The 144,179-nt window shown below is 38.7% G+C and overlaps 1 protein-coding gene and 1 long non-coding RNA gene across 9 annotated transcripts; one reads left to right on the top strand and one right to left on the bottom strand.

Moving 5' to 3' along the window:
* Positions 1 to 56,370: 56,370 nt before the first annotated feature.
* Positions 56,371 to 62,452, bottom strand: LOC113883430. Of its 2 annotated transcripts, none has more exons than XR_003508635.1 (3): positions 62,213 to 62,446; positions 58,783 to 58,899; positions 56,371 to 56,580 (listed from the first exon to the last, which is right to left on the bottom strand). It is a non-coding gene; the product is annotated as an uncharacterized LOC113883430 (long non-coding RNA). The 2 variants fall into 2 exon arrangements; XR_003508636.1 differs by lacking the exon at positions 56,371 to 56,580 and adding an exon at positions 56,660 to 57,668 and having other exon boundaries at positions 62,213 to 62,452.
* Positions 62,453 to 62,526: 74 nt separating this feature from the next.
* Positions 62,527 to 106,471, top strand: NUF2 (NDC80 kinetochore complex component NUF2). Of its 7 annotated transcripts, none has more exons than XM_027527073.1 (14): positions 62,527 to 62,672; positions 66,554 to 66,695; positions 68,228 to 68,302; positions 69,252 to 69,328; positions 69,826 to 69,887; positions 81,290 to 81,387; positions 82,543 to 82,616; positions 84,829 to 84,925; positions 86,041 to 86,103; positions 88,386 to 88,523; positions 90,494 to 90,634; positions 91,554 to 91,729; positions 92,664 to 92,799; positions 106,072 to 106,471. In XM_027527073.1, exons 2-14 carry the CDS (start codon positions 66,573 to 66,575, stop codon positions 106,207 to 106,209), a joined length of 1,398 nt encoding a protein of 465 aa, XP_027382874.1. In that variant the 5' UTR covers positions 62,527 to 62,672; positions 66,554 to 66,572; the 3' UTR covers positions 106,210 to 106,471. The 7 variants fall into 7 exon arrangements, with proteins under 7 accessions (XP_027382874.1, XP_027382887.1, XP_027382915.1 ...); XM_027527086.1 differs by having other exon boundaries at positions 62,555 to 62,672; positions 66,561 to 66,695; XM_027527114.1 differs by having other exon boundaries at positions 62,555 to 62,676; positions 66,561 to 66,695.
* The last annotated feature ends 37,708 nt before the right edge of the window (positions 106,472 to 144,179 follow it).

Here is a 144,179-nt window from a genome sequence, read left to right as displayed (position 1 = left end):
CTCTTGAAATCCATTCAAGTTGCTATAGGTATCAATTGTCCATTCATTTTCTCATTATGTATGCACCACAGTTTATTTAAACATTTACCTATTGAAAGCTATTTGAATTATTTATAACTTGTGGCCATTACAAATAAAGTTTACAAATAATTATCTATGAATGCTCATATACATTTTTGTGTGAACATTTCATTTTTCTGTGATATACTCTCAAGAATGTGATTGATGAATTATATGCTAAGTGTATATTTATTTTTCTAAGGCACTGCCAAATTATTTCCAGAGTAGCCATGCCATTTTACATTCCCATCAGCAATGTATGAGAGACCTAGTTTCTCCACATCCTTGTCAACACCTGGTATTGTTGTCTGTTTGATTATAGCCAATCTAGTGAGTGTATAGTGGTATCTAGTAATGGTTTTTTCTTTATTTAATGATTAATGATGTTGAACACCTTTTCATGCATTTATTAGCCATCTCTATATTCTTCCTGATGAAGTTTTTATGTCTTTTGGCCATTAAACATTTTTTTATGCATTGTTCCTTAGTTGCGGCATGCAGGATCTAGTTCCCTGATCAGGAAATTGAACTGCTCCCAATGCCCCCTGCATTGGGAGCATGGAGTCTTAACCACTGGACTATCAGGGAGTCCCTCTTTTACCCATATTCCAGTTGTATTCTTTTGGGAGTTCTTTATATATACTAGATAAATATTTTGTCAAATATGTGGTTTGCAAGTATTTTCTGCTTGTAGCATGTTTTTTGGATCTGTTTACAGAGTGTTTTGCAGAGTAAAAGTTAAAATCTCATTTAACTGTGTTTATTTGGCAATGCCAAAGAATGCTCAAACTACCGCACAATTGCACTCATTTCACATGCTAATAAAGTAATGCTCAAAATTCTCCAAGCCAGGCTTCAGCAATATGTGAACCATGAACTTCCTGATGTTCGAGCTGGTTTTAGAAAAGGCAGAGGAACCAGAGATCAAATTGCCAACATCCGCTGGATTATGGAAAAAGCAAGAGAGTTCCAGAAAAATATCTATTTCTGCTTTATTGACTATGCCAAAGCCCTTGACTGTGTGGATCACAATAAACTGTGGGAAATTCTGAAAGAGATGGGAATACCAGACCACCTGATCTGCCTCTTGAGAAATCTGTATGCAGGTCAGGAAGCAACAGTTAGAACTGGACATGGAATAACAGACTGGTTCCAAATAGGAAAAGGAGTACATCAAGGCTGCATATTGTCACCCTGCTTATTTAACTTCTATGCAGAGTACATCATGAGAAACGCTGGGCTGAAAGAAGCACAAGCTGGAATCAAGATTGCCGGAAGAAATAGCAATAACCTCAGATATGCAGATGACACCACCCTTGTGGCAGAAAGTGAAGAGGAACTCAAAAGCCTCTTGATGAAAGTGAAAGTGGAGAGTGAAAAAGTTGGCTTAAAGCTCAACATTCAGAAAACAAAGATTATGGCATCTGGTCCCATCACTTCATGGGAAATAGATGGGGAAACAGTGGAAACAGTGTCAGACTTTATTTTTCTGGGCTCCAAAATCACTGCAGATGGTGACTGAAGCCATGAAATTAAAAGATGCTTACTCCTTGGAAGGAAAGTTATGTCCAACCTAGATAGCATATTGAAAAGCAGAGACATTACTTTGCCAACAAAGGTTGGTCTAGTCAAGGCTATGGTTTTTCCTGTGGTCATGTATGGATGTGAGAGTTGGACTGTGAAGAAGGCTGAGCGCCGAAGAATTGATGCTTTTGAACTGTGGTGTTGGAGAAGACTCTTGAGAGTCTCTTGGACTGCAAGGAGATCCAACCAGTCCATTCTGAAGGAGATCAGCCCTGGGATTTCTTTGGAAGGAATCATGCAAAAGCTGAAACTCCAGTACTTTGGCCACCTCATGCGAAGAGTTGACTCATTGGAAAAGACTCTGATGCTGGGAGGAATTGGGGGCAGGAGGAGAAGGGGACGACAGAGGATGAGATGGCTGGATGGCATCACTGACTCGATGGACGTGAGTCTGAGTGAACTCCGGGAGTTGGTGATGGACAGGGAGGCCCAGCGTGCTGTGATTCATGGGGTTGCAAAGAGTCAGACATGACTGAGCTACTGAACTGAACTGATTTCACTGTTTCTCAATTGATTTTACCATGATTACCATCTTTGCCCATAATTAACATCTTAAGATTATAAGTATCTGCAAAAGAATATTTAGAAATGCTGTTTCAGCCATTCCTTACTTCCACCTCTAGCTTTCAAGTATACCTGTCACATGATGCCCCCAATTCTTCCAGGGTCCTACTTTCTGAAAGGGCCAGGAGCTAATCAGAAAACTGAAACTGAATTAATGGCAGTGAGTGCTATGAGAATGCACCATGTTCCCACGTACATATTGTACTCTGTCAGGGGCTTTCTAGAGGCAAACTTAAAACAAGTAAGAAGTGATTTTAAAGGTGGAAAGTTTTGTCTCCATGAAAGCTGATTGGGAAAAGACTTCAGATTGCTAAAAGAGAAACACTAGATGAGGATTCTCATCGTAGATTTGTCACTGTCTGTGAAACTTTAAATAAGCCACACCATTCTGGGTCTGAGTTTCTTCATCTGCAAAAGTAAAAGGGCTAGAGCAAAGTTAAGTCCAGGTTCAATGCAGGATACAGGAAGCTTGGGGCTGGTGCACTGGGATGACCTGGAGGGATGGTATGGGGAGGGAGGTGGGAGGGGGGTTCAGGATGGGGAACGTGTGTACACCCGTGGTGGATGCATGTGGATGTTTGGCAAAACCAATACAATATTGTAAGGTAAAAAATAATAATAATAATAATAAAAATTAAAAAAAACTTTTATAATTCTAAACTAAAGTAATATACAAGCTGATTGCAAATGTGAATCTCATCTGTAATGAGCTTATTATATAATTCTACTTGGAAACTCTTTAAAAGGGACAATTTGAGCATTGAGTGTGTTTAAATGTGCCCTTGGATTGCTCTGGGGTGAGCCCATTTTCTGGAGCACTTTTGTAATAGAGCTCTAATGTTTTCACTCTGTTTCTTCTAGAATCAGAGTGTTGAAGCAAGCCTCCACTTCTACAAATTTCCCTTGTCAAGATAATCTACACACTGGTTCTCTGATGTTTTGTTTCTAATATAAATCAACATTGAAAATCAGTGACAGGAAAAAATTAGGACAGAATGAAACCATCTTTTCTAAAGGTAAATGGAGCTATCAGGAAAGAGAGAGGAGGAAGAGGAAATTGATGAAAAGACTAGGATGATGATTAACTAACCATGAAGGCAGATACACATCCATCCAATAAAAGTAGTATCATTAAGATTGTTATAATTAATTGCAACAGCATCTTTGCTTAAAAGGAACTTCACACAAAGAGTACATCACCTAAGCAATTTGGAAATCAGTTTCAAAAGATGTTTTTTGCTCAATTTGTCATCCTAAGACAGGGGAACAAAGAATATTGTCCATGTATGGAGGGAAAAGAAGAGGAAAGTAACTGTCAGTCTAAGCAATGCTGATATCCTGGTGCTAGAGGAGGGAGCTGAAACTCCAGTCCTTTGGCCACCTGATGCAAAGAGCTGACTTCATTTGAAAAGACCCTGATGCTGGAAAAGACTGAAGGCAGGAGGAGAAGAGGACAACAGAGGATGAGATGGTTGTATGGCATCACCAACTCAATGGACAAGAGTTTGAGTAAACTCTGGGAGTTAGTGATGGACAGGGAAGCATGGCATGCTGCAGTCCATGGGGTCGCCAAGAGTCAGACACGACTGAGTGACTGAACTGAGTACTGAGAGGAGGGAGAGGCAGAAGTGTAAATGCAAGAAATAGGTACATCGAAGTTGAAGGAAACAGACAGGGTTGATGGGAAAGAATGTCATCCCAAAATCATGTTGATATTTAGAAAACTAACTGGTTAATTAGATCAATAAAAGTTTAACAATATCAGATTTGAAAGGATTTGGAAGGTATTGTTGCCAGCCATCTTTCCCTTTTTCCTGTGCTCTTTTTTTTTTCCCAACACAATCACTCATGCATTCTCCTATGCAGCACTTACTCTTCTTTTGAAGTCCTACTATGGGCCAAATGGGCTTCTCTGGAGGCTCAGACCATAAAGAATCTGCCTGCAATGCAAGAGACCCAGGTTCAACCCTTGGATCAAAAATATCTCCTGGAGAAGAGAATGGCAATCCACTCCAGTATTCTTGCCTGGAGAATCCCATGGACAGAGGAGCCTGGTGGGCTGCAGTCTATGGGGTGGCAAAGAGTTGGACACGGCTGAGCAGCTGACACTTGCATGGGCCAGATACTACCATGGATCCTGAGAACACTGAAGTGATTAAGACACAATTCTTTTCATCAAATCTTTTCTAGTCCATTCTAGTACAGATTAGACAACCAAAGAAATAGTTATGAAATAATGTGATGTGTTTTTTGGCAATACTGATTGGGGGTTATTGAAAGCAAAAAGGAAGAATTCTGCCTGGGTGAGTGGGAAACGCCCAGGAAGGGGATTTGTTGTCTGGGACTGTAAGAGGAGAAAAGGCTTCTTAGTCAGGTTTTATTTAAATCTAGAATTCCCTTTGGGGATCTAACAGCATGAGTTTTGTTCTCTCTGAGGTATGCAACTGGTAAATGTGAGGTGGGAGATCTTTAAACTCCCAGCCTGCCATTAAATGGCAAAACATTGCTCTCCTATTTTTCTGCTCTTGAAAACAGCACTATAGAATTTTAGCACTAGAAAGTATCTCACAGAAAGTGACACATCCAGAAGGAAACTGAGGTCCAGAGAAAGAGAGCAACACATGCATGGGAATATGCTAACACAGTTGTGACTAAGCTCCTAATCTGGTTCTCTTTCCATTGCCCCTCTCTCCTCTACCCCATCCCACCCCCTTTTTATTTTTCAAGCTACACATATAACCTCCCTAGGGTACTAGATAATACTTGTATATTCAGGCTATTTTCATCTTCACATAATTTTCCCACAAAGATTTTGTTATTTCCTCTTTCAGACATGACCCAAGACCTTAGGCTGGCCTCATTAACTGATCCTTATGGCACCTTAAAGGACAGTCCTCCCTAGGGAGATACATAGACTGGGATTGCTAGTCCCTCGTTAGTGCATTCCCACCAGTCCTGGCTCTTTCTGCAGAACTGAAATGCAAGCCACTTGCAGTCCATATTGAGGGAAATATTTATGCTGGTAGCCAGCTTGACTTCTTCCAATGTTGTTTACAACCTTTGTGGTTTGAATCTGTTCATAGAAGAATTAATTAATGCTTTTGAATGTTATTAGGGAAAAAAACCCAACTAGTTTCTCAGGATATTCATCCGGGAAATTCTCAGCTTCAGGAAAAATGGTCAGATGGCCCCCAAAAAATAACTTGACAAATTAATGCCTTTTATAGAGTTAGTTGTGAACAGGTGGGAGACTTTAGGAAAGATGGAGTAAATAGAGATGGCTTTATAATGGAAAGGGCTTCCCAGGTGGCACAGTGATAAAGAATCTGCTTGCCAATGCAGGAGACAGAAGACATGGGTTCAAGCCCTAGGTGGGGAAGATTCCTTGCAAGAGGAAATGGCAACCCACTCCAGTGTTCTTGGCTGGAGAATTCCGAGGACAGAGGAGCCTGGCAGGACATGACTGAGCATGCACACACACATAATAATAGCAAAGTCCTTTCTCCTTCTGTTTCTTTGTCTTTCTACAGTGACATTTGAAATCCTAAAGCCCAAACCCATTTTACATAGAGGCAGAAAAATGTAGCTATATTTACATGAGATTTAGGAAAGCTAAAAGTCCTCATCTGCTAAATCTTTCTCCACTGGCCCTCCCTCTGGTTTGACCCAATATGTTTCTCTTCTAGGTGCTCAAACTTTGAGTTATTTAACCCAAACTCACAGCCTTATCTTCAGAAGGAGAATACTAAAATGTACATTTTACTACATATAAAATCATTAACATCATGCTCGGCATGGAGTCAAAGTGTTACATGCATATTAAATAATGATGATGGATTATTCCTTCATTGGCTGAAATGAAGCTGAACTACCGGTTTATATCCAGCACTGTGGCAAAAAAGATAAACAAAAACTGTTTCAGCCTTAAAGTGCTTACAGCCCTTGAGGAGAGAGAGAGCTATAAACAGATGATTGCAATAGAGTGCAGCAAGTAATTATGATGGAGGGAACCACGAGTATGATGAAAGAACATTGATACAGATGGAGACAAGGAAGGGCATGTGATACTTGACTCCTAAAAGCCAGTGGGAGTTATTACTGTGTGAATCATGGGGATTGCAGAAGTTCTTCATCATTCATAGAATTATAGGCTAGAAAGGGAGAGGGAACATGGACATGGAATCAGCAGATTTGGAGTGGTCAGCAGAGGTAGGCAGGGTCTTACTTGGGGGAGGAGCCCTGAGCACTGATACTCAGGGTAATAGAATGACAGTATCCTCTGCCAGGAAAGGAAGACACCTAAATGAATGCTGGAGAATGGAGGTTAAGTGCAAATTCCAAAACAGAACTCTGAAGTCATCCTCTGGTTGCTTCAAAATATCCTTGTGTTCCATTCTGCTCATAAAGCAATGACATATTACCAGTGTACATTATTTCCATTCTCACTCCTATATGTCATCCACACCTATCTATGAGAGCCTACAAGGAAGGGAGCAAGAGAGGTTTTTTTTTTTTTTTTTTTTTAAATAATTGTCATTTATTGGGTGCTTACAGTATCATAATATTTTACCATAACATTATCATGATTCTTTTAAATTATAATTTACTAAATATAATCTTCCCAACAGCAAATCAGTGAGTTTGGAATTACTAATCTGCTTTTATGTTATATGAAGACTGAAAAAAAATAAGTTAAGAAAAAGTTAAGCAATTTGCCTGGGGTAATATAACTGAAACAGGAATTCAGATCCAAAGCCTCTGATTTTTTTTTCATGATGCCATAACACTTCACAACTTTTGAAATCAAGGATATTTTAATTTAAATTAGTTCTTTTAGGTCTTTGGTAAACATTTCTTGTATCTTCTCCATTCTTTTTCTAACATCTTGGATTATCTTCACTATCATTATTCTGAATTAGTTTTCTGAAAGTTTGCCTACATCCACTTCACTTAGTTATTTTTCAGGGGATTTATCTTATTCCTTCACCTGGGACATAATCCTATTCCTTTTCATTCTGATTAGCTTTTGTGATTGTGGTTTTCATTCTGGAGGCTGTAGACTGTAATTTTTCTTGCTTCTTCAGTGTGCCCTCTTGCAGATGAGGATGAAAGGCTTGTGTAAGCTTCCTGATGGGAGGGACTGGCAGTGGGGAAAACTGAATCTTACTCTGGTGGACAGGGTGGTGCTCAGAAAAACTTTAATCCAATTGTCTACTGATGGGTGGGGCTCTGTTCCTTCCCTGTTTGTTGTTTGGCCTAAGGTGACCCAGCCCTGGCTCTAGGTGACCTCCAAGAGGGCTTTCCAAAGGGCACCTCCCAGGACTGCTGCCGTCCCCAGGGCAAGCCACTGAGAACCCACACCTCTGCAGGAGACCCCCAGACACTCGCAGGCAGATTTGGCTTAGTGTCCTGTGGAGTCGCTGCTCCTTTCTCCTGGGCCCTGGCATGCACAAACAAACAGTTTTGTTTGTACCTTCCAAGAGTGGAGTCTCTGTTTCCCCCAGGCCTGTGAAAGTTCTGCAATCAAATCCTCTGGACTTCTAAGTCAGATTCCCTGGAGATTCCCAGTCCCTCTGTTGAGTCCCCAGACTGGGAAGCCTGATGTGGTGCCTAGAACCTTCACAGCAGTGTGAGAATTTCTTTGTATTACTGTTCTCCAGTTGTGGGTTGCCAGCCCGGCAGGTATGGGATTTCATTTTATCGTAATTACACCCTAGGATTTCCCTGGTGGCTCAGACAGTAAAGTGTATGCCTACAATGCAGGAGACCTGGGTTCAATCCCTGGGTGGGGAAGATCTCCTGGAAAAGGAAATGTATTCTTGCCATTCCAGTATTCTTTCCTGGAAAATCCCATGGATGAAGGAGCCTGGTAGGCTACTGTCCATGGGGTTGCAAAGAGTTAGACACGACTGAGCAATTTCACCATCTTGCTGAGGTTTCTCCTTTGTCCTTTATACATAAGGTATCTTTAGGGGGTATCAGCATCCTCCTGTAGATGGTTGTTCAAGAGTTAATTGTGATTTTGGTGCTTTCAAAGGATAAGATGAGCACAAGTCCTTCTATTCTGCCATCCTGAACCTACCCCTTTTTCTGTTTTCCAACCTGTCTTGGACTCAGTCAGTGAGAGATGAATGATTGCCCATGAAAAAATTAAAGACACACTTTGTCCTTAGAGTCTAGGGCATCTGTCTTCTGTCCCTATAAGTTCTAGAACCAGATGGAAGGGATACAGAGGGCAAGGTATGAGGAGAGGGCTCGAGGCTTCTGCACCCTTTCCAGGCTGCCAATCTCCCCTGATATATCCCCGTGTTCACTATCCCTTGAATGTAAATTAGGAAAAATATATTTGTTCTTGTCTTCATGTGATTTTTTTACTGTCATTTCCCCTTTTCTTATGAATAAGGCCTTTGGTTGGTTTATTTGTGTATTGTATATAAATATTTGCTTCTTTCATTTGTGTATTTTGACTTTCTTGAGAAAATGTTAACATTCCAAATTATTGTCAGTGCTCCAAAAAGCATGAGTTCCAGTCTATTCAGTTTAACAGTTTCACTGGGCAAATGTAATGGATTCCAAACTAGTGAATATTCTTGATACCTCTCTTGCCCTGATCTATAATTTTCACTTCACTTATCACAGCTTAAATGTCATATTCATATGTTGTTCATTTGAATACTAGTCATCTCTTTTTTTCCCAGGCTATACAGATTGTTTTATTTTCTGCTTTAGAAATATTCCTTAACTTAATACATAGTATTTAATATGTGCCTTAATTCTCTTACATAATATGTGGTACACTTTCACCTATTAACAGACTATTGTTGCCATTTTTAATGTTTATATGCTTCATTAATTTTCATATCATCAGAAGCAGAACATCTGAGGACAGAAGAGACGAAGCAGCCTGGTTTTGAGCTCAGACCAGAAAAACTTCTGTGATTTTGAATCCTTGAATGGAATGGATCATACATCCTTCTGGGGATCTTCAGAATATTGTCCACTTCTTGCATAAGACTGTGAACTCCATGAATCCAGGAACATCCCCAGTTTTGTTCAAAGATGTACTCCCAGGAACTAAGCAGTCCAGGAAACTCAGATTGAGTGGCCATTAAAATGCTCAAGGAAATATAATGCTCAAGGTGCATATTGGTGCACCTGATTGGGAACCCAAGACATAAATGCATGAAGTAGCCAACTAGCATAAGGGCAGTTTATCTATTGTAAATTGAGGCCTCGAATTCATATATGAAGTAAATTTAGGTTTTGTGCTTAATAACTCAACCTAAACTGGATTTCAAGCCTCTATTTTGCTTGTGTAGTAGAAACTTTATGTGTTTCCTATCCTTTCCCAGTTTGTGTCTAAGAGCTTGAAGGGCCAAGTCCCAAAGGTAAGGATGCTGTCTGGACCTCATTTTCTATGCACCTCATCATCATGATGACCTCTGGTCCTCTCTCTGCAGCTCCTCCAGGACTGGAGCTCTCTCTGTTCCTTTTTTATTGTGTGTAAATGCACAGCAATTCTTGTCTTGTTTTTCAGTCATCTCTTAATGACTATCTTTTGACCTCTGTGTATTCACACCCTCTCTGAGGTTTTGTCACCTTTCCTAGGCCCTGTCTACAAAACTGGGTCCATTTTCTGCTCTTGAAGGCACCAAAGCACTCAGACCACCTTCTGGGACTATGCCAAAGAAGAGAGGTACTGGGCCATTCTGCTAATGTCTATAGATTATGGATCAGTAGCCAAACTGGCCGACGTGATTAACACTGGAATTGAGAAGCCAAACTGCATTCTGGCAAAAGAAGGTAAGAACTCCGGGGTTAATTAGGTTTTACTCAAGTAGATTGGCTTCTCCTCACAAGGTATTTATTCCTCCTCAGAACATAAATTAGTGTCAATTTTTTAGTAGTTATTTTAGAAATAGGATTTATGGAGGGATGATTTATGGAGGGATGGCATGCCATCGGTGTCTATTCTTGGTCTTAGACGCCATGTTTCTGGAAAGTCTAAGATGTTGTCTATTTAAATGGCTTTATGTAGGGCTAATTTGCTGGGATTCTTTCCTTATTGTCAAGTAGTTGTTTCTGTGCTGCAGACATCATGGGGCTGGACTGGGAGGGCATGATCCTCAGATGGCAAACATACCGATCTATGCTGACATCACCATCACTTTCTGCATCCTCTACTGTGTGAGATATTCCCATCCCCCTTTGATTAGAGACTCCCCTGCCTCTTTATTCAGGTTCTCAATGACTGGGCCCACTGTACCTAGAAGAAGCCCTCTCTCTGAGTCACACTGATTGTTCAGCCTTTTTCCATCACTGCCACCAACATCAAAGTTCTTTCTCACCCTAGACATCTTCATAGTCTGGCAATTCCTGTGCCTTCTTGAGTAGGGGTGAATTCTTTGCTGGGAAGAAGGACTTAGTTTCACAAAGTGGTCTAGGTGGCATTCTATGCAACTCACCTCTCAGTTCAGCTTGTCTCCCACCACCCACTCACACCCACATCTTGTGTGGTAAAAACTTCAGGGATTTCATTACCTGGATTTTATAGCTCAAGCCTTTTCCATAAAGTCTCAACTAAAAATAGCTTTGCTTAACATTTCTATAATAACATTTCGATTTTCTTTTATCTTGCCATCTGCAGGCTCACTCCATTCAAATTCACACCAGTCTGCCCCTAGGCATTTTCCTAAAATAGGGGCCTTTCTTGAGTCCTCCAAATATTCAGTCTACAGTCTAGGAAGAGATTGCTTCTTCAGATTCTTGAATTCAGTTCTTCCTTTCTAACCTCTTTAAAAATGGTTTTGGGTATTTCTCTCTCCCCTTGTCATTATGTTTTTTCTCCTGATGAACAATCTCCTGAGCTAGTTATTGGGCTAACTGTAAGTCAATTATCCTATCATGAGTGCCAGTCATATTCTAGGCATTATTATTGGGTAGGCAAGGAGCACGAAGGACTCCCCAAGATCTCATTCCTTCATGAATAAACCCTGGGTGCAAAAATCAAAGGAAACTATGAAAGAGGAATTAGTTCTTTTTTTCATTTTTAATTTCCTACCTTAATAGTCATGGTGAGTCAAACAGAAGAAATAAACGATCATAATGTTGTCTAAAAGTAAGAAATGTAATTATTGCTCCCAGAAAGTTGCGCATTTAAAAAACATTTTGTTTAAGTAATTATCAGCACTTTTATCTTTGAGAGGAAATGAGTCATTAGAGAAAGGCAATGGAGAAGGTGATGGCACCCTACTCCAGTTCTCTTGCCTGGAAAATCCCATGGACGGAGGACCTGGTAGGCTGCAGTCCATGGGGTCTCGAAGAGTTGGACATGACTGAGCGACTTCACTTTCACTTTTCACTTTCATGCATTGGAGAAGGAAATGGCAACCCACTCCAGTGTTCTTGCCTGGAGAATCCCAGGGATGGGGGAGCCTGATGGGCTGCTGTCTATGGGGTTGCACAGAGTCAGACACGACTGAAGTGACTTAGCAGCAGCAGTAGCAGCAGAGAGAGGCAAACAATGAGATCTGAGATATCCACTTTTTTACATTGCTGTTTTGAAGCAGAAATTCTTTAAATAGCCTGGCTGCTCCATTCCTCAGTTCCTGACCACTTCATCTGACATTTTAAAGGTGTAGCAGTAGTAGTGTTAGTCACTCAGTTAGTCACTCTTTGTGACCCCGCCACTCCTCTGTCCATGGGATTCTCCAGGCAAGAATACTGGAGTGGATTGCCATTCCCTTCTCCAGGGGATCTTCCCAACCCAGGGATCAAAACCAGGTCTCCTGCATTGCAAGCAGATTCTTTGGCATCTGAGCTACAGGGAAGATGTAATCGAGGTGAGTTCACCGCCAAGCAGCTTTTGCGGTGTGTTGGAGGGGTCAGTCGTCTATGGTGTTGCACAGAGTCGGACACGACTGAAGTGACTTAGCAGCAGCAGCAGCAGCAGCAGCAGCAGAGGGGTCAGTTCCACCCATGAACTCAAGCATCTAAGGGGGGCATCTATGCTTCACGTGTGTACATGAGAGTTTTTATTTCCTTGTTAAAAACTAGGAGAAACATTCTTCTCTTCAACCAGAAGCTTCTGGGAAACCATCTTTTACTTAAACCAGTGGGCTTTAAATTATATATTTGAGTGTTTTTTGTTTAGATTAAGGCATTATACCTTTAGAGTTCCTCTGTGAAATGTGTGCTTGGAGAGGTAAAATTTTATGCTAGTTAAGATAGCATGTTATCCTGGAAAGGAAAAAAAGCTGTGAAACCAAAAAATGTGGGCTTGAATTCTAGCTTTGTCACTTACTGGCTGAGTGGTTTTTGTTTGAGGGGTTCCAACTTAAATCTATATTTCTCTACAAAATGAGACAAATAGTCATGTCTGTATCATAGCTTGTTTAAGTAAAATAATATCTGTGATTAATATGTTGTAAACGTTGAGTTGAATAACAGATTACTTGTTCATTATTTATTCTATGTTACACCCCACACCTCTCACCATTAAGCATTCTGGTATGACTCACCATTTTCATTTTGGCCCAACTTCTGCCAAGATCACCTATGATTGCATCATGAATATAACTGCCCATGCAACAACTTAGTCTTAAACTCCTTGATCCCTAAATTCTTCTTCCAATTCAATAACCCAAGCACAAGATTGAAGCAGGACCTTGGAATGTACTATCTCTGGACTGTTAAATTCTAGTTTTCTAAGATCTGACTATCCAGTTCTATCCTTATAGCCATTATATTCCCCTCTGTCAACCTATTCTTCAACTTTCGTGAGACTTTGTTCTTTGCATTTTTCCTTTTTGTTCTCAATTCATCATTTCCTTTAAGGTTTCTCTTCTTGTCCAATTTGATCTAGATCTCTAGTGAGTTTCTCAAACCACTCTCGCCAGCACTTCAGTATCCACAGACTCTTAACCCTTGATATATCCTGTCAATTCATAGCCATGGATAAACCCAGACATGTGCTTTTATCACTCATACACTTGAACTGTTAAGCATTACAAAAGGCTATTACATATCTGTGTGTATTGTTACCACTAGAAATGTGTGTTCTCCATCTCAGTGGTAACCCCTGTATTGTGTGACAAATTTTTTACCTGTCTCTGCTCTCTCTTCCGGAGAAGGCAATGGCACCCCACTCCAGTACTCTTGCCTGGAAAATCCCATGGATGGAGGAGCCTGGTAGGCTGCAGTCCATGGGGTCGCTAGGAGTCGGACACGACTGAGTGACTTCACTTTCACTTTTCACTTTCATGCATTGGAGAAGGAAATGGCAACCCACTCCAGTGTTCTTGCCTGGAGAATCCCAGGGATGGGGGAGGCTGATGGGCTGCTGTCTATGAGGTCGCACAGAGTTGGACACGACTGAAGTGACTTAACAGCAGTAGCAGCAGCTCTCTCTTCTGTCCCTCACAGAAGCTAGTTCATGCTTTCTTTACACTTCTTAGATCTTTACTCCCTTTCTTGCAACTTCAGCAGATTTATACAGGGAAAAAAATGAAGCTATAAGACACTAACTCCCTTACCATCTTACCTCTGACCTTACAAAACTGCAGCTTATTTCAGTGTATATTCACCCTAGCTATTTCTGCTTCTATAACAAAGGAAGAGGTTTTTCTTCTCCAGTTCAGTGCTATTTTCTTCATGTTTTCTACCTCTTATCACCTGTTCCTATAATGGATGGAGCTTATACTTTCATAATCCTTTTCTATCCCGCATTTGTTGTCTTTTCTCTTTTTTTAACTTCTTTAAGGTAAGACGTGAACACGATTAAGTTTCTTAAACAATAATTTTTAAAACATATTCTCCTTAAACCTTGTTTCCTTTCTATCGTCATCCTATATGTATCCTTACTTTTGCAATTAAACTTATGGGAAGATGCAGTCATTTAACTGGGACTCAGAAACTTGCAGTCACAATAGTCTCCTCCCTTTCATTGATCCTCTCACATTTATTTACCCATTAAATTGTATGGCTATTCCTTATTTAATATTTCTTGTATTCATTTCCACATCCATCTCACTGCCATCATCATCTTATCATCTGTTTTTATTCTTACAGTTGTCACTTCTCTGTCTCACTATGGACTTGCATCTCTCAAATCACCAATGATGTTTCTAAAGCACAGTGGTTTTCTTAAGTGGTGCCTTTTACAGGCTAAAGTTCAAACTCTTCAGAAGGTGATAATGAGCTTTCAGTGATTTATCTCCACACTTTGCCTCAATATTTAATGTTCACACCTGTCAACTCTGCCTAACAAATGCTTATTCATTCTTGAAAGTGAAAAGTTAAAGTGAAGTCCATCGTATCCAACTCCTTGCGACCCCATGGACTATAGCCTACCAGGTTCCTCCGTCCATGGGATTTTCCAGGCAAGAATACTGGAGTGAGTTGCCATTTCCTTCTCCAGGAGATCTTCCCAACTCAGGGATCGAACCCGGGTCTCCTGCATTGTAGGCAGACGCTTTACCATCTGAGCCACCAGAGAAGTCATTCATTCTTGAAAATTCAGCTTAAAACTCTCTGTGAATTCTTACTCTACTCTTGACATACCACAGCTTTCTCATTTCCTTTTGGTAGAATGAATCTTTTTCTCTTTTGTACAACTAATTTTTTTTGTTTAGGGCTTTCTAGGTGGTGCAGTAAAGAATCCACCTGACAATGCAGGAGACACAAGAGTCGATCTCTGGGTTAGGAAGATCCCCTGGAGTAGGAAATGGCAACCCACTCCAGTATTCTTGCCTGAAAAACCCCATGGACAGAGGAGCCTGGTGGGCTACAGTCCATGGAGTTGCAGAGTCAGACACAACTGAGTATACACACACACATTACAGATTTATATCTCTGTATCTTTGACACTTTATTATATTTAGCATTTCTCTCATTTAATTGACTGCAAGGTAAGAGAAAGCAGGGACATACCTCATTTGTTGGTATATTTCCAATACCTACTACAGTTTCCAGAAAATATCTAGTTCTTAAGTATTTTTAAAGAAATAAGTGGAGGAGTTGGAACCTTAAGTGGGCCTGGGAAAATGAGTAGAATAAAAAGATAAAGTAAAAAAATAAAGTTGAAAGATGCTCCAGAGAAAGAAAGAGGCAACAGTTATAAAAATTATGCACTTTATGATTTTGGGAAGTGCCATTCACATGGTGTTATGAAATAAATGTTTGTTTTCCCATAAAGATCATATGTTGAACCCTAATCCCCGATGTGTTAGTATTTGAAGGTGGGGCCTTTGGGAGGTAATTAGGTTAGATAAAGTCAGGAGGGTAGAACCCTCATAATGAGATTAGTGCCCTTGTAAAAAGAGACCCTAAAGAGCTCTGTCTCTGAGTCTCTCTCTGTCTTTTTCTCTTTCTGTCTCTCAGGACACAGAACATAGCCACCTATAAGCCAGGAAGAGATCTCTCATCAAAAACTGAACTGACCAGCACCTCGACTGTGGACTTAGCAACTTTCAGAACTCTTAAGAAAATAACTGTCTGTTGTGTAAGGCAACAGTATAGTGGTATTTTGGTATTTTGTCATGCCAACTTGAACAGTCTAAGATACATGGTAATTTTTGTAAGTAAAGGACAGAAATGGTATGGACCTAACAGAAGCAGAAGATATTAAGGAGAGGTGGCAAGAATACACAGAAGAACTGTACAAAAAAGATCTTCATGTCCAAGATAATCATGATGGTGTGATCACTCAGCTAGAGCCAGACATCCTGGAATGTGAAGTCAAGGGGGCCTTAGAAAGCCTCACTATGAACAAAGCTAGTGGAGGTGATGGAATTCCAGTTGAGCTATTCCAAATCCTGAAGGATGATGCTATGAAAGTGCTGCACTCAATATGCCAGCAAATTTGGAAAACTCAGCAGTGGCCACAGGACTGGAAAAGGTCAGTTTTCATTCCAATCCAAAACAAAGGCAATTCCAAAGAATGCTCAGACTACCGCACAATTGCACGCATCTCACACACTAGTAGAGTAATGCTCAAAATTCTCCAAGCCAGGCTTCAGCAATACATGAACCATGAACTTCCAGATGTTCAAACTGGTTTAGAAAAGGCAGAGGAATCAGAGATCAAATTGCCAACATCCGCTGGATTATGGAAAAAGCAAGAGAGTTCCAGAAAAACATCTATTACTGTTTTATTGACTATGCCAAAGCCTTTGACTGTGTGGATCACAATCAACTGTGGATAATTCTGAAAGAGATGGGAATACCAGACCACCTGACCTGCCCCTTGAGAAACCTATATGCAGGTCAGGAAGCAACAGTTAGAACTGGACATGGAACAACAGACAGGTTCCAAATAGGAAAAGGAGTACATCAAGGCTGGATATTGTCACCCTGCTTATTTAACTTCTATGCAGAGTATATCATGAGAAACGCTGGGCTGAAAGAAGCACAAGCTGCAATGAAGATTGCCGGGAGAAATATCAATAACCTCAGATATGCAGATGACACCACCCTTATGGCAGAAAGTGAAGAGGAACTCAAAAGCCTCTTGATGAAAGTGAAAGAGGAGAGTTAAAAAAGTTGGCTTAAAGCTCAATATTCAGAAAACGAAGATCATGGCATCTGGTCCCATCACTTCATGGGAAATAGATGGGGAAACAGTGGAAACAGTGTCAGACTTCATTTTTTGGGCTCCAAAATCACTGGAGATGGTGACTGCAGCTATGAAATTAAAAGAAGCTTGCTTCTTGGAAGAAAAGGTATGACCAACCTAGACAGCATATTAAAAAGCAGAGACATTACTTTGTCAACAAAGGCACATATAGTCAAGGCTATGGTTTTTCCAGTAGTCATGTATGTATGTAAGAGTTGGACTATAAAGAAAGCTGAGCACTGAAGAGTTGATGCTTTTGAACTGTGGTGTTGGAGAAGACTCTTGAGAGTCCCTTGGACTGCAAGGAGATCCAACCAGTCCATCCTAAAGTAGATCAGTCCTGAGTGTTCTTTGGAAGGACTGATGTTGAAGCTGAAACTCCAATACTTTGGCCACTTGATGTGAAGAGCTGACTCATTTGAAAAGACCCTGATGCTGGGAAAGATTGAGGGTGGGAAGAAAAGGGGATGACAGAGAATGAGATGGATCAAGATTGCTGGGAGAAATATCAATACCTCAGATATGCAGATGACACCACTCTTATGGCAGAAAGTGAAGAAGAACTAAAGAGCCTCTTGATGAAAGTGAAAGAGGAGAGTGAAAAAGTTGGCTTAAAGCTCAACATTCGGAAAACTAAGATCACGGCATCCAGTCCCATCACTTCATGGCAAATAGATGGGGAAACAGTGGAAACAGTGGCTGACTTTATTTTTCTGGGCTCTAAAATCACTGCTGATGGTGATTGCAGCCATGAAATTAAAAGATGCTTACTCCTTGGAAGGAAAGTTACAACCAACCTAGACAGCATATTGAAAAGCAGAGATATTACTTTGTCAACAAAGCTCCATCTAGTCAAGGCTATGGTTTTTCCAGTGGTCATGTATGAATGTGAGAGTTGGACTATAAAGAAAGCTGAGTGTCAAAGAATTGATGCTTTTGAACTGTGGTGTTGGAGAAGACTCTTGAGAGTCCCTTGGACTTCAAGGAGATCCAACCAGTCCATCCTAAAGGAGATCAGTCCTGGGTGTTCATTGGTAGGGCTGATGTTGAAGCTGAAACTCCAATACTTTGGCCACCTTATGTGAAGAGCTGACTCATTTGAAAAGACCCTGATGTTGGGAAAGATTGAGGGCAGGAGGAGAAGGGGATGACAGAGGATGAGATGGTTGGATGCCATCACCGACTCAATGGACATGGGTTTGGGTGAACTCCGGGAGTTGGTGATGGACAGGGAGGCATGGCGTGCTGTGGTCCACGGGGTCACAAAGAGTCAGACGTGACTGAACAACTGAACTGAACTATACCTTATCTGATTCAACTGGTCCTCACTGTTCTAGTAAATTTGAATGAGGTTTGTCTAACACCTAAGGTTTCATGGTTTTACTAGATAACTCAAAATTTTATCTGCTCAGCTCCTATTAAGGAAAACAATGTGTAAATGAGACACAAAATGTTTCAGTGCTAGAGTTATTAGGCTTATTTTCTTTTCTAAAAGTACAGTTATTGAAACACAAACAATACCTTCTGCATGAGATAGAGCCACAGTTTGAACTATAGTTGTTATAGTTTGAACCATAGCCACAGTTTGAACTGAACTAGCATAAGAAGGAGCTTGAACTACCTTATGCAGAGCCAAGGGATTTTTTTTTTCCCTCATAGTCAGAGAATGTTAGCGAGATATCAAGGCCACTTTATTCAATACTTTCATTTTACAGACAAGGAAACTAAGGTCTGAGAGTTGAAGCAACTCAAATAATGTCTGCATTGACTTTATTTTCTATATTTTTGATGCTCTTGCAATTGAAGCCTTGATATTGGAGTCATTGCCTCTCCTAGGGCTAGCTAATTCTTAGAGAGAGCATATGGCTCCCCTGTGTGTATGCTTTTGATACACAAACCAACAAACCCAGAGCCCCCAATTCCAAATCTCTCCTTTATCAAACCCTCTCACACCAAGATTCTCTCTATCTTAAATAACTCTGTGGTACAGGACAACTAGAAACCACCTTTCTAGTACAAGCTCTCTGAAATTATTTGAACTACCCAATCCTAAACTTAATTCACATGTTTATGCTGCCTCACTCATTCCTTCCTGTCAGTTCACTTCAGTTCACTCAGTCATGTCCGACTCTTTGTAACCCCATGGACTGGAGCATGCCAGGCCTCCCTGTCCATCACCAACTCCTGGAGTTTACTCAAACTCATATCCATAGAGTCAGTGATGCCATCCAACCATCTCATCCTCTGTCATCCCCTTCTCCTTCAGCCTTCAATCTTTCCCAACATCAGGGTCTTTTCCAATGAGTCAGCTCTTCGCATCAGGTGGCCAAAGTATTGGAGTTTCAAATCCCTTGGGCTGTAAGGAGATCAAATCAGTCAATCCTAAAGGAAATTGGTCCCGAATATTCATTGGAAGGACTGATGCTGAAGCTGGAACTCCAATACTTCCTCCCTGTGAGAACCCCAATAAAGGCCCTGGGCTGTACAATCTTCTAAGGCCTTTTAATTTGCCTCCCCCCAAACTGGGAACCTCCCTCTGCCTGCTGCCAAAACTGGGAATTTCCCCATGTGGCACAGCATGGTGTGCTATGCATCCTGTTTGTAAGAAACTGTGAGTGTCAACTTCTTCCTTCATGACAATCATTTCTGTGTCTGCTATATTATCCATATATGATGAAACAAATTTCAGGTGTGTTTTCATTGATAGAAGAAAGTCACATACATTAGTAGCAAAAGATTTGTGACTAGGACCAGAGTCTCCAGACTTCCAGAACTCTGTTCTTTGTACTCTGGAGCATCTCCTGCAGTTCTAAAAGGGATGAAGGAAAAGAAATGTATCTCTGGAGAGAACCAAAAGATGACATAGAGATAAATTACTCTTGGAAACTAAATGATTTTTAAAGTTCTATACAAATGTATGGTGTTACTACAGTTTCTGGGATTATTTAAAGTCTAGGAAATAGTTATGTGTGTGTATCCTTGTGGTTGTATGTGGGAAAGGGTTACTATGAAATTGGGCTAGTACTGGAGAAGGGTATCTAAGTTCGCTCATTGTGTTTGTATCTATTCAAGTTCTATGCTCAGCATAGTGGTATATTAGATCAAGGAGTCCAATCCTTGCCGCCAGTTGCCTTCAGTCTGGATAATACATATACATATATATATATATATATATATATCTTTTCAAAATATCAGGGCTAGAGGGATGTAAGAAAAAAAAGCACTACAGGATTAGTCTGTTCTGGTAGGGATAATCCAAGAAGGTTCTCTGTCCATTCAAAGACTTCACATATTTCATATCAACAATGTCTATCATGTGACAGAGTCACATCCAAACTTACCCTAGAAATTAATTTGGCTGTCTTTTTTCCTTTGTTCAAACGTTTGAAATTGGAGGATAATTGCTTTATACCATTGTGTTAGTTTCTGCTGTGCAACAACATGAATAAGCGTTCAGTTCAGTTCAGTCGTTCAGTCGTGTCCGACTCTTTGCGATCCCATGAACCACAACACGCCAGGACTCCCTGTCCATCACCAACTCCTGGAGTCCACTCAAACCCATGTCCATTGAGTCGGTGATGCCATCCATCCTCTGTCATCCCCTTCTCCTCCCACCTTCAACCTTTCCCAGCATCAGGGTCTTTTCAAATGAGTCAGCTCGTCACATAAGGTGGCCAAAGTATTGGAGTTTCAGCTTCAACATCAGTCCTTCCAATGAACACCCAGGACTGATCTCCTTTAGGATGGACTGGTTGGATCTCCTTGCAGTCCAAGGTACTCTCAAGAGTCTTCTCCAACACCACAGTTCAAAAGCATCAATTCTTCGACACTCAACTTTCTTTACAGTCCAACTCACATTCATACATGACCACTGGAAAAACCATAGCCTTGACTAGATGGACCTTTGTTGACAAAGTAATGTCTCTGCTTTTTAATATGCTGTCTAGGTCGATCATAACTTTCCTTCCAAGGAGTAAGCATCTTTTAATTTCATGGCTGCAATCACCATCTGCAGTGATTTTGGCATTAAGCATACATGTATCCCATCCCTCCTGAGCCTCCTTCCCACTTACCCTCACCTCATCCCTTTAGGTCATCAGAGAGTACCAAGCTGAGCTCCCTGTTTTGTACACATTTGGGAATGAAAATATCCAAGTATCTACCTGCATATCTCGATATATTTGGAATAAGGGACTTTTGAAGTGAACTTTGTGTGCTCCATGCCTGAGGAAATTAAAATACGCTGTGTATTTCTAACAGGCCCAGAAAAAGGACCTGACACCTATTAGAGATAAAGGACTAGGAAAAGCACTAAAAGGCTGTCTTTATGAAGAACACTGAAATTTGAGGCCCACAAAGTACTATTGGGGCCCAGGCAGCAATGTGATGCAGATATGGGAAAAACAATTACTCACCGCTCCAAAGAACTTGGCATGTTTCTCAGAATACCATGAAAACTAAAGGGGACTGAGTTTTCAAGCACATGAAGGGTTTGTAATGTTGAAAGCATGGGAAACTAGCAGTCAAGGCAATAGTGAGGGATCCCACACAAGTGCAGACAGTAAGAATGAGCTGAGGACAGAAAAAGATAAGTAAACTTATTCCTGAGGATTCATGAGAGTAAGATTCCTTGACTTGGGTTGGAGCTATATTGTCCTGAATCAGTTTGGGACCTCAAGGCAAGTAAATTTGGGTCATTAATATTAATATTACTTTATTTATATGCACCCTAGAGCTACAGGGACTGGAGACATGTTTGTTAATTTTGGTTACATAGTAACTTTCTCATTTTATCATTAGAAGAATAGCATACACTCTTTGGAGAAGGCAATGGCACCCCACTCCAGTACTCTTGCTTGGAAAGTCCCATGGATGGAGGAGCCTGTTAGGCTGCAATCCATGGGGTCGAGAAGAGTTGGACATGACTGAGCGACTTCACTTTCACTTTTCACTTTCATGCATTGGAGAAGGAAATGGCAACCCACTCCAGTGTTCTTGCCTGGAGAATCCCAGGGACGGGGGAGCCTGGTGGGCTGCTGTCTCTGGGGTCGCACAGAGTCAGACATGACTGAAGCGACTTAGCATAGCATAGAATAGCATACAACTCTCTTGTCCAGCTGCTCACTTAGACTCTTTGCGAGCCGCTTCGACTGTAGCCCGCCAGGCTCCTCTGTCCATGGAATTTTCCAGGCAAGAATACCGGAGCAGGATGCCATTTCCTACACCAGGGGATCTTCCTGATGGAAACTTCAACTTGCCTCTCTTGCATTGGCAGGCAGATTCCTTACCACAAGCACCACCTGTGAAGCCCTACCATACAACGATTATGTTACTATTAATTCCATTTAATATAAGAGAAAAAAGATAACTGAAGATTTTTAAATGCCAGAATCACAGTTATTTGTAAAAAAAAAAAAAAAAATGGAATACAGCCTCACAGTTTTCTGACTTCCCGTCTACCATTGACTTCTGTTTCATGTTTCTTTCTTTCTTCTTTTTCTAAGAACCACATCACTGTTTCTGTTTGGCTGCATGGGGTCTCAGTGGTGGCACACAGAAATTTCGCTGAGGCATGCAACATCTTCCGTGCAGCGCCCGGCTCAGTAGCTGCAGTACACTGTGGCATGTGGGATCTCACTTCCCTGACCAGGAATCAAACCTGTATCCTCTGCACTGCAAGGCAGGTTTCTTAACCACTGGACCACCTTGATGCTCTTTCTGAACTATCATGGTCAGCCCTCTGAATCAGTGGACTCTGCATCTATGGATTCAGTCAACTATGGATCAAAAATATTTGGAGATAAGTGTTTCCAGTCCCAAAGAGTAAAATTTGAATTTGCCTTGTATGGTCAACTATTTACACAGCACTTATGTTGTATTTACAAATATTTAATATTCATGTATATGTTGAATTTACATTGTTTAAGGTATTATAATTAATATAGAGATGATTTAAAGTATATGGAGGAATCTGCATGGGTTCGAGGCAAATACTATGCCATTTCTTATAACTTGAACATCGATAAATTTTGGTGTCCACGGGTGGTCCTGAAAAGAATCCCCACTGGATACAGAGGGATAACTATATGTAGAAGATAAAAAATGTTATTTAAGCTCCAATCTTCATGCATACAAAACTGACTTGACTGCTTTACTTCCCTAGAATGACCTTTCTTTTCCCCTTAATGAATTGAGAGAATGAGCCACTTATTTTGACATATTTGACTCTGTCAAGTCTAACTGGAAAAGGGGACATAATCTCAAATAAAGCAATAAAATAGGAGGCCTATATTATTAAACTCTAAAGAGTAACTATTTACCAATAAATTCAACTTACAATTTTGTCACTGCATAAAATTATCATGTATATGCTTGGAGTTACTCTCCCTAACCACTCAGAGATCTTTGAATTCTTGACACAGTTCTTTTTTCTTACCTAAACTGTTCACAAGGACATTATAGCCTGTTATAATTCTGTGTGCCCCCAAAATTTGTATCTTGAAGCCTTAATCCTCAATGTGATGGTATTTGGAGATGAGACTTTAGGGAGGTGGTTAGGTCATAAAAAAATCCCTCATGAATATAATTATTTCTCATATCAAGAGACACCAGATCAATGATATTGATTAGGATATAGCATATTAGGATATAGCAAAAGGTTGTTGTTGTTGTTCAGCTGCTACGTCATGTCTGACTCTGCAACCCCAAGAACTGCAGCACACCAAGCTTTCCTGTCCTTCACCATCTCCCAGAGTTTGCTCAAACTCATGGTTAGTTAGGTGATGCCATCTAACCATCTCATCCTCTGTTGCCCGCTTTTCCTCCTGCCCTCAGTCTTTTCCAGCATCAGGGTCTTTTCTAATGAATCAGCTCTTCGCATCAGGTGACCAAAATATTGGAGTTTCAGCTTCAGCATCAAACCTTCCAATGTATATGCAGAGTTGATTTCCTTTAGGATTGATTGGTTTGATCTCCTTGCTGTCCAAGGGGCTCTCAAGAGTCTTCTACAGCACCACAGTTCAAAAGCATCAATTCTTTGGTGCTCAGCTTTCTTTAAGGTCCAACTCTCACATCCATACATGACTACTGGAAAAAACCTAGCTTTGACTCTGCAGAGCTTTGTTGGCAAAGTGATGTCTCTGCTTTTTAATATGCTGTGTAGGTTTGTCATAGATTTCCTTCCAAGGAGAAAGCATCTTTTAATTTCATGGCTACAGTCACCATCTCAGTGATTTTGAAACCCAAGAAATAAAATTGGCCACCATTTTCATTTCTTCCCCATCTATTTGCCATGAAGTGATGGGACCAGATGCTGTGATCTTAGTGTTTTGAATGTTGAGTTTTAAGCCACATTTTCACTCTCCTCTTTCACCCTCAAGAGGTTCTTTAGATCCTCTTCACTTTCTGCCATTAGAGTGGTATCATCTGCATATCTGTGGAGTAGGAAATGGCAACCCACTCCAGTATTCTTGCCTGGAAAATCCCATGGACAGAGAAGCCTGATGGGCTACAGTCCATAGGGTTGCAAAGAGTCAGACATGACTGATCATGAGCACATCTGCGTATCTGAGGTTGTTGATATTTCTCCTTACAATCTTGATTCCAGCTCGGGATTCATCCTGCAAACTGGTGACAGGGTTCTCAGTAGGAACTGAATCTGTCAGCTCCTCGGTCTTAGACTTCCCAGCCTCTAGAAGAGTGGGAAATAAATGGTTTTGTGTAAACCACCCAGGAGTGTGTACATGCTCAATCACTTCAATCATGTCCCCACGGACTGGAGTCCACCACGTTCCTCTGTCCATGGATTCTCTAGGCAAGAATAGGGGAGTGTGTTGCCATTTCCTCTTCCAGGGAGTCTTCCCAACCCAGAGATCAAACCCATGTCTCTTATGTCTCCTGCATTGGCAGGTAGATTCTTTATCACTAGCACCACCTGGGAAACCTCAGATATAGCGGCTCAAACTGGCTGAGACATAGTCCTATGGTTAATTTATTCTACGGGGGCTTCGGAAAGTGAACTTACTTGTTGAAAAGAGTTTATTGATCAAATAAACAGAACTATTGACAATCTGTCTTAAAATTTTAAAAAATTCTACAGTTTTCATCATTAATGAAACTGGTGCCTCTGTTATCTGGATGTTTCTCTTCTGAAGACAACAGAAAAGTCAAAAGTCCTCTAGGGAATTAAGGATCTAAATTTCCCATAAACTGTTACTATTGAAAGCAGAGTTAATCAACTCAGAAAAGAAGGAAAAATAATCATTATGCAGCTCAGTCTTTGTCTAAATATACAAAGTCAGACTTGCACAGAGACCTTGGACTTTGTCATTCCTCAAGGGTTTTTTAAACATTTTCTGGGATAGCTTTATTGGAGTATAATTTAAATGCTATGAAACTAGCCTACTAGTAAGTATACAGTTAGATAGTAAATTTATAGATTTTCAACCACCACCACAGCCTTAGAACTTTTTTAATCACACCCAAATTTTCCTGCAACGTCATTTGCAGTACTTCTGATCTACTCTTATTTGTTGAGAGGTTTTTATCATCAGTAAATATTCAGTGTTGTCAAAGGATTTGTCTGCATTTATTGAGGTAATCTTGCATTTGGGGTCCTTAATTCTATTAATGTGTTATAACACATTGTTTTTTCTAATTCCACTTGGTCATGGTATATAGTGCATTTTATATGTTGCAAATTTGGTTTGCCAACATTTAATTAAAGACTTTTATGTCTTTGTTCATGAGATTTTTGGTATGTAGTTTTCTTTCCTCATGATATCTTTGTCTGGTTTCAGTATTATAGCAATAATCATTCATAGGCGAGCTTAAAAATGTTCCCTCTTACTGTTTTTTGAAAGAATTTATTATAGATTATATAATTTATTATACATTTCTTATTTAAACATTTGCTAGAGTGGAACAGAATAACCAGATATAAGTAATCTGGCTCTGAGTTTTACTTTGTGGGAAAAGTTTTAAGTATTAATTCAACTTCTTTACTTGGTAGAGATTAATTAAAATTTTCTGATTTATGCTTTTCTAGAAATGTCCATGTCATTTAGATTGTCTAATTTGTTGGCATGAAATTGTTTATGATAGTTCCTTACAATGTTTTAAATTTCTTTAGGATCAGACGTAATATCTCCTCTTTCACTCTTGATTTTGGTAAATTATGCTTCTCTTATTTTATGGTACAGTTTAGCTAAGAATTTGTCTATTTTTCTGAAAAATCTTTTAATTTTATTTCATTAATTACCTTTATTATTTTTTTCTATTTACTGATTTCTTCTCTGTCATTATTTCTTTTGAGTTAGATTCCACTTTTCTAATCTTTTAAAGGTAGAAGCTTAGTTTTTTAATGTGATACCTTGCTTCCCTTCTGATATAGGTGTCAAGAGCTATATATGTTCTCTTTCAGCATTACTTGAGCTGCATCCTAAAATTTTTGACGTCTTGGATTTTTGCTTTCACTCATGCAAAATTAAACCTTTTTATCTTTATGAAATAGCTTAGTAATATATTGACTATAGGATTTTCACTTGGTTCTTTTTTTTTAATAAATTCGCTTTGTTGAAATTCTCTATTCATTGAATTATTGCTATCATATTTTCCTTTAATACTTTAAACATGGTTTCCTTTAGTTCTGTGAACATACATATAATAGTTACTTTGAAGACTTGTCTGCTAAATCCAACAAATAGGGACATTCAGAGACAATTTATATTGATTGATATTTTTCCCTAAATATGGCCACAATTTCTTGTTTATTTTCAGCTCTTTCAATTTTATTGTTGTTGACTATTCAGTTCAGTTCAGTCGCTCAGTCGTGTCTGACTCTTTGCAACCCCATGAATTGCAGCATGCCAGGCCTCCCTGTCCATTACCAACTCCTGGAGTTCACTGAGACTCATGTCCATCGAGTCAGTGACGCCATCCAGCCATCTCATCCTCTGTCGTCCCCTTCTCCTCCTGCCCCCAATCCCTCCCAGCATCAGGTTTCTTAAATAACATCTTGTAGGTAGCATCTCTGAATTCTGATTTTCCCTGGTGATGGTTGTGATTGTCCTACTTGCCTGGAAAAACTTGCAGAGCCTGATTCCCCGAAATGCTGGTCACTGATGAGTTTTTTTTTTTTTTTTTAAGTTTGTATTTCTAGTGGTCACCACTGTATCTGTATAACTCAGTGTTTAGCCAAAGATTAGTCATATTGTACTCAAACACTTCACTGCATAAAAGCATTCACTTGGGACTTCCCTGTAGTCCAGTTGTTAAGAATCTGCCCTCCCAATGTAGGGGACACAGTTTTGACCCCTGGTCAGGGAACTAAGACCCCACATGCCACAGCCCCAGCTAGAGAAGCCTGCACACCACAACTATTGAGCCCACGTGCTCTGGAGCCCATGCTTCACAATGAGAGAATCCCACGTGTGCCGCAGCTAGAGAAAGCCTGGTTGCCACAACAAAGACCAGTGCAGACCAAAAAAAAAAAAAAGACAAAAAAGCATTCACTCTCTGCTGATGGACTGTGTGTGTGTTGGTGTCCATTTTCACTTTTTCCTCTGAGATAAATAGAAAATTAACATGGTTCACAGTGAAATTGTGTATGTCACATGTTACCTGAGGAGAGATTTACTGATTTTGGGTCACAGCTGCAAAGTGGTTGTTCTTTCCCTTCTCAACTGTACTCTGCCTCACCTCCAGGCAGTTTCTCTGTGTGGAAGGCTAGGTCAAAGAAAATTTAAGAATGGTTCCTCTTTCAGCTTTATTCTCTCTATAGTCTTCATCTGGACCTGGTCTTTATAGAAACATTCCCCAACCTCTACCTGTCTCCCCAGCCCATACTTCTTGCTTATTACCCACACTAGTTGGTCTCACTGGTTCAATTAAAGAACCATAGATGAGCTGTTAGGACAGTGCCATTTACTAGTTTATTCATACCCTGGCAGATGTTTAAAATAATGGTTATACACTGCTTCATGCGATTGGGTTATATGTTACAGCTGGTGACTACAAGTGTGAAATTTCTGAGAAGTTATTCCACCCACCGAATTCTTCCACATGCCTTCTGGATAGACAAGACATCAAGAACCTCTTTCATAGGATTCCTCCAATGTATCTTCCAATGCATAAGCCTCAATATTTCCACCACAGCTTTCTCTTTAATTTGTCCAAATGTTACAAAATTGAATAGATTACCTACATATTTTAAGGCTTCCTTATGTCCTTTTTTCAGTTTATTAAAGATGGAGTTTTATTCTAAATTTTTGATTGTTTGTTATATTCACTGCTTTTCCTGAAGGCAGATCTTCAGTGTGTCATTGTACTTTGAAGTCCTCAAATCTATAATTAACCCTTTCTAAATATCCTGATAAATGAGCACTTTGTAACCCACAAAGTCAGAAAATATATTAAAGCTTTTCTTTAGAAATTATATTAATTTAAAAGCATAAAGTTTCTATAGAGACTTTTAAGCCCTCCCTTCTTTTTTTTTTTTTTCCAAGCAACAGACACAGTAGAACCTATACATTTAGGTCCAAGAAAGGACCTACTGACCCTATTAGCTCTTAGGTTATTTTAGAGTTCTGTATTTAAGCAAAAAAAAAAAAAAAATGCATAGCAAGAATAATAATCTGCAAATGAATTTTGATGAGCGAGAGAGAGTTTAAAGTTTCACAATAATATTGTATAGTGGAAAGAGCTCTGGACTGGAAGTCAATGGAATCATTTGTTTTTCCACTGTATAATCTGATTTCCAATGCCAAGATTTTGGCAAAGATTACCAAATATGACCCTATGGCCAAATTCCATGATTCTTTTCAAGCCTTATCTGTCTAGCCCTCACTGCAACATTTGATATTGTTAACCACTCACTTCTTGAAATTCAACTCTCTCCTTTATCAGTCATAATCTATTCCATCAAGTCTCCCTTTTTCTTCTCTGATCATTTCTCATAGCTGTGTTTACGTTTTCCAGATTTTTAAACAGGGTCAGGCATTCTTCATTATTTATGTGCTCTCTTTACTTATCTCATCCACAATAATATTAACTAAGATCTCTAGGTTGATGACTCTCAAATCAGTTCAGTTCAGTTCAGTTGCTCAGTCATGTCTGACTCTCTGTGACCCCATGGACTGCAGCACATCAGGCCTCCCTGTCCATCACCAACTCCTGAAGCTTGCTAAAACTCATGTCCATTGAGTCAGTGATGCCATCCAACCATCTCATCCTGTGTTCAATCTTCCCCAGCATCACGGTCTTTTCCAATGAGTCAGTTCTTCGCATCAGGTGGCCAATGATTATCATGAACTACAGATTCACATATCCTTTTACACATCAATTGGATGTCCCACAAGCACCTCACACTCTTTCAAAACTGAATTCATTTTTTAATTCCAAACAAACTTCTCCTATTCCAGTACTTAGGCACCATCATCTCTGCAGCCACTCAAGTTGGAAACCTGAAAGCAGTCATAAACTCCTCACCCTTGACAATTCTACCTCCTCGTATTTCTTGAACTGCTTCTCTTTGGCATTTCTAGGTTGGCATATTCCAGTTTTATCACCTTGGTATATTACAGTTTCATCACTGTGCTAGATCATGGCCTCATCACTACTTGCTTGGACTGCTCCAAACACTTCCTAATTGGTTGCTTTTCTTTGATACTACAACCAGAAGATCACACAAATTCACATTCAAGATATTCTCAGGCTTAAAACTCTCTGAAAGCCCCATATTACTGTTCCAAAGATTAAGCTCCCAAGTTCTGCCAATGTTGCCCTATACGACCTTGTCCCTACTTAACAGACCTCTTGCCACCTGCCTCCACACTTTTCTGCTCATTATTTCCTGTATATGCAATACCCTCTCCCTTTGCTCCTGTAGTTTACTTTTCCCTGGAATGCCCTTCCTGTCATCCTTGGTTTGACTGATCTGTGTGTCATCTTCTCCAGAAACTCCATATCAGGTACTGTTCACCTCTATCATAGTACGTACAATAATACCATGCTCAATATTTAAATCTAGGGAATGCATAGATTGCATTGCTCTCCAATCAGATAGTAGATAATCAAGTCAAAGAAAGGATTTTTTTTTAACCTTTGTAAGTGCTTAATATAACTATGTTACATTAAACTTAATTGTGCTATTGACTCAGACCGTGGAAAAGTCCATCTTTCTGAATTTTATATTTTATACTTTGAAATGTAAACTTTTAGACATCTTCCTGATCTAAAATGCTGATTACATAATTCTATTATCTTCTGGTTCAGTGCTAGTGTATCCCTTTCGTATTTAACCTTACAAACAACATCTGACCAGTATCTCCTTCTGTAAAACTCTAAAATACTGAATAAAATTTATTCACTGTTTACTAAGCCATTCTAATATATTTATAGATATGTCTTTTTAGTAATCCAATTATGCCTTTATTTGTTGCCAGCAAGGGTTTATTTATTCTCTTGTAATAAATATCAAATTAATATTATATTCTTCTCTCTCATGGCAATACATCCATATTCAAGTGTGTTGCCTATAAGATACTAGTACCTCACAGAAAGAAAAGTAATAAATCTTTCAAAAATTTCAGAAATTCCATAATTCAGCGAATTCCTGGATTCCATAATTGAAAGAGAAAAATATAGGCTTTCAAATATCAAAAAAGATTCTTCTATTGATTCCTTTTTCATATATTCACTAAAGAAAGTGTCCCTTTGATAGTCCATGATATCAGCCCAATTTGAAATCTTCTACTCACCTGGAATGTGAAGTCAAGTGGGCCTTAAAAACCATCACGATGAACAAAGCTAGTGGAGGTGATGGAATTCCAGTTGAGCTATTTCAAATCCTGAAAGGTGATGCTGTGAAAGTGCTGCACTCAATATGTCAGCAAATTTGGAAAACTCAGCAGTGGCCACAGGACTGGAAAAGGTCAGTTTTCACTCCAATCTCAAAGAAAGGCAATGCCAAAGAATGCTCAAACTACTGCACAATTGCACTCATCTCACACGCTAGTAAAGTAATGCTCAAAATTCTCCAAGCCAGGTTTCAGCAATACATGAACCGTGAACTTCCAGATGTTCAAGCTGCTTTGAGAAAAGGCAGAGGGACCAGAGATCAAATTGCCAACATCTGCTGGCTCATGGAAAAAGCAAGAGAGTACCACAAAAACATCTATTTCTGCTTTATTGACTATGCCAAAGCATTTAACTGTGTGGATCCCAATAAACTGTGCAAAATTCTGAAAGAGATGGGAATCCCAGACCACCTGACCTGCCTCTTGAGAAACCTATATGCAGGTCAGGAAGCAACAGTTAGAACTGGACATGGAACAACAGCTTGGTTACAAATAGGAAAAGGAGTACGTCAAGGCTGTCTATTGTCACCCTGTTTATTTAACTTATATGCAGAGTACATCATGAGAAATGCTGGGCTGGAAGAAGCACAAGCTGGAATCAAGATTGCCGGGAGAAATATCAATAACCTCAGATATGCAGATGATACCACCCTTATGGCAGAAAGTGAAGAGGAACTAAAAAGCCTCTTGATGAAAGTGAAAGAGGAGAGTGAAAAAGTTGGCTTAAAGCTCAACATTCAGAAAATGAATATCATGGCATCTGGTCCCATCACTTCATGGGAAATAGATGGGGAAACAGTGGAAACAGTGTCAGATTTATTTTTCTGGGTTCCAAAATCACTGCAGATGGTGATTGCAGCCATGAAATTAAAAGATGCTTACTCCTTGGAAGAAAAGTTATGACCAACCTAGACAGCATATTAAAAAGCAGAGACGTTACTTTGCCAACAAAAGTCCATCTAGTCAAGGCTATGGTTTTTCCAGTGGTCATGTATGGATGTGGGACTTGGACTGTGAAGAAGGCTGAGCGCCGAAGAATTGATGCTTTTGAACTGTGGTGTTGGAGAAGACTCTTGAGAGTCCCTTGGACTGCAAGGAGATCCAACCAGTCCATTCTAAAGGAGAGCAGTCCTGGGTGTTCTTTGGAAGGAATGATGCTAAAGCTGAAACTCCAGTACTTTGGCCACCTCATGAGAAGAGTTGACTCATTGGAAAAGACTCTGATGCTGGGAGGGATTGGGGGCAGGAGGAGAAGAGGATGACAGAGGATGAGATGGCTGGATGGCATCACTGACTAGATGGGCATGAGTCTGAGTGAACTTCGGGAGTTGGTGATGGACAGGGAGGCCTGGCGTGCTGTGATTCATGGGGTCGCAAAGAGTCAGACACGACTGGGTGACTGAACTGACTGACTCACCATTAAATACAGCCCTAAAAATGGCTATTATAATAAGAAATATCACTTGAATGGAATTCTTCAGGTTTAGGACTAGAGATTTATTTTTTTATTTTTTTATTTTTTAAATTTTATTTTATTTTTAAACTTTACATAATTGTATTAGTTTTGCCAAATATCAAAACGAATCTGCCACAGGTATACATGTGTTCCCCATCTTGAACCCTCCTCCCTCCTCCCTCCCCATACCATCCCTCTGGGTCGTCCCAGTGCACCAGCCCCAAGCATCCAGTATCGTGCATCGAACCTGGACTGGCAACTCGTTTCATACATGATATTATACATATTTCAATGCCATTCTCCCAAATCTTTCCACCCTCTCCCTCTGCAACAGAGTCCATTAGACTGTTCTATACATCTGTGTCTCTTTTGCTGTCTTGTACACAGAGTTATTGTTAGCATCTTTCTAAATTCCATATATATGCATTAGTATACTGTATTGGTGTTTTTCTTTCTGGCTTACTTCACTCTGTATAATAGGCTCCAGTTTCATCCACCTCATTAGAACTGATTCAAATGTATTCTTTTTAATGGCTGAGTAATACTCCATTGTGTATATGTACCACAGCTTTCTTATCCATTCATCTGCTGATGGACATCTAGGTTGGTTGCATGTCTTGGCTATTATAAACAGTGCTGCGATGAACATTGGGGTACATGTGTCTCTTTCCCGAAGGGAAAAAGGACTAGAGATTTTAAAAAAGGATAAAATTATGCTTATAAGTGGCAACCATAGGAATTTAATAATTTAAAATAATAGAAGAGTTCAAATTGTTGTTTCCCACCCCATGGATTTTACTGACTTAACCAACTGAATCAAAAGATTCCTTTGATAGCAGATGAATCCCTAGTGCTGCAAATAGTTTCAGGGCATCCATTCTGAGAAAGTGAAATCAGGCCATTAAAAAAAGATAGGGTCCTCTGTTAAATCAAAGAACTCTCCCTCCACTACCTCAATCACTGCTACGGCTTCATTATTTTATTTAATGTATTGCTAATTCCAAGGGGTGGGGGGGAAGGCATAGATGTACCAAAACAATTACTTTCCAAACCCAAATGGAAATGGTTTTTGATGTTATATAATATTTAGGATTAGACTCATTTCTATCTCCTCCTTCTCATTATTCTGAAAAAATCTGGAGTTGTCAATAGACCCAATGCAGCATAATCATCATACTTGTGGGACTGATAAATAATCTTTGTGATACAGACTAAATTTTAATAAGGAAAAAGAAAATAACATGTGTTCAGGTTCTGTCAGCCAGATTACTCTGATAAAACAACATTTTAAGCATATTGGTATCATCTATTTGTACCATTTAATGGTGGGTTGACAGTAAAACCACTAGCATTAATGATCTGGGGAATATGTTTTGGGATGGGGGTGGAAAATCAGGTACTTCTTTTTAGTTTCATTTCTCCATTTAAAATTTAGTCTAGATAACTTTCATTTTAAGTAATATTTTAATTATTTGTCAAAGTAATCTAAGCATATTTAGGTGATGTATAAAATATGTAAGAGTATAAAGAAGTACACAGAAGTTGCCATGGTCTTACTCTGGAGGCAACTACAGTAAACAACGGGGGTTAACCTGTACATATAGTGTTATGTTCTGCCTTTAAAAAATTTAATGGTATATTGTGAATATTTGCTTTAATGGCACTTTGAATAGAAATGGAAGCACAAGATTTTTATGTAAAAAAATAATGACTGAAAACTAAAAGTAGAAAATCTATTCCATTAGTGAACTTAAAGAAATAAATAGATTATGCAGATTTGAAAAAAGGGGGGAGCTTGAGTTATTTCCTGGAAAAGAACTACAGAATGAGCACAGAATAGTCTCCTGTTAATGGGAAAACTAAAGTCACCACTGTGTTATGCAGGGAATTTGGAAACCAAGCAAAATCAGGACTGTCAATTAGGACCATAATTGAAATTTTTGTTACCTGATCCAACATATATATGTAGTCCAGAAGAGGGGTCAAAATACTTGCATTCTTTCCCTATCAAAATACCCACCAATTCAAAAGAAATTGATTCAGATAATGATGGGTAATATTTATAAAATGATTAATTGTCACCCATTGTTCTAAGAAATTTACATGGATAATTCACTTAATTCTTAAAATAACTCTTTGAATTCAGGACTATCTTCCTCATTTAACAAGGTGATAGAGTCAACCTTAGGCATCTGAATCTGACCTTAATTACTACATCATACTGCTTCCCAGATCAAGATATGCATTCTTGGATATTCTTGCTCTGCCTTCTTCCCATTTTTTTCTCTTCCTTTTCTGCCCATCCACACTCCAATCCCAGGTACTTGATTCCATTTTGGAGGTATACCATCAAGATGTCAAAGGTTTAAGCAAATACACTGTCTCCATCCTTGATGGACAGCATATTATAAAGCAGAGACATCACCTTGCCAGCAAAGGTTCGTATAGTCAAAGCTATGATTTTTTGCAGTAGTCATGTAAAGATGTAAGTTGGACCATAAAGAAGGCTGAGCACTGAAGAATTGATGCTTTTGAACTGTGGTACTGGAGAATTCCTTGGACAGCTCAATCCAGAAGAAAATCAACCCTGAATATGCATTTGAAAGGCTGATGCTGAAGCTGAATCTCCAATAGTTTGGCCACCAAACAATAATTTGGTGAAGAGCTGACTCAATGGATAAGACCCTGATGCTGGGAAAGCTTGAGGGCAGGAAAGGAAGGGGATGACAGAGGATGAGATGATTGGATAGCATTACTGACTCAATGGACATGAGTTTGAACAAACTGAGGGAGATAGTGAAGGACAGGACAAGGAACCCTGGCGTGCTGCAGTTCACGGGGTCACAAAGAGTCAACACAACTTAGCAACTGAACAACAACAATCCTTGATGGATGGCATCAGATTCATATTGTGAATCTTCAGATGAGGCTTTTTGACCCTTAAATTCTTCAGATCATAGTATTTACAAGAACAGAACATTTCTTTCCCTCGATATGCCAAATATGAATCTTTTTTTTTTTTTAATTACAGTTTCCTTTTCACAGAACCAGGCAGAGCAGAGAAAAAAGGAATAAGGGAGAAAGAGAATGTCATCCCACTACAAGTGTAATCAGAACAAAGAGCAGAATGAAATACATTCCCAAAAGTTTGATAAAAGCACAACTGAATCATATTTGAATTTATGATGAACAAATTTTTCTGAAGAATCTGTAACAGCAAAGCTAATGTTTTGTTTTATCTTATTTTTTGAGCTGGAAATTTTTGATTGCTAAGTCATTAAGGAACATCAGCAAGATTGATTTTGCTTGGAAACTGTTCATTTGGTTTTTTGGAGAAAAAAATACTGCCACTACTATCTACTATGGTTAAGTTTTTAGACTGAAGTTTATCTTTATTTCATTTCTGACTGATTTGACAAATATTTGTTGAACACTAAAAATACACAAGGTCCAATTCTAGGAATGAACAGGAAACAGGGCATAGAGATAGGAAATATCTATTATACATGTATATTATTTCACCTGGAGTGGCAAGACATGTATAAGCATGTATGTATAGAGTGAAAGTGTTACTCACTCAATTGTGTCCAACTCTTTGCGACCTCCAACTCTTTGCAACCTCATAGAGTATAGCCCACCAGGCTCCTCTGTCCATAGAATTCTCTAGGCAAGAATACCAGAGTGGTTGCCAGTCCCTTCTCCAGGGGATCTTCCCAACACAGGGATCACACCCAGGGTCTCCTGCACTGCAGGCAGATTCTTTACCATCTGAGCCACCAGAGAAGCCCATATATATATATATATATATACATATATATATATATATATATAAATAAAACAATTGGGTAAATTTTGAACTACTCTAATGACTGCTATTATGTAGGTTAAGTAGATCACTACTCACCTTGTGGCTGCTGGCAAGAAAAACAATCCACACTTCCTTTGAAAAGAATACTCAAATTTCTGTGATAGAAACACACAATCTAGAGGACAGCCAGTTGTGGGTTTCCCTTGTCCCTATTCTGAAATCTAAACACTGTGTTTTCACAAGAATTATTAAACCAATAATATGTTCTCTCTCTTTTCCTCTGTGGAGGTAGGCACTGGAGGAATGCAGAAAAGAGCTGAATGTATCAACTCTTGAAACCACATGATCTAATTGGATACTGAAGTTGTACAACCTTACAAGAACAAAGTATCCTCTTTTATCAGAGAAGTGAGTTCTCTGAGCAATGTCTCAGTGTTAAAAATGCAAGTCTGATCTTGAGAAGCCTTGGGCCTGCAGTGGCTTCGGTTGCGGACCAGAGACCGAGGTCGGGTCACAGTGGTGAAAGCACTAAATTCTAACCAGTAGACCGGTGGTCAGTGACAAGGCCCAGGCTCTTTGGCTTTGCAGAAAAGAATTTCCACAAAGATGGAAAGTAGTGAAACAAAAGTGAAAAGTGAAAGTGTTAGTCATACAGTCATGTCCAACTCTTTGAGACCCTATGGACTGCTGCCCGCCAGGCTCCTCTGTCCATAGAATTTTTCAGGCAAGGATATTGGAGTGACTTGCCATTTTCTACTCCAGGACAATGAAGAATATGTGGTCTTTAACCTCTTATCTGGGCATAGCCTGGCCTCCTCCATCATCCTGCTTTTGTGAAGTTTCTGCTATTATGGAGTTTCTGTCCACAGGGGAGAAACTGTTCAGCCTGGAGCCCATCTGTCTCCTGCCTCAAGTCTTCCTTCCTTTACAGCTTTTAAATATTGGGAGGAAAGGTTTGTAGAGAAGCCAGTTGGAGAATAGCAACTAACGTTTCTCCCTTCTTTTTGCATGTTGTTCCCAAACTTGGAGGGCTTCTGAAATAACAATACCAGGAGAGGGTTATCACTATAATGAACAATTAAGGAGCACATGTGAAATGCCTCAAAAAGCTATTAATAGAAGTGCATTATATATACAAGTTATCATTCTTTGTTGATACTGAATCTAAAATAAATACTGGGATGTTTTCTCATGGAAGGAAACTATCTATGCATCACTGAGATGAAAAATTTTGAGAAATAATGATTTGGATTCTGTTTCCTAGAGGCCAGTGTTACGGCTTCTGAGTAAACAGCATTGCTCTATGAGTTTTACCTAGTAGGTGTTATTCTTTCCTAACTTAGAGACAGGGAAAGAGCCTTCTAACCAACAGTGTTCCAGTGTTTTAAATTTTACTCTTTCATTGCTCTGGGAACACAGGTCTACCTCATTTTATTGTGCTTCACCGATACTGTGTTTTTCACAAAGATCTTCCCTGATAGCTTAGCTGGTAAAGAATCCGCCTGCAATGCAGAAGACCCCAGTTTGATTCCTGGGTCAGGAAGATCTGCTGGAGAAGAGATAGGGTACCCACTCCAGTATTCTTGGGCTTCCCTTGTGGCTCAGCTGGTAAAGAATCCGCCGGCAATGTGGGACACTTGGGTTGGATCCCTGGGTTGGGAAGATTCCTTGGAGAAGGGAAAGGCTACCCACTCCAATATTCTGGCCTGGAGAATTCCATGGACTGTATAGCCTATGGGGTCGCAAAGAGTTGAACATGACTGAGCTACTTTCACTCTCACTGTCTCACATTGTCAAAAGATGGTTAGCAAGTTTTAGCAATAAAGTATTTTTTTAAGTCTTTATTTAATTAGTAGCCCCTGCATTGAAAAGCAGAGTCTTATTCACTGGATCATCAGCAATAAAGCATTTTTTTTGTAAAGGTATGTACATTGTTTTTTAGACATAATTCTATTGCATACTTAATAGCATGCTGCTGCTGCTGCTGCTAAGTCACTTTAGTCGTGTCTGACTCTGTGTGACCCCATAGACGGCAGCCCACCAGGCTCCCCCGTCCCTGGGATTCTCCAGGCAAGAACACTGGAGTGGGTGGCCATTTCCTTCTCCAATGCATGAAAGTGAAAAGTGAGAGTGAAGTCACTCAGTTGTGTCCAACTCTTCGCGACCCCATGGACTGCAGCCTACCAGGCTCCTCCGTCCATGGGATTTTCCAGGCAAGAGTACTGGAGTGGGCTGCCATCGCCTTCTCCATGCAGTATAGTATAAATATAACTTTCATATGCATTGGGAAACAACAAAAAAAAATTGTGTGACTCATTTTACTGCAATATTCACTTTACTGCGGTGGTCTGGAACCAAACCTATATACAGTATCTTGAAGTTATGCTTATATTTGGAGAGGTGGTAGAACTTAACTTTTCTAAAATGACTATACAAAAGAACATACACTATCCCAGAGTATCAAGCCCCACTTTCAACTTTATAGAATCTAATGCTGGTTTCAATCACCATTTATATTTATCATGTTTAACTTTCGTGTTTCCCAAGGCAAGCAGTAAACTTGTCCCTTTCCTAGAGAGGCAGAAAAACAAGTAGAAAGGAGGAAGTGACTCAGCTATCTCACTCCCAAAGTGAGCGACTGACTTTTGTGAGCCCCGGGGGGATCAAGCCTTGGAGCATAGATGGGATGGAGGCCAATGGTCTTGCAGTCAGCCTCACCCACACGACAGAGTGTTTTCTTGTACGGGGGCCACTCAGACAAATGAGAGCAGTGTTCTAAAGGAACCTGTCTCACTGTTCCCAGACTTTGAATATGATTGGTCCTAATTCTGTGCTCTGTGATTAAGCTACCTTCAGTTTCTCCATCTATCTTTAAACTTAAAATGTCAAGCACTAACCAGGTTTTCAAGTCCTAACCTAAATAATTTGATAAAAATGTGGTGAGATGTGCCTGACCATTCTGTTCTTCCTTTGTGTTTTGGTCTTATTTTTACGTCAGCTATTTTAGGACTGAAGGTGCTCTAGCAGTTAACTAAGGACAGCTGTGATAGGTCTCAACAGAATTCATAAGTCTCATGGGAGATTCAGCTTGGAGAAGAGGAAGGTCACCTTTATCTAACTGGAAATAAATTTGAGAGTCTCACAAACATGAACCCAGAATGTTATTAAAAACAAACGAAGAGGCACTGCCAAAAATATTACCCAGGGCAAATCACCCAAGGACTGGTCTTCTGGGACTGAAAATACCATGTCCATGTGTTTAAAATCTGAAGGAATCCTACTGTGTCACAGCTATGTACTTAGTGAGCTTACTGACCCCAAATACAAAGCATGAGGATGAACCTAAAACACAGCTTACTTTGGGCTATGCGAAGAAATAGACTTGAGAGCAAACTGCAGGTCTAATGGGGAGAGACAAGGGTGGTTTCTCTTCAGCTGTAAATCTGTTTTGGATACTAGGCAATGGGGACGGGAATGAAGTCAAGGAGAAAATATATGAACAAAGGTAACTGCTGATGAGAATTCATTTTGGAAAGAAAAATGCCCAAATGGGGAGGCACTATCTGTAAACACACAAGCTCAGCAATGGTGGCTATTTCAGACAATGACAGGTCTCTTTGGGTAACCGTTCCTCTAGTTGCTACTCTCAGAGAACACATTTATCATGAGTCTTTGTGGCTCATTTTACATAAACAACTGAGATAGAATTCTAGGGGAGAAAACCAGAAACCAGAAGAATAATAATCTAGAATGGATCTCTACACGGATAAACTGTCCTAGTATTTCTCAAGTCTCTCCTTCCCTCTGGGTCTCAGACCACATGTGCTGTTATTCCAACAAGCACGGAGCATGCCTGAGATTCCCTAGCTCACTAGCTGAGGTACAACTTTCACATTATCTGGTCAGACCACAGATAAATAAGTAGAAATGGCTGCTTTCACTTAATAATCACCCAGAAACACTCAAGCTCTTCCCAGGATACCCATTCTAACCATGTGATATTTAAGTTAGGAAGGGAACCTAGGTGTTTTTTTGTTTTTTTTGACATTGAGGAACCAGTTTAAAGCAAATATTTGGCCCCCACATTCCAAATATTGGTTTCTTGGTTCTTCCTGTATTTTTCAGTTCAGATGAGTATGCTGTACTTTATTTAAAAATACTAATTTTTTACAAAGAGAGAAAAAAGTAAATATTTTTGAAAGGAAGTTTTCTAATTACTGGCAGCATCTTCACCTTTTACAATAAAATAAGAAACTCTGGAAGCTAGAGAGGAATAAGGAATTAGTAAGCAAAATAATAACTCAGCAATTAGTATCTGGTCAGCTCCCACTGTGTTCCAGGTACACAGTGGTACCTACTCACAACATCCAAGCATAACAAGAACATAGTTAGTCCTGCTTTACAGATAAGGAAACCATGCTTCAGAGACAGGAAATAAAGTCAGAGGGAAAATGGAGGTTTAAACTCAGAATACTTTTTTAGCAAAGCTTACAGTTTTTCCACTTTACCACATTTCCTCTCCGCTTAGTACATATTTTAAGATGTGTTTTCTTTTGTGAACAAAGACAAAACTAATGAGCCATGTTTTCTTAAAGGTGATTGGTTTGGGATGATCTTTCATACTCTCCTTGTCTCTTTGGTATGCAGTGTCACCCTGGATCAAAAACCTTTGGGCACCAAGCCAAACTCCTTGGCCTATTCAGACTTCCAGTCTACATCCCTGGTCACCCACTCCAGTACTCTTGCCTGGAGAATCCCATGGACGGAGGAGCCTGGTAGGCGGCAGTTGGACACGACTGAGCGACTTCCCTTCCCTCCCTATCTGTCTAGGCTCCCTTGGTATGACCCAAACTCACCTTTCCAATCTTCTCTGACATTATTTCCCTTCATATAATCAGGCCATGGTCAAACTGAGTGACTAGTGGACCTCTCTCACTCCACGCTGTCCCTCCAAGACTTTACTGAAGCCATGAAGTCTACCAGGAATGCCTTCTTCCTCTCCCTACCACATTCACATGCCTTCATCCTGCCATCTTTCTCAGCCCAGTGCAGAGATTTCCCTTGTTTTTTAAGCCTAGGAGTAATTTCTCCCTCTTGCCAACTTTTATAATCTTTTCAGTGTATATTTCTGATAAATTTATCACTTTTCATTTTGTAATGTGGTTTTACATTTGAATCTCTTTTGACTCTAGGGAAGAATCTATAATTGACTCACTTTTTCATCTTCCCCAGAGCCTAGTTTTTAATACTAAGAATGCCAGATTTCGGGGAAAAAAAAAAAATTACGATACCTAATTAAACTTGAGCTTCAGTTAAAGATTAATTTTAAGTCTAATATTTGAGTATTTTGCATATTTAAATATTACATGGAGCATACTTAGAAAAAGTCATTTTTCCTTACTTGAAATTCAGATTTACAGGTGACCTGTATTTTTATCTGGCAGCCTTACTAATAGATGACTGACCAAATAGTTCTTAAATAAATGAATTTGATCTAAGTGCGCCAAATCTGACTATAAGATCATTAGCACTGAATGAACTAGCCTCTCATTTCAGTCGCTCAGTCGTGTCCAGCTCTTTGTGACCCCATGGACTGCAGCACGCCAGGTCTCCCTGTCCATCACCAACTATCAGAGCTTGCTCAAACTCATGTCTTTCGAGTCAGGGATGCCATCCAGCCATTCTCATCATCTGTTGTCCCCTTCTCCTCCTGTTTTCAATCTTTCCCAGCATCAGGGTCTTTTCCAATGAGTCAGTTCTTTGCATCAGGTGGCCAAAGAATTGGAGCTTCTTTGCATCAGGTGGCCAAAGTATTGGAACTAGCCTCTATTACTCATAAATTACAGGTAGCCTTGGAAAGGCTCATAGTGGTAATTTAGTCCAACCTTCTAGCTGTAGGATTACTTTTAAAAATGGTATCTTTCTGATTGCTCCAAATCATACAATTAGCCAATGTCTTAGTATATACCTCCTTGAAACTGGAAAATTTAAAAACATGAGGTAGATCATCAAAGCTTCAGAGGGCCGTAAGGATGAAGATAACTCGAACTGCACTTCTTTTTTTTTTTATTTGAATGGGTCAGTCTTTATTTATTTATTTTTTTAATTTAATTTTATTTTTAAACTTTACATAATTGTATTAGTTTTGCCAAATATCAAAATGAATCCATCACAGGTATACATGTGCTCCCCATCCTGAACCCTCCTCCCTCCTCCCTCCCCATACCATCCCTCTGGGTCGTCCCAGTGCACTAGCCCCAAGCATCCAGTATCGTGCATTGAACCTGGACTGGCATCTCATTTCATACATGATATTTTACATGTTTCAATGCCATTCTCCCAAATCTTCCCACCCTCTCCCTCTCCCACAGGGTCCATAAGACTGTTCCATACATCAGTGTCTCTTTTGCTGTCTCGTACACAGGGTTATTGTTATCATCTTTCTAAATTCCATATATATGCATTAGTATACTGTATTGGTGTTTTTCCTTCTGGCTTACTTCACTCTGTATAATAGGCTCCAGTTTCATCCACCTCATTAGAACTGATTCAAATGAATTCTTTTTAATGGCTGAGTAATACTCCATTGTGTATATGTACCACTGCTTTCTTATCCATTCATCTGCTGATGGACATCTAGGTTGCTTCCATGTCCTGGCTATTATAAACAGTGCTGCGATGAACATTGGGGTACACGTGTCTCTTTCCCTTCTGGTTTCCTCAGTGTGTATGCCCAGCAGTGGGATTGCTGGATCATAAGGCAGTTCTATTTCCAGTTTTTTAAGGAATCTCCACTCTGTTCTCCATAGTGGCTGTACTAGTTTGCATTCCCACCAACAGTGTAAGAAGGTTCCCTTTCCTCCACACCCTCTCTAACATTTATTATTTGTAGACTTTTGGATCACAGCCATTCTGACTGGTGTGAAATGGTACCTCATAGTGGTCTTGATTTGCATTTCTCTGATAATGAGTGATGTTGAGCATCTTTTCATGTGTTTGTTAGCCATCTGTATGTCTTCTTTGGAGAAATGTCTATTTAGTTCTTTGGCCCATTTTTTGACTGGGTCATTTATTTTTCTGGAGTTGAGCTGGAGGAGTTGCTTGTATATTTTTGAGATTAGTTGTTTGTCAGTTGCTTCATTTGCTATTATTTTCTCCCATTCTGAAGGCTGTCTTTTCACCTTGCTGATAGTTTCCTTTGATGTGCAGAAGCTTTTAAGGTTAATTAGGTCCCATTTGTTTATTTTTGCTTTTATTTCCAATATTCTGGGAGGTGGGTCATAGAGGATCCTGCTGTGATGTATGTCAGAGACTATTTTGCCTATGTTCTCCTCTAGGAGTTTTATAGTTTCTGGTCTTATGTTTAGATCTTTAATCCATTTTGAGTTTATTTTTGTGTATGGTGTTAGAAAGTGTTCTAGTTTCATTCTTTTACAAGTGGTTGACCAGTTTTCCCAGCACCACTTGTTAAAGAGATTGTCTTCAATCCATTGTATATTCTTGCCTCCTTTGTCAAAGATAAGGTATCCAGATGTGCGTGGATTTATCTCTGGGCTTTCTATTTTGTTCCATTGATCTATATTTCTGTCTTTGTGCCAGTACCATACTGTCTTGATAACTGTGGCTTTGTAGTACAGCCTGAAGTCGAACTGCACTTCTGTATGTGCTCACTTACTCATTCTGCTGCGAGCATTTGCACCTAGTTCAGCCCTTGTTTGATTGTCCTATATGAATATCCATCTGCATACATTGTTTCAAATAGGAAAGTCTTAAGAGTCAGTGACTGTCCTGTCTGGTGGACAGAATCCTGTATATGAAAAAAAATTTCAAAAAGAGCCCCTGATATAGATCAATAGAACCAGGCCAGACCCAAGTAAAGTGATGTAGGCTACAGCTTTGTCTTCCTCCACTTCTGGCAGAGCTTTTCTTCCCAGTAGCCCTGCTGTATCCCTGGGGAGACTCAAGGAGCCCTGACTTCCAGACTTCCCTTCTTGTAAGGCCCTCTCTCTCTGGCACCTCTTCCTCCCATCAGAGCTTCCCTGCTCTGCTCTCATCAAAATACCAGGTGGAAAAACAACCTGATAAACTCATCTGAGCAAGGTGTTAAAGGCTACCACAGATTTCATAGGCTTAATGTGCACCTACTCCAAAGTGAAAGTCACTCAGTTGTGTCTGACTCTTTGTGACCCACAGTCCATGGCATTCTCCAGGTCAGAATACTGGAGTGGGTAGCCTTTCCCTTCTCCAGGGGATCTTCCCAACTCAGGGATCAAACCCAGGTATCCCGCACTTGCTGGTGGATTCTTTACCAGGTGAGCCACAAGACCTACTCCAAGAACCAGCTTAAATGTCATGCTTTCTGTGACGCCTCTATGATTTCCCTAAGAAGTCAATTGCTTCCTCCTGGATGTTACTCTACACTTCTATCCACTCTCTGGTATGTCTAGTAGTCCTCTGGTGGAGGTACATTAATAATCTCATATATGCAGATGACACCACCCTTATGGCAGAAAGTGAAGAACTAAGAGCCTCTTGATGAAAGTGAAAGAGGTGAGTGAAAAAGCTGGCTTAAAACTCAACATTCAGAAAACTAAGATCATGGCATCCAGTCCCATCACTTCATGGCAAATAGAAGGGGAAACAATAGAAACAGTGACAGACTTTATTTTTTTTGGGCTCCAAAATCACTGCAGATGGTGACTGTAGCCATGAAATTAAAAGACACTTGCTCCTTGGAAGAAAAGTTATGACCAACCTAGACAGCATGTTAAAAAGCAGAGACAGAGAAGGAAAGGCCTGTCTAGTCAAAGCTATGGTTTTTCCAGTAGTCATGTATGGATGTGAGCACCAAAGAATTGATGCTTTTGAACTGTGATGTTGGAGAACACTCTTGAGAGTCCCTTGGACTGCAAGGAGATCCAACCAGTCCATCCTAAAGGAAATCAGTCCTGAATATTCATTGGAAGGACTGATAGTGAAGCTGAAACTCCAATACTTTGGCCACCTGAGGCAAAGAACTGACTTATTTGAAAAGACCCTGATGCTGGGAAAGATCAGAAGGCAGGAGAAGGGCACAACAGAGGATGAGATGGTTGGACGGCATCACTGACTCAATGGACATGAGTTTGAGTAAACTTTGTGAGTTGGCAATGGACAGGGAGGCCTGGCGTGCTGCAGTCCATGGGGTCGCAAAGAGTCGGACACGACTAAGCAACTGAACTGAACTGAACTTATAAATACACACACAATGACCTTTTCAAGGACAGGCAATACTGTCTTTGATATCTATTTATTTAATATTTATTTAAACATTTTGCAGCACGGCAGCTCTCTAGTTGTGCCACAGGCTCAGTAGTTGTGGCACGTGGACTTAGCTGCTCCATGGCACATGGGATCTCAGTTCCCCAATCAGGGATTGAGCCTTCATCCCCTGCATTGCGAGGTGGATTCTTAACTACTGGACCATCAGGAAAGGCCCCCTTCTTTGTATTTATACTGCCAGCACCTAACATGCTTTCTGCCTAATAAGAGGCTATCGACATATATTTGTTAAATAAATGTTTTGTTGAATATATTCAAATGGGGATTCCTAAATATACAACAATCAGATACTGACTCTTTAATGATTAGAGGGTCACACACTGAGAACAGCTAAAAAGACTTTTTTTTTTTAAGCCTTCCTTTCTAGTTATTTTAGCTCAGTTGAGTGCATGCATGCATGTTCAATTGCTTCAGTCATATCCAACTCTTTGCAACCCTATGGACTGTAGCCCACCAGGCTCCTCTGTCAAAGGGATTCTCCAGGCAAGAATACTGGAATGAGTTGCCATTTCCTTCTCCAGGGGATTTTCCAGACCTAGAGATCAAACCCACATCTCTTACATTTCCTTCATTGGTAGGCAGGAAATTCCTTCCTTCTTTACCACTAGAGCCACCCAGGAAGCCCCTTTTATAAAAGCCCTGTGGTCTAATAATCATCTTCAGTTATCTCTAGCTTGTCAGACCTGAAGATCCCTTCTGAGAATAGAACTATGACTTGATTCAAGAGTGTTTACAGTGTAAACATTATAAACCTTCAACTGTTTCATTTCTTCTAATTATTACCTCCAACTAGGCCATCTTAAATCTCCTAAGAGTATCTTAGATTCCATAATTTTCTGTTCACTTTTAATTACTAAACACAGACTTGTTAGTTTAAAATGGGAGGGGAGTAGGTGAAGCGTGGCATCTCCTCCACTTCTTCCCTCCCTTCTTGGGTCTATTTTCACTGAAATTAGGGGTGGGGCAGGGGGAGGGACAGGAGAACCAGAGGTCATCTTACAAAACCATCCATACACCAAGGTGTAAGGCATTTCTAGAATTTCCCTGGCTTGGAATGGCTCTGTCCTTTGCTGGTGGAGTGCTTAGTTCTTGAAGAGGTGTTCAGTTGTCCTAAGCCTAGTGTGTCTCCAGCCCTGCTGCAATATTTTTTTTCTGGATGGGGGCTCAGCCTCTTGGTCCTATGGCTGTCTGAGGTACTTTAGGGATCCTGCCCCCCCACTCTCGCCCCCCACCAGTATATCCTTTCTCATGCAGCCTCATAACCCATGGGTTCTCTTCCCAAATATTCCTTACTTTGGTGCCTTTAAGCCTTACAGGTGCAGGCTACACTTGTAAGCCTTCTGCTTTCAGAATACCTAAATAAGAAATAGGCACTTTCTTTCATGTTTAAAATGTGCTCTTTTGAATTCCTTGTCAAGCTTTCCTAAGAATTCTCTCCTACCCCACTGTGTTCCAAAGGGAACTCTAAAGCAGGCCTGTAGGTTCTACAGATGAGCAAGGAAGAAGAGTACAAGCTCTCCCTTTTGTTGGCATTTCTATTTGTGATTCTCTTGCACCATACTCCCCTTACTTTATCCTCTCAGCCAGATTTTAAGTAGGGTCGCAGGTCCTCAGCTGATCAATTGTGACTGACACTACAAAACTGTGGTGCCCAATGCTGGTATATGACTACCTTCAGAATGGTATGGATGTAACATGGACCACTGAACACTGACTACACACATTAAAACAAAGCTTTTCCATGTTAGCAAGCTACTATGCCAGCAGGCTGGAGTTTGGGCATATTTTAAAAGTTGTTTCTAAACTGATACATGCTCACTCTATTATGTTCCTTTCAACTTTATTTCTGTGTATTCACTAAGCGGACTTCCCTGGTGGCTCACTGGTAAAGAACCTGCCTGCTAATGCAGGAGATGCAGATTCCATCCCTGGCTAAGGAAGATTCCCTGGGGAAGGAAATGGCAACCCACTCCAGTATTCTTGCCTGGGAAATCCCATGGACAGAAGACCCTAGTGGGCTACCGTACATGGGGTTGCAAAAGAGTCAGACTCAACTTAGCAACAATAAAAACAACAATTCACTAAGTGCACAGTTTTAGAATTCAGGGACACTGTCAGTCCTCAGTAAATTAGGATAGCCGTCTATGGTCTTTTGAATGAAACCTACTTTTCTCTATGACAAGACTCAAAGTGCCACCAATTCAATTACCTTTGCTTGTTCCCTTTGAAGAGATTCAGACAGTGCTTTTTAAGAGTTCTGTTTCTAAGAAAAATAAAATGAAACACATAAACTGAGCATGTTGCACTCAAAGGACATTAGTCAATAGAAAAATAATAAATTAGTACTCAATTTTAAAAGGAGGTACAAAAAGGGATTGCCTTTTGCTCTGAGGAAAGCATGCACACTTGTCCTGGTTTGAACCCTCAGGCTATTTATAGATCCTGTTCAGGAAGGGTGTTGTGAATCATGTTTTACGGATTGAATTACACCCTCCATAAGAAATATGCTCAAGTCCTAAGCCCCCGAATCTCAGAATTTGACCTTATTTGGAAATAGGGTCTTTATAGAAGTCATCAAGTTAAAATGAGGTCATTTGGGTGATGCAGTATGACTGGTGTCCTTATGAGAAATTTGGACACAGATACAAAATAGTGAGGATGTCATGTGGTATATTTGCAAACCAAGGAACACCAAAAATTGCCAGCAACCTGTCATAAGCTAGGGGAGAGGCATGGAACAGATTCTTCCTCAGAACCCTCAGAAGGAACCAACTCTGTCGACACCTTAATCTGAGACCAAATGCCCCTGAGACCAAAACCCCAAACTTTGTTTCCTCTGCAGAGTTTATAGTTAACCCCTCTATGCAAAATCGCATTCCCTTTCTTGTCCTAATCCTGTTCCCCTCAAGATTGAGGAGTATCAAGTAAAAGGGGGACTGAAACTGCATACAAGTTCCTATATCCCTGTCCTTTGAAATGAAAGGCTTTGCTTTAGTGTTCCAGGGCTCCCCTGATTCTGCAAATGTTGGCTCAAGAGTTAATGAGCAGGAAATTGGAAGATGTAAAAATGAATAGCTGTTGGGCTAGGAAACTGGTAACAATTTAGACTATAAACCAGCCACAGTGGCAGAGTCACTCAACTCCCAGTTCCCTGAAAGATATAGATAGATAAAGTACTAGTTGTTTTTACAGGAAGCAGACTTCCATCAGATGAAAACTGTTGACTTCAACCATGTAGACCCCAGATTGGTTGAAACCAAAATGTCGACAATGCTCAAAACTTCACTTTGATGTCAACCAGCCTGAGAATTGTGCACAAGCCCTTCATGGCCTCTGCAGCCCCTTCCCTCACACTTGTCTTCAAAACCTTTGTCTTCCAACCTGAAACTTGGAGGTGGTCTTAGGACATTAGTCCACCAACCTTCTAGATTTTTGGTCTTCTGAATAAAATGACTTCGCCTTTTCCACCAACACTTGTCTCTTGAATGCTGGACTTTCAGTTGGGAAGCAGCCAAGCTTGAGTTCAGTGATGGCCTTGTTTGCTTACAAATCTTGAACTTGTAGTCTTCAGAACTATGAGACGATGAATTTCTGGTTGCTAAAGATACCAAGTTTGAGGTATTTGTTATAGCAGACCTAGCAAATTATTTAATAATATAAAATGCCTTTTTTTCTAATCTTTCAATTTCTGAATTCATATACAAAAGAACTCATCTCATATTTAGGAGCAACTCCTATAAGAGCTAACACTAAAACAGAGGAAAGAGCTATGGGATTTTGATATGACTAGGCTACTCAAAGTGTGGTTTTCCCACTCTCTAGCCCCTGCTATCTCTCCCTAATGCATCTTCTTTCTGAGCCAGAGATGTCATCATTTATATAAAAATTGACTCTAGTATATCCTTTATTTTCCCTGAAATAAAAGTTTTTTCCAATCTAAGTCTAGCATTTTACATTAGGATTTTACATTGGAGAACTTAATAAAGACTTCTTAGTTTTTATTTATGAAATGAAAATTTAAAAATTTTGTCTTTTTTATTTAAGCAGGAAGAATCTATTAAATTATCTAGAATAAGTTCCTGTTTTATTGAGTAGGAAACTGAAATAATAGAAACAATGCCCTTGCTTCCTGGAACAGTGTTCTTAAAACCTTTATAATTTAAGGGTTTCTTAAGTGATAAAAGCACTAGGAGCATCTTCTGTTCTCATGTTCGGTCTTTGACCCTAGTTCTGACACAGAGCTCCTAAATTCCTTGGAATTTTCTGGGTATAGGAGTGTGTCTTTTGTTCAAATGAGGCCGTCTTGGTGGGCTCCTGGATAGCGTCCAAGAGGGCTGGTCCCCAGTAAGAGCAAGCCATGACTAGAAGCTTGGGACTTTTAATTCCAAACCCCATTCTCTGGCAAGGGAAGAAAGGTTAGACACCGAGTTAATGATTAATCATGCCTACATGATGAAGCCGTGATAAAAATCCCAACAGTATGGTGTTCAGAGAGCTTCTGGGTTGGTGAGCACATCTGGGAGGGTGAAAAAGTGAAAGTGAAGTCATTCAGTCATGTGCGACTCTTCGCGACCCCATGGACTCTTTGGACCCCACGAATCTCTGGCGTTGTAGGCAGACGCTTTACCATCTGAGCCACCAGGAAAGTCCATCTAGGAGGCTAGGACACCTCCGCTCCACAAGGACAGAAACTCCTATGCTCAGGACCCTTCTGGATCTCATCTTATGTATCTCTTCAGCTGACTGTTCATCCGTATCCTTTATTATATCCTTTATAATAAACTGGTAAACACAAGTAAGAATTTCCCTGAGTTCGGTGTGCCATTCTAGAAAATTATCAAACCCAAGGAGGGGTCACAGAAGCCCTGGTTTATAGGTGATGGGTCAGAAGTACAGGTAACAACCTGCTGTTGCTGCTGCTGCTAAGTCGCCTCACTCGTGTCCGACTCTGTGCGACCCCATAGACGGCAGCCCACCAGGCTCCCCCGTCCCTGGGATTCTCCAGGCAAGGACACTGCAGTGGGTTGCCATTTCCTTCTCCAATACATGAAGGTGAAAAGCGAAAGTGAAGTCGCTCAGCCCTATACGACTCTTAGAAGCCCCGTGGACTGCAGCCCAGCAGGCTCCTCCGTCCATGGGATTTTCCAGGCAACAACAACGGAGACTTCGTGATTGACATCTGAAATGGGGGCAGGCTTGTGGACTCCATTTCTTAACTTGTGGGATCTGATGCGAACTCCAGGTGGACAGTATCAGAACTGAACAGAACTGTGGGACACCCAGCTGGTTGTTGAATAATTGCTTGATGGAAACTGCACTCCCCCTCTGAGCACCCTCTTTCCCCCACATCTGGTGTCAGAAGTATTGTGAATGTGAGTTAAGGAGAATTTCCCCAGACAGAAACCAACACCCAAATGTTTTCTAGTCCATTTGGTTACTTGCTGGTAAGAAAAGGAGCAGCAGGAAACTGGGGATTAAGAAAGTACTATATTCCTGCTCCTTAATGACAAGTAGGATGACCTTGGCTTCAACAGCAATAAGAAAAAAAGATAAAAAAAAAATTAGTAACACACAACTGGTTGCAGTCAGAGTAATGTCAAATAAATTATCAGAAACTATTCTACTCATCAAAGTGTAAAGGAATTTCAAAGGAAGGAAAGGAAGTTAACTAGTATTTATTGACCATACTCATTGGACCACTACCTTATAGTCACTCTCTCACTTAGTCCTCATCTCAGCAGACTTATTAACCATATTTTCTAGAACAGCTGAGATTTGTAGATGTTAAGAAACTTTCCCCAAAAAATGATGACTAGTAACTGGCAGAACTGGGTCCTGAATCTAGATCTATAATTAGTCTGCTAGGTTAGCAGTTGTTCTTAACTCTAATGAACTGCATCAGAATGACTTGGGGAAACGACTTTAAAATGCTAAAATTCTTAAACCCAGAGATCCTGATTCTGTGGGTCTGGGGGCAGGGGTCCAAAAATTTGAATTTCAAACAAGTTCACCATCACAAATGATCCTGACTACTGAACTACATTAAAAAAAAAAAAAAATTTCTCTGTCAGAGTGATTCTTAACGTTTAGTTCAGATCACTTTACCAGAGAACACAGTCTGCCAGACAACAACTGAATAAAAAGAATCTCTCCTCATTTCAGTGTTTACCAGTATGTTCTCAATGTGTTTAATATTTAATGCATTGTAAATTGAGTTGGTACTCAACTGAAACTTCTTGAATAAATGAGCTGTGCGACATGAATTAAAGTAACTAAATCATGGCAGTGATGGCAGTAATGCTTTGACTTTTGGATTATCTGAAGCAGTACAAGAAAAGTGAGGTACTGACACAGGACTAACAATTATGTACTTTGACAAACAGGAACATTTGGAAAACAGCCATCTATTATTACAGTCACCTTAGGAAAAAATGATAATTCAATGCAAAAAGTATAGAAAATACATGATGTAATATTAAGCTAATTTTTAAACCAAATAAATCTAGCTTTATGAGAAACTCACTACATTGTATTATTTTTCTCATTAAAAATGATAAAACTTTATCAGGGATCTCAATAGGTCCATGGGTCAGACTATATTTATAGACCAACTGGAGTTCACTATTATAGGATGTATAAAGAAGAAATTTCAGGACTTGAGAGTAATTTTAGGACTTTTAGAGTACTTGCAATTTAATTAAGATAATCAAATTTACCTGTATGGAAGAACTTATCCAAGAACTTATAACATGGTAAGTTACTATGTGGTACATACTAGGAAAACAAATAAAAGAGAGATCTGTGTGGACTAGAGCAGGAAGTGAAGGATGGGTGAAAGAAGTGATAGCTGAATTCAATTTGGCTAGACAGGAAACAGAGGAAAGAGAACCCTAAATGGAAAAGGAACAAAATACACCAGGGTGGAAATAGGCTACTGAGGGCTGACGGTGATGGGAGCTGGGATTATGGTGAGACCAGTCTGATGAGAACAGAGGGTATGCTTTAAAAGACTGTAAAAGACAGAAAAGACTCACAGACATAAGAGAACAGACTTGTGGTTGCCAAGGGGGAGGCCGGGTCCAAGAAGTGGGGAAGCGATGGAATGGAAGTTTGGAGTCAGCAGCTGCAAACTATTACATATGAATGGATGGACAACAAGGTCCTACTGCATAGCATAGAGACCAACGTTTTGGGATAACCCATAAAGGAAAAGAATATAAAAACGAAAGTGTATATATGAATGTGTATATATATATACACAAACACACATATATGTACAACTGAGTCATTTTGCTGTACAGTAGAAATTAACACATTATAAATTAACTACACTTAAATAAAACACATGTAAGTGGAAGATTAAGTTGAATAAGAAAAGTGGACTGGATGATGTGAGAAACACACTAGTACTGGAATAATGAGTCTAAACAGGAGCAGATAAAAGGACACTGTAGTTTCTCACGGTGCTATTGTGATATAATAGAAAATTTGACTTTAGGCCCTGGCTCCTGGCCAGCGCCGCTAAAACTTTTGTTATTTGCCAACTGATAAAGGTGCTAGGAATATCTTTTGTTCTAATAATTGGTCTTTCACCCTAGTTCCTAACACAGAGCACTGAAACACCTTGGGTAATCCGAGCATCTTTTGCTCTGAGGCAATTTATGGTGAGCTCCTGGATAACTTCAGGATGAAGGTTGATCACTAGAAAGACCAAGCCATGATTAGAAGCTTGGAAACTTCAGCTGCAATCCCCATTCTTTGGAGGGGCCAGAGGCGAGAGGCTAGAGACTGAGTTAGTAATCAATCATGTCTGCAGAATGAAAGTATGGGGTTCAGAAAGCTTCTGGGTTGATGAACACATCCACGTGCCAGGGAGCACCTCAACTCAATGGAGACAGAAGCTCTTGTGCTTGGGGTCCTTCCAGACCTTGCCATATGTATCTCACATCCAGCTACTCCTTTATATCCTTTATTATTAACAAACCAGTAGACTTGTTTCCCCGAGTTCTGAGTCTTTCTAGCAAATTACTGACACCTGAGGAGGGAACTGTGGTAACTCCAATTTATAGTCCATCAGTTAGAAGTACAGATGACAATGTGGGACTTGTAACTGGCCACTGAAGCGGCAGCAGTCTTGTGAGACAGAGCTCCCTGTTAACTTGTGGGCTTTGGCAGCATTGCCAAGTAGATAGTGTCAGAAACAACACTGGTTTTTGTGTGTGAGTATTGTAGGGAGGTGGTAAAGGCTGGTAAACCCAGGGACACAATCTGAGGAACACAAGAAGGGGTCTGTTACAAAATTAACACTGCCCCTACCAGTTATAAGGGTTTGAGATTAGGCAGTATAGTAGAGTAGCTAAAGATAGCTTCCACTGTTAGCCTGCATGGGTTCAAAGTTTGGCTCTTTTTCTAGATGTATGACTATAAACAAATTGTTTAAGTTTTCTTAAGTGACTGAAGTTTTTGGTTTTACATCTGAAAAATGGGAATGGAAAGTACTTCATGCAGTTCTGAGAATTAATGAGAAAATACATGGACCTAGCACCTAGAATACCTTCTACGAACGTGAACTAGTATTATTTAAATGCTGTATGCAAAAGGTATATAAATGGAAATTGTCTTAATGGGTTATCCTAGGACAACATTCAGATATCAATTTTGAATTTACCTGGTCAATTTGTTTATCAGTTGCCTGCTTAACAGTCAGTGAAAACTGAAGAGTAATTTTTTCAAATACTAATGGCGAAATTAGATACTCTTACCTGGTACTTATGTAGAAATGTTTTGATAAAACACAGATACAGCCTCTTTTTGAGAGAAGTAAGATTAGGGGCTATGGAAAGAAGATGTTGAGAACTTAGAAGTGATTTCCTTCTAAGAGTTCATTAAATAAAGTCCATACTAGAAGATTTACTCTAGATAACAGAAGTCACTAGCATAAAAGAATCTATTGGAATGACAATGTGACACTAAAACTCTGACAAAAAAGCTAGTTATCTCCAGAGTTTTCTGATACTGTCATTATTGGTCCTATTTTTTTTAACCTCCTTTTCCAAAATCTGTTATAAGCGATTAATTTTAACATAAGTGTTCACATTTCCTACCCCTCCTCCCCCAAGAATCTCTTAAACTTCCTTGAAATAACTGTTAGCACTATAGGATATTACAATACCAAAATAAGAAATACACACAGTATAAGAATTGTATTTTAAAATGTCACATTATACAAATATTTTTATCAATATTCAATTTGTATGGGCTACTGATTTCTTAGGCTCTCTGCTGCTGCTACTAAGTTGTTTCAGTCGAGTCTGACTCTTTGAGGCCCTATGGACCATAGTCCACCAGGCTCCTCTGTCCATGGGATTCTCCGGGCAAGAATACTGGAGTGGGTTGCCATGCCCTCCTCCAGGGGATCTTCCCAACCCAGGGATCAAACCAGCAACTCTTATGTCTCCTGCATTGGCAGGCCAGTTCTTTACCACCAGTGCCACCTGGGAAGCCCAAGGTTCTCTATGCTATGTTACAATAATACAGGTTTATGTGAAAGTTGAGGATAGGATACTAGGACGTTAAAGTAGAATATACCAAATTTTTGCTTCCTTACATTCGGTTTAGAGTTCATCACAAATTAACAAAGAAAGGACATATATTTTATGGTTTCAGACTAAAAATTTCATTTGAATCCAAAACAAAGATACTGTTTAAAGTAACTCAAATGTGTAGCCCAGTTCCCAAATCTACCAATAAAGATGGACACAGATGAGGAATGAAGTAGATTAACAGATTTGGAATGACTAAAAGGCAATACAAAAACAGACACCTACTTTGAATTCAATGCTGTTTGTCTTAAGCCTGAACTCTAAATATGTATCTTAAAGCCAACAAAGTCAGAATCTAACTTTTCCACCTAGAACACTGTGTTCAGTGTTCATCACTCCGCTCTATTTACTTATGTAAAAGAAAATGAAAACTTCTACTACACTGTGTCAGGTCAACATTAATACAACAGCGCCACCCAGTGAATGTGCTGTGGGAACTAAAATGCTGCTAGAATTCACCTCTAGGTATTAGTGCATCTGTAGTACACCTAGAACCCCAACCTTAGATAAAACTACACACTAAAATGCCAATTCAAAAGACATAGAAGCATTATTACGTATTCATTCATAATTAACTACAGTTAAGATGTAAAAGGAACATTCCAACGCTTGTAAAGAAAGGGTTTTGCATGTTGGATACTACCTGTAATGTTAGCAAACAATAAATGTTAGCTGACAGGTCAAAGAGGCACACTGCTTTCTCTCATATGAACTGTTAGGCAGATATAAAAGTACCATACTCCTTTGGCTTGCTAAGTTTTAACTATACCTCACAATACATAGTTTCAAAGATTTCCTGATGCCCTTAATATAAAGTATGTGCTGATAATTTCGCTTTTTTAAAGACATAAATAAATATTATTTATGTAAGTGAACTGAACAACAGCAACAATGATACGATCATCAAATTTGTAAACAAGTTGATAATGTGGTCAAAAAATGCTATTAACAGTATGACTTCATATAGCATTAATATTCTACTCTGTATCAGATCATAGGTGGAGTATTGTTTTCAGCTTAAAGTTCATACAAATTGAGCACTTCTTTTTCATCATTTTTATTTTTCATAGGAAATATAAGCAAATGAGGGAAAAAGCAAGAAGAACCAAAATACATACAATAAAATCTTTTGAGCCCCAGTCTCCCTCCTCAGAGACTACTACTATTAATTTCTCCTGTTAGACGTACCATGTTTAAAAAGGAGTAGTTCAACAACGCCTGGGTGCCCTGTTTGTGCCAGACATGGTGTAAGGTGCTAGGGAATCAAGTCATTCAGAATCAGCCCTCGCTGCTTTGTGACAACCTGAAGGGGCGGGGTGGGGGTGGCGGTGGCGTGGGGTGGAGGGAGGCCCAAGGAGGTGATATATATATAATTATGGCTGATTCAAGTTGTTGTACAGTAGAAACTAACAACATTGTAAAGCAATCTTCCTCCAATTGAAAAATAAGTTAAAAAAAAAAAAAGAATTAGTCCTGTGGAGTAATGGAGACAGACACAAAACAGATCATTTCAACAAAATATAAACCTTTATTTTTTTAAAGTATACAAAGAATATGTCTGAGATTTCTCCCAATTGCATTGTATCTGTCATTTTCAGGTGTATCTCCCACAGGCATCTTGAGCTGCTGCTGCTAAGTCATGTCCGACTCTGTGTGACCCCATACACGGCAGCCCACCAGGCTCCCCCGTCCCTGGGATTCTTCAGGCAAGAACACTGGAGTGGGTTCAACGCATGAAAGTGAAAAGTGAAAAGTGAAGTCGTGTCCGATTCTTTGCGATCCCATGGACTGCAGCCTACCAGGCTCCTCCATCCATGGGATTTTCCAGGCAAGAGTACTGGAGTGGGGTGCCATTGCCTTCTCCGCATCTTGAGCTAGACACATCCAAAACTCAATCATCAGCCACCTCCCCCAATGAGTTCACCTCTACATTTCCTAAATCAAAAAATGGCATTTCATTTATCTAGGCTCAAGCCAGAAAACTCTCACTCAGCAGATATCTATCAAGCATCTACAATGTCTAAGGGCTTCCAGGCTGTGAACATATGATAGCAAATAGGGTCTTCACTAAAACTTGTTTGTGGAATTCTACCCTTTATTTCTCTCACCTCTGCCCTTCCAATTCAGTTGTCTAATCTTGCCAGTTCTGCTTCCTGAATTCCTCTGGGTTTATATTTCCATCACACTGGCAATGCCCTAGTACAGGCTGCCATCTTCTCTTCCTTGAATCACCACAACGATGGCCTAACTGGTTTTCCTTCCATTAGTCTTGCCACTCAATTCCATTTTCTCACAGTTCCCAGAGTCATTACCTAAAATACAAACCTAATCATGTTGAAACCCTTCAAACTTACTATTATCTTTAGGAAGAAGGTCAAATGCCTTAATATTATCAGCAATACTTCTCATGATCTGGGCCTGTTTACTTCCCCTGCATCTAGAATCTCTGTTCCTGGACTATGCTCTCCTCTCATGTCTGGGCCTTTACAGTTATCTCTCTCTTGCCCTCCAGCCTTTAATCTAGCTAATTCCTATCTATTCACAAGCATGGAACCATTCAGACTGAACTACATTTTTAAAATTCGAGTTTCCCTTCCCTATGAGAATATAAGCTTTGTCACGTCAATTATTAGATTGATTTTTACATGTACGTGTTCATTATTATATTTCCATATCTAGCTCAGTCTTTGGCACAAAATAAGAGGCTAAGTATTTTCTGGATAAATCAATCAACACTCAGAAAGTCAGAAGGAAAGTCAACTAGCTCAGTCTGTGGATTAGGGAAAGGCTTTTTAGAAGACATCTGAAAAATAAGTAAAGAAAGTAAGAGTTAGACAAAGAAAATCAAGACAGTCCAGACAGTGTCAGTGATAATATGAAAGTTCTGTAAGTATAAAACAGTGTTATGAATGGGAAGTGGGTGTGATGGAAGATGATAGTGGAAACATAAACAGTGGTGAGATTACGGAGGTCCTAGGATACAGGCTATGGAGGTAGACTTTATCTTGTAGGTGATGGTGGTGGTGGCAGGGGCGGGGGGCGGGGGGGGGTTGCAGACATTGAAACAGACCAGTAAAATGGTCAGATTTACATTTAAGACTGATCATTCCGGCTGCTACTGAAAAGACAAATTGGGGGATGTAGGTGAGGGTTGGAGGCAACAGTGAGATAGATTGGTAGTTGAAATAAAAGGAAGGGATAAATTAGAATCTAAATGGCTCATGAGCCCTCCCAAATGGATCTATCTAGTAGGCAAATAAAAGTCTGAGTCTCAAGGAAGAAGTCAGGTATGGTAGTAGTTTTAGGATTCTTAAGCAAATAGCTTAAAACAATGAGCAAATATGGTACTCTGAAGGGGAATATTCATGCAAAAAAAGAGAAAAAAAAATCAAGGTTTAAACTTACGTTATTTAAAGGACAGGCAGAGAAAGAGCCCTTGAGAAGCATGAGATAAGGAGAACAAACAGGAGAGAAGCAAAGGGATTTAGGTTTCAAGAAGGGTCTGATCAAAGGTGTCAAAGGTAACAGAGGGTCTAGAAAGCGGCACTGATCAATAGCACAGGAGGAGTGGGTGCTATTCATTTTCCAAGATCAATAAGAGAGGCAGATAAATGTGGGGTGGACAGGAAGTTAAGATATGTTACTTGAATTTTCTCAGTTAACTAGGTACAAGGTTGTGGGAAACGTTTGCGGCCCCTAGGAAATCTCCATCCTCAAATGAGTGGGTCTTTGATGGCAAGGAGGGCATGAGACCCAGTCTTAGTATTTCACCTATTCCGACCACACTAGACCAAGTGAATCAATTTTTCATCCTTACTAACCCACTAAAAAAAACAGAAACAATTTGGAAATCTTGTCACTTAAAAAGAGATTTAAAAACTTTTAACCAAAAGCACTAGCTACCACAGGAATACCACCTGAGTTAAAGATGAAGTCCTAGCTGCAGGCTGCGATGTCTCACTGAGCATCCCGTCTTGTCAGTCAAAGGTCTGCTCAGTCTTTACAGGTCTGTCATCTGGGATCTCAAGCGCAATCTATAATAGAAAAAGAACACGAATTAAAAAAGGAACTGGCATAAAAATGGCAGGCACATGTGAATGTGTGCTAAGTGCTTGAAAAATACCTTTTAGACAACTCTAGTCACCTTCTAATAAAAAAAGAAGTTGAAGCTGAGGAAGGAGGAGTAGCTATCACTGAAAGTTATAAGACTGGGAGCTGACAAATGATAAAGGAGTGTCAAGACCTGGAGTAAGCTGAAGCTGCAGACCAAGAATCTGCTGTATGTCACTTTGTGTTATTTCCTCCAAGGCGCTCAGCTGGAGATTTATGGGGCAGACTCAGCATTAAGGTCTTGACAGGCACTGGGGTCTGAGGCAAGGAAACACAGGGTCTCTGGATATTGATAAATCATGTGGTCTAGGCTGGGAAGGGCGGTAATGGCAGGAGGGCTGAGAGGGAAAATGAAATATAAGAGCAGATATGGACCATGTGAGGGTACACAGGTGCAGGGGAAAAAGATGTTGCAGCCATAAGAGTAACGGAATCTAATTTTCTGCTGTAGTTAATGTCTTTGTGAATGATGACAAAACTCCAGACAGTCTAGGTTGGGATTTCTGTATTTCTGATGTTCTGCCTTCTACTCCACAATGACCAGTAACAGACAACTAAATGTTGAAGAGTTAGATCTACCCTTATAATCAAGACAACCTGAATAAATACCTATTAGTTTTTTCTTAACTTTAATTCTAATAAACTATCAATCTGCCATATCTACAGTAAAATTATCCTTCAAATACACAATTATTATCCTATAAATACCGTCATTCTGCTCCTCTTTCACCTCATTTTTCTCTCTCCATATTGTTCATTCTATTTTTGGTTTACAAATAGGTCACTTTTCCTTGTCTGGACTCTTAACAATGGTTGAACACTTAACATTTGCAGGATATTTTACTAAGACAGTGTATAAATAATAATAGTCAAAATAACTGGTAACATTAATACTTATTCTGCCAAATACTTTATACATGAATAAATCTATCTAACCTTCATGACACCCTATAAAACAGATATTATAGCTATTTTAAAGATGCAGAAACCAGTTTAGTTAGGTTAAACAAGCTGCCTGAGTCCACATAGCTGGTAAGCAGTGTAATGAGGGATTTAAAGCCAGCTTCTTCTGACTCAAGAGCTAAGCTGTCTGTATTCTGCTATCTATATTACTGCTGTCTATATTCCTTTTCTCTGTTTCTAAGAAGATATGGCCTAGTGGAGTTACATGCATTCACAAGTAATCAGCTTGATTTGGTAAGTGCCAATGAGAAAGGTCTCTTTTTTCCAGACTCTCAATGTTTTTAAAAATTCTATTTCCTAACTAACTTTTGAGTTTTATTAGATTCAGACTTTTGAGAATTACATCAGTAAATGGACATAGAAAGGGGAAAAGAAAGCCCTAAACTACTGAATATGAAATGGACTTTTACTTCAAATTAGCATAAATTTCTGTATTAATAGATAGAGCCTCTACTCCCCCATACAACAAAGTACCAGAATTTGTGTCTATTGTCAATACAATCTTTCCAGCATTATTTTTCACTTGATTCAGTGCAGACGTCCCAACCAGTACATCACCCTCACTAATTAATACTGTACCCTGCAATAAGATGCAAGTTCTATTACATCTTCCAGTGTCCCAATACATAATGAAACTAAATGGTTGTCCCCCACTCTCCCGGACAACTAGGCCATCCTATCGTCCCATCTTCTGCTGCAAGGCCTTGATTTGTGACTAGGTATGAGGTGCCTGCCCCTCGTTCAGGCATCAACTAAAGAATCCAACTCACTCAGGTACATGTGTGTTCAGGGAACAGTTGGAAGGCATTGGCAGTGTCTGGCTCTTGTGGCAGCATGAAAGAAGGGAGGCAGAAGACCAGGATTCTACCCACATGGGAGTAGGAACTAGCAACCCACTCCATTATTCTTGCCTGGAAAATCCCATGGACAGAGGATCCTGGTGGGCTATAGTCCATAGGGTCACAAAGAGTTGGACACAACTGAAGTGACTTAGCATGCACGCACGAACTTCTGCACATAGCTTTCGGTGGCATAATTTCCCTGAATTAATCCCTAAGTTGATGATGGTATCTATTAGCCCCTTTTCCCTTTTTAATGAATCCTAAAAGAGATATTGTGGATCACAAAAAACTGTGGAAAATTCTTTAAGAGATGGGAATACCAGACCACCTTATCTGCCTCCTGAGAAATCTGTATGCAAGTCAGGAAGCAACAGTTAGAACGGGACATGGAACAGACTGGTTCCAAATTGGGAAAGAAATACGTTAAGGCTGTATACTGTCACCCTGTTTATTTAACTTATATGCAGAGTACATCATGTGAAATGCAGAGCTGGATGAAGCACAAGCTGGAATCAGGATTGCCGGGAGAAATATCATTAATCTTATATATGCAGACACCACCACCCTTATGGCAGAAAGTGAAGAGGAACTAAAAAGCCTCTTGATGAAAGTGAAAGAGGAGAGAGTGAAAAGCTGGCTTAAAACTCAACATTAAAAAAACGAAGATCATGGCATCCGGCCCCATCACTTCATGGCATCCGGCCCCATCACTTCATGGCAAATAGATGGGGAAACAATGGAAACAGTGACAGACTTTTTACTTTTGGAGGCTCCAAAATCACTGGAGATGGTGACTGCAGCCATGAAATTAAAAGAAACTTGTTCCTTGGAAGAAAAGCTATGACCAACCTAGACAATATATTAAAAAGCAGAGACATTACTTTTCTGACAAAGGTCTGTCTAATCAAAGCTAAGGTTTTTCCAGTAGTCAGTTGGATATGAGAGTTGGACTATAAAGAAAGCTGAGAGCCGAAGAATTGATGCTTTCTAACTGTGGTGTTGGAGAAGACTCCTGAGAGTCCCTTGGACTGCAAGGAGATCCAACCAGTCCATCCTAAAGGAGATCAGTCCTGGGTGTTCATTGGAAGGACTGATGCTGAAGCTGAAACTCCAATACTTTGGCCACCTGAGGCGAAGAGACTGACTCGTTGCAAAAGACCCTGATGCTGGGAAAGACTGAAGGCCGAAGAGGACGACAGAGGGTGGGACGGTTGGATGGCATCACCGACTCAATGGACATGAGTTTCAGCAAGCTCGGGGAGTTAGTGATGGACAGGGAAGCCTGGCGTGCTGCAGTCCATGGGGTCGCAAAGAGACATGACTGAGCGACTGAACTGAAAAGAGATAATACCTGTAAGCATCCAACACAGAACCCGGGGGCTCTGTTCAAAAAACATCAGCATTATTACCACTCTGAGTCTCTATGACTTACCTTGCCCCATTGACAGCCCCACGTGCTCCTTTATTTGTTACCCGGAGCTTAGCTTAAGTCTCCAGAAACCCTCTATTCACTTTCGCTCTTCATCTCTAAAGCCAAACACTTCCACTGACCTCGGGAATTCCGCGGCAACGCCGGGTCACTTCCCCAAACCGCGGCTCTGCCACTTCCTGCAGAATCCAATTCCGACTGGACGTCAACTCCGCGAAAAAATAGTTCCGCCTACAGCCCAGCGTTCTCTCTCGCAACTCCAGCGCCAAACCGTTCTAAGCATATTGAGCCCAGCCGGTACCCGGCGCGATCGGAGCGCAGGAAGTGGGCGGGGCGGAACGGGGAGGGACTTCCAGGAGGAGGCGGCTGGTTTGAAAATTGACAACGGTCGATGTTTGCTGACTTTTGATTTCGCGTGTAGCTGCTCCACGGACTCGCCGCCGTCCTGTGGGCGGCTGCTGCGGTAGGTGAGAGCAAAAAGTCACGCGTGGACGGAGTCCGGGAGACAGTGTGTGCTCTCTCGCTCTGGAGCCACGGGCCTGACAGTGTTTTCGTTACACGCGTCGCTGGGGAGGAGGCTGCAGAAGCCCGCCTTTGGGTGGTGCGGGTGAGCGCATAGGTCGTTTTGGTTAGATTTTAGTCCCCAAAACAATCTGAACTAATTTCCTACGAAACGACTGTCTGCCGTCTGGTACAGCAAAGATTACTCGAGAAGAAACTTGAGGTGCAGCTGGTCAGTTGAAGGTTGTATTTCTATGTTTTTAACCGATTTAGTTAGAAGATAATGGGGTTCCAGATGCTGTCATAAATCTCCGTTACTCAAACATCGCTTAACCAAAGTCAAAACCAAAAATCGAAAGGCTAATATATCATGTTGTTTTTGTTGTTCAGTCGCCAGGTCGTGTTCTTTGCGATCCACTGGACCAAGCTGTGGTGTGATATTAGAAATATCATGCTTAATCCAAAAGTCAGAGGAAGAGGGCGGTGTATATGTAGCGCTTTGCGTGCATGGCACGATCATTTTTCCCTGAATAACTTCAGGAAACTTAATTTTTTGAGGTTGGGACTCTTTTCTCTTTGTTTAGCAGCGGTTCCCTGGGGCTTTGATTTCCACGATCTAGTTTATTTTAGAAAAATGAACCTACTGTGCGCTGGTTTGTGGTGTTGCAGATAATGGGACACCAAGAGGTGATTAGCAGTAAATGGCCTGCTACTTTACATAATAGGTCATTTATATATTTTATCTCGGAGAGGCAATGGCACCCCGCTCCAGTACTCTTGCCTGGAACATCCCATGGATGGAGGATCCTGGAAGGCTGCAGTCCATGGGGTTGCTGAGGGTCGGACATGACTGAGCGACTTCACTTTTCACTTTCATGCATTGGAGAAGGAAATGGCAACCCACTCCAGTGTTCTTGCCTGGAGAATCCCAGGGACGGGGGAGCCTGGTGGGCTGCCGTCTACGGGGACGCACAGAGTCGGACACGACTGAAGTGACTTAGCATACTTTATCTTACCAGAGAGCTCAAACTGGATTGGAAGGCCTCTCCACCTATCTTTTTCTCTCCCTCTCCTCCTTGTTCCATTCTCCCTCCTTCTCTCCACACACTCGTGAATAAATTGGAACTGAAATTGTACTATCAAAGAAAGATAGAAGTTAGATAGGAGAGGTAGTTTCAAAGGGAAACATTGGAAGTTTGGGAAATGTCCTGGAGGAGACTAACTTGTAACAGAAAATTGATTAGGTTATTAAATTGTGGAAGTTTTTCAAAGCCAAGCAGAAACATTTGAATTTGATGGGATGGGTAGAGCAAGTAATTATTTTTGTAAAGATGTTACCTGATGCATTTGTTGTTCTATGCAGATTAACCTGATAGCAAAGTGCTCAAGACTTTAGAAGGGAGAGATGTGTGATAATAATTATGAAGATATTGTATTTTGCACCTCTTTCTCTATTGGAATAATCTCTGATCCAGATATATTAATAATTTGTTTTGGAAAAATGACTTTTTCTGCAGTCTTTGGGCAATGATTTTTAAATCTGTGACTTAGATGAAAATACAGAATGCATATTAATGGTAAAAGGGACATATAACATGTGAGGTATCAGAATCTGGATACAAAAAGATTCTGACAGTAAGAGTTGGACTGTGAATAAAGCTGAGCGCTGAAGAATTGATGCTTTTGAACTGTGGTGTTGGAGAAGACTCTTGAGAGTCCCTTGGACTGCAAGGAGATCCAACCAGTCCATCCTAAAGGAGATCAGTCCTGGGTGTTCATTGGAAGGACTGATGGTGAGGCTGAAACTCCAATACTTTGGCCACCTCATGCAAAGGGTTGACTCATTGGAAAAGACCCTGATGCTGGGAGGGATTGGGGGCAGGAGGAGAAAGGGAGGACAGAGGATGAGATGGTTGGATGACATCACTGACTTGATGCACATGAGTTTGGGTGATCTCCCGGAGTTGGTGATGGACAGGGAGGCCTGGCATACTGCAATTCATGGGATTGCAAAGAGTCGGACATGACTGAGCAACTGAACTGAACTGAACTGATCTGATAGAAGGAAAGTCTGGAATTATGAAATTCAATAATAGGAAATGCAAATTATGAAATTCAATAGTATGAAATAGGAATAATGGGAAATTCAATCATAGGAAATACAAATCCTTAAGGTTCAAATAATCAGTTATGTAAAAAGAGCATGGAGAAGTCCTGGCTTGTGGACTACAAAGTCATGTAAGAAGTCGTGGAGAAGTGGGCTACGTTGAAAAAGTTCTGGGACTTAGAGTCAGACGCACACATACACACATATGTTTGTCAGTAAGTGTTATAGTAGCATTAGATCAGCAGTGACTGTTGCCAACTATATTGATATTCCACCGTAATCAGACCATATCTGGAGTATTATGTTCAGTTTGAGCATTACATTTTAAGAAGACACTCATGAAATAGTTTTAGAGGAAAGTGAGCAGAATGATAGTTTCTAAAACAGTCATAAATGGAGTGGGTATTCTTAAACTATACTTACTTTAGATCAGAGAGGACTAAATAGAGAGATATGATAGCTTTCTTCACATTTTTGAAAGTGAAGTCATGTGACCAAGGATTAATAAATTCTATTTAGTTGTAGTGACAGGAAGTAGGACCAGAAGATGAGTTATAACAAACAGATTTCTGTATAGTATTAGAAAGAGTTATCTGATTATTAGAGCCATACTAAGGTGGACAAAAAGTTGCTTTGAGAGTGAATTCTGTGATGTTTTAAATTTTTAAGCAGAACTGGGAAGTTATTTGTCAATCACCTTTCAGGATGTTTAGCAGCATGCTGGGGTTGCTACCCACTAGATTCCAGTAGCATCCTCAGTCTAGTGCTGACAACCAAAACTGTCTCCAAAACTGTGAGAGCAACTGCTCTAGGAGGACACAGGTGTGAATATTTCACTATTGAAGGACATTGTAGGGAGTGGTTTTTTTGTTATTTTGTTTTTCAAGTTCTCACTCTGGTGATTGGAAATCCTGTCAGTTACAGCTATTCATGGGCTTCCCTGGTGGCTCAGACGGTAAAGAATCTACCTGCAGTGCAGGTGACCTGTGTTCAATCCCTGGGTCAGGAAGATCCCCTGGAGAAGGGAATGGCAAGCCACTTCAGTATTCTTGCCTGGAGAATTCCATGGTCAGAGGAGCCTGGTGGACTACAATCCATGGTGTTGCAAAGAGTGATGATGACATGACTGACGACTTTTACTCACTTACAGCTATTCTATTCGTACTCTGTTTTTTTCTCTCTGGTCCTGCTTACATCTTAAACCTTATTAATCATCTCACTGTGTGTCATTAAATAGAATGTCAAATCAGAGTACAGTACAGCTTATTATTTATTTACCCTATGTTGCTGTTGTTTGTGTATAGATTCTACTGATAGTCCTACCTATATATTTTACTTTGAAGATTAATTCTCAGGATCTTATTGAACTCTGCCTCCCAAACTTTAAAAAAAAAAAAAAAAACCAAAAACATAGTTTCTTATCTGTGTGTTCAACCTAAGTCCTCTTTCCCATGAAAAAGAAAACAGTATTAGTTAAATTAGAAAATGACTGTGTTGCTTTAGAATAAAAGCTGTTTTAGAATATATATGTGTGTGTGTGTGTGGTGTGTGTGTGCGTGTGTTTATATTTGTTTTTAATGTCACCTTACTAGGATGTGTGACGGTTTTATGATAGCACCACCATACATTCAGCTCAACCCTGGCTTGTTAATTTTGTCCTTACATTTGTCAGCTTCCAGTTGGCGAGAACTGCTGGTTGTGCCATGTTTCTGACCTTTGTTTTTAATTCCTTCAAGCCAACAGGAGACTCCCAAGATGGAAACTTTGTCTTTTCCCAGATATAATGCAGCTGAAGTTGTGGTTCATATTCGAAACAAAATCTTAACAGGAGCCGATGGTAAAAACCTCTCCAAGAATGATCTTTCTCCAAATCCCAAGGTAAAACGTGGTTCTTTTTGCATGTGGTTAGTATACAGGCCACATGAGGTCTGTAATGTGTGGAGAAAGGCATGTATATCACTGTTTGATATAGGCTAGTAACTTTAATCCAGAGAAAATCTCTCAACTAGAGTTATTTTAAAATAACACTGTTTTTATGTGGGGCAACTTCTGCATTCCCATTAGGAATTCAAGTCTTTAATGCAGTTGTTTTCTTCCAAAAAAAGCTTCTAAACCATAGATGTATTACAGTATATTAAACTTTTTATTATGGACAGGGAGGCCTGGCCTGCTGCGATTCATGGGGTCGCAAAGAGTCGGACACGACTGAGTGACTGAACTGAACTGAACTGAAACTTTTTATTATTGGAGTAGTGGTCTGAAAGCATCATTTATTGGTAAAGCTTGAAGGAACTTACTCCAGGTGGTTTCCAATCACAAAAAGTGCTTAGAAGCAATCTTCTCGGGAAGCTTACAGATTAATTTTCTTGCATTATGCTCCAACGGGGAATTGACTTGTTTTGACAGGTGGTGTTTTTTTTATGTCTTTAGTTGTTAAATGCAAAAATGAACTATTCATGTGTCACAGAAAATCCCAAAGTCTCCTTCCATTTTCCTGTGTTCATCTTGAAGTGATAACATAATAAAACCTGGTTTAATGATGTAGAACTTAAACTTTTTGATCTTGATGACTCTTTAATCCTTTAAAATGGAAGGAATAATCTCAGAATAAACAAACTTGTTTGTATATGGATGAGAAAAGGTTCTATAGGCCAGTGTTTGGGAATTGCTGATTTAGAAGATGAAAGTTAAAAATCCCATACTATCCTATTAAATGTATACCTCCTGAATCATAGTAGTCCCTTAAACAGCTAAACATCTTAATTACCATCTGAGGCATCAACCAAGGTTTCCCATGTTCTTTTTAAAAACAAAACAAAACAAAAAATGCCCTCATTATTTTTGTCATATGTTTGATGACATGTTTTGAAAGACTACCCTATTCTTCCATTCCCTAATGTGGATAGATTGCCTGGATTGGATTTGAATATTCTTGTTATCATTCTGTGTATAAGCCTAAACAACTGATCTTATTGACCAGCACATATGACTTAGCAAATATGAGCAAACTGATGAGTATATAAGGTGTTTTAAAATATGTAAAAATTAAGGATGAGATGTATGGAGAGAGTAACATGGAAACTTACAATACCATATGTAAAATAGATAGCCAGCGGGAATTTGCTGTATGACTCAGGGAACTCAAACAGGAGCTCTAACGATCTAGAGGGATAGGACGGGGAGGGGGGCTCAGGAGGGAGGGCACACGGGCGTACCTATGGCTGATTCTTGTTGATGTTTGACAGAAAACAGCAAAATTCTATAAAGCAATTATCCTTCAATTAAAAAATAAAGTGGCAAAAAAAAAAATATTTCAAGGGAAACGGAGTAATGTTGTCACTGTTTTTATCCGTTAACTACAGTAATGGTGATGGTACAGCAGAGTGTTAAAAGGCATTTTTCTGTTACAGCCTGAAGTCTTGCATATGATCTACATGAGAGCTTTACAGATTGTATATGGGATCCGACTGGAGCATTTTTACATGGTGGGTTTAAGATGAAGCAAAATTATGTTCTTTTGCTGCATTTCTCCTGCTCACATTGAGTATTGGTTTTCAGGATAGGAAGTTCTTCACTGTATTTTTAGCAAAATCAAAGGCTTATTTAAAGTTAATGTCATTTACAAAGGAATCTTAGGTGTAGTTATGATTTATATTGATAGCTTTACTAAGATGAAAACTATTACTGAAGACCTAGATGACACAAGTTATTGATTCCCTGCAGTTATTCACAGATTTACAGGCTTGTCTTCAGAGACTACAATAAGAAATAACAAAGTCTTCACAGATACTGTTCTCTTCTCAGGAAGGACTTCCAAATTAGAAAAATGCACTGAGATTGAAAACAGTTGAAATAAAGCAGTTGAGCTTTAAGCAAATTAGGTATTTCTAGTAGGAATATTATTTTTCTTAATCTTTCTTTACTATTATTGTTAAATCATCAGGGCATCAACTGAAGATGTACAAAAAAGCAATATCTGTAGAATCTCAATATATATTGTTTGAAAATCTAAGGGTTTGTTATTTATTTGCTATGAAACCTTATTAAGGCTTAGTTTCTTTGTCTATAAAATAAGGTTAGTACTCTGTCCTACTGTTGTTATAAAAATTAAGAAGGAATATATGTTAAGAATATATTTATAATTTAGCAGAGTACCTGATATTTAGCAAATGCTAACCATTACCCCTTTATTTTTTCATTCATTTAAACAGTCTTTATTGAGCACTCACTATGAACTGAGCATTATTAAAATTAGTGACATGTCTAGTTTTGTGCCAGGATCTGCATTGCTTGTTTAAATTAATGATAGTAAGCAGCAGCAGCAAGTTAATATATTTTGATTTTAATCTGTGATTAAACTTTCTTGAGGTTGAAAATTTTTCTCATTTTGTCTGATCAATTTGTAACTTGGATTTTGTGATGCATTACGTTTAGATGCCAGTGAACTCTGAAGTCATGTATCCACATATAATGGAAGGCTTCTTACCAGTCAGCAATTTGTTTATCCATTTGTAAGTAGAGAGTCATTATTTTCTTAGTCCACATTCATATTTACATTACATTTGGCTTTCTTAAAGACATGATTTTCTTTGGAAAGGAATTTCTACCATTTTTCTCTCTACTCCCTCCCATAAACATTCAAAATTGTACATTTCCAGCAAATACAGCTAACTGCCCCCACTTCAGTTCTTTCAGTTGGTGTATTAAGATACTGTGAGTCTAAAAGTATTAGTTTTGCATCTTAGAGAGTCCTAGTACTTCCAAGAGTGTGTGTTGTTTATTAGACTCTATAACTATACCTTCGTATTACATGAATACTTGTGTAATATACAGAAAAAGTAGGTTTCAGTGCTATATGATTATGTATTGTAGTAGACTTCTGACTCTGTCCTTTGACATTGAGAAATATATCCAGAAATCTTTCTGATAAAAAGATGTTTATCCTGTTTGACTTAGTATGTAATTCAGAAGATACTTTTCAATATACTTGCTCCACTTTATTTTCAAGGGACTCATTTCTGCCCATCTGTCGGGTGAATGACTTTGAGATTGCTGATATTCTATATCCAAGTAAGTGAAAATTAAAACAATTTCTAATGTTTGGCCTTAATCTAACATTTTACCTTTCTATCAATAATGTGAAAAAAGAAAGACTTAAAGGAACTTGGATTTAGAAAGTGTGTCTTGATTCTCAAGGATGAACTTTTTAATATCCCATTATTGGACATTTTTCCTTTATAAAGTCACAGAAAAGCTGTTTTTTTGGTTAATTTTTCTTAACTCCTTACATTTGAAAATGTTCTGTAAATTTGAGATTATGAATGCAAACAATATGCAAGCTGTGGTGTTGCATAATGAATTAATCATACCAGTTTTATCAAATATCATAATTACTTTTTACCTTGAAGAAAACACCTTTTAACACTGATAATCATGATAATCATTATATTATATTAAAATGTAAAGTTCTCCTAATTTTGTGTCTCTTAATTTATTTGACTCTTTAGCATTTACAAATCAAGTTATTTTATGTTTCAAGATATTAGGTGTACTATATAAAAATTTATTTTTTATCCCATTTTGGATCTCTTCCTTTTTTGTTGTTTATTGGCATATAAATTATAGAAAATAAAAATTCACTAATTTTAAATGCATAACTGAATAAATCTTAGCAAATGTATATAGTAATATAACCAGCACCACAGTCATGACCCCTCAAAGTTCCCTTATATCCCTTTGCAGTTAGGTTTCTTTGGTCATGCACTTAACCTGCAAGCACTAATCTACTTTTTATCACTATAATATTTTGACTTTTCAGAACCTCATGTAATTGAAATCATATAGACTATAGTCTTTTGTGTCTGGCTTCTTTAATTTAGCATAGTGCTTTTGAGATTTGTCCACGTTATTGCATTTATTAGTACTTTGTCCTTTTGTTTTAGAGTAGCAGTCTATCATAAGTATACAGTTTATTTATCCATTGTCCAGTTGGTAAGGCATTTGAATTGCTTCCAGTTTTGGCTGTTGTGCATAAAGTTGCTGTGAACATTAGTGTACGAATCTGTGTATGCACATATTTTCATTTCTATGGATAAAGGTTGCTGTTGTTGTTCAGTTGCTCAGTCTTGTCTGACTCTTTGTGACCTCATGGACTGCAGCACACTAGGCTTCCCTGTCCTTCACCATCTCCCAGAGCTTGCTCAAACTCATGTGAAACTCAAACTCAAAACTTTTGAGTTTTAAGCCAGCTTTTCACTCTCCTCTTTCACCTTCATCAAGAGACTCTTTAGTTCCTCTTCACTTTCTGCCATAAGAGTGGTATCATCTGCATATCTGAGGTTATTGATATTTCTCCTGGCAGTCTTCATTCCAGCTTGTGCTTCATCCAGCTCGGCATTTCACATGATGTACTCTGCATATAAGTTAAATAAGCAGGGTGACAATATACAGCCTTGACATACTTCTTTCACAATTTTGAACCAGTCTGTTGTTTCATGTTCCATTCTAACTCTTGCCTTTTGACCTGCATACAGGTTTCTCAGGAGGCAGGTAAGGTCTGGTACTCCCATCTCTTTAAGAATTTTCCACAGTTTGTTGTGATCCACACAGTTAAAGGTTTTCAGGTCAGTTCATTTCAGTCACTTAGTCATCTCTGACTCTTTGTGACCCCGTGGACTGTAGCACGCCAGGCCTCCCTGTCCATCACCAACTCCTGGAGCTTACTCAAACTCATGTCCATTGAGTCAGTGATGCCATCCAACCATCTCATCCTCTCTTGTTCCCTTCTCCTCCTGCCTTCAATCTTTCCCAGCATCAGGGTCTTTTCAAATGAGTCAGTTCTTCATCTCAGGTGGCCAGAATATTGGAGTTTCAGCTTCAGCATCAGTCCTTCCAATGAATTTTCAGGTCTGATTTCCTTTAGGATGAATTGGTTGGATCTTCTTACAGTCCAAGGGACTCTCAAGAATCTTCTCCAACACCACAGTTCAAAAGCATCAGTTCTTCAGCGCTCAGGTTTCTTTATAGTCCAACTCTCACATCCAATCATGACTACTGGAAAAACCATAGCCTTGTCTAGATGGACCTTTATTGGCAAAGTAATGTCTCTGCTTTTTAATATGCTGTCTAGGTTGGTCATAAATTTTCTTCCAAGGATTAAGCATTTTTTAGTTTCATGGCTGCAGTCATCATCTGCAGTGATTTTCAGTTCAGTACATTCGCTCAGTCGTGTCTGACTCTTTGCGACCCCATGAATCGCATGCAGCACGCCAGGCCTCCCTGTCCATCACCAACTCCCGGAGTTCACTCGGACTCATGTCCATCGAGTCAGTGATGCCATCCAGCCATCTCATCCTCTGTCGTCCCCTTCTCCTCCTGCCCCCAATCCCTCCCAGCATCAGAGTCTTTGCCAATGAGTCAACTCTTCGCATGAGGTGGCCAAAGTACTGGAGTTTCAGCTTTAGCATCATTCCTTCCAAAGAAATCCCAGGGCTGATCTCCTTCAGAATGGACTGGTTGGATCTCTTTGCAGTCCATGGGACTCTCAAGAGTCTTCTCCAACACCACAGTTCAAAAGCATCAATTCTTTGGCGCTCAGCCTTCTTCACAGTCCAACTCTCACATCCATATGTGGCCACTGGAAAAACCATAGCCTCGACCAAACGGACCTTAGTTGGCAAAGTAATGTCTCTGCTTTTGAATATCCTATCTAGGTTGGTCATAACTTTCCTTCCAAGGAGTAAGCGTCTTTTAATTTCATGGCTGCAGTCACCATCTGCAGTGATTTTGGAGCCCAGAAAAATAAAGTCTGACACTGTTTCCACTGTTTCCCCATCTATTTCCCATGAAGTGATGGGACCAGATGCCATGATCTTCGTTTTCTGAATGCTGAGCTTTAAGCCAACTTTTTCAATCTCCACTTTCACTCTCATCAAGAGGCTTTTTAGTTCCTCTTCACTTTCTGCCATAAGAGTGGTGTTATCTGCATGCATATAAGTTAAATAAGCAGGGTGACAATATACAGCCTTGACGTACTCCTTTTCCTATTTGGAACCAGTCTGTTGTTCCATGTCCAGTTCTAACTGTTGCTTCCTGACCTGCATACAAATTTCTCAAGAGGCAGGTCAGGTGGTCTGGTATTCCCATCTCTTTCAGAATTTTCCACAGTTTATTGTGATCCACACAGTCAAATGCTTTGGCATAGTCAATAAAGCAGAAATAGATGTGTTTCTAGAACTGTCTTGCTTTTCCCATGATTCAGCAGATGTTGGCAATTTGATCTCTGGCCTCTGCCTTTTCTAAAACCAGCTTGAGCATCTGGAAGTTCACGATTCACATATTGCTAAAGCCTGGCTTGGAGAATTTTGAGCATTACTTTACTAGCATGTGAGATGAGTGCAGTTGTGTGGTAGTTTGAACATTCTTTGGCATTGCCTTTCTTTGGGATTGGAATGAAAACTGACCTTTTCCAGTCCTGTGGCCACTGCTGAGTTTTCCAAATTTGCTGACATATTGAGTGCAGCACTTTGACAGCATCATCTTTCAGGATTTGGAATGACTCAACTGGAATTCCATCACCTCCACTAGCTTTGTTCATAGTGATGCTTTCTAAGGCCCACTTGACTTCACATTCCAGGATGTCTGGCTCTAGGTGAGTGATCACAGCATCGTGATTTTCTTGGTCGTGAAGATCTTTTTTGTGTAGTTCTTCTGTGTATTCTTGCCACCTCTTCTTAATATCTTCTGCTTCTGTTAGGTCCATACCATTTCTGTCCTTTATCAAGCCCATCTTTGCATGAAATGTTCCCTTGGTGTCTCTAATTTTCTTGAAGAGATCTCTAGTCTTTCCCAATCTGTTGTTTTCCTCTATTTCTTTGCATTGATCGCTGAGGAAGGCTTGCTTATCTTTTCTTGCTATTCTTTGGAACTCTGCAGTGAGATGCTTACATCTTTCCTTTTCTCCTTTGCTTTTCTCTTCTCTTCTTTTCACAGCTATTTGTAAGGCCTCCCAGACAGCCATTTTGCTTTTTTGCATTTCTTTTCCATGGGGATGGTCTTGATCCTAGAGCCCAGAAAAATAAAGTCAGCCACTGTTTCCACTGTTTCCCCACCTATCTGCCATGAAGTGATGGGACTGGATGCCGTGATCTTAGTTTTCTGAATGCTGTGCTTTAACCCAACTTTTTCACTCTGTTCTTTCACTTTCATCTAGAGGCTCTTTAGCCTTCTTCACTTTCTGCCATAAAAGTGGTGTCATCTGCATATCTGAGGTTATTGATATTTCTCTCAGCAATTTTGATTCCAGCTTGTGCTTCATCCAGCCCAGCGTTTCTCATGATGTACTATGCATATAAGTTAAATAAGCAGGCTGACAGTATACAACCTTGACATACTCCTTTCTTTGTTTGGAACTAGTCTGTTGTTCCATGTCCATTTCTAACTGTTGCTTCCTGACCTGCATACAGATTTGTCAAGAGGCAGTTCAGGTGGTCTGGTATTCCCATGTCTTTAAGAATTTTCCACAGTTTGTGGTGATACACACAGTTAAATACTTTGGCATAGTTACTAAAGCAGAAATAGATGTTTTTCTGGAACTCTCTTGCTTTTTCAGTGATCCAGTGGATGTTGGCAATTTGATCTCTCATTCCTATGCCTTTTCTAAAACCAGCTTGAACATACGGAAGTTCAGCCCGTATTGCTGAAGTTTGCCTTGGAGAATTTTGAGCATTGTTTTACTAGCATGTGAGATGAGTGCAATTGTGCAGTAATTTGAGCATTCTTTGGCGTTGCCTTTCTTTGGGATTAGAATGAAAACTGACCTTTTCCAGTCCTGTGACCACTGCTGAGTTTTCCAAATTTGCTGACATATTGAGTGCAGCACTTTCACAGCATCATCATTTAGGACTTGAAATAGCTCCACTGGAATTCCATCACCTCCACTAGCTTTGTTTATAGTGATGCTTCCTAAGGTCCACTTGACTTCGCATTCCAGAATGTCTGGCTCTAGGTGAGTGATCATTCCATCGTGATTATCTGGGTTGTGAAGATCTTTTTTATATAGTTCTTCCATGTATTCTTGTCACCTCTTCTTAATATCTTCTGCTTCTGTTAGGTCCATACCATTTCTGTCCTTTATCGAGCCCATCTTTGCATGAAATGTTCCCTTGGTATCTCCAATTTTCTTGAAGAGATCTCTAATCTTTCTCATTCTGTTGTTTTCCTCTATCTCTTTGCATTGATCACTGAGGAAGGCTTTCTTATCTCTCCTTGCTATTCTTTGGAACTCTGTATTCAGACAGGATAAATACTAAAAGTAGAAATGCTGGTTTACACAGTAAGCACATGCTTAACCTTTTAGGAAACTCCAAACTGTTCTTCTAAGTGGCTGTATCGTTATGCTCTAGTGCATTGCCGTTGGCAGTATGTGATAGTTTCAATTCCTCTACATCCTTCTTGTACTCGATACTGTAGGTTTTTAATTTGACATGCTAAAGGCTGTCTCTGGGTTTCCCAGGTGGCACAGTAGTAAAGAATCCACCTGCTAATGCAGGAGACACAAGTACATGGGTTTGATTCCTGGGTCAGGGAAGATCACGTGGAGTAGGAAATGACAACCCACTCCAGTATTCTTGCCTGGAAAATTCCATGGACAAAGAAGCATGGTGGGCTACAGTACAGGGATCACAAAATGTGGGACATGACTGAGCCCACATGCACGCAAAGATTGTCTAGTTATATTTCATGGTTTCAACTCACATCTCCCTCATGGCTAGATAATAATGAGCAAACTTTCATATGCTTATTTGCTATCCGTATATCTTTGGTGAAGTATCTATTTGAATTAGTTAGCTACTTTTAAAAAATTGAATTGTTTGTCTTATGATTGAGTTGGAAGATTTCTTCAGTATTTTGGAAACAAGTGGTTTATCAGATACGTGTTATACAGATTTTTCCCTTGGTCTGTTACTTGCTTTTTCAGTTTCATAACCATGTCTTTTCAAAAGCAAGATGTATTTCATTTTTGAATATTCTAACTGATATTTTTTCTTTTGTCATTCATAAAACTATTTTTTGCATTTTATCAGAAAATCTTGGCCTCAAGGATTTATTTGGCTAAATTTTACTCCTTTATTTTGCTGTAAGTGTATTATAGTTTCAACCTTTATTATTTAATGCCTAAATTTTTGAATATCATGTGAGGCAAAGGGCAAGGTTCATTTTTTTCCTTTATGCATGTGATTCTCGAAGTATTCTAGCATCACTCATTGAAAAGTTTATCCTTTTGCCATTGAACTACCCTGGCACTTTTGTCAAAAGTAATTGATTCTGCACATCTATTAGGATGGCAGAAATCTAAAACACTGACAATACCAAATGCAGCTGAGGAAGGATATGGAGCAACAGGAACTTTTATTTATCGCTTGTGGGAATGCAGCCTTGGAACACAGTTGTCACTTTCTTACAAAGCTAAGGGTATTCTTACTGTATGATCTAATAGTCATGTGCCTTGGTATTTATCCAAACATCTAGAAAGCTCATGTCCACACAAAAACCTGCTAACATCTTTTTGCAGCTTTATTCATAATTGTCAAAACCTAGAAGCAAGCAAGACATCCTTCAGTAGGTGAATGGTGAAATAGTACATCAAGCCAGGGGAATAGTACTTAGTGCTATAAAGAAGTGAGTTATGAAGCAATAAAAAGACATCAGGAATCTCAGATGCGTATCACTGAGTATAAGACGTCAGTCTGCAAATGCTATTTGCAGTACTATTATAATTATGCAGTACTATTACTATTATGACAATCTGAAAAAGACAAAAACTATGAAGATAGTAAAAAGATCATTGTTTGCCAGGGACTCTGGGGGGAGAAAGAATAGATAGCCAGGGCAGAGAGGATTTTTTACAGCAGTGAAACGATCCTGTATCATACTGTAGTTATACAGTGTTATATTTGTGTCATTATACCTTTGTCATATATATGAAACTTAGAAAGAAGGTAACGATAACCCTGTATGTGAGACAGCAGAAGAGACACAGATGTATAGAACAGTCTTTTGGACTCTGGGAGAGGGATGATATGGGAGAATGGCATTGAAACACGTATAATATCATATGTGAAACAGATCACCAGTCCAGGTTCGATGCCTGAGACATGGTGCTCAGGGCTGGTGCACTGGGATGACCCTGAGGGATGGGATGGGGAGGGAGGAGGGAGGGGGGTTCAGGATGGGGAACACATGTACACCCGTGGCTGATTCATGTCAATGTATGGCAAAGCCAATACAATATTGTAAAGTAAAAATAAATAAATAAAAAGGCCTATACCTTTGTCAAAATCCATAGAATGTACAGATTTATACGTACATTCCAAGAGTGAATTCTGATGTAAACTATGAACTTTGACTAATAATGACATGTCAGTATAGGTTCATCTTTTGTCACAAATGTACCACTCAGGTGGGGGATGTTGATAGTGGAGTAGGCTATATCAGGACGTGGAATACATGGAAACTCTACTTTCTGCTTAACTTTTCTGTGAACCTAAAGCACGCTAAAGATCCTGCATTAAAAAGTCAGTTAATATATATATATTTCTGGCTGCATTCTTTGCTCCGTTGATCTCTATGTCTGTTTCTGCACTAACCATACTGCCTTGATTACTTTAGCCTTTATAGTAAGTCTGGAAATCAGGCAGTGTTTAAGTTCTCCAACATTGTTCTCTATTTCATAATTGTTTTAGTTATTTTGGACTTTTGTATTTTCATATAAATTTTAGAGTTAGCCGGTCACTTTTATGCTCCTCTACCCTCCATAATCTCCTAGAATTTTGACTGAGATTACTTTGAATGTATAGTTCATTTGGTGGATAATTGAGACAACTTGATAATATTAGGTCTTGTAATCCAAGTGTATTTACCTCCATTTATTTAGGTTGTCTTTAATTTTTCATGACTATGTTTTATTATTTTCAGAGTACAGGTCATATACATTTTGTTAAATTTATCTGTAAGTGATGTATATTTCTTTCAGTTTAAATTTTGAATTGATTGGTCATTACTAGTGTAGAGAGACAATTGATTTTTACATGTTGACCTTATTTCTAATACATTTTTAGAATAGATTCCTTAGGGTTTTCTACACTGGCAGTCCAGTTATTTGAGAACAAAGACAGTTTTACATCTTGCCAATCTAGATGTATTTTACTTATTATTCTTTCCTTCTGCAGTGGCTAGGACTTCTAGCATAATGTTGAATAAAATGTTGAGAGTATGCATCATTGTTATTCCTGTTCTTCAGGGGAAAGCATTTAGGCTTTCATCAGGAGGTGTGTTAGTTATAGGATTTTCTTAGATGGCCTTTATCAGGGTAAGTAACTTCTCTTTGCATTTTGTATCATGAGTGGGTGTTCACTTTTGTTAAATTTCTGCTCTGCATCTAATGAGAAAATCATGTGAGTTCTCTTCTTCAGTCTAGTGGATTACATTGTTTGATTTTTTAATGTTAAGACAACTTTGTATTCAGGATGAACCCCATTTGGTTATGATACAGTGTTTTTTAACATATTGCTGAATTTGATTTGCTAATATTTTGTTGTGTTTTTGTGGTCATGTTCATGAGAGCTATTGGTCTGTATTTTTTTTGTAATGCCACTGCAGTGACAAATTTGGATATCAAGATTTTGCTGGCCTTTCAAGATGAGTTTATAGAGATTCCCTCTTTCATTTCCAGAAATAGTTATGTAAAACTTGTATTCTTTCTTTCTTAAATGTTCGATAGAATTCACCAGTGAATCCAACTGGGATTGGAGTTTTCTCTGTGAATTATTAATTAATTTATTTTTTTTAATAAATAAAGGATTATGCTGGTTATTTCCAGAGCTACTAAATGAGCTTCTGTAGGTTACCTTTTTCTGAGAGTTTATCTATTTACTTTAAATGGGCAGATTTATTAACATAACATTGCTCATATTTTTCCAGAATCATTGAACAGTCTTTGGGGTCAGCAGTGATGTCTCTCTCTCATTTTGACATTAATAATTTGTTTCTTCATTCATTCACTTTTCCCTGATCAATCTGGCTAGAGGTTTATCAATTTTGCTGATCTTTTGAAAGAACCAGCTTTTTGTCTCACTAATTTTTAGGTATTTTATTTCTGTGTTTTGTTTTATTGGTTCTTGTGCTCATTGTTATTCCTTCTTTTTTCATGCTTACTTTGGGTTTTCTTTTCTTTCTTTTTTCCTCCAGCCTTTTAAAGATGAAGCTGAGGCCATCAATTGAGACCTTTCTTCTTTCCTAACATAGATGTTTAGTGCTATAAATTTCCCTCTAGCTTTGCTTTAGCTGCATCCCATGAGCTTATTATAGATGTTTGTGTGATAGTTTCAATTCCTCTACATTTCTTTGGATTTCACACACACACACACACATGCATTTGTGATTATAAATTTAATTTTGTCTTCAACAGAGTAGTCCTGTGACACTCTGGCTTCGGGAATTGAGGCCACATCCCTTCTGAGATATCTTTTCTTTTTGGAAGTTATTTCAGGATTATCATTGGTCAAAGATCAATTTTTATCTAAATGCCTAATTTTGATAGTTCTTAGATCAAATATATAGTTTAAAATAAAAATCCTTATGGCAATGGGTCCAAGATTTAGAGTTCTCAGAGGAGATTATTTCCTCACAGAGACAATGCAAAAACACTACTAACTTTGTCATTTCCCTGCATTTCCCCCCCTTAATCTACCATTTCACTAAGGACGTAGCCTTCCTAGAGTCCCACATCTTTTAGGGACCTCAGCTCCAGTTCCCTGTGTCATGTGAGTCCAAGGTGTGATCAGCTGTTTCTTCATGAAAGTTAATAATCCAGACTAACTGCTTACTGAGCCTGGAGTTATTCTCTCTTGATTCTCATGTCTGGCTGTTTTTAATAAGACTTTCTCTTTATCTCAAGTTTGCAGCCATTTGATTATCATGTGCCTTTGGAGATTTTATTTTTGTCCCCCTTCCTTAGATATGTTTATAGTTCCTTGGATATGTTTATGTGTATGTGTTAGTCACTCAGTCGTGTCCAACTCTCTGTGACATCATAGACTGTAGCCCTCCAGGCTCCTCTGTCCATGGAATTCTCCTGGCAAGAACAATGGAGTCGCTTGCTATTTCCTCCTCCAGGGGATCTTCCTGACCCGAAGATTGAACCCACATCTCTTGCATTGCAGGCAGATTCTTTACCATCTGAGCCACCAGGGAAGCCTGGATATGTTTATAGTTTCTGTCAAATTTGGAAAATATTTGGCTATTCTATAAAAGTTTTTTCTACTGTTCCTTTTTGTAGGACTCTAATTACACATTTATTATGCTGCTTGATATTGTCCTTAAGTTCCTAAATACTCTATTCATCTTTTTCTCTCTGGCTTTCATTTTAGATAGCTTTTATTGCTATGTTTTCAGTTTCACTAATCCTTTCATCTGTATATATAATCTGCCCTTAATCCTATCTATTGTATTTTTCATCTCAGGTATTTTATTTTTCAACTGTAAAAGTTCCATTTGGGTCTCTCTCCTTTCTGTCCTTATAATGCTATTGCTTTTCTGAACCTTCCTGAACAAACAGAATGTATTTATAGACCATATTCATGAAGACTGAGTCAAGAAGATAGAGTTTTTATATATTCTAGCTTCCTTGGCCTCTTTAAACTTTAAAAATCCTAATTTTTTGTTCTCTCCAAACTCTAAATTCTGTTTTCATGTCTCAGCAATACCCAAGAGTTCTGTTTGTGATCTCCCCCAGGATATAGCCTAAAAATTCACTCAAGTGGTAGGCTAGTGCATTAGTAGGGTTCAACTCATTTACCTTTCTTGGAAATTGCTATTGTATGTTACTTATAGTTCAGTGTCTACACTGAGAAGGCAATGGCACCCTACTCCAGTACTCTTGCCTGGAAAATCCCATGGACGGAGGAGTCTGGTGGGCTGCAGTCCATGGGGTCGTGAAGAGTCGGACACGACTGAGCGACTTCACTTCCGCTTTTCACTTTCACGCTTTGGAGAAGGAAATGGCAGCCCACTCCAGTGCTCTTGCCTGGAGAATCCCAGGGACGGTGGAGCCTGGTGGGCTGCTGTCTATGGGGTCGCACAGAGTCGGACACGACTGAATCGACTTAGCAGTAGCAGCAGTGTCTACAGCTTGTTATTTTATACTTTTTATCTGCTTTTCTGGTTGTTTAGGATGGGATAGTATATCTGGTCTCTGTTCTCTCATGGCCAAAAATGCTTTTTGTTTTTTGGGGTTTTTTTTAATTTAGATAATTGGGATCATTAAGTTAGAGCAGATATTCTGTACTTTGGTTAATTAGCATACAAATACTTTTGTTCTGTATACTATAAGCAGAATATATGGTGGGAGAAAATAAATTTTCACTTTTCTTCTTTCAAAGATTTATTTAAGGAGGCTTGCTTTCTATTTTTAGAGGCAAAACGGACAACTCGGTTTTTAAGTGGCATTATCAACTTTATTCACTTCCGAGAAGCATGCCGTGAGACATATATGGAATTTCTTTGGCAATATGTAAGATTCAAATGTATTTTGGGATCATATACCAGTTCAGTAACATCATTTATACACCAATAGTATGTCTTGAAATGATTGATACAGATAACTAATTTTTTATGGCCATTAGAATCAAATTTACATATTATATTTGTATGAAATTTTAAATTTAGTGAGTTTATCTCAGAATGAGATTTTCTTTTATATTTGGTATCATTAGGGAGAGGCTGGGTTTTTTATTTAAATTTTGTACCTGGGACTCCTTTTCCTTTATTAGGAAATGGAGGGGAAGACAATAGTGATAATCAAATTCTTTTTCTTTAGAGTTTAATAGATAGTGTAATGTTCTTTAAATAATTGAGAAATTTGAAGTTTATATTTGCTTTCTAAATAATGGCCTAATTAGGTGTTTTGTTCTGTTCATCTGTTTGCTCAGCATTGCATTATAAGAGTCAAATAAATCACTTTAAACTCCTTTCACCAACAATTTAGAGAATTTGGAAAGATTTTGGGTCATCTGTGTGATTTGTTCCCATCTGCCCTCAGTTTGGGGTACCATACTTTTAGAAAAGCACTTGGGTAACACCAGAGAATTAGTACTTAGACAAGTGAGCTACATAGATAAATATTTCCTTATACAAATCATGATCAGCCTATACCACCTAAACATCAAATACTTTCCAAAGCATACAGATGTGTGTGCCAACACATACTAACACACAATTTTGCTTGGCTAATTTCTCATTTTTTTTAAGATATGGCTCAGAGTTCTATCATTTCTGTGAACCCTCTGTGATACTCCTTCCCAGACATTACCCAAGTTGGGTTGAATGTCATTATATTCAGTCCTATGACAAGTTGTATATATTTATTTTTCTGACTCGTTAAAGAGACTGAACTATGTAAATCCAGGGACTAAAAGTTAGTCTTCTTGGGAGTTATTCCTGGTACCTAGCACCATGATTAACTGTGTTAATAAGAACTCAACATTTGTATGTTGAATAAGTAAAGAAATTTCTAACTCATTAGTTATAGGTGCCTAATTCTTTCTTAAATTTCTTAATTCTCATGGTGGAAGTTGTAGAGTGTGTAAGTACTGGTGGATATTTTTTAAACACATCACTGATTATGTTGAAAAATGTTGATATTAAATTGTTAAAATTGCTTTAATAGAAATCTTCTGTGGACAAAATGCAGCAGTTAAATACTGCACACCAGGAGGCATTAATGAAATTGGAGAGACTTGAGTAAGTAGGAAATTTACAAATAAAATGCAATTTCAAAATGCAAAATGAAGGTAGAGTATTTTACAATCTACAGTCTACTTCATCTCTTTTATCTTCCTTACTAAATAGAGTGTTTAATTAAGTTGACCTTTTTTGAAGAAGAAAAACTAGTGTGTGCTTCCTTTAACTCTTAATATACACATAGTGTATTCTTTTATTTCTTTTCTTGTTGTTAGTGCATTAGCCAGACATGTTTAGAGCCATTAACCAACTCTCCTAAATTATATCTAGTGGTATTTATCTTATGTGTAAGCAGTAACTGACAGGATTCTCTTTCTTCCTTCAGATCAGTTAATTCTTTAAAATTTTTATTCCTTCAACAGAGGTTTATTGTTTAGTTTGTTTTGTTTTGACTTAAAGGTCAGATAGGAGAAGAAATCATTCAAGGGTTATAATTCTTGGCTTTATATATATTGATTTTGAACAAAAGAATTTTTTTATCCCTTCTAATATGTTGATGCTTTGGGTTTTTCTGTTTCAGTTAAAAACTTTGTTTTTAGCCTGCTCTGGCATAAATTGCCTTTAGAGACAGCCCATTTCCTTCTCCAGGGGATCTTCCTGACCCAGGGATTGAACCCGGATCTCCCGCATTGTAGCAGATGCTTTACCGTCCGGGCCACCAGGGAAGTTAGAGACAGCAGTAAACTGAAAAGACTGGGAGTAGGAGGCCAATAATAACATTTAAGATGGCAGATTTGTACAGTGTTCAAATATCAACAACCTCAGATATCCAGATAATATGACTATAATGGCAGAAAGTAAAGAAGAACTAAAGAGCCTGTTGACAAGGGTGAAAGAGGAGAGTGAAAAAGCTGGCTTAAAACTCAACATTTAAAACGTTATGGCATCTGACCCCATCACTTGATTTCAAATAGAAGAGGAAAAGTGGGAGCAATGACAGACTTTATTTTCTTGGGCTCCAAAATCACTGTGGATGGTGACTGCATCCATGAAATTAAAAGATGTTTGTTCCTTAGAAGGAAAGCTATGACAAACTAGACAGAGTATTAAAAAGCAAAGACATCACTTTGCTGAGAAATGTTTGTAAAGTCAAAGCTGTGTTTTTTCCAGTAGTCATGTATGAATGTGAGAGTTGGGCCATAAAGAAGGCTGAGCACCGAAGAATTGATGCTTTCAAATTATGGTGCTAGAGAAGACTCTTGAGAGTTCCTTGGACTGCAAAGAGATCAAACAAGTCAAGGAAATCAACCCCAAATATTCATTGGAATGACTGAAGCTGAAGTTCCAACACTTTGGTCACATGATGCAAAGAGTCAATTCATGGAAGACTGATGCTCAGAAAGATTGAAGCAAAAGGAGAAGGGGATGGTAGGGAATGAGATGGCTAGCATCACGGACTCAATGTACGTGAATTTGAGCAAACTCCAAGAGACAGTAGAGAACAGGGGAGCCTGGCTTTCTACAGTCCAGGGGCTCCCAAAGAGTTGGACATGACTTAATGACTGAACAACAACAAAATTTATGATAAACCAAGTCAAAAGAGAAATGGCAAACTGGAAGTGAAATTTGCAACATTTGCAGCAAAGCGTTTCAATCTCTAATAATGCCCATGTAGTATTCCTAAAATACAAAGAACTACAAACTGATGGGAAAATATAATTTTAAAAATGGGCAAGGAATTTACAGAGGATTAAGTGCAAATACTAATTAAAAATATGTAAAAATCATTAAACTCAATAGCAGTCAAGGAAATGAAAATTAAAGTAACAATTCTATACCACATATCACATATCAAAAACTAAAGTTGAGAGCATTCATATGGAAGAGACTAGAACATGTGAAAGTGCTCTTAGGAAGGATTTGTGGAGCAAAACAAATGGATAATACAGTAGAGAGATGTGAGGAAGTGAGAGCCACAGAAAGATGGACTCAGCACTAAAATTAGGAGTGGAGTTAGGGTAGATGTGTATGCAGATGAGTCCATACATAGATTGGTGGCAGAAATTTAGAGTTCATCTGATTTTTATTTTTGCTGGATCACAGAGTCCAGGTCATGGATTTTAAATTATTGTCATGTGGAAGGATGAGAATTCAGAAACATGAAAGCAGATAGTTTTTTTTCACTTAAGTTGTTGAAGAGCAGAGACCTTTTTTGGACTTTCTAGGTTAAGAACTTGATATATCTTATTTTAACTTACTTTGTTGTGTTCAGTTCTGTTCCAGTTGAAGAGCAGGCAGAGTTCAAGCAGCTTTCAGATGATATTCAGGAGCTGCAGCAATCGCTGAATCAAGAGTTTCGTCAAAAAACGGTATCTAAGCAGGGTACCCAAACCCGGTGCCCGGGTATCCAGCCTGGAGGAATGGGGTGGAGACGGAAATGAGGGGGTTTGGGATGGAGGGGCACACGTATACCTATGGCCGATTCAGACTGGTGTATGGCAGAAACCATCACAATATTGTACAGTAATTATCCTCCAATTAAATAAATAATAATAATATATATATTTTATATATATTTACGTATATAAAAAATAATAAAATAAATAAAAACGGTGTCTACTGTTAGACATCTTAAATCTTTTTCAAAAGTTTTTTGTATATGTGATATGGAGGGGCCAACAGCACATTACTTTCAGTTACTAAACAAATAGGATATATTGTTCACCTTACAATGAATATATATTTCTGTTGTCCAGGTCAACAGAATTTTAAGTATTGATGGTGTCAAGGGTATATGCTATCTTGTTGACTAGAATTAAGATTTTTTTCTGTATCTAATCCTGATGTTTGTAAATTGTGCACCGAGGCACCCTGGGTGCTACAGCAAGCCCTCAAGGGTGCTTCAGGATATTTTAAATTTTAAAGGAAAACAACATTCAGCATCTGTCATACACTGCTTGAATATCTAGCTCAAGGCGGTTCACAGTTTCAACAAGAACTCGTGTTACCTTCCTTTCATATCTTTTGAACCTGGGTTTTTGGCTTTTGCCATAATAAAAAGCAAGTGCTGTGTGAATATTATCATGCAATAGGAAATGAGAATTGCCTGTGACCCATGGTTCTAAGATGTGTACAGTACTCAGTTTTACAGTATACCATACCCATCCAATTTGGAAGTAGTTGTAGCTGTTTAAGAATAAAATAAAAATAGTATTTTTCTTTCAATTTGCATGTATTACTTTTTCAAGGGGCTACTAAGTTGTTAGGACATAAATACTCAGTTATTTGAATTTAATGACCCAATAAAGGATCTGTTAGGGGTTTATTATGGCCTTAGGGTCATAATGAACAGAGAAAGTTTGAGAATTATCTGGTCTAATCTGTTTAATTCCTCTACTTTCTGACTTCTGTTTTGTGAAAAAGCATTGACTAAATTTAAATCTGTTTCAATCACTGTAAAATAGTTGTTTGCTTTTTTCCCTAGATAGTGCTGCAAGAGGGAAATTCACAAAAGAAATCAGATATTTCAGAGAAAACCAAGCGTTTGGTAAGCATCTTTTCATTTAACTAGCATTTAAGGTTTGAATCTTGTGTGTAGGAGTATTTTAACTGTGCATTATTATTAAATGTTTCTCTCTTTCTTCCCTTTAAGTGAAGCTAATTTAACTTTTTCCAATAGAATAGATGACTATTGTTTTAAAAAATACAGAAACACAGAAATGCATGACAAAAGTAAAAATCACCTGCAAATTCACCAGATACATGTCACAGATTACATTTCTCTAAGCAAATATACATATATATTTGTAATTTTACATAAATGATATTATACTCTATGTGACTCAAACCTGCTTTTTTTCACTTTATAGTATAAATAGTTATCATATCTATATAGATCTCCATTATTTTGATAACTGCACCTTAATGTCGATCCTGTGTCCTATTGATAGACATTCACATTGCTTCTGACTTTTTTGCTATTGAACAATAGCATACGTGTGCTACACACCTATACATGTACATGTATATTTGCCCACCAGGCTGCTTTTTATCTTAGATTCCTAAATGTAGGGTTTTGGGGCTAAAGAGAATTACACTTAAATTTAGCCCATGTTGCCAAACTGACTTCTAAAAAGATATCAGTATAGAATATGAGAGTATTCCTTTCTCTGCATTGTTGTCAAAATTGGATATTTTTATGTTTTTTTTTTTTTCTTTTTAATCTGTGTCATTCTTATAGAGGAATAAATGTCTCATCTTCATTTTGATTTTTTTGATTTTCAGTGATTTAGACCACCTATTCAGAGGTTTGTTGTTATTTCTTACTTTGTGAATTACCTGTTTATGTTCCTTTTTAATTTCACTTTTTTTTAAACCTCCATGAGTTACGGGTTTTAACTCCATTTGTCTTTCAAATTCATCATGTTTTCTTATTAGAAGGTTCATGTTTTTATGTAGTAAAATTGATAGACATAGCCTTTTACATTTGGGTTTAATTCTATGTATAGAAAGGCCTATCTCATTCCTCAGTTTTTTAATCCCATATTTTCTCATTGTACTTTTATGATTTCCCTATTATTTTGATATTTATATTTTATAATTATCTGAAACTTACTTTAGTATAATATATTCCTTATTTTTCTATCACTCTTTTTATTGCCAGATGTTTTGATCGAGTAGTATTGACTATGGTTCAATTTTATTCATTTCTCTGTCCCATTTAAATCGATATTAAAATCACTTTGTAGTTATATATAATATCAAATTTTAGAATTTTTGTGAAGGGACTAAAAGTGATAAAGAGTCAGTGCTAATATGAGGAAAATGATCTTTAATTTCATAGAGTATTAAAAGAGTAGATAACATGGTATGCTAAATTCTAATAATAAAATAACAAATATATTGTTTCAAACATTCAGTTTTGGCTTCTGAGTTAGTTGATGAAAAAGTGAGAACTTTAAAAAAATTTTTTAGTTAATAATTTAGACAAATTATACAAGTAATACAGTAATACATTCCTGTTGTAAGTAGAGAGAGAGAGAGAGAGAGAGAGAGAGAGAGAGAGATGAAAGACCCTCTCCTCTCAGCCAGCCTTACCAGTCCTTTTTCTGTGCTATTACATGCACATGTATAGATGCATATACATACTTGTTGCTATTTTGTTCTGTTTTCATAGGACTGAATTTGTGTTATGTAAGAGAGTTCTCAGAGACCCTTCATTCAGTTCCCCAGATAGTCTGAAATTCAGAAGGAAATTTGTTTTAGTTCAATAACCATATACTGAGTACCTTCTCAGTGCTCTTACTTTATTTGGGTTGTGGGAGAGCAAAAATAACTGTTCACAACCCCAGGTTGCTCAGTTAATTCAGAAACACATATTAAATGCATAATTATAATTATCACGTACATGATGATACTGTTTATAGAAAGAATACAGAGTAGGTAGGAACAGGATTTTCAGAGGTTAATGGAAATTCATTTGCAGTACAGGAATCGGATGGCAGTATTCCGAGATCAGAGAGAGATCGCTTGTAATTGTCCAGACATAAGGCAGACTGGAATTACCAGATTGTAGGGTATAGTAGGAAGCTGGTGGAAGATGACACTGGACTGGAGGGTAAGAGCTACATGATGTTGTACAAGGGAGCCTGATCTCTGGCCTGTAGACAGATGTGAGCCATCAAGCAGGAATGTGATATGGTCAGAATTTAATATGTTGTTCTGACTACAACAAAAATAGAGCCATTTTCTTTTTTCTTTTCCATTATTATAGTGGCAAATCACTAGTTTTATTATTATATCTAATATATTTAAACGTTTTTTCAACAGAATGAACTAAAATTGTCAGTGGTTTCTTTGAAAGAAATACAAGAGAATTTGAAAACAAAAATTGTGGATTCTCCAGAGAAAGTTAAGAATTATAAAGAAAAAATGAAAGATACAGTCCAGAAGCTTAAAAATTCCAGAGTGAGTTTTCTTTTTATTTTAATGCTTTTCTGTCCCTCTTTTATTTTTTAACAACTCTTGTTTAATCATGTGTTAATTTTCTAATTTCCAAATTATCTATACATCTCTCCCTCTTAGACTTTTTGCCCTTGTCTCTAAGTTTTAGCTCTTCTCTAAAGTGGATATAAGAAAAGAAGTATAATTTCAAGACATTTTTTTAAATTATGCAACAAATTTTTTTTTGCCCTGGGTGATCAAAAACAGAAGTGATTTGTCCTCATAAGACTTAGTCACTATATCTTAAGGGAGAATGGTGTTAATTTTATAATCAGTTATATAATTTTAAGTTATATACTATGAAAAAGTATAGGATATGCATGTATGGAGGCAGGAAGTATATGGGAATTCTGTACCTTCTGCTTAATTTTGCAGTGTACCTAAAACTGCTCTAAAAACAGTGTTGTTGTTTTTTTTAAGCACCAAAAAGAGAAACAAATAAATAAAAAATAGCATAGGGTGCTTCAATAAAAGCATAATGAGAGTACTCTAGTTTAGTATTGTGAAAGTTAGAGGTAAAGATGGGAAGGAAGTAGAAATTTATGCTTACATCTGAAGGATGAACAGAGGTTATCTTAGTAAATTTATACTCTGAAGAGCAATCAAGGCAAAGGGAACAGCATGTGCCAATTGTATGAGGTAGTAGTAGAGAGGAAGTTATATTCAAGGAAGAAAGTATGATGTATAAGAAGGAAAATGGTATGAGATGATGATAGACAAATAGGCCACGGGCAGGTTTTTCAGGATGCTAGATTTTCACAAGAGCAGGAGTGCACCATTGGCTAATTTATGAGTTGGGGATGTTGGAACATGGTATGATTTATGTTTAAAAAAGATAATGAGCTACAGTGGGAGGTAGATTTAGGAGGGGAGAGAAGTGGGTAGACAATTTAGAATCCTTTATGAGGAAAGGTTTTAAAACTATTAATTGAAAAAAAGTTTCTGGTTTATTTCTGAATTTGTTATTTAAGTCATTTCTGATAATTGAGAATTATCACATGAGAATAGACAAAGATTAATAGAACAGTAGTGAGAGCCCAGAAATAGATCTGAGTATTTGAGGTCTATTTATTTAATAAGCAATTTTGGTTCAATTGGCTGTTCATCTAGAAGAAAAGCAAGTTGGGTCTGTACCTTGTACCATTTACAAAGATAAATTCTAATTGGATTGAAAATTTAACAGTTTTAGGTGAACATTAATATTATCTTGGATAGAATTTTTAAATTAAAATTGAAAATCCAAAAGCTGCAGAAAAAAGTAGACCTGTGAAACATATATATAACGCATATGATAGGTAAAGGGATTATTATATCCATGATATGCAAAGATACAAAAGAGTATTTACAAATTAGTAGGAAAAAGACAGCTTAATGGAAAAATGAGCAGTGCTATGATTAAGCATTTCACTGAAGACAAAATCCAGCTGGTTAATGAAGTGGGAAGAAGGGTTAGACTCGGAAAGAAGCCTTTGTATTATTGCAGTGCTTGTGGTAAACATGTGCTCATTTCCTAATTTTAGAAGAATTAATCTTTTTGAAATAATTACTTGTAGTAATAGTTATACAAATGAATAGGAAGATTGTAATTGGTAATATAATTGCACAGGAGTAGTTGGGAGTAGTTTGAGTATTAGCAGAAATGAACTCTTTTAAGATCATTACGAATAACCTTTGGAAGGTACTTCAATGAGTGGTTTAGTAAAATTATGGTATGTTTTCTTTGTTCAAGGGTATTTAACAATTAGGAAGCCTAATTATATGTGCTTAGACACGTGTCAGTAATAGTGCTTTGTTACTGACCTAGAAACTTAATTGTTCTTTGCTCTTAAGCTTTCAGTATTAAGTACAGAAATTAAGAGCAAACGAATTGACATTACTGCAGTTTCATAAAGGAGAATGTCAAACTGGTTTCTGTATTTTTTTTTCTTTCAAAGCAAGAAGTAATGGAAAAATATGAAATCTATCGAGACTCTGTTGACTGCCTGCCTTCATGTCAACTGGAAGTACAGTTATATCAAAAGAAAATACAGGACCTTGCAGATAATAGAGAAAAATTAACCACTATCTTAAAGGAGGTTTGTACTGTGTGGAATTTTTATGTCTTTTTATTATATAATAGTTTACTATAGTCCCTCGGGTTTGCTTTTACAGAAAGTTGCTATTTTCTTACCGAAAAGCAGGATCATCCTACAGTATAATAGATGTGGCAATGTATGCTCAGGAATAAAACACTATTCTTTTTAAACATAGCAGTAATAGACCCATCGTTACCTTCAGATGAAATGAATAATAAATTAATTAACATAGCGTATTGCCATGTATATTTTGGGGAAAAGTCATGGAATTTTAAACTCGTTCTGACAGTTGGAAATGATCTTCTAGTCAGTAAGTATAAAGTCCCAACTTAGTGCCTAACACTGTAGCTAGGATATATAAAGAGATTTAAGGTTCATGATACAGACCCTGCCCTGAGCGACGATGGACCACTAACGCCAACATGTTTAAAGTTTCTCAGGCTAGAAACTTGAAAATCCTTTTCACTTCATCATCCCAATCCAAACTGTCCCCAGGATCACTAACATAGACTTTGATGAAAGATTTCTCTTTTGAGGGAAGAAGGCGCTGGAAGGTGAGATTGTCTGGGATATTCTTTCCCAATTGCATACTTCCCTTTTCTCCCATCAAGAGTCAGCAAAAAAAAAAAAAGAAAGAAAGAGATTGAGATCTACTGCTTTGAATTGTTTCTGGGGTCTACCCTTTCCTCTTTCTTCCTGCTCCTTTAATTCAGACCCTCGCCTCCTGAAACCTAGCCTGTTGGCTGATCTTGATATGTTCCTCTGTTCTGGCCCTTGCTGATAAAATGACGTGATAAACACACTTCTCTAGTTTTATCACATTTTGAAATTGTATTTTCAGTTTCATCCTCGAAGACAGTCGTTTGTTTGTAAATTCTAATTTGTTGTATTGACTTTAAATTCATCTCATAAAATATAGAGCCTGAACTTGGAGGACCAAATTGAGAGTGATGAGTCAGAATTGAAGAAATTGAAGACTGAGGAAAATTCCTTTAAAAGACTGATGATTGCAAAGAAGGAAAAACTTGCCACAGCACAGTTCAGAATAAATAAGAAGCATGAGGATGTCAAGCAGTACAAACGCACAGTGATTGAGTATGAACTTATTTTCAATTTAATGTATTAGAAAGTAATTAGAAAAGCCTAATTCATTTTATTTTCCTTAAGATTCCAAACCTTCTCTAATTTCAAAAAGGTATTCCATGTTTGGGTGACTAAAGCAGTTAGTTATGACTCATAATGCTACTACATCTAAATGTATAGAGATGTTTTAGGTATTAGTTTTTTTAATTTATTTTCCTGATAATCACAATTCTGAATCCTTTGCATAATTCGTTAGAAGGGTTCTAGTGCTACTGCTTATTTCAGTACACTTCAAAGCCAGCGAGCCAGAGTTGTATTAGGATAAATCAACTAGTTCATGTTATTGTTCAGCTAGTCTAGAGCATTATAGCATATTTTGAGAAAAAGTCTTACTTTTTAATTTAAGTACCAAGTGCTTTGCGAGAATTTTGTCACCGTGGTTGTTGGCTAGTACGTTTGGATGTTTCATTGGTAGAATCTTCTTCCCATCAGTTCTAAAAGTGTGTTTTTAGAATAAATGCCCCAGATATGTCTATGAGATGACACTATTTTAGTTTGTAAAAGGTATATTAGGATGGTCTGAAGATTTCCTTTCCTCTTCCTCATGCAGATGAAGAAAAAGGGCAGAACCTGGTTTTAATTTGTCACTTGCCTTGCAGGAAAGTTGTATTAATTCACACTCCCACCAAGAGTCAAGAGTGAGTGCAGCTGGGAGAGGTGACTTAAAAATCTCATTTTTAAATAACAGCTTTGTGTGGAAGAGCTTACTCTTCCTGATTATAGCACCACCTTGTGATTCTCATCTGCTTGCTTTTAAATCTTGAGATGTAGGTGTGTCAGCCAAATATTGATACAAATACTCTCTTTGGAATCAAAATTAGATTTAATGTTTGACTGTTTAAATGCTTAAGTGGAATTATAATTTCACCCATCTCTTTTCCTTTAGAGACTGTAATAAAGTTCAAGAAAAAAGAGGTGCTGTCTATGAGCGAGTAACCACAATTAATCAAGAAATCCAAAAAATTAAATTTGGAATTCAACAACTAAAAGATGCTGCTGAAAGAGAGAAACTGAAGTCTCAGGTGAGTATATGTTCATAAGAAATAATTTCAGATAATCACGTGGGTTTAAAATGTAAATTATGTCACCCTCATTTTGAAGATTTTGTCAGTTCTTCAGAGTAAAAATTGACCCCTCAGGCGTGTTGCTTTACTTTCCATTTGTATCTTTTCCATTACCCTGGGATAGTTTGCATGTATGTCTCCTCACACTTTTTCCTTACTCACCTTTTTTCCCTGTCAGCACCTAGAATCGTGCTTTGCAGCAAGAGTAAGTGCTCCATAAAGTTTCTGAATGTTTTTGATAAATTAACTTAGCTGGTGATTTAAAATAAAAGTCTTCCAAAAAATTTTTGTATCTTTTTTCTGGTAAAAGAATCTCAAAAGTGTTTCTTAGGATCAGTTTAGATGTATTTGAGTTGTTACCTGAAACAAAGTAGCTTAGGTCTGTTCCTGTATTTTGAGATTTTTTTTTTTTAATTTTATTTTATTTTTAAACTTTACATAATTGTATTAGTTTTGCCAAATATCAAAATGAATCCATCACAGGTATACATGTGCTCCCCATCCTGAACCCTCCTCCCTCCTCCCTCCCCATACCATCCCTCTGGGTCGTCCCAGTGCACTAGCCCCAAGCATCCAGTATCGTGCATCGAACCTGGACTGGCATCTCATTTCATACATGATATTTTACATGTTTCAATGCCATTCTCCCAAATCTTCCCACCCTCTCCCTCTCCCACAGAGTCCATAAGACTGTTCCATACATCAGTGTCTCTTTTGCTGTCTCGTACACAGGGTTATTGTTATCATCTTTCTAAATTTCATATATGTGCGTTAGTATACTGTATTGGTGTTTTTCCTTCTGGCTTACTTCACTCTGTATAATAGGCTCCAGTTTCATCCACCTCATTAGAACTGATTCAAATGAATTCTTTTTAATGGCTGAGTAATACTCCATTGTGTATATGTACCACAGCTTTCTTATCCATTCATCTGCTGATGGACATCTAGGTTGCTTCCATGTCCTGGCTATTATAAACAGTGCTGCAGTGAACATTGGGGTACACGTGTCTCTTTCCCTTCTGGTTTCCTCAGTGTGTATGCCCAGCAGTGGGATTGCTGGATCATAAGGCAGTTCTATTTCCAGTTTTTTAAGGAATCTCCACACTGTTCTCCATAGTGGCTGTACTAGTTTGCATTCCCACCAACAGTGTAAGAGGGTTCCCTTTTCTCCACACCCTCTCCAGCATTTATTATTTGTAGACTTTTGGATGGCAGCCATTCTGACTGGTGTGAAATGGTACCTCATAGTGGTCTTGATTTGCATTTCTCTGATAATGAGTGATGTTGAGCATCTTTTCATGTGTTTGTTAGCCATCTGTATGTCTTCTTTGGAGAAATGTCTATTTAGTTCTTTGGCCCATTTTTTGATTGGGTCATTTATTTTTCTGGAGTTGAGCTGGAGGAGTTGCTTGTATATTTTTGAGATTAGTTGTTTGTCAGTTGCTTCATTTGCTATTATTTTCTCCCATTCTGAAGGCTGTCTTTTCACCTTGCTGATAGTTTCCTTTGATGTGCAGAAGCTTTTAAGGTTAATTAGGTCCCATTTGTTTATTTTTGCTTTTATTTCTGATATTCTAGGAGGTGGGTCATAGAGGATCCTGCTGTGATGTATGTCAGAGAGTGTTTTGCCTGTGTTCTCCTCTAGGAGTTTTATAGTTTCTGGTCTTATGTTTAGATCTTTAATCCATTTTGAATTTATTTTTGTGTATGGTGTTAGAAAGTGTTCTAGTTTCATTCTTTTACAAGTGGTTGACCAGTTTTCCCAGCACCACTTGTTAAAGAGATTGTCTTTAATCCATTGTATATTCTTGCCTCCTTTGTCAAAGATAAGGTATCCATATGTGCGTGGATTTATCTCTGGGCTTTCTATTTTGTTCCATTGATCTATATTTCTGTCTTTGTGCCAGTACCATACTGTCTTGATAACTGTGGCTTTGTAGTAGAGCCTGAAGTCAGGTAGGTTGATTCCTCCAGTTCCATTCTTCTTTCTCAAGATCGCTTTGGCTATTCGAGGTTTTTTGTATTTCCATACAAATTGTGAAATTATTTGTTCTAGCTCTGTGAAGAATACTGTTGGTAGCTTGATAGGGATTGCATTGAATCTATAAATTGCTTTGGGTAGTATACTCATTTTCACTATATTGATTCTTCCAATCCATGAACATGGTATATTTCTCCAAAAATCAACAAAACCAAAAGCTAGTTCTTTGAAAGGATAAATAAAATTGACAAACCATTAGCCAGACTCATCAAGAAACAAAGGGAGAAAAATCAAATCAATAAAATTAGAAATGAAAATGGAGAGATCACAACAGACAGCACAGAAATACAAAGGATCATAAGAGACTACTATCAACAATTATATGCCAATAAAATGGACAATGTGTAAGAAATGGACAAATTCTTAGAAAAGTACAACTTGCCAAAACTCGACCAGGAAGAAATAGAAAATCTTAACAGACCCATCACAAGCACGGAAATTGAAACTGTAATCAAAAATCTTCCAGCAAACAAAAGCCCAGGTCCAGATGGCTTCACAGCTGAATTCTACCAAAAATTTAGAGAAGAGCTAACACCTATCCTGCTCAAACTCTTCCAGAAAATTGCAGAGGAAGGTAAACTTCCAAATTCATTCTATGAGGCCACCATCACCCTAATACCAAAACCTGACAAAGATCCCACAAAAAAAGCAAACTACAGGCCAATATCACTGATGAACGTAGATGCAAAAATCCTTAACAAAATTCTAGCAATCAGAATCCAACAACACATTAAAAAGATCATACACCATGACCAAGTGGGCTTTATCCCAGGGATGCAAGGATTCTTCAATATCTGCAAATCAATCAATGTAATACACCACATTAACAAATTGAAAAATAAAAACCATATGATTATCTCAATAGATGCAGAGAAAGCCTTTGACAAAATTCAACACCCATTTATGATAAAAACTCTCCAGAAAGCAGAAATAGAAGGAACATACCTCAACATAATAAAAGTTATATATGACAAACCCACAGCAAACATTATCCTCAATGGTGAAAAATTGAAAGCATTTCCTCTAAAGTCAGGAACATGAGAAGGGTGCCCACTTTCACCATTACTATTCAACATAGTTTTGGAAGTTTTGGCCACAGCAATCAGAGCAGAAAAAGAAATAAAAGGAATCCAAATTGGAAAAGAAGAAGTAAAACTCTCACTATTTTCAGATGACCTGATCCTCTACATAGAAAACCCTAAAGACTCCACCAGAAAATTACTAGAACTAATCAATGACTATAGTAAAGTTGCAGGATATAAAATCAACACACAGAAATCCCTTGCATTCCTATACACTAATAATGAGAAAACAGAAAGAGAAATTAAGGAAACAATTCCATTCACCATTGCAACGGAAAGAATAAAATACTTAGGAATATATCTACCTAAAGAAACTAAAGACCTATATATAGAAAACTATAAAACACTGGTGAAAGAAATCAAAGAGGACACTAATAGATGTATTTTGAGATTTTTTAATGATAATTTTATCACAATTAACAGGTTACTTTGCCTGTTTCAAGTATATTTATTTTATTGTTTCATAGACAGTCTCAAGTTTAATGTGGACAGGCGTCTTCTACATTTTTATTTTCCAGAATATCAGTACAGCGTCATACATGTTCCCTGCTTCTGTTTTTCCTTGACTGCCAAAGACCCAAAGAAGTCGTCTATTCCTACTCTGTTCATCACATTATCATTCTCTCTTTAACCTTTAAAGTTTGTCCAGTAGCCTCGAGATGGTCCCAAACTGCTCTACCAGGAGTCACTAAAAATAGCCCTTTGTCATGTAAAATCCCTTGGCCTCTTTTTTTTCATTTTGCTTTATCTTGCCTACATTGATATCCTACAATCTCTGAAACCTGAAAGATATTTAAACATGCTGTCATTACCTTTCACCATTCACATTTAATTTGCAAGGATTCTTAAAAGAAAGAATCACAGTAAACAATCCCCTCACCTGTCCTCAGGAGTCTTTATCCTCCAAAACATTAGATTGTTAGCATGTGCACATATAAGTGTATATGTACAGCTGAGGATTATCTCAGGGCTGCTTTAAAAGGAAGGAAAGAAAGAAAAAGAAAATAGTTGAGTTTCCTCTTCCATGGTCTACCCTGATTTTTTTCTTTCTTTTTACATTACACTCCAATTACTTTTCTTTTACATTCCAACTACTTTCCTTCATATTTGCCAAGCCTTTGGCCCTCAGTTTATCTCTGGAATGAGGGTTAGAAAAACCTTATTTAATCCTACTTCTTAACCAAATCGTATGAGCAGATTTATTATCACCTCGTCAGATATAATTAATGAACCAGTTACTAATGTAAGTACCTTTTGTCTGTGATCATAAAAGGTGCCTGTACCTGCTTTAAATTCCTTTTAGTTTTGTGTATATGTGTCTCACCAATAATATTTTAAGTTTCTTAACAATAGTGATCAAATTTTTTGCCTTAGTATGTCATGCCAAACCATGCCTAGAATGGTGCCTTATATTGTAGTATGCTTTCCATAAATCTTTGTAGCATGCTGTTTCTTAAAACTAGGATGGGGAACACATGTATACCTGTGGCGGATTCATTTTGATATTTGGCAAAACTAATACAATTATGTAAAGTTTAAAAATAAAATTAAAAAAAAAAAAACTAGCAGTGTATTAGAATACAATAAAGAATTCAAAAGAATTAAAGATGAGCAACCCCTCATCCAAATATATTGAATTAGAACCATCAGCAGTGGGGCCCATGAACCTAAATTTTTTTAGCATAACTCTTGAGAACCACTGATGTATTCTGCTTCATTGTTTCAGTATTATAAAGCTCATCACCATGCAAGCTGTTCTACTAGGACAGCTTTTAGTTATTAAAATGTTACTTCTTGTTTTGAGTTTAAAATTTTTCATTTCTGTACTCTCAGTCCAGTTCAGTTCAGTCGCTCAGTTGTGTCCAACTCTTTGCGACCCCATGAATCGCAGCATGGCCTCCCTGTCCATCACCAACTCCCCGAGTTCACTCAGACTCACGTCCATGAGTCAGTGATGCCATCCAGCCATCTCATCCTCTGGCGTCCCCTTCTCCTCCTGCCCCCATCCCTCCTAGCATCAGAGTGCTTTCCAATGAGTCAACTCTTCACATGAGGTGGCCAAAGTACTGGAGTTTCAGCTTTAGCATCATTCCTTCCAAAGAAATCCTAGGGCTGATCTCCTTCAGAATGGACTGGTTGGATCTCCTTGCAGTCCAAGGGACTCTCAAGAGTCTTCTCCAACACCACAGTTCAAAAGCATCAATTCTTTGGCGCTCAGCTTTCTTCACAGTCCAACTCTCACATCTGTACATGACCACTGGAAAAGCCATAACCTTGACTAGACCAACCTTTGTTGGCAAAGTAATGTCTCTGCTTTTGAATGTGCTATCTAGGTTGGTCATAACTTTTCTTCCAAGGAGTAAGCGTCTTTTAATTTCATGGCTGCAGTCACCATCTGCAGTGATTTTGGAGCCAAAAAAAAATAAAGTCTGACATTGTTTCCCCATCTATTTCCCATGAAGTGATGGGACCAGATGCCATGATCTTTGTTTTCTGAATGTTGAACTTTAAGCCAACTTTTTCACTCTCCACTTTCACTTTCATCAAGAGGCTTTTGAGTTCCTCTTCACTTTCTGCCATAAGGGTGGTGTCATCTGCATATCTGAGATTATTGATATTTCTGTACTCTAGTGGACCAAGATCATCTCTCTGGAACAAATCTGTACCCTCTTCTACTTAATGAAATTTTGCTTAAGATATTTGAGGATAAAGATCGTGGGTTCTTTCAGCCTTCTCATCTGGTTACTTAGTGCTCGTTTCCCGGCCATTCTTTATATAGTTTAATTTCCATTCTGTTTGCTGTCCTCTTGTCTGTTTCCTGCTCTTTTATTCTGCTTAATATGTAGAGTTCAGTACTGAACGTCGTCTTCCAGGTAATGGTGTCACCAACCCCAGAGCACTATACTTTTGTTAAATGAAGCATAATATCAAGTTGGATTTTTAGTAGCAGCAAAACTTTCGATGCAGTTAGTTGTTCAACTTGGTAAGTTGTTCTAACTTTACCTTTACCCAGATGACATTGTCATATCCATTTGTTCCAAAATAGCTTGGGAGAGTCTCTAAGTCCTGTGATGACATTGAGACACATTTTGTCAAAAAAAACCCTTTAGCTTACTTTAGAATCATCTTTCATGAAGAGGAAAGAAGGATGTGTTAAAATTGCCAAATTTTTCTTTTCGTAATTTTGTTGGATCCTAACGATCCTTCTTTTTCATTAAATATTCCTTTCCATAGACATTTCATCACTTCTAACTTCAATTGTCATCTTTATTTATAAAGCTTTTAAAAATCTATTTTTCCTATTCTGGCCACCTCAACTCTACTCCTTATTTTAGTTGCCTGATGGATATTTTCAGTGGATAAGCTTATCATTACAAAATAACATTTATGAAATTTAACATTTTTCAGTGTCTTTCTTCTTCCTCACCCTCACGTTCTCCTTCCCCCTCTGCCTCTGTCTCCTTCCCCTTCCCTTTCCCTCTCTTTTTCATTTAGCTTCCTCATATTCTTCAGTGGCATCATCATTTTCAAAATATCACAAAGAGTTGCAGTTTGGGATTTTCTTAAGATAATCCTGATATCCAAACAGTCACCAAGTTAATGTCATGACTTGTAAAAACTCATTGATAACTATTCATAACAACTGTTTTCTAATCATATTTCTATCACATAATTTTCTAACATTCATGAATTGCAGCAAAAACTTGCTAAATTTATTCCTTAAGATTCTCCTGCATCAAATCTGTCCTGAATCCTAAGTATGGCCAAATTTTTCTTGTTAAAATATGACTCTTATTGCTACAGTTTCTTGTTTAAAACCCAAATTCCCTGTTTTCCTACATTTGGTAGGAAAACATTTAGTTATTCCTACATTTAGTCAACCATTCAGCAAACGGTCTATATACCTACAAGATTGTTCTTGTTCAGTCACTGAATCGTGTCTGACTCTTTGCGGCCCTATGGACTATAGCTCACCAGGCTCCTCTGTCCATGAAATTCTCTAGACAAGAGTACTGGAGTAGGTAGTCATTCCCTTCTCCAGGGGATTTTCCTGACCCAGGGATCAAACCTGGGTCTCCTGCATTGCAGGTGGATTCTTTACCATCTGAGCGACCAGGGAAGCCCCATATCTCCCAGAGTTTCCTCAAATTCACGTCCACTGAGATGGAGATGCTATCTAACCATCTTATCTTCTGCTGCTGGCTTCTTCTTTTGCCTTGACTCTTTCCCAGGATCAGGGTCCTTTCCAGTGAGTCAGCTCTTTGCATCACGTGGCCAAAGTGTTGGAGCTGCAGCTTCAGTCGTTCCAATGAATTTTCAGGGTTGATTTTCTTTACAATTGACTGGTTTGATCTCCTTGCAGTCCAGTGGACTCTCAAGAGTCTTCTCCATCACCACAATTTGAATGCATCAGTTCTTCAGCACTTAGCCTTCCTTATACTCCACCTCTCACATCCATACATGACTATGGGAAAAACCATAGCTTTGACTAGGCAGATCTTTGTCAGTCAAGTGACATCTCTGCATTTTAATATGCTCTCTAGTTTGTCATAGCTTTCTTCCAAGGAGCAAGTCTTAATTTCATGGCTGCATTCACCATTTGCAGTGATTTTGAAGCCCAAGAAAATAAAATTTGTTGCTGCTTCCACCTTTTCCCTTTCTATTTGCCATAAAGTGATGGGACCGGATGCCATGATCTTAGTTTTTTTGATGTTGATTTTCAAGTCAGCCTTTTTATTCTCCTCCCTTGTCAAGAGGCTCTTTAGTTCCTCTTCACTTTCTGCCATTAGAGTGATATCATCTGCATGTCTGAGATTGTTGTTATTCTCCCAGCAGTCTTTATTCCAGCTTGTGATTCATTCAGTTCAGCATTTTTCATGATGTTATCTGCATATAAGTTAAGTAAGCAAGATGACAGTATACAACCTTAACTTGAGTAATTTTGAACCAGTCAGTTGTTTCGTGTCTGGTTTTAATTATTGCTTCTTGACCTGCAGAAAGGTTTCTCAGGAGGCAGGTAAGGAGATGTGGTATTCCCATTTCTAAGAATTATCAACAGTTTGTTGTGATCCACAAAGTCAAATGAAGCCGAAGTAGGTATTTTTTCTGAAAAACTCTGTTACTTTCTCCCTGATCCAACAGATGTCACAATTTGATCTCTGATGCTCTGCCTTTTCTAAACCCAGTTTGTACATCTGGAAGTTCACTTGAAGGATTTTGAGCATAACCTTGCCAGCATGTGAAATAAGCGCAATTGTACAATAGTTTGAACATTCTTCAGCATTGCCCTTCTTTGGAATTGTAATGAAAACTGACTTTTTCCAGTTTTGTGACCATTGCCAAGTTTTCCAAATTTGCTGACATACTGAGTACAGAATTTTAACAGCGTCATTTTTAGGATTTTTAAATTGCTCAGCTGGAATTTTGTCATCTCCACTAGCTTTGTTCGTAGGAATGCTTCCTAAGGCCCACTTGACTTCACACTCTAGGATATCCAGCTCTAGGTGAGTGACCGCACCATTGTGGTTACCTGGGTCATTATGATCTTTCTTGTATTATCCTTCTGTTTTCTGTGTATTCTTGCCAACTGTTCTTAATTTTTTCTGCTTCTGTTGGGTCCTACCATTTCTGTCCTTTATTGTGCTCAATCTTCCATGAAATGTTCCTGAAGAGCTCCCTAGTCTTTCCCATTCTATCATTTTCCTATATTTCTTTGCATTGCTTCTTTAAGAAGGCCTTTTTATCTCTTCTTGCTATTCTCTGGAACTCTGTATTCAGTTGGGTATATTTTTCCCTTTCTCCCTTGCCTTTCTCTTCTCTTCTTTCCTCAACTATTTTTAGAGCTTCATCAGACAACCACTTTTCCTTCTTGCATTTCTTTTTCTTTGGGTTGGCTTTGGTCACTGCCTCCTGTACACTGTTATGAACTTCTGTCCATAGTTCTTAAGACACTCTGTCTATCAGACTTAATCCCTTGAATTTTTTCATCACCTCTGCTGTATCATAAGGGATTTGATTTAGGTCATACCTGAATGGCCTAGTGGTTTTACCTACTTTTCTCCAATTTAAGCCTGAATTTTGCGATAATGAGCCATAGTCAGCTCCGGGTTTGTTTATTTGGGTTTTTACTGATTGTATAGAGCTTCTCCATCTTTGGCTGCAAATAACATAATCAATCTGATTTTGGTATTGACCGTCTGGTGATGTCTATGTGTAGCGTCATCTCTTGTGTTGTTGGAAGAGGGTATTTGCTATGAGCAGTGCCTTCTTTTGGTAAAACCCTGTTAGCCTTTGCCCTGCTTCATTTTGTACTCAAGGCCAAACTTGCCTGTTATTCTGGATATCTCTTGACTTCCTACTTCTAATCTAATCCCCTATATTGAAAAGGGATGTCTTTTTTAGTTCTAGAAATTGTTGTAGGTCTTATAGAACCAGTCAACTTTAGCTTTTTCTGCATTAGTGGTTGGGGCATAGACTTGGGTTACTGTGATATTGAATGGTTTGCCTTGGGAACAAACCAGGATTGTTCTGTCATTTTTGAGATTGTACCCAAGTACTCCATTTCAGACTCTTTTGTTAACTAGGAAGGCTACTACTCCATTTTGCTAAGGAATTCTTGCCTAAGTAGTAGATATAATGGTCATCTGAATTAAATTTGCCTATTCCTGTCCGTTTTTAGTTCACTGATTCCTAAGATGTTGATGTTCACTCTTGCCATCTCCTACTTGACCACATCCAATTTACTTTGATTCATGAACCTGACATTCCAGGTTCCTGTGCAGTATTGTTCTTTATAGAGTGGTATCATCTGCATGTCTGAGGTTGTTGATATTTCTCCTGACAGTATTTTTTTTTTTTTTTTTTGAAGAATAATTGCTTTACAGAAGTTTGCAGTTTTCTGTCAAACCTCAACATGAATCAGCCATAGGCATATATATATTCCCTCCCTTTTGAAGCTCCCTCCCATCTCCCTCCCCATCCCACCCCTCTATGTTGGTACAGAGCCCCTGTTCGAGTTTCCTGAGCCATACAGCAAATTCCCCTTAGCTACCTCTTTTACATATGGTAATGTAAGTTTCCATGTTACTCTTTCCATTCATCTCACCCTCTCCTCTGGCAGTCTTTATTCCAGCTTATGATTCATCCAGCTCAGCATTTCACCTGATGTTATCGGCATATAAGTTAAATAAGCAGGATGACAATATACAGCCTTGGACTTTACTTTCACTACCAGACACATCCATAAGGGAGCACTGTTTCTGCTTTGGCCCAGCTGCCTAATTCTTTCTGGTGCTATGAGTAATTGTTCTCCGCTCCTGCTCGGTAGCATGTTGGGTGCCTTGCAACCTGGGTCAGTCATCCTCTGGCATAGTATCTTTTTACTTTTCATATTGTGCATGGTGTTCTCCAGGCAAGAATACTGGAGTGGACTGCTATGTCCTTCTCCATTGAACTACATTTTGTCAGAACTCTTCACTATGACCCATCCATCTTGGTTGGTCCTGCACAGCATGGCTCATAACGTCTTTGAGTTACTTAAGCCTCTTTGCTGTGACAAAGCTATGATCCATAAAAGGGATCTACTAGGTAGTAGCCTTTATATTTGATTCAGAGAATAAGTGTGAACAAAGAAGCCATGATCTCTACCTTCTAGGATTATTAAAGTTTTGTATCTAAGCTAATCGTTTTCATTGTTAAAGGTGTAATGAAAAAATATATTCTCCATATAACTTTCTGTGGCTCCTTTCAGATATCGTTGATTTCTCTCCTCACATACTATAGCATTATTAGTCTATTCTCATCTGTGCTGTCCATAGCTACTAGCAACATGTGGCTCTTTACACTTACATTTAAATTAATTTAAATGAAATAAAATTTAAAATTTAGTTCCTGGTTTATACTAGCTATATTTCAAGGGCTGTGTATCCAAACTAGTCTGGATTGTATGTTTCATAGGGTAGAAGAGCATAACTGCACATCCCATTGTACTGTTATACCACCTTCAGTGCTGTTGTAGGAGGCCTCAATAATATGTTGGTTGATGAGTTAATACATACTTGGTGGATAAATGGCTATACTGGCCGTAAAACTCCATAGATATTATATAATCCTGATATCTCTGATTTGGAAAGTGAGGTAATTACCTAGACCAACGCTGTCCCATAGAAGTTACTGCTGGGAATGTTCTGTACTACTGAGTATGGTAGCCATTAGGTACTTGTAGCTACAGTGCGTTTGAAGGGTGGCTAGTGCAGCTGAGGAGCATGCAACTGTTTAAATGTAAATTCAAATAATCACATGTTCCTAGTGGTTGTCATGTTAGACACTGTGGAACTAGAGTTTGAGTTTAAAAGTATTTAACTTCAGCCAAGCCATCACAGTAAGACTTACTTATTATGCAAGTTAATATAAAATTCCACTTGGGTACAGAGTTAATTGGAAACTGAAATACGTAGCTTTGGTGAGGGCTCTGATCTATTGGTTTAACATCCTGTGAGGATTGGCTTGGAACTTCAGATGTTCGTTTGCTTCTGTGGACATGCGGTAGAACTGGGCTTTAATATTTCATTCATTCGTTCATGTGGCTCTACCTGCCAGATTTAGTTCCTCCTTGAGAATACAGTTGCCCTCAGGAGAAAATTGTTCCTCTGAGTGTGTCTAAAAGGTTGGTTCAGATATTTACAGATTATATATCTTTATTTAGCTACACTTCATTTTAATAGTTTCTCCTGAGTAATGTCTTTCTACCAAATTTATTCAGCTTTCTTTTACTATGAATAAGTGCATATTCCTATATAGAACCATGAAATTAAATTGATCTGTAGCTGCTGATTGTGCCAATTTTAAAAAATGGTGTTTATATAAGCTAGCAACTAATTCACCTTATTTTTCCAATAAGCTTTAAGAAATAAAGGTGTCAAAATTTTTTTATTTATTTCCCTAATGATTTATATTCCATCATAGTTGTAGTAATTTTATGTCTGATTAGATGTTGGGAATCTAAATACACTCTTCTGTTTTTGTATTATGATTTAATAATGATCCATGTTTAGATTTTAGGAAAGTGTTTAGCCTTCACCATCTATTTATATTCACTTAATCTAGAGCAATAGTTCCCAGATTCCCAGCAATAGTTCTTGCATAGGTAGCAGTCTCTGGAAATAGTGTTGTTCTTTTTTGAAACATTTTGAATTCTTACTATATTTAATTATGACCTATATAATTTGCTCAAAATCAGAGAGTATCTACACTAGAATTTAAACTAAGATAAGTACTAGCTATACTATGGGTTTAAGAAAAGTTTAATGGGAACAGCAGTTACAATTGAGAATATTTATAACCATTTTACCCATTTATTGCTTTTTTCTTCCATTGGAAAAGGCCTGCTGTTTTATTTCAGTTGTGGAACACCTTTTATAATCTTTCAGAATACTACTTTTTCTTGTATCAAAATTTGAGAATTGTTTTGTGTAAGAAAAATCAATAATAAATGGATCAAAATTGCATTTGATAAGCATGAGATAAAAGATAATGCATGCAGACTAATTGTTTTATTATTTTATTCAGTCTATAAAAATTGTTGTGTAGTTTTTTCTTAATTCTTAACATATCCATTTAGGTTTATATGAAAATTCATTATTGCTTATAGTAGGACTGCCCGATCAGTTTATTAAAACAAAAATACTGGTGTATTTTTCAGTCCTGTAGATTACTTATTAAACCTGTTTACATGTAATTTAAGTGATGATCAGAGTCAAATACAGAGGTTATAGCTGTTTACAGAAATCTAGGTATTTGCCTGGTAAACATGAAAAGCTCCAAAGTAAAAACTTTTCTTTGGTTATTAAAAATATGTCCTTAATGTCTTAGAATTCAAGCCATTGTTAGTGTCTCTGCTTTGCTCTTTCTGAGTAGTTGACTTTTTGGTGCATCCGTGTGGCTTAATAAGAGTAGGCACACGTGTGTCTGTATGTGCACGTGCATAAGATAATGTAGGCTTTAAAATATTATGAATAAATACGAATGAGACTGTTGGAATTCTTTAATTCACTTTTAGTTTTGGTCATTGCATGGAATAATCCTTGTTGTATTTCATTTTCTACTTAGGAAATATTTCTCAGCTTGAAAGCTGCTTTGGAGAAATACCACGAAGGCATTGAAAAGGCAACAGAGGACTGCCATGCTAAAATAGATGCGAAAACAGCTGAACTGAAGAAGAAAATGTTCAGAACCCAACCTGATTAACAGAATTACACATCTTTTTATAAAAAGCTTGTCAACTTTTAATTTTATATTCTGAAAGGGAATAGTTAAGTTGAAGTTAATGAAAGTATCAAAAGTACTAAATAGTGTTGGCTCGGTCATTTTTTATATACTCTCATAGATTATTATTTTGTAAGATAATACATTTATTGTAGACTTCCATGAACTTAAATTGTGCAGGTATTCATGTCTCTGCTCCTTGTTGTAAGTAGTGGTTGAAATAAACAATTGCATTTGAAATTTCTTCCCCCTGTTATTTTCATGGCTTTTGTCACTTTGTTTGTCAACATACAGAGGTATAGTATTACTGAGCCCTGGCTTTGCACTAAGCATTGTGGGATCTCATTTGATCTTCACTCAGGCAGCTCTAGGTAGACATTTTTATAACTACTTGATGGGTGAAGGTCCTGAAAGAGTAAATAATTGAACCAAAATTTGAATTGTGCTTTGTGTGATACTGAGGTCTGGAATGTTTTTACTATACCATACTTCCTAATGTAATTCTTTGAAAGACGAAGTATGAGAGTGGTGGTCTTATGCTATGACATTTTTATGAGGAAAATAAAATGTGCAAACTGCTTAGAACAGTGCCATGGTAGACAATACATATTAATTAATGGTATTTAGAGTTCCACTTCGGAGAAGGCAATGGCAGTCCACTCCAGTACTCTTGCCTGGAAAATCCCATGGATGGGGGAGCCTGGTGGGCTTCAGCCCATGGGGCCACTAAGAGTTGGACACGACTAAGCGACTTCACTTTCACTTTTCACTTTCATGCATTGGAGAAGGAAATGGCAACCCACTCCAGTGTTCTTGCCTGGAGATCCCAGGGACGGCAGAGCCTGGTGGGCTGCTGTCTATGGGGTCGCACAGAGTCGGACACGACTGAAGCGACTTAGCAGCAGCAGCAGCAGCAGAGTTCCAGTTATTTTTCTCTTTGACAGAAATATAAAATACTACAGTAAGTACAGAGTAGGCTTTCAGTAAGAGGAAAAGCCCTAGGAAGAGTGGAAAGGGCTAGGTGTCCAATGGAGGAATAGTTGGGGCACAAAATTGAGCTATTGCCCTGTCCCTTTCTTGCTTTTTTAAAAAAAAAAAATTTCAGCCCATGGAAAGGTCTATTTATGGGGCTGGGCAACAGGTGTAAACATGACCATGTCTCTCATTTTATGTTTAAAAAATGTTTAACTCACCAAGACCTGTCTCCACCTTTAGCTCTTATTCTTTTTCTTCCCCCACAACCAAATTTCTAGAAAACCTAATTTATATGTACCTCTATTTCTTTCCCTGCCCATAATGGTGTTGTTATTTCTCTTCATACTGGTTCACTGAAGTTTCTAAAATCATTTTACTAGTTATCAAAATTCCCTGGACCATTTTAATCTTTATCTTCCTTACATTCTACCTGTCCAATACTTTTTCCCCTGTGTCTCAGTAACACTGCCCTCTTAGTTCTCTTAATTGTCTGTTCCTTTTAGATATTTTCCCATGAGGGTCTCATTCTCTGTTCTCCCCTAGAATGCATTCTCTAGGCATCTGCCCTTGACCCTCCTTCTCTTCTCAACTTCTGTACCCCTCCTTGGAAACTTTCATCTACACCCACCACTTCAGTCATGAATTAAACATCCATGCAACTTTTACTGCGTTATGTGCATTGTTAACATTTGTCATATTTTTCTTGAATTTCAGACTTGGGTATTCAATAGCCAATACAGTGTACCCTGACAACACCGCTGTGAACTGCAAGGGTCTACTTTTACGTGGATTTGTTTCAATAGAACTTTTGAATAAATGATCCACAGTTGGTTGAATCCATGGATGCAGAACTGTGGATACGGAGGATTACTGTGGCCCTTGGAGCATCAGCAGTCTCAGATCACTGGTCCTGGGGCCAGTCCCCTGCGGATACTGAGAGGTGACTGTAGAAATTTTTAACCTTGTGGCATTCTGGTGAAGCCTAACTGACCTTTTCAGAGTAATGTAATGTTTTAGTGCATAAAATAGAATACAGGACTGCAGGTGGAACCAATTAAATTCAAATATGATTATCAAAATACTCAAAAGTATGTTATGGAAAAGGAACTTAGCCAACTTTCTCTCTTATGCCACTACTCACTCCTTATATCCATTTAGTTAGCAAGAACTATGGATTGATGTACCCAAGTCTCCTCCTCTCACATCTTTGCCCATGTTGCAATTTATATCATCTTCATTTTTAGCTGGTGTACTTGGCAGTAATCTTTTTTACTAGGTTTACAATCTCTAATCCACTTCTTCAAAGGTATTAGGTTATTCTAAACATGCTAATTGCTTCCCTGGTGGCTCAGGTTAAAGCAGGAGACCCAGGTTTGATCCCTGGGTCGGGAAGATCCCCTGGAGAAGGAAATGGCAACCCACTCCAGTACTCGTGCCTGGAGAATCCCATGGAGGGAGGAGCCTGGTAGGATACAGTCCATGGGGTCGCAAAGAGTCAGACACGACCGAGCGACTTCACTTCACTTCACTTCACTTCAAACATGTGAATTAGATTATGTCAATTATTTTTGCAAAAGCTTTTAGATTTTCAAATTGTGCTTGGGTGTCATAGTAAACTGAATATTTTAAGTTTGCAAAGGAAATAGAGTGATTGTTGCTGTCTGTTGGACACCAATGCAAACTGCTAGCTCAAGGTAGTTCACAGTTTCAATGTTAGATCACACTAAATTCCTTTTAATGATACCTCTTTACGAAGCTGGGTTTTGGGTTGTGGCATTCACTGGTTTGCTGTAATACAAATCAAGTATCACATGAAAATCATTATGGAATCAGAAATGAGAATGCCAATATCCAATCTGATTTGTACAGTGCCGAATTGGCACGCACACTGTTAATTGCTATCCAACAGAAGAAAATACTCTTTCAGTTTTGTTTTGTTTAAATGAACATTGCTAGGGCATAAATACCTATTAAGTTATTTGAACCTAACTACTTGATAATGGAACTTTTCAGCTTTGGGGTTTTGTTTTTTTTTTTTCACCAAGGGGCATAGTAAAAGAATTTCGGATACACTAAGAGCTTCTTGAACTGAGAAAGTTTTGGGACCTGTCACTTAGAGGAGAAATTTGCATGAATTTCAAGACCTTTTGTACTCTAGACTCCCATGCCTTTTCTCTTGCCAGTTCTCATTTGAACTTCATCCATGAGTAATACCTATTTTTGCTTTCTTAGCACCTCACACTTCCATGTGTTTCCACGTTTCTTCTCACTGTTTTTTTTTTTTTTCTTCTTCTTCCGTGTGTCCAACTGAACATACAGTACTCATTTTTAAAGTCTCCAACCCAAACTATTGCTGTAATACCTGTTTAAAGGTCAGGTTTTCCTCTCTTTTTTTGTTATGACTTTCACTGTAATTTGTATCATATTGTAATTTTTTACACATCCTCCACTTGCCTAGGCCAGTGACTGTCTCTCTTTAGTACTAATAGGATAGTGTGGTGCCAGGCACCTGGTAGCTACTTTGTTTACTTAAGAAATAGGGTTTTTTTTTTTCCTCTTTGACCAAATAATATATCCACTGAGGCCAAGTTTTCTTAGTCCAAGAAGAAACATTTATCTTCCATGCATTTTTTTTTCCACACCAAACATCAGCATAGGTTCCAGTAGTTCAGTATCTTCACTCATCTTTCTTTGGTCCCCAAACAGATAAAAGCCTTAATCAAGAAGCTGTCAGTATAATGCCCATTAAAACCATTATTTGGCTGTTTTGATTGGAGGGCAAATTATACAATTTAGAACTTTTTTGTAACACCTTCTTGAAAATGACTACTTGGGCTTATGTAACCTTGAAAAGTTTATTAATAGAGGGAAATTAATGCTCTGAAAAAAGGCGATGGTATTATGTATATGTGACATATGCTAAAGTCTGATCTTGAAGGAAATTCTGTATATAGGCTTCAGTTATGTTATATGAATGCAGCTACTTATTAGCTATATGTAGAGCAAATATTTAATTTCAAGTTCAACTGACATATTTCAAGGAGCTAATCCATTTTATGACAAAGCAAGGAAAATTGAAATATGCACCTTGCAGGCTGAAGTTAACACATCTGATTTTAGTTTTAACGGGATGTTTCCTATTTTTAGTAAGACCAGAAAAGTTTTATATGAAATTCCATTTCAAGTTCAGGACCTGTCCCCTGTTTCAATTAAGTCGGCTCTCTCATTTTGATTGAAATGTGCTTCTCATCTTCCTCTCCTTATTGCCACCAGGGGGCATAACACAACTTGTATAACCAATGATATTAAATAGAATAACTCGATTTTAAGATTTGAAACAGCAGAGCTGAAAATTTTTAAAGTGATAGTAACAACTCAAACGGAGGAGCCTGGTAGGCTGCAGTCCATGGGGTCGCAAAGAGTCAGACGCGACTGAGCGACCTCACTTTCCCTTTTCACTTTCATGCATTGGAGAAGGAAATGACAACCCACTCCAGTGTTCTTGCCTGGAGAATCCCAGGGATGGGGGAGCCTGATGGGCTGCCGTCTATGGGGTTGCACAGAGGTGGACAGGACTGAAGCGACTTAGCAGCAGCAGCAGCAACTCAAAAAAAAAAAAAAGTATCAGAATTTATAGACAATCTATTTAGGAATTGAAGTAGGTTCTAAATAGTAACTTAAAATTATTTTAAAAGTTTGCTAAGAGGATGACTCTGCCAAAGCTCCAATTCTGACCCTATTTCGTTATTTTTCTTTAGATTACCTAAATTATCCTCCTAGTACTTGGTTCAGGATTTCTAGCTTAGATTTCATGCAGCTCTTAAAACTGAACTTTCCTGCACACGAATTTGAGATACCCGTACTAGAATGAACAAGTCACTTAGGAAATTAACCTAGACCACCACCTGGCCTTGTTTTAGTGTGACATTGTTTGTTTGTCTTCATGATAAGATGATAAAGTCCTTCTCTACTACTACCATCCTCCTTTAATCCATTCATACTGTCAATACATAGATCTCCCTAAAATACAAATTTAATCATCTCTTTGCCACTGCTTTACAAATATTTGATGCTAACTCACTTCAGGATATGATCCATAATACTTTGAAGGATAGTATACTTTGACAGAGGCCATGTGGTATAACATTGCTGCTGCTGCTGCTAAGTCGCTTTAGTCGTGTCCGACTCTGTGCGACCACATAGACGGCAGCCCACCAGTCTCCGCCGTCTCTGGGATTCTCCAGGCAAGAACACTGGAGTGGGTTGCCATTTCCTTCTCCAATGCAGGAAAGTGAAAAGTGAAAGTGAAGTCGCTCAGTCGTGTCCGACTCTTAGCGACCCTATGGACTGCAGCCTACCAGGCTCCTCCGTCCATGGGATTTTCCAGGCAAGAGTACTGGAGTGTGGTGCCATTGCCTTCTCCGTGATATAACACAGTAGTTCCCAAATTATACTGTCTATAACATTTGCCTGGGTGCTTGTTAAATATGCCTTGATTTGGAGGGGTCTCTGGGAGGCTACACTTAAGTGCACTAAGTGCTGATAACAGTGATCTTTGGAGATCACTTTAAGAATCTCTGCTGTGTGATTAAAAGCATACACTTTAGAGTCAGTATTTATATTTCTTATAAAATGGGAATAATAAATACATCTTTAGCTCATAAGAATTGAGTGAGTCTTTTAAAAAAACAGCACAGTGCCTGCTACACAGCAAATACACGGTAGCTGGTGCTGTTATAAACATAACTGGTAGTAGATTGCTCCGGGGAGCAGGCTTTCTATTTTCTGCACTGCCTCTATTTGCAGTCCTTTATGCCTACTTGGTGATGAGTGAATGTTTGCTGAATTAAAGGATCTTGTCAGCTTGGCCAAAATGAGCAGAGGATTCTAAAGCATATAGTTTACCAGGTAGCAAATCAGCTTTGTATTTTTAGTACAAAGAACATAGATCATGACGGTTTTATCTTTCTTACCAGGAGCAAAAGGCAAGCACACTCATGGCAAACATGCAAGCTTCCCTTGGCTCCACAGGGTGTCACTGCTGACTCCTCGTTCCAAGTAGAGCGCAGGTGTGAGGATTGTACAACCTTTGAAGGATGGGTCTCAAACCTCGGGTTTCATCAGAATCTCATGAAAGGCTAAGACAGATTACTGCCTCGGAACTTCTCATTCAGAAGGTCTGGGGTGGGGTTCTAGAATGTTCATTTGAAATTCCCTGGTGAAGATGACACTCCTGGTCAGGGATCCCACTTAGAGAATCACTGCAACAGAGAAATCCATTCACAGGTGGGGACAGGTTTTTTTCATAGGTCTTCTATAGCAATTGAAATGCATTGATGTGCTTACAAGTCACCTAGACTAGATCTTGTTAAAATACAGATTCTCATTCAGCTGGTTTGGGTGGGATCTGAGATCCTGCAGAGCTTCCCAGGTGGCTCAGTGGTAAAAAATCTGCCTGCCAATGCAGGAGACTGATTCGATCCCTGCGTCAGGATGATCCCCTGGAAGAGGGCATGGCAACCCACTCCAGTATTCTTGCCTGGGGAATCCCATGGACAGGGAAGCCTGGTGGGCTACAGTCCATGGAGTTGCAGAGAGTCAGATACAACTGAGCACACGTGCAAAAAACTGAGATTCTGCGTTTCTAAACAGCTTCTGGGTGAAACACACTGCGGGACTCCTGACGACACCTTGAATAGCGAAGTCGATATCACTCCCTGCCTCTCATCATTGATTCCACGTTCATATCACCAAGTCCTTTACTTTCCAAGGAAGTGATGGTAATGTGTAAAGTGCATGGCACAGCACCCTGTGCATAGGCAAGCACCTTACATTATGGTAACAATTATTAGGATGAGCAATTTAGTTTAGTGGTGAAGAATGTGGGGTTTGGAGGGACTTTGAAATTCCATGTTTGTGACTTACCAGCCATGTGAACTGGGTCATGTTATAGAATGTCTCGGAGCCTCAGGTTCCTCATTTGTAAATTAGGGATTATAGTAGTCTTTACTCCACATAGTTGTAAGAATTAAATCAGAAAATAAATGTGAGCTTCTTATCACTCTTTGTAAATGGCTAGTATTACTAGTAAAACCCAAGAAATAGAGATGACAAAAATAGCTGCCAGAGGTGCTAGGTGAGCTTTTACAATTTGAAAGAAATAGAATCTAACCAGAAAAAAAAAGGCATGTGTTAACTCGCGACTGTGACCTACCCACTACTAATGTTTATTGCTCTCAACTATGTCACCTGGCATACCTGAGAAAGGATTCAGAAAACAGATGCTTAAAGCCATCTTTTAGACTAGACTTGAAAAAAAAATGTTATAGAAATATTAATATCTTTTAAAAAGTTCTCAGTAATCAAATGTATTTATCTTAGAGGCAAATTTGTCCTAATGTAAATCAAGGCAACTTTATATAAGTACTCATTCAAGTCAGAGGCCACAAAATTTTAATCTACAGAATTTAGCATACAATAGAAGCAAACTAATATCTGTTGAAGAAACAAATGGAGAAACCGTACTGTATTCAAAGGTGTAGTCATCTGTTCCTCAGGTTCTCCCATTTTCTATTTTTCTTAGAAGGGTTCCCTTTAGTTCTCTCAGTGTCCTAGTTTTTAACCCTGCATGTCCCACATTCGAGGAAACCCCTCAGTTCAGAGCAAGCCAGAATGATTGGTCTCCCTAAATATGTGAAAGATACACACATATCTTCATGTACACACATACATACATACATCTGGGCCTCCCGGGTGGCACTAGTGGTAAAGAACCCACGTGCTAGTGCAGGAGACATGAGGCGCAGGTTTGATCCCTGGGTTGGGAAGGTCCCCTGGAGAAGGGCATGGCAACCCTCTCCAGTATTCTTCCCCAGAGAATCCAGTGGACAGAGGAGCATGGTGCGCACAGAGTCAGACACAACTGAAGTGACTTAGCCCGCATATATGGCTATACGTGTGGCCCTATTTTCTCCCTTACTCATATCCATGGTTGGGCTTCATTTACTTTCACAGAATTTAGGTGTCCACTTCAATCCATAATACAATGGTCCTTTACTAAGAGTAATTATACCACATGCAATATGAGTATATACACTGGAAGAAGTCAAGTGAAAAAGTCCGTTTCTGCTATCAAGAAGTATCCATGGACACTGTCAACTCTTAAGGGCTTTCTCTCCATGCAAATGTTATGCTTTCCTTTTTGCCCAAATCCTTTATTAGTTATCCACTGCTATGTAACAAATTAGGTTACCAGGTTCCAGAGAGTTCTGAAGAAAACTCTCTTGTCTTTTGCTCATACAGAGAAAAGGTAACTTTTTTCCCTCTTTTTTTTTTGTTTTTGCTTAACTTTTATGTTCAGAGTGACTGTTCTTCCAGCTTCTCAGAAAGGTAAATGGGGAACAAAAATCAGCTCCACATGCCTTACCCGCACTACAGGGCATCTGCCCAGAGGTACACTTCTCTCCCCCAACACCTGATTCATCTGCGGAAGCGAAGGCATTCCAGGGTAAAAGCCCTTCTCCTTTCTACACACTCAGCCCCAAAGTCACACTTACCCCCTCCTCTCTGTAGATATATGAAAAGGAAAAAAGAAGCAAACCTTGGGATTAGGGCCGGAATTCCCCCAGGTGCTCCCTGATTTTGTTAATAAAGTTTTATTAGAACATAGCCAGGCTCATTGTTTACATATTGTCTATGCCTGTAATTAAGCCAAGATGGCAGAGTTCAGTAATTGTGACAGACACCACGTTGTTAGGGGAAGCACACTGAAACCACCCACCCTGTCCAGGCACTCTAGTAACCATCTAGATGAGTTCCTTACTAGGACAGTCTAGTAAGGAACATGGAACTAACAAACCGCCAAAAGAGATGTCCCATCACCTCCTAGAATCCTTCTCACTGGCGTCCATCTTGCCTGAGCAACGCGTGCGTCACTAAGAAGGACCCTGAACCAGAATGATTGATTAGAGACAACCCAGAAAATAATCCCATTACCATAAAACCGAAGACTGGAAGCCACATGACAGAGCAGTGACAGAGCAGTCCTCCTGGGTTTCTTTACCTTCCTGCCCTCTTCCCAGGCGCCCCTTCCCAATAAAATCTCTTGCTTTTTCAGCACAAGTGTCTCCTGGGACAATTCATTTCCTAGTGTTAGACAAGAGCCCCCTTTGGGGCCCTGGAAGGGGTCCCATTTCTGAAACAATATGATCTACATTTCCAAAAATATTTACTATTTGGCCCTTCACAGAGAAGGGTTATGCCCCTGATCTGGTAAATAAAGGTGGAGGCATGAGAAGCATGCCTATATCATATGAAGTGAAGGTGTTAATTGCTCAGTCGTGTTCGGCTCTGTGATCCAATGGACTGTAGCCCGCCAGGCTCCTCTGTCCATGGGATTCTCCAGGCAAGAGTACTGGAGTGGATTGGCATTCCCTTCTCCAGGGGATCTTCCCAACCCAGGGGTCAAACCCAGAGCTCCCACATTGCAGGCAGATACTTTACAGTCTGAGCCACTTGGGAAGCCACATATTTATGCTTCAAAAGAAAACATGCACCTCATCTCTTTTCTGTCACTTTCTTAACATTGCCAGACTGTATTTTGCTACTTCTTACCTCATCCTATCTTAAAAGAATGAATAGCAAACTATGTAGAGTATTCTAAAATAATCTCAATCAATGTAGGTCCCATATAATGCTATCAGCCCTGGAGCTATGTTATTATTCTGTCTTTAATCGATCAGTACAGAAATGTATCTGACTTCATAAGAATGTTTACCAAAAATTACCTCCTAGACCATCAACTACTGAAGGACAGAGGGAATGTCTTCAGATTCCTCTATAACCCCCTTCCCCTGCCCTCCTCCACCTGCCCCTCATTCAGTGTCCTGCTCAAAGAGGTCACTCCATAAACACTGGCTTGTGGCTGGTGATATTAGCATGCCTGGATTTACCTGATTACATTTTGTAAGAAATAATTGTGGCATACAGACAGGTGTGGGATGGGTGCGGGGCAAGCAAAGGAACAGAGGGATGCAATGGAAAAAGGTGGTTCTAAAAGCATTTGCTAATTTACAACTCCCAGGGCTGCTGAAACCATTTTCAAATTTTGCAGCCTTTGACATTTTTGCAAATTTTCCCTGTCTTTGCTGCTGTTCTAGTATCACAGATAAGAAATCCCTCAAACCTTGCTCTGTTCTGGAATAATGAGATTGGAAAAGATTTTTTTCATCTTTTTAACATAAAAAAAAAAAATTTAGCCACAGCCCAGAAGTTCAACAAATATTACTCATGTCGCAGCAAGAAGAAAAGGAGACTTTTGAATTAAAAAAAAAAAAAAAAAAGGAAAAGACGAACACAAGAGGCATTGTTTGCATATCAGAAAAATTAATCTACATAGGAAAGTGTAAGAACCTGCAATTCAGAAAGCAAAGAATTAGGACAGCCCAGCTGAGAATAATTTTGTAGCCGGTTAATTTAATTGCATAAATCATTCCTTTGTTAGCAATAAAGAGATATAATTAAAATGAGATTGCCTCTAGTTTCTATTCTCTAGAAACTAAAGGAATTGATTTGGGGTAAAGCATTCTTCCAAATACCAGACCAGCAAATTACATTTACCTTTTTAGAAAAGCTAAATTATTTTGCCGTAATATCATGGTGGGTTTAATTAATTATAGATCTGCCATATGATCTTAAAGAAATAATTTATTTAATGTCCTTAGAACAGAAGTTTGCAATCATGTGTGTATCCCTTTGGTAGATGGTGTGCAGATTTTTACAAACAGGTCAGAAGTTTAACAGGCAGCTGTCAGGAGGAATTTGAGGCAGTATAACGATTGTTTGGGGTTTTGATTCACTGTCCTTGTTTAAAAAAAAAAAGCCACTGCTTAGTATTACATAATTTAACTGAGCTCATTTAGATTGGCTTTATTCTAAAATTGCTACTGGTAATTATTTGCTCTCTCTGAACCTTTGGGATTTAAAGAGCCTATAATTGTCTATTAAATAGGGGGAAATCAGATCAAAGAGGAATGCAAAAAGTCTCCTACCATAAAGCCCAGGTCTGCTGATCAGTCAATTGAATGTCAGAGAGAATTGTAAGCTGTGACAGAGAAGAGGCTCATTTTTATGGTAATGAATTTGAATTTTTAAAAATGTACTAAACTACACTTGCTTGCTCCAGATTTTTAAAATTCATTGGCATTACTCGGCAACAGGGATTTACACAGAGGTGGGAGGGGATTCTGCCAGCCTTCAGAGGGCCTGGTTTCAGGGAAAACCATGCCCCTGCACTAGGCCCGCCTTGAAGTTTTCATACCACAGCTTGCCTCACTGAGACTGGTGACCCATCTCAAACTCTAATTTCATGTAATGCTGACCTGAGAGCAGTGAGAGAGCTGTCATTGTGGAGGGCTACCAGAAAGGGTTTCAATTGTATTCTTAAATTTTTCTTTTTTAAGTTAGGCTTTGGAACACGGACATGAGTTTGAGTAAACTCCAGGAGTTGGCAATGGACAGGGAGGCCTGGCACACTGCAGTCCATGGGGTCGCAAAGAATTGGACATGGCTGAGCGACTGAAATGACTTGGAACACAGATGTTCATTATTATTCACAATGTGGTAGGTCATCTTGTATATTTCTGGATAAGAATCCCTCTCTTAAAGGAAAACAGACATGTTGTAAAATACTTCATTTTTGTACTAGATAAAATGTTTGATTTTGCTGTTGGAGGCTTACATTATTGACCTGTTAGAACAAGAAGTTTGTTGATTTTGTTTTAATCACTAAGTCATATCTGACTCTGCAAACCCATGGACTGTAGCCTACCAGGTTCCTCTGTCCGGGTGATTTCCCAGGCAAGAATACTAGAGTGAGCTGCCATTTCCTTTTCCAGGGGATCTTCTCAACCCAGGGAGGGAACCTGCTTTTCCTGTGTTGGCATGTGGATTCTTTCCCCCTGAGCCACCAGGGAAGTCCAAGAACAAGCAGTGCAAAGCACTATTTATCTGGATTCCAGTGGCTCATAAGCAGGCAGCTAGAGGAGAAATATAGCCCGAGACTCAAGAGAAACAAACTTTTCCTGCCTGATTTCCACCGCTCAGTGAAGATATCTTACCAAAGGAGCTAGGCAGTGAGGTACATTATTCTGACACTTCTTCTTTTTTTTTTTTTTAATAAATTTATTTATTTTAATTGGAGGCTAATTACTTTACAATATTGTATTGGTTTTGCCATACATCAACACTTCTTAACTCCACCTTCAGTCCATAGGGCAGTACAGATGATCTGAGCTCTCTCTGCTCAAAAAGTTGCAGAAGATTCCTCTCTCTGTTGGGCAATCTCTACTAGGGACATGTTCTATCCTAAAATGCTTTGTAGATTTTCCACCTAATGCCATAACTTTCAGTCTCACATTTCTTCTCTTAGCTCACTGCCTGACATCATGAAGACTGGCTGGCCCCTTGTCAAGCCTTTCTATGTGCTCAAAGCTGGCATTATCTCCTTCCCTTTGTGACTAAGACCATTGACTTGAGTGGGGTATTAGTGCAACAATAAATAAAATATAATGTTGAGGTTAATCAACAGATGTCCTGATTTATTTGGAAAGTCTGGACCGAAAATTCATGTGAAGGGCATACTTTAGTGTTAAAATGATGGCATCAACCAGAATTGTTATCCAATTTAAATAATATTCAGTGTTAGGACTAAAAACAGCTGTTTACCCTCAAGTAGTTTCAATTTATCACCTGATTCTGGATAATCTCAGTCCATTAATCTCAACTTTAGTCCTGCTTCTATGTACTGTCCCCCAGACAAATGGGGATTCTGACTTGCTCCACCAATAATGTGGTTTTGGTTATACTTTGTCTTCAGTAAGTTTATTCATGATTGGTACAGATGATGTTGGTAATTAGATATCCCAAGATGTAAAACCTCACCCCATGTACTTTAAATGTAATGTCTGTCCTAAAAATAAATCTAAAAGTACATATTAGTGTCACCAGGTGTAGTAAGAATACTTAGATATCTTGAGCCATCTGTTTCTGGGACATCATGACATTCATCCTCAAAACATTTAGTAGTCACAAGTTATGAACTAGATTACCGATAGGGGACTTTAAGGTTGGAGCAGCTTAATATCACACATTTAGCTCAGGAAAAGAAGAAAAAGACCAGCAGTTCCTAGTAGCAGTCTCTGGCTTTCCTACCTTAAAACTTAGACCCCATTCAGTCAGCTGACCAGTACCAGGTAATAGTGAGCTGATATTACCCAAACTATTTTGCACCAGTACCCTATAAAACTCTCAATACTGTAGTGTTTGAAAATAGATTCAAAATACCCACCAGTATTTTATGAACTCTAAGGAGTTTTAAGGGCTTTATTTTTGCAAGTACTGATAAAGATTAGTAAGATTACATGATATAACCTGTCTCAAGGTTAAGTGTTTGGCCTGCAACCTTGGACTAAGCTCATCAGCTCCTCTCCATAGTGTTCTAGACTGTTGTATCAGCTATCTCTTCCAGGTCCTGTAATTCCTTTACCTACCTCATCATGTCTTATTATCATTTCTCTGTATGAATAACTTCATCATCATCTGTGAGTTCTTGGGCTCATTCACTGTTTAATTGCCAATATCCAGCAGAGTGCCTGGCATAGAGACAACCAATTACTGTTGTCATTATTAACCAATAGGGAGTGGGGGACTCCACATCCCTTGCTTCCAGAGCATCCTATCCATATTCTTGGCTAACCACATGGTTAATATCAACAGGTATGTTGAATGCATTATGCCATGCTTAACACAGGCCCTTTCTCATGCTGGGTATTTAATAAGTTTTGCAGAATGAAAGTCATCCTGCACTATGACAGGCCTTTTAACAGCCACCAGGAGATGTGGCTCCCATCAGGAAGCTTCCATAAGCCTCTTAACCTTATCCTTCAGAGGGCAAACAGAATGAAAACCACAATCACAGAAAACTAATCAAACTGATCACATGGACGGCAGCTTTCCCTAACTCAATGAAACCATGAGCCATGCCATGTAGGACCACCCAAGACAGATGGGTCATGGTGGAGAGTTCTGATAAAATGTGATCCACTGGAGAAGGGAATGGCAAACCACTTCAGTATTCTTGCCTTGAGAACCTCATGAACAGCATGAAAAGGCAAAAAGATATGACAATGAAAGATGAAATCCTCAGATTGGTAGATGCCAAATATGCTACTGGAGAAGAGTGGAGAAATAACTCCAGAAAGAAGGAAAAGATGGAGCCAAAGTGAAAACAATGCCCAGTTGTGGATGTGACTGATGATAGAAGTAAAGTCCAATGCTGTAAAGAAAAATATTGCATAGGAACCTGGAATGTCAGGTCCATGAATCAAGGTAAATTAGAAGTGGTCAAACAGGAGATGGTAGAGTGAACAATGACATTTTATGAATCAGTGAACTAAAATGGACTGGGATGTGTGAATTTAATTCAGATGAACATTATATCTACCACTGTGGGCAAGAATCCCTTAGAAGAAGATGAGTAACCCTCATAGTCAAAAAAAGAGCCTGAAATGGAGTACCTGGGTGCAATCTCAAAAATGACAGTATGATCTCTGTTCATTTCCAAGGCAAAGCATTCAATATCACAGTAATCAAAGCAATCAAAGTCTATGCCCCAGCCAGTAATACTGAAGAAGCTGAAACTGAATGGTTCTATGAAGACCTACAAGACCTTCTAGAACTAACACCCAAAAAAGATGTCCAGCGGCTGAGGAGCAACCCCACATCCAAGGAGCGGCAGCTACATGGGTGTAGGAGGGCCAAGAGGAGCTACTCCACATTCAAGGTCAGAAGGGGTGGCCGTGAGATACCCCTCATCCAAGGTAAGGAGCAGCGGCTGTGCTTTGCTGGAGCAGCTGTGAAGAGATACCCCACGTCCAAGGTAAGAGAAACACAAGTAAGACGGTAGGTGCTGTGAGAGGGCATCAGAGGGCAGACACACTGAAACCATAATCACAGAAAACTAGTCAATCTGATCACAGTAGGACCACAGCCTTGTCTAACTCAATGAAACTAAGCCATGCTGTGTGGGGCCACCCAAGATGGGCGGGTCATGGTGGAGAGGTCTGACAGAATGTGGTCCACTGGAGACGGGAATGGGAAATCACTTCAGTATTCTTGCCTTGAGAACCCCATGAACAGTATGAAAAGGAAAAATGATAGGATACTGAAAGAGGAACTCCTCAGGTTGGTAGGTACCCAATATGCTACTGGAGATCAGTGGAGAAATAACTCCAGAAAGAATGAAGGGATGGAGCCAAATCAAAAACAATACCCAGTTGTGGATGTGACTGGTGATAGAAGCAAGGTCCGATGCTGTAAGGAGCTATATTGCATAGGAACCTGGAATGTTAGATCCATGAATCAAGGCAAATTGGAAGTAGTCAAACAGGAGATGGCAAGAGTGAATGTCGACATTCTAGAAATCAGTCAAATAAAATGGACTGGAATGGGCGAATTTAACTCAGATGACCATTATATCTACTACTATGGGCAGGAATCCCTTAGAAGAAATGGAGTAGCCATCATGGTCAACAAAAGAGTCCGAAATGCAGTACTTGGATGCAATCTCAAAAACGACAGAATGATCTCTGTTCATTTCCAAGGCAAACCATTCAATATCACAGTAATCCAAGCCTATGCCCCAGCCAGTAGAAGAAGCTGAAGTTGAAAGGTTCTATGAAGACCTACAAAACCGTCTAGAATTAACATCCAAAAAAGATGTCCTTTTGGTTATAGGGTGCTGGAATGCAAAAGTAGGAAGTCAAGAAACACCTGCGGTAACAGGCAAATTTGGCCTTGAAATATAGAATGAAGCAGGGCAAAGAATAATAGAGTATTGCCAAGAGAATGCACTGGTCATAGCAAACACGCTTTTCCAACAACACAACAGAAGACTCTACACATGGACATCACCAGATGGTCAACACTGAAATCAGATTGAATATATGCTTTGCAGCCAAAGACGGAGAAGCTCTATACAGTCAGCAAAAACAAGACCAGGTGTTGACTGTGGCTCAGATCATGAACTCCTTGTTGCAAAATTCAGACTTAAATTGAAGAAAGTAGGGAAAACCACTAGACCATTCAGGTATGACCTAAATCAAATCCCTTATGATTATACAGTGGAAGTGAGAAATAGATTTAAGGGACCAGATCTGATAGATAGAGTGCCTGATGAACTATGGACGGAGGCTCATGACATTGTACAGGAGACAGGGATCAAGACCATCCCCATGGAAAAGAAATGCAAAAAAAAGCAAAATGGCTGACTGTGGAGGCCTTACAAATAGCTGTGAAAAGAAGAGAAGTGAAAAGCAAAGGAAAATGAAAGATATCAGCATCTGAATGCAAAGTTCCAAAGAATACGAAGGAGAGATAAGAAAGCCTTCCTCAGCAATCAATGCAAAGAAATAGAGGAAAACAATAGAATGAGAAAGACTAAAGATCTCTTCAAGAAAATTAGAGAAACCAAGGGAATATTTCATGCAAAGATGGGCTTGATAAAGGACAGAAATGGTATGGACCTAACAAAAGCAGACGGTATTAAGAAGAGGTGGCAAGAATACACAGAAGAACTATACAAAAAAGATCTTCACGACCCAAATAATCACAATGGTGTGATCACTCACCTAGAGCCAGACATTCTGGAATGTGAAGTCAAGTGGACCTTAGGAAGCGTCACTATAAACAAAGCTAGTGAAGGTGATGGAATTCCAATTGAGCTCTTTCAAATCCTGAAAGATAATGCTGTGAAAGTGCTGCACTCAATATGCCAGCAAATTTGGAAAACTCAGCAGTGGCCACAGGACTGGAAAAGGTCCATTTTCATTCCAATCCCAAAGAAAGGCAATGCCAAAGAATGCTCAGACTACCACACAATTGCACTCATCTCACACGCTAGTAAAGTAATGCTCAAAATTCTCCAAGCCAGGCTTCAGCGATACGTGAACCGTGAACTTCCAAATGTTCAAGCTGGTTTTAGAAAAGGCAGAGGAACCAGGGATCAAATTGCCAACATCTTCTGGATCATCGAAAAAGCAAGAGAGTTCCAGAAAAACATCTATTTCTGCTTTATTGATTATGCCAAAGCCCTTGACTGTGTGGATCACAATAAACTGTTTAAAATTCTGAAAGAGATGGGAATCCCAGACCACCTGACCTGCCTCTTGAGAAACCTATATGCAGGTCAGGAACCAACAGTTAGAACTGGACATGGAACAACAGACTGGTTGCAAATAGGAAAAGGAGTAAGTCAAGGCTGGATATTGTCACCCTGCTTATTTAACTTATATGCAGAGTACATCATGAGAAACGCTGGGCTGAAAGAAGCACAAGCTGGAATCAAGATTGCTGGGAGAAATATCAATAACCTCAGATATGCAGATGACACCACCCTTATGGCAGAAAGTGAAGAGGAACTAAAGAGCCTCTTGATGACGGTGAAAGAGGAGAGTGAAAAAGTTGGCTTAGAGCTCAACATTCAGAAAACTAAGATCATGGCATCTGGTCCCATCACTTCATAGGAAATAGATGGGGAAACAGTGGAAACAGTGTCAGACTTTATTTTTTTGGTCTCCAAAATCACTGCAGATGGTGACTGCAGCCATGAAATTAAAAGACGCTTACTCCTTGGAAGGAAAGTTATGACCAACCTAGATAGCATATTCAAAAGCAGAGACATTACTTTGCCAACAAAGGTCGCTCTAGTCAAGGCTCTGGTTTTTCATGTGATCATGTATGGATGTGAGAGTTGGACTGTGAAGAAGGCTGAGTGCCAAAGAATTGATGATTTTGAACTGTGGTGTTGGAGAAGACTCTTGAGAGTCCCTTGGACTGCAAGGAGATCCAACCAGTCCATTCTGAAGGAGATCAACCCTGGGATTTCTTTGGAAGGAATGATGCTAAAGTTGAAACTCCAGTACTTTGGCCACCTCATGCGAAGAGTTGACTCATTGGAAAAGACTCTGATGCTGGGAAGGATTGGGGGCAGGAGGAGAAGGGGTCGCCAGAGGATGAGATGGCTGGATGGCATCACTGACTCAATGGATGTGAGTCTGAGTGAACTCCGGGAGTTGGTGATGGACAGGGAGGCCTGGTGTGCTGCAGTTCATGGGGTCACAAAGAGTCAGGCACGACTGAGCGAATGAACTGAACTTTCGTCATAGAGGCTGGGATGCTAAAGTAAGAAGCCAAGAGATACCTGGCATAACAGGCAAATTTGGCCTTGCAGTACTAAATGAAGCAGTGCAAAGACTAACAGAGTTTTGCCAAGAGAATGCACTGGTCATAGCAAACACCTTTTTCCAACAACACTAGAGAATACTCTACACATGGACATCACCAGATGGTCAATACCAAAATTGGATTGATTATATTCTTTACAGCCAAAAATGAAGAAGCTCTATACAGTCAGCAAAAACAAGACCAGGAGCTGACTGTGGCTCAGATCATGAACTCCTTATTGCCAAATTCAGACTTAAATTGAAGAAAGTAGGGAAAACCACTACACCATTCAGGTATGATCAAACAAATCTCTTATGATTATATAGCAGAAGTGATAAAAAGTTTCAAGGGATTAGATCTGATAGACAGAGTGGCAAGAATACACAGAAGAACTATACAAAAAGGTCTTAATGACCCAGATAGCCATGATGGTGTGATCACTCACCTACAGCCAGATATTCTGGAATGTGAAGTCAAGTGGGCCTTAGGAAGCGTCACTATGAACAAAGCTAGTGGAGGTGATGGAATTCCAGTTGAGCTATTTCAAATCCTAAAAGATGATGTTGTGAAAGTGCTAGACTCAGTCTGCCAGCAAATTTGGAAAACTCAGCAGTGGCCACAGGACTGGAAAAGTTCAGCTTTCATTCCAGTCCCAAAGAAGGGAAATGCCAAAAAATGCCCCAACTACCATTCAATTGTACTCATCTCACACGCTAGCAAAGTAATGCTCAAAATTCTCCAAGCCAGGCTTCTATAGTATGTGAACTACGAACTTCAAGATGTTCAAGCTGGATTTAAAAACGGCAGAGGAACCAGAGATCAAATTGCCAATATCTGTTGGATCATTGAAAAAGCAAGAGAGTTCCAGATAAATATCTACTTTTGCTTTATTGACTATGCCAAAGCCTTTGACTGTGTGGATCACAACAAACTGTGAAAAAAATTTCAAGAAATGAGACTACCAACCACTTAACCTGCCTCCTGAGAAATCTGTATTCAGGTCAGGAAACAACAGTTAGAACCAGACATAGAACAACAGACTGGTTCCTAATTGGGAAAGGTGTACGTCAAGGCTGTATATTGTCACCCTGCTTATTTAAGTTATATTCAGAGTACATCATGCAAAATTCTGGGCTGGATGAAGTACAAACTAGAATCAAGATTTCCAGGAGAAATATTGATAACCTCAGATATGCAGATGGCACCATCCTTATGGCAGAAAGTGAAGAGGAACTGAAGAGCCTCTTGATGAAAAAGTGAAAGAGAAGAGTGAAAAAGCTGGCTTAAAACTCAACATTCAAAAACTAAGATCATGGCATCTGGTCTCATCACTTCATGGCAAATAGATGGGGAAACAATGGAAACAGTGACAGACTTTATTTTTCTGGGCCCCCAAATCACTGGAGATGGTGACTGCAGCCATGAAATTAAGACACTTGCTCCTTGGAAGAAAAGCTATGGTCAACCTAGACAGCATATTAAAAAGCAGAGACATCACTTTGATGACAAAGATCCATCTAGTCAGAGTATGGTTTTTCCAGTAATCATGTATGTATATGAGAGTTGGACTATAAAGAAAGCTGAACACCAAAGAATTGATGCTTTTGAACTGTGGTATTGGAGAAGACTCTTCAGAGTCCCTTGGACCACAAGGAGATCCAACCAGTCTATCCTAAAGGAAATCAGTCCTGAATATTCACTAGACAGACAATCCTGAAGCTGAAACTGCAACTTTTGGCCACCTGATGCGAAGAACTGACTCAGTGGAAAAGACCCTGATGCTGGGAAAGATTGAGGGAGAGAGGTGAAGGGGACGACAGAGGATGAGATGGTTGAATGGCATCACTGACTCAATGGACATGAGTTTGAGTGAACTGCAAGAGTTGGTGATGGGCTGGGAGGCCTGGAGTGCTGCAGTCCATGGGGTTGCAAAGAGTTGGACATGACTGAGGGACTGAACTAAGCCTAATTGAACTGAAATATCCTTAGCAGTACTCTTGGAACATTCTCAGAACTTACAGCTGTGAATAAAGAATGATCAATTGCAGACAGATACTAGGAAAAATTTTCACATGGTAAAAAGAGCCGTATTGTTAGGAGGCATTATTCTAGAGAGGCCAGTGTAGGATAAGAGCAGAGTGCAATATCCAGCAGAATCTCCAAAATTAAACTAGACAGAAGAGGAGGAATCTGGTTGTCTCTAGAACAGGGATATTTTTCTTCTCTTGGCCACAGCAAACCAAACAATTTTTTTTTTCTAATTTCTTAATGAGAATGAATTGGAGAGGAGCATTCAACTCCTATATTATGGGTGCTCTGCTTGATGAACAGAGTTCTTCCCAAATTAGTCATGCTCCTTAAAGTGATTATTTTCATTTGTAGTTTATACTTTTGTGCTTTCATAACATCTTAATGTATATATTTCTAAACTCCAATACCATTGTAGTTTAGACTGCAGACTTCAGGTTAGACACCTAACCACTGGTCCAGTGGTTAGGACCATGAACTCTCTAAGGGTCCAGAGACTGAGGGCTGAGTAACAAGCTGCATGGCGTGGTCAAAAATATACGTATGTAGAGAGGTTCGGTAACTGCTACTGTGACTCTAACAATCAAAATGTTGTCTTTCTCAAGTGAGCAAATTAGGTAATTTGTAGTTTTGCTTAAATAAGCTTATCTCTCTGGGTAAGTGACATAAAATTCAGTAGAATAAGTTGGTAGATAATGAAATCCGTCAAACGACTTGCTCCACCAAAGCAAGTGGAGCACACCGTTCTAAGGAGTGCTGATGAAAGAGAATGCAGCTGGGGCTTGAGAACAGAAATTCTGCCGTAACTGTGCCTAGTTCAAACTCACCTCCGTGTTCTCCCAGGCATTGTGATAGTCCCATAGTTTCTCCAAAGAGCTTTTGCCATCCCAGCAAAACCTTCAAATTAGGGTTGGCAGATGAAATACAGGGCAATTCAGTTAAGTCTGAATTTCAGATAAACAAGGAGCAATTCTTTAATATAAGTATGTCTCACATTTATATTTACTGTTTATCTAAAATTCAAATTTAACTGGGCATCTTGCAGTTTTTATTTGCTGAATCTAGCGATCCTAATTAAACTACATTCATCATTAAAAGAAAACTGCTGTTTCTTTCCGGTCTTTCTACCCATAATCACATGAAGCCACAGAAAATTAGAGAAGGAAGTGAAAGAAGTTTCCTTGGGCTCTTACTAAGTGCCTATGGGTGTCACGTGAAGCATAGATGTTACATTACTTGGACTTCTTAAGAAGAGTTAAGAATCTACTGAGGGAGGTGGCATTTGTGAAGCTGGTGATTAGCTTTTCATGTATGGTCTTTTGTTATCCCTATCTCTGTTGGCATAGTAGGATAGTGTGTTTTGCAGCATTTATTTCCTTCGATAAAGCCAGGTACTGATGAGGCTGTGAATTCAATTTTCAGGAGTATAGGTCCACTCACTCTCTGAGTTTAGGGACCTCAGTTACATTATTAATACCTTTGATAAATCATAAACAACCAGATGATTGCTTGGTCCTAGGAATTTAAATATCTAGACATTCAGTTTAATTAAGCATTTCATTGGAAAACATATAACACAGACTACAGTCCCTAGAACTGTGACAGCTATATTGCAATTTTATAGCCCCAAATTTAATCACCAGGTGCTGATTAATCCTGCTCTAAATATCTTCCATAGCAAGGAAATGACCCAGATTCTCTGTGCTTCTAAAGGGGAAGTGGGTTTGGGGGAGGGGCGGTGGGTCCAGTGCTAAAAACACAGATGGCCATCCTTTTATTTTTGCTCCTCTGTTCTTTTGGATTTTTGATCTCAGCTGAAAGCAAACTTCCCCCTTTAGCACCCATGTTCATAAAACCATCATTTAATATTTTAAAAAAACTTAAAAAAAAAGAAGGCCCTTTTAAAATTACCCAACTTAGAGTTTGTAAGGACTGGGTTCAAATTTTCATAGCTCATTTTCAGTCAGTGAAACACAAGACCCCTCCTGGGACCACATTCCCATTCTGACCTTCCTCCTCATTTTGGCCCTCTTCCCCCAAACTGTACAGGATTTCTCTCCTTGAACCATTCTGCCTAGAATGGCCTCACTTTGTTTAGCCAAATGGTCTTTATACTTTGTTCAGCCACCAGCTCAGATGCCACCCCCTTCTGAAGTGGGCTTTATGTTCCCCCTCAGACTGTACCAAGTGCTTCCTCTGTGACCCCACGACTGCTTTGATGTGTCTATATCACTAGATGTATGTACATTTCAAGATATTTATTTTTGTCTCCTTCTAAAAGTGAAGTTTGCTTGTGCATGTGTGCATGTGTGCTAAGCTGCTTCAGTCATGTCCTACTCTTTGTGACCCTATGTACTGTAGCCCTCCAGGTTCTTCTGTCCTTGGGCGTCTCCAGGCAAAAATGCAGCAGTGGGTTGCATGCCCTCCTCCAGGGGATGCTCCCGACCCAGGGATCAAACCCAAATTTCTTATGTCTCCTGCATTGGCAGGCAGGATCTTTACTGCTAGTGCCTCCTGAGAAGCCTGAAGTTTGCCTGTAGAAAATGGAAAATGAAAAAGTATAAATAAAACTAAAAGTCATCAGTAATTCTACCATTCAGAAATACAGTGTAAATATTTGGATGTATTGCCTTCCAGCCTTCTTTCCATGTATATTGTGATAGGTTAATTACAAACATTTTCCCAGTTCTCTACCCATGTCTATGTACTCGTCATTTGCAATGTGACTTTGAGGCTCCTTCTGTCAAGAGGTGAGTTCTGTTTTCCCTTCTTTTTTTGTGGAGGGGTTGATCTGACTTTATTTGAAAAATAAAATATGGCAACAATGCCAGTTCTGCGCCTTGTACACTTCCACTTTCTCCCATAACCCTGATTCACTATGAGAGCAACCCCAGGCTAGCCTGAGGAAGCATAAAAGAACATTTGGAGAGTAGGTGGTCATTCCAGCTGAGACCATCCTACATCAGCCAGCTCCCGACTGACCAGCTAATCAAAGATGCCCAAGCAAACCTAGCTGAGGTAAACCTAGAAGAAAACCGCCTAGGCGAGCCAGCCTAAAATGACTACAAAATTATAAACTAAATAAATGGTTAAGTCACTAAGTTTTGAGGAGTCCTTTGTTATGCAGCAATAACTTACTAATACATATACTGTATATGGACATGAACCTATGTACCCAACAGTATGTTACTGATACAAACATACATATGTACACATATATACATACATTTGTATACACATACACATAGGAGAGGATACAAGAAGCACAACAAATTTGTATCCCACTCTCCCCTTAACATTTTAATCAAAACTATACTACTAAAAAATCGTGCCATTATATTATGCATTATATTATGCTTGGTATAAAAATGGTATATTATCACTGTATAATAGTCTATCTTTAGAATGCAACATACAAAACTTTACATTTTCCTATTATTCTGTATCTATATTGTGTTTTAAAAAAATTTTTATACTAGAGAGCAATGTAATGGGCATATTTAAAGCAGAGGTAGAACTACTTAGCTAAAGGCCATGAACATTTTGAAGTTCCTTGAAATATGTTGAGTAATTTTTTTCCAGAAAGATTTCATCTATCTACACAGTCACTGGTACTGCCTGGGAAAGTTCATCTTACCGTGATCTTGCCACAGTTAAGTATTAGTTCTAAATAAATTGCAAATATGGTAGCAAAGAAATGCATTTTATTCTATTTTTAATTTTTTATAAGTGAAGTTGGATTATGTTCTTTTAAAAAATTAGCTATTTGAATTTATTATTTTGTTAGTCGTCTCTTTGTGCACATTGTTCATTTTTCTTTCTTTTTTTGGGATAATTTTGTATTGATTTGTATACTCCATATACTAATAACATATATTACCAATAGATACTGTTTATTTAATGACTACTAAGAAGCAAGCTCCTCATATTAAGTATCTCATCTAAAATCTCACAAAAAGCTTTTCAAGACAGATTCTATTACTCTTCTTTTTTATAAATGGAAAAAGTGAGACTGGAGGAATTTAGTATCTTGCCCAAGATTATACATAAAAGATCTAGGTTCTGCAGTCTGGCTTTTCCTTCAAGAGACTTATGCTTCAGTTTGTACCTCACAATTTTGCAAGAATTTTTTTGGTCTTAACTTGTAAATTATGGTATTACATAGAGATTATCTCTTTGTAAGTTCATCTGTCTCTCCCCTTACAGTGTAAACTTCTTATGGTTGGAATCATATCTTTAAAGCCATTGCACCTAACATGGTCCCTGGACCTAATATACATTCCAGAAACATTTGTCAAACTGAATGGTTTGCTCTCACATTGACACTGATACTTGACGGCCAGAGTCTTTGTCTAAAGGGCTATTACATATATTAAAATCCCCCTTCCCCAACCACATATTATAAAATAAGCAGGTTAATTACATTAGATCATTTTACTTAGTCAATTTATTTTCCCCAGAATTAGGTAGCAAACGATGCCAGAGCCACAGTTCATTATCATGACTGAAAGCAGATAACATCAGGTTTCACCATTCCCCAAATGGCTGTCATCCAGACTCTCTGAGGTAGAAAATCACTCACAATACTCCTCAATCCTCTTCCATATAACTAGAATTTGGTCCAAAGTACATTGACGTCCCTTTCCTCTTCCTCTTAAAAATTGTTAGGGATCAGTCCAACTAGTCCTTGAAAAATAGTTCTAGAAAACATAAAACTTAAGTTACTGATTACCTGGTGGCTCAGACAGTAAAATTGTCTGCTTGCAATGCTGGAGACCTGGGTTCGATCTCTAGGTCGGGAAGATACCCTGGAGAAGGAAATGGCAACCCACTCCAGTACTCTTGCCTGGAAAATTCCATGGATGGAGGACCCTCTTAGGCTACAGTCCATGGGGTCACAAAGAGTCGGACATGACTGAGCAAATTCACTTTCACTTTTCACTGCATACAAGATCTGTGCACAACTTGTAGGTCTTTTTCATATATCAATCACCTTGAAAATAAGATCCAAAGCTATCTATAAGAGGATACTAAGCTAACCTAACGATACTTTGGACTTCCTTGATAGCTCAGTGGGTAAAGAATCCACCTGCAATGCAGGAGACACAGAAGATACCGGTTTGATCTCTGGGTCTGGAAGATCCCCTGGAGGAGGAAATGGCAGCCCACTCCAGTATTCTTGCCTGAAAAACCCCATGGACAGAGGAGCCTGACAGGCTCACAAAGAGTTGGACATGACTGAGTGACTAAGCATGCACACAATGATTCATTGAACTGATGATTTGTTTTACAGGACCAACTTAAAAACTGTGCATGATTGCCCCACTTTTAGATTTTAAATTCACTCTAACTTGGGTCAGTTTTGGACTTTGTAACTTTTCTAAATGCCAGATTGTACCTGTTATTTCTGTGAAAGCTTTTCAAAATCTTTGGTCAAAATAGAAAAAATTCTGATCTGATTCCTAAGAGAGCCATTCAATTTGCAGCCATCTTGTCTGTGGGCACAGTGAAATCGCCTTGGAAACAGGAAGGATGATGTCATATAATTACACAGTGAAATAGTAACTCGGTTAACAAATGAGTTCTCACAGACGTTTACTAAAATGTGTAGGTATGTGCTTTCTAAAGCAAACCAAAATTAAATAAGCAAGACTCTCTGCTTTCCTGGTGGGACGTTTAGCTTCCTTGGGGACAGACTGACAGAACTGCTAGCTTCAGCCTAGAGAAGAGTTGGAATAGCCTGGAAATGCTGAGCTGTGCCTTTGTAGAAATGTGCAGCACCTGCCACTAGGATTTTAAAACCCCCTGGAGGGAGTCACCAGTTTCTTAAAAGCTGAGCAACAACTTGCTGGGCTCCAAACTAGGTCAGGGAACACAGAAGGTGGGAACTTTCTTTTAAGATCAACTTCTTGTTATATTTAATAAGAGTGTCAAAAACAAAGTGAGAAGGGCATGTATACAGGATTTCTCAAATGAAAAGACCACGCAGTTACACAATTCTAAAGTCTATGTAATGATACTCCAATCATTTTTTCCCTAGGTTATGCAGGGGTTATTAACCAGTTGATTGGAATCTTTTAGCAAATACCTTTTCTCTTAAGCATCAACACAATTATCAGCTTAGAAATATGCAGCTAGGTCAGCTCGGGGGTATTGTATAACTAAATAGTCTAGAAAAAGCATTAAAATATGTGTGAATTTATTAGATGATCAATGTGATGTTTCAAAATGATGGGCAAGCCTGATGTGGATGCCAGAGTTTACTTACCTATTTTGAGGAGACAGTCCCTGATAGCTCAGTTGGTAAAGAATCCACATGCAAGGTGAGAGACCTGGATTTGATCCCTGGGTTGGGAAGATCCCCTGGAGAAGGGAAAGGCTATCCACTCTAGTATTCTGGCCTGGAGAATTCCATAGACTGTATAGTCCATGAGGTCGCAAAGAGTCCGATATGATGGAGTGACTTTCACTTTCAAAAGCCAAATTCCTTTCTTGTAACTTGCATAAAAGTAAATGTCAAAAGAACTAAGCATTAAGTCAGAATTTTAAAATATATTACACTATCTTGCGTTCTGTTCATCATTAATCCTGCACATTGCCTTACCATACTTATTTCTGAATTCTTTATCCTTTTTCTTCTGATGTGTAAGAATAGGGTTAGGTGGGCTTCGCATGCGGCGCTAGTGGTAAAGAAGCAGCCTGCCAATACAGGAGAGGAGATGCAAGTTTGATCTCTGGGTTGGGAAGATCCCCTGGAGGAAGGCATGGCAACCCACTCCAGTATTCTTGTGCATAGGCTACCACAGAGTCCAACACGACTGAAATGACTTAGCACGCACTTTCAGTTGCTAAGTCTTGTCCGACTGTTATTGCTACACCATGGACTGTAGCCTGCCAGGCTCTTGCGTCTGTGGGATTTCCCAGGTAAGAACGTTGGCATGGATTGACGTTTCCTTCTCAGGTGGGTCTTCTCCACCCAAGGATCAACCCCGCGGCTCACCCTGGACACCCCCACCCCCACCACCCCGCGGTCGCACCCCGCTCCAACTCCTGCATTGGCAGGTGGATTCTTTACCACTGAGCCACAGGGGAAGAAGCGCTTAACAATTATAGTTCCATCTGATTTGTTAGTATCAAAGAAGGCTGTTTAATGTTAATCTCATAGCCTACAACTTTATAAATTCTTTTAGTTCTAATAGTTATTATTTTATTTTGGATGAATCTCTTGGAATATATACATATGTCTTCTTGTGTGTTTTATTTCATTAGCTGTTGATTCTAGAATACCATTTAACTGGTGAAGACAGCGGACATTTATGTCATGTTTGACTTTAAGGAAATACACCCACTATTTAAGCGTGTAATTTTACATTTGTTATTAATGAGTATTTCATGCTGTTTGTTGTTTTTGAACATTTTTATTCTACTATTTTACTTAAAATTTTTATTATGAATTGGTGTTTACTTTTATTAAATATATATGTATATATATTTCCCTTTCTTTTTATTATTTATTTTTTAATTGGAGGATAATTACTTTACACTATTGTGATTTTTTTTTTTTTTTGCCATACATCAACATGAATCAGCCACAGGTGTACATGTGTCCCCTTTCCCTCTTGAACCTCTTTCTCACCTCCCTCCCCACCCACCCATCCCTCTAGGTTGTCATAGAGCATTGGCTTTGGGTTCCTTGCATCATATATCACACTCCCACTGGCTATCTATTTTATATATGGTAATGTATATGTTTCAATGCTATTCTCTCAAATCATCCCACCTCCTTCCCCGACTGTGTCCAAAAGTTTATTCTTTATGTTTGTGTTTCCTTTGCTGCCCTGCATGAAGGATGGTTGGTACCATCTTTTTAGATTCCATATATATGCATTAATATATGATGTTTGTCTTTCTCTTTCTGACTTACTTCACTTTGTATAGTTGGCTCTAAGTTCATCTACCTCATTAGAACTGACTCGAATGTGTTCTTTTTTATAGCTTGGTAATATTTCATTGTATATATGCCCCACAACATCTTTATCCATTCTTCTGTCATTGGACATCTAGGTTGCTTCCATGTCCTGGCTGTTGTAAACAGTGCAGCGATGAACACTGGAGTACATGTTTCTTTTTCAGTTTTTGTTTCCTTAGGGCATATGCCCACGGGTGGGATTGCTGGGTTATATGGTAGTTTTATTCCTGGTTTTAAAAGGAATCTCCATACTGTTCTCCACAGTGGTTATATTAGTTTGCATTCCTACCAACAGTGTAAGAGGGTTCCCTTTTCTCCACACTCTCTCCAGCATTTACTGTTTGAAGATATTTTGATGATGCCCATTCTGACCAGTGTGAGATGATACCTCATTGTAGTTTTGATTTGCATTTCTCTAATAATGAGTGACACTGAGCATCTTTCCATATGTTTATTAGCCATCTGTATATCTTCTTGGGAGAAATGTCTGTTTAGGTCTTCTGCCCACTTTTTAATTGGATTGTTTGTTTTTCTCATAATGAGTTGCATTAGCTGCTTATATACTTCAGAGATTAATTCTTTGTCAGTTGTTTCATTTACTATTATTTTCTCTCATTCTGATGGTTGTCTTTTCACCTTGCTTATGGTTTCCTTCATTGTGCAAAAGCTTTTAAGTTTAATTAGGTCCTGTTTGTTTATTTTTGCTTTTATTTCCATTACTCTAGGAAGTGGGTCATAGAGGATCTTGGTGTGATTTTTGTCAGAGAATGTTCTGCCTATGTTCTCCTCTCAGGGTTTTATAGTTTCTGGTCTTACATTTAGGTCTTTAATTCATTTTGAGTTTGTTTTTATGTGTGATGTTAGGTAATGTTCCAATTTCATTCTTTTGCACATAGCTGTCCAGTTTTCCCAGAACCACTTGTTGAAGAGACTGTTTTTCTTCATTGTATATTTTTGCCTGCTTTGTCAAAGATAAGGTGTCCATGGAAGTGAAAGTGAAAGTTGCTCAGTGGTGTCTGACTCTTTATGACCCCATGGATTATACAGTCCATGGAATTCTCCAGGCCAGAATACTGGAGTGGGTAGCCTTTCCCTTCTCCAGGGGATCTTCCCAACCCAGGAATTGAACCGGGGTCTCCTGCATTGCAAGTAAAATCTTTACCAACTGAGCTATGAGGGAAGACTAAGATGTCCATGCTGCTGCTGCTGCTGCTAAATTGCTTCAGTCATGTCCAACTCTGTGCGACCCCATAGACAGTGCCCACCAGGCTCCTCTGTCCCTGGGATTCTCCAGGCAAGAATACTGGAGTGGGTTGCATTTCCTTCTCCAATGCATGTAGGCATGCTAAGTTGCTTCAGTTGTGTCTGACTCTGTGCAACCTCTTGGACATAGGTGCATGGATTTATCTCTTGGCTTTCTTTTTTGTTCCATTGGTCTATATTTCTGTTTCTGTGCCAGTACCATACTGTTTTGCTGACTGTAGCTTTGTAGTATAGTCTGAAGTCAGGAAGGTTGATTCCTCCAGTTCCATTCCTTTTTCTCAAGATCATTTTGGCTATTCAGGGTCTTTTGTGTTTCCATACAAATTATGAAATTCTTTGTTCTGGTTCTGTGAAAAATACCATTGGTAGTTTGACAGGAATTGCATTGAATCGATAGATTGTTCTGGGTAGTATAGTCATTTTCACTATACTGATTCTTCCAATCCAAAGACATGGTGTATTTCTCCATCTGTTTGTGTCATTTTTTTTTTCTTTCATCAGTGTCTTATAGTTTTCTACATATAGTCTTTTGTCAATTTAGGTAAATTTATTCCTAAGTATTACTTATGTTTATTTGTAATTTTTTGTATCTAAATTGATAAATGACATTGGTCTATAATTTCTATTTTATGTTTCTTCCACCTTTTCTAATCTTTGATGATTTAGAAAAGATCTTCTCTTATTACTTGTCTATTCAAATTTTTATCTCATCTGGAACAAGTTTTGGAAAATTTAGATTCTCTTAGAAATGTGTCTATGCCATTAAAATTTTTCAAATTAGTTACTATACTATATATTTAAAAATTATTTTGTTTTAATTGTGTTTGTATTATTGTAGCACTTTTCTTTCCAGGGCTTCCCTGGTGGCTCAGATAGTAGAGTCTGCCTGCAGTGAAGGAGACTCTGGTTTGATCCCTAGGTCAGGAAGATCCCCTGGAGAAAGAAATGGCAACCCACTCCAGTATTCTTGCCTGGAAAATCCCATGGGCAGAGGAGCCTACCAGGCTACAGTCCATGGATTGCAAAGAGTTGGACATGACTGAGTGACTTCACTTTCTTTTCCTAATTTGTATAGTTTTGTTCCCCTGTTTTTTTGTCTTTTATTTCCCCTTTGAAATGTGTTTACATTTTTCTCAAGTTGCTATAGATTTGTCATTGTCTTTTTATTATTTTCTAGTTTTATTGCGTTGTTCTTAAGAGAGTTTTGAAGTTCACTTTCCTTGTGTGCACAAATATATATTCTCCTTCAGTTGGATATAAATTCCTATATATCCAGTAAAACAGTTTCCTTAATTGTGTCATTCAAATTATTTTCTTATATATCGAGCATCTACTATGGGCTAGGCACTGTGGGAAGTTCCAGGTTCATTGTGGCAATGAAAACAGAGATCCTCCTTCTTTCAGACTAGAGGTTTTTTCCCCTACAATTTTTAATAAATTTAATGAGGCAAATTTTACACAAAATAAACTATTCCCACTTGAACCACACAGTTAGGTGAGTTTTGACATGTTGTATATACTGATGAAACTACAGCCAGAGTCATTATACAGGACATTTTCATCCTTCTCTAAGTTTCCTTGTGTCTCTTTACAATCTAGCTCATCCACCTGGTCCCAGACAACCAGTGATCTCTGTTCTGTCACTATAAGATCATCTTGCATCTTTTAGAATTCTCTATAAATGAACTCTGTGGTGCTGGAGAAAACTCTTGAGAGCTCCTTGGACAGCAAGGAAATCAAACCAGTCAATCTGAAAGGAAATCAACCCTGAAGATTCATCGGAAGGACTGATGCTGAAGCTGAACCTCTGATACTTTGGCCACCTGATGGGAAGAGACGACTCATTGGAAAAGACGCTGATGCTGGGAAAGATTGAAGGCAGGAGGAGAAGGGGGAGGCAGAGGATGACATGGTTGGATGGCATAACTGACTCAACAGATATCAGTTTGAGCAAACTCCAGGAGATAGTGAAGGACAGGAAAGCCTGGCCTGCTGCAGCCCACGGTGTCACAAAGAGTTGGGCATGACTGAGCAACTGAACAACAACAACATAAATGGACTCACAGAGTATACGCTTCTTTGTGTTTGGATCCTTTCTTGGAGCATAATGATTCTTTAGATTTGTCCACCTTTCTGTATGTCAGTAATTCCTTCCTATTTATTGTTATGAGATATTCTATAGTACAAATATGCCATGGTTTGCTTATTGATACTCTTTAAATGGACATTTGGGTTGTTTCCAGTTCTTGCTATTATAGATAAAGTTTCTATGAATTTTTGTGTACAAGTGTTTGTGTGGACATGAGTTTTATTCCTTTTTGGATAAATAATTAGGAGTGGAATGGCTGAGTCCTGGAGTAGCTGCATTAGATTAATCTTTAAAGACAGAACAAACTTAGATTTTGGCTTTGGACCAGTGTGTATATTTTTTCTTTATAACAAGAGAATTTAATCCACATATATTTATGGGTCCAACTAAACTATAAAATCTCACCTATGTTATTTTGTTTGTATGTGCTTTCATTTTTCTACTTAAATATTTTCCCTGATATTTTTTATTTCTGGTGTAGTATTTTACAAACTGTGTTCTATTGAATAATATTCCTATTGAGAAGCTTTACAAAAAATAGTTTTCATAATCAAGGAAACTGAGGAAATGCTCCTTCTTAGGTATTTACAATGCATATTAGTATTTTAAGAGGTGTGAGAAGTCCCAATTAAAATTCTTCTGTGGTTTCCCATCACTTTTTAGACAAAGGTCCAAATCCTTAGCACGGTCTGTTCAGTTCAGTTCAGTCACTCAGTCACGTCTGACCCTTTGTGACCCCATGGACTGCAGCACACCAGGCTTCCCTGTCCATCACCAACTCCCAGAGCTTACTCAAACTCATATCCATTGAGTCAGTGATGCCATCCAACCATCTCATCCTCTGTCATCCCCTTCTCCTCGTGCCTTCAATCTTTCCCAGCATCAGGGTCTTTTCCAATGAGTCAGTTGTTCCCAACAGGTGGCAAAAATATTGGAGTTTCAGCATCAGTCCTTCCAATGAATATTCAGGACTAATTTCCTTTAGGATTGACTGGTTCTCAAGAGTCTTCTCCAACACTGCAGTTCAAAAGCATCAATTCTTCAGTGCTCAACTTTCTTTATGGTCCAACTCTCAAATCCATATGTAACTACTGGAAAAACCATAGCTTTGACTAGATGGACCTTTGTTGGCAAAGTAATGTCTCTGCTTTTTAATATGCTGTCTAGGTTGGTCAAAGCTTTTCTTCTGAAGAGCAAGTGTCTTTTAATTTCATGGTTGTAGTAACTATCTGCATAGTCTATGGACTCCTGCAATCTGATTCCTCCCAACTTCATGTTGTTTTGTCTGACCTGATTAGTTCTGTGACGATGCCAGTTTCCTTCCTGTCTCAGGAGTTCTCAAAACTGTTCCTTCTGCCCAGAGTTCTTTTTCCTACTTCTGCATCTGAATAACTTATTCTTCTGGTTCACAACCAATACCATTTCATCAGAGAAACCTAGACTGTAGATGAGGTCCATATTATACATTCTCAACACATCCTGTGCTTTTCCTCTGTAGAATCGGTTATAATAGCAAATAATTATTTGCATAATAAATTGATCATTGGTTGTTTTCCTGGCTGGGCTGTAAACTCCATTAAAGCAGGAACTTGTCTGTTTTGTTCATCAATACAGGCTCAACATCTGCCTGTTTTATACAGATAGTAGTAGATAATCTGTAAATACGTATTGAATGAATCAAGAATCAAAAAAAAAAAAACAAAAACCTTCATTTAACCCTACATTTCCTAAGCTTATTTGATGTATCTTTTGCTAATACCTGTGGAATTAGTATTCAGTCAACAACACTCTTGGGAATGCAACTCTGTGTGGTATGTATTCCTGTGTGGATGTGTGTTGTTAGTATTTATCTTATTCACTTTCTCAGTTCAGTTCAGTTGGTCAGTTGTGTCTGACTCGTTGTGACCCCAATGACTACAGCACTCCAGATTTCCCTGTCCACCACCAACTCTTAGAGCTTGCTCAAACTCATGTCCATCGATAAAACATGGTCTGCTGGAGAAGGGAATGACAAACCACTTCAGTGTTCTTGCCTTGAGAACCCCATGAACAGCATAAAAAGGCAAAAAGATTCATTTTCTCAGTTCAGTTCAGTTCAGTTCAGTCGCTCAGTCGTATCTGACTCTTTGCGACCCCGTGAATCGCAGCACACCAGGCCTCCCTGTCCATCACCAACTTCTGGAGCTCACTCAGACTCATGTCCATCGAGTCAGTGATGCCATCCAGCCATCTCATCCTCTGTTGTCCCCTTCTCCTCCTGCCCCTAATCCCTCCCAGCATCAGAGTCTTTTCCAATGAGTCAACTCTTCTCATGAGGTGGACAAAGTACTGGAGTTTCAGCTTTAGCATCATTCCTTCCAAAGAACACCCAGGGCTAATCTCCTTTAGAATGGACTGGTTGGATCTCCTTACAGTCCAAGGGACTCTCAAGAGTCTTCTCCAACACCACAGTTCAAAAGCATCAATTCTTCGGCGCTCAGCCTTCTTCATAGTCCAACTCTCACATCCATACATGACCACTGGAAAAACCATAGGCTTGACTAGACAGACCTTTGTTGGCAAAGTAATGTCTCTGCTTTTCAATATGCTATCTAGGTTGGTCATAACTTTCCTTCCAAGGAGTATATGTGCCAGGCCCTTCAGTGTTTAGAAGCACTGCAGATTCAGCCAAGTTTGTGTGCCCATGTTGTTATCTTTCGGTGGGGTCAACCAGCCAATAAATGTCCAAAAGTAAACAATATGTCAAATGGTAATGAGTGCTGTGAAGAACAAGAATATAGAAGTATAAAGAGGCTGAGGAACAATACTTGAATTTATAAAGGTGATCAGAGAAGACATCTTCCACAAAACATTTGAATGAAGACGTCTTCTCAGAGCTGCCCTCTGGGGTTGAGCATACCAGGTAGAGCAAACAGCAAGTGTTAAGTGCCTGAGGTGAGAACTCATTTGGCAAAGAGTTGAGTTTATTGATAGCAAGAGGACTGCCAGGCAAAATGGTGGGTGATGAGGTCAGAGAAAGTGGGAGGAGGGGCTTGAGGTTGTGCAGGACTTTGAAGGTTCTGCCGAGAACTTTGAATTTAACTCACAGAGAGATGTGAAGGTATTGAGCAGAGCAAGGATATGATGTAACACATTTCAGAATGGTCCCTGGATCTTGTGTGGAAACTCTCATAGGAAAAATAAAACTTGTTAGAGAAGTCTCTTGCAAAAATATGGATGCAAGACATAGCTAAGTAATGACACATGTAGTGGGAAATGGCAGGATTCTAGATATATTAAATGTAGAGACAGCAGGATTTGCTAATGGCTTAGGTTTGGGGTGTAAGACAAGAGTCAGCCATCCCTTGTGGGATTTTGGGCTTCAGTAACGCTTCAAATGTTGTTGTCACTTATTGAAAATGTAGATTGTGGATGAGGAGACCAGAGTTCGGTTTGATCTTGCTAAGTTTTAGAGGTCTATTAGAAATCTAAGTGGAGATGTAGATTAGGTAATGACAGATCTGAGTCTGAAGTCAGGGGAGAGATCAGGCCTAGAGGTATAAATTTGGAAGTCAGCAATACATTGATATTATTTAAAACTACTGGCTTGGGTGAGATCATCAAAGAAGTGAGAATAGATCAAAAAAGAAAAAGAGTCCAAAGACTAAACCTTTGGTTCTTCAGTGTTTTATCATTCACAGTCTTTAAAATAGATGACTTTGCTATCTAAGAAAATAAAATTGCCATAAAAAGCTTTTCTCTGTATCATCTAATTTTTTTTTTGCATGAGAAAAATTTCTCTTCTCCTTTCTTATTGGAAACATACTTTTAAATAATAATTTAGATCAGTATATGCTAATATTTTTCTTGTCTTTTTTCATTTTATGTGGGTTCCTTCCTCAATTAATAGAACATGTATATGTATCACAGATTCACCTTGCTGTACAGCAGAAACTAACACAACATTGTGAATCAACTATACTCCAATAAAAATTAATTTTAAAAATAGCACATGACATACATTTTCAGGATCAGTACATAAATGATTTCTTAGTCCTTGTGTACTCGAGAGTGTCTTTTCCTGAACACATGTGTTATAAATCCACTGAATATGTAATCCTTGTACTTAGCAGTCTTCTGGCATTAACTGTTAAAAGTAGAGATCCTGTGTTTGTTGGTCTCTCTTTACTTTTTTTTTTTTTTTTTAGAGTTTTTATTGAGCATTTATTTATTTATTTTTTAATTTAATTTAATTTTTTACTTTACAATATTGTATTGGTTTTGCCATATATCAACATGAATCTGCCACGGGTATACACGTGTTCCCCATCCTGAACCCTCCTCCCTCCTCCCTCCCCGTACCATCCCTCTGGGTCATGCCAGTGCACCAGCCCCAAGCATCCAGTATCGTGCCTCACTTTTTTGGTTGTGGTTATAGGTGTTGGCCTTTCTTTCCCCTGACTGGATACTCATCAGGTTATTTCTTCATTAAATCAAAACAAGTTACCACATTTTATTGAGGTCTTGATTTCTGTAATTTTTTTTTTCAGATTTTAGTATTAGTGTTACACTTTCTCCATAAAATACATTGAAGAACTTCCCCAATTTTTTGGGTTAAAATAGTTTAATAAATATTGAATATGAATGATAGAATTTTAATGATTTTCCAAATTCTTCTATAGTATCTGGGCCTTTTCAGATTTTCCAATTATTCACAAGTCATTTTTATTTGCTTATATTTTATTAGTAAGTTACATGTTTTCTCCAGGTTTTTAAACATGGCTCCAGAGGATTGCATGTTATATTCTTTTTAAAAATATATACATTTGTTTATTTATTCTAAATTTTTACTGGAGTATAGTTGCTTTACAATGTTGTGTTAATTTCTACTGTGTAGCAAAGTGAATCGGTTATATGTATGCATAAAAGTGTCCATCTCTCAGTTGTGTCCACCTTTTTGTGACCACATGAACTGTGGCCTGCCAGGCTTCTCTGTCTATGGAACTCTCCAGGCAAGAATACTGGAGTGGGTACCCATTCTCTTCTCTGTGTATCTTCCCAACCCAGGGGTTGAACATAGGTCTCCTTCATTGCAGGCCGATTCGTTACTGTCTTAGTCATTAGGGAAGCTCACACATTTACACATATCCCCTCTTTTTGGATTTCCTTCCCATTTAGGTCAGCACAGAGCACCCAGTAGTGTTCCCTGAGCTACCCAGTAGGTTCCCATTAGTTACCTATTTTATACATAGTAGCAATAGTTTTGGCCGCCTCATGCGAAGAGTTGACTCATTGGAAAGACTCTGATGCTGGGAGGGATTGGGGGCAGGAGGAGAAGGGGACGACAGAGGATGAGATGGCTGGATGGCATCACTGACTCAATGGACGTGAGTTTGGGTGAACTCCGGGAGTTGGTGGTGATGGACAGGGAGGCCTGGCGTGCTGCCATTCATGGGGTTGCAAAGAGTCGAAGGCCACTGAGCAACTGAACTGAACTGATACTGTTTTTTCCCTAGATTCCATATACGTGTGTTAATACACGGTATTTGTTTTTCTCTCTCTGACTTACTTTACTGTATGACAGTCTCTAGGTTCATCCATATTTCTACAAATGACCCAGTTTCGTTACATTTTATGGCTGATTAATATTCTATTGTATATGTGAATCACATCTTCTTTATCCATTCCTTTGTTGATGAACATTTAGGTTGTTTCCTTGTCCTGCATTTATAAATAGTGCTGCAGTGAACACTGAGGTGTATGTTTTTAATTATGCATGTTATATTATTTTCTAATTTTCAAAATTTCTTCATCTCTTTTTCTTTCTTTAAGTTTTATATTTTCACTCTCTCCTTCCCCCTTAAAATTGCTTGGATTTTTTTCTTCCATTGTTCTTTCAACCAGTTTTAGGAGTTATTAATCTTCTCTAACATTTTTGGGTTTAATTGTGGCATTTGTTTTTATTAATTCTCTTCTACTACTTTCTTTTGAATCCTTTTGTCCCTTTATAAAGTTTTTAAATTGAATACTAAGCTCTGTTGTTACTTTTATTAATATGCATTTTTTAAAAATAAACATTTTATTTTTAATTTTAGACGAATATTTAAATAACATTTACTAAAATTTTCCTTTGATCAGAAATTTAGGTATTTCATATAGGCTATAATATGACACATACTTTTTCTTGCTAGAGATTGTCATTTCAATTTTTACTTCTTTTTGAATCATGGCTTGGTAGAACTACTTTTCTGAATTTCTAATGAGTTTAAATTTTTATGCCATCTTAATTTCTAATTGGATTGAAACAGTATAAAATCTGTCCTCTGAGTGTCATTAAAATTTGTTTTATGACAGTTACATGGTAGGTTT

The sequence above is a fragment of the Bos indicus x Bos taurus genome, chromosome 3 (genome assembly GCF_003369695.1).
Source record: "Bos indicus x Bos taurus breed Angus x Brahman F1 hybrid chromosome 3, Bos_hybrid_MaternalHap_v2.0, whole genome shotgun sequence".
Lineage (NCBI taxonomy): Eukaryota > Metazoa > Chordata > Mammalia > Artiodactyla > Bovidae > Bos > Bos indicus x Bos taurus.
The sequence above is the reverse complement of the archived record's forward strand: the minus strand, read 5'-3'. Positions and strand labels throughout refer to the sequence as shown.

Excerpts from the sequence above, each read along its gene's own strand:
- NUF2 (XM_027527073.1), top strand. The coding sequence starts at position 66,573 with ATGGAAACTTTGTCTTTTCCCAGATATAATGCAGCTGAAGTTGTGGTT. Across the intron at positions 81,388-82,542 it reads TGGAATTTCTTTGGCAATAT|AAATCTTCTGTGGACAAAAT; the intron begins GTAAGATTCAAA and ends TTGCTTTAATAG. Across the intron at positions 86,104-88,385 it reads CAGAGAAAACCAAGCGTTTG|AATGAACTAAAATTGTCAGT; the intron begins GTAAGCATCTTT and ends TTTTTTCAACAG.